The sequence below is a fragment of the Ricinus communis genome, chromosome 8, assembly GCF_019578655.1.
Source record: "Ricinus communis isolate WT05 ecotype wild-type chromosome 8, ASM1957865v1, whole genome shotgun sequence".
NCBI classification, from domain to species: domain Eukaryota; kingdom Viridiplantae; phylum Streptophyta; class Magnoliopsida; order Malpighiales; family Euphorbiaceae; genus Ricinus; species Ricinus communis.
Window position 1 is genome coordinate 9,564,401 of NC_063263.1, and position 109,584 is coordinate 9,673,984.

Sequence of the window (109,584 nt, forward strand, 5' to 3'; positions counted from 1 at the left end):
CCTAAAAGAGTATGGTCATGCCATTTAAGTCAATATTTCCTTAGTGGACTGTAATTATTGACTAAGAGATGTTCCGATACCGCATCTATAACCTATAATATATACAAAATATGTCCAATTTTTCACGAGATTTCACTTAATAACATTTTGTAAAACCATATTATACAAATTTCAATAAAAAGAAATGAAGAAATTTCACCATCCAATTTTTATTTTTTAATTATTCTTATAATCTTTTTTAAACATTTTATTTATACGGTTTTTTTTCTAAAATTTTGTCATCAAAAAATACTAAAAGTTTACCCAAAAATATTATTTTCAATTTATATTATTACAATTTTAGTTCTCATTTTATATCTTTTTTATTTTTTCAGAATTTTATCAGAAAAAATACTAAAAAATACTTAAAAGATATCCGAATGATATTATTTTTATTTTGTATTATTGTGACTTCAACATTTATTTTATATCTTTTTTATATTTCAGAATTTTATCAGAAAAAAGATACTAAAATTATACCTAAAAGATACCAAAAATTTATTTATTTTAACTTTTATTATTTTAAATTTTTTATTTTAGAATTTCATTCGAAAAACGATATTAAAAATATGCCTATAAGATACCAAAATGATATTATTTTAATTTATACTATTATGAAATCGGTCAAATAAAATAGATTTCTTATTTTTATTTAATATCTTTATATATTAATATTTTTAAATTTAATAATATTACATATTTTCTTATAGCAACTAGTATATTTTAATGAGATAAAGATGTGTGTTTTAAAAAATATACTATAATATACCAAATGCAGTTTAAAATATATAAAATAATAATTAAAATAAAATTAAAAATTTATTTAACGATAATAAAAATATACTAAAAAGATATTAAAAGAATATTAGAGTGCATCTCTAAAAAAAGCATATAAACAAAATTTTAAAAAAATTATTTTAAAGATTCTTTTTGCAAAAGATCATAAAAATAAAAAAGAAAATTTTGATCATAAAAAGAGAATTTTCTCCCACTTTTCCGTATTTTTATAAAAGGATTCTAAAAAATACTTATATAAAAATTTATCATAATATTAAATATGAATAAAAAATAATATTATTATAATTTATTAGAATAAAATAATAGCTAAGTATAATAAAAAACTAGTAACGGAATTTACTATATACCTATTATTTTTTCTATTATTTCTTTTATAACTATTAGATTTTAAAATTATTAAAATAAAAATATTAAATACTCATTAAAATAAAATAATAGCTAAATAGAATTATTTCTTATAATATAATATATTTATAATTAAAAATAAAATATTTAAAACTGATAATTTAAATTATAAAATTATTAATAATTGTAAATTAGTATATATATATATATATATATATATATATATATATATATATATATATATAATACAGTAATGTGATTGTTGTATTTTTTGGAAAACACAGGAACCATATTGAGGCGTATTTATATGTGGGATATTGCTGGGCAAGGCTCTGAGTAATGAGTGTAAGAGGTACTATGATTATAAACACAGAACGGCAATCCAAAGGGCGATCCAAAGCTGACTTGACTAAACTAAAATAAAATTAAAATTAATTGATTAAAAAAACAAAATTAAAATTATATAAAATTAAAATAAAATCAAATGTAAAATTTAATGGTTATTTATATTATTACGACGCTATGTATGTATCACATTATTTGAACAGCATTACAAGTAAATCTAGGTAAATACTCCTAATATATACATTATTAGATTTAGAGAGGCTATTTGCGCTCTTTATTGTACAAAGCATTGCCATTTACCTAGTCATTTATAATGCTTTTTTATATATATTAAATTTTTTATTTTAAAAAGTCATATCATAAAATAATATTTTAATAATATTATTTTTTAAATATAAAATAAAGAGTTAATTTATCTCTCTATATTTAGAAAGTCAAACTTCACTCTCTACTCTATATTTAATAAAGATATAATTCTTGATTAAATTATAAATTATAAATTTTTTAATAATTTTATCCAATTATTTTAAAATTTTAAAACAATTAATTTATTTTTAAAAAATACTTCTTAGTAACAATTTTTTAAATATTATAATTAGAAAAATGACGTGGCAATTCAATTTTGTTTACTAACATAAAAATTAGCGAGTTAATAAAAAATTTGTTGTATTTAGATGTAAAATATATAAAAAAATGCATATACATGAGATTTTTAATAGTTATATTTTTAGCATAAACTATTTTTGTTAATTCATAATTATTATTCTTTTAGTAAGCATAATCGACTTTCTATATTTTTTTACTGTAAAACTTCAAAAATTATCATCAGAAAGTATTTTTAAAAATAAATTAAAAGAGTGAGTATTTATTTTAAAATTTTAAAAACAATTGGATAAAATTGGTAAAAAATGTAAAGCTCAGAATTTAATTTGTAATAGGCCTTTAATAAATGCACTATAAATTTTTATGCATTTAATTTAATTGATATTCGTAATTCTTATTTTTTATTGATAAAGGTTTAAAAATCAAAACCATTAACATTTATGAAAATAAAAAATAAAAATAAAAATAAAATATAAAGAGTTTATTGAACTTAAATAAAATATTTTACTCTTTATATTTAAATATTCCTTAAGATGCTTTTTATTATAGAAATTATGTAAAATAAAAAGCATCATTAGAATTGCTCTTATAATTTTCATGTTAAGTGCATAGCTAAAATGTTTGCTCAAATTATCTTCCACTACTAATACTGATTACATTTGTACACACTGTAATTTAAACAGTATAAGATTCTAATTAGAAATGTTATGTTTTTAAAATATATATATGGCGTATATCAATCAATTGGAAAGCTATGAGGTCTTGCAACGAGTTGGAGAGTTTTAATAATATTGAAAGGGAAATTATATTGAAGAGGCTTAAATGTACATCATCAAAGAAAGAACCTAACCCTAAAACAAAGAAAAGGGGATATTTATACTCTAACACAAACAAAAGGAAAAGACTATACTACCCTTATAATAATTATTGAATTACAGTATTTAACATCCCCTCTCAAACTCACGATGCGATAGCAACAAACATTGGGAGTTTGTCAGACAGAAAGCGAAAACGTGAAGCGGTTAAACATTTTGTAAACAAGTTTGCAAGCTGCAAGGAAAAAGAAACAAAAAAGCAATATCAAGGTGTCATTCTGAAGGTGATGACGAGTAACATGACAGTCGATTTTGATATGCTTGGTTCGTTCATAAAAGACCGAATTATGTGCAATCTGAATAGCACTCTTATTATCACAATATAAAGGAGTCGGTTGCCGCATAAAAACACCCATATCAGCAAGCAACCATCGCAACCAAACTATTTCACAAGTAGTCGAAGCCATGCCTCCATTGAGGATCGAGAAATGACATCCTGCTTCTTACTTTTTCAAGAGATAAGAGAATCACCTAGAAAAATACAAAATTCAGTAATTGATTTGCAGTCAGTGGGATCACCGGCCCAATCAGCATCAGAGTAAGCACATAACTCTAAAGATGAAGCAGATGGAAATAAAAGGGTCTGAAACTGAGTGCCGCGGAGGTATCTCAAAATGCGAGGAACAACAGTCCAATGAACTGTAGTAGGAGAAGTAATAAATTGACTGACTATATGAACAACATATGCGATATCAGGACGAGTGATAGTAAGATAAACCAGACTTCAACAACCGTCTGATATAGACTCGGATCTGGCGGTGGAGAATCATTAGAAGCAGAATAACGAGCGTTGAGCTCAATCGGAGTATCAATAGTCTTATTATCAGAAAGACGAGCATACTCAAAAATATCAAAAATATACTTAGATCGAGAAAGAAGATACCCTTTTAGAGAGGAAGCAACTTCAACACCCAAGAAGTAACGAAAGGGACCCAAGTCCTTCATAGTAAAAGAACGAGTCAGTTCGGACTTCAACATACTAATCCCAACAACATCATCACCTATAATAATCATATCATCAACATATAAAAAAAAAGCAAAATTCGACAAGCCAAAGTACATTTGACAAATAGTGCAGAGTTATGGTTGCTAGAATGAAAACCAAGTGAAGTAATCACAGTAGAAAACTTCTTAAACTAGGCGCGAGGAACCTGTTTGAGACCATAAAGAGCGTTCCTAAGTTTGCAAACTTCACCAGGATGATGATCAAGACCAGGAGGAGGAACCATATAAACTTCTTCGTAAAGGTCGCCATTCAAAAAAGCATTTTTAACATCCATTTGAGTTATATCCCAATGATGAACAGAAGCAACAACAATAAGAGTTCGAACTATAGTCATTTTAGCAACAGGAGCAAAAGTTTTTTTCATAATCCAGACCATATTCCTGAGAATAATCCTTAGCCATTAGACGAGCTTTATATCTTTCAATAGACCCATCAGACTTAGTTTTAATCTTATATACCCAACGAGAACTAATAGTATGTTTACCTGCAAGAAGGGACACTAACTCCTAAGTATGGGTTTGATGAAGAGCAGTTAGTTCCTCAGCCACAGCACGCTGCCAAAGTAGATCAAGAATTGCTTCTTTGAAAGATAAAGGCTCAGAAAGACGATGAATAGAAGCTAGAAAAGAGACAAATGAACTCGAATAACAAGAATAATCAAAATCAGGTTGTTTAGTGGATTTACGATTTCGTACAGGATAGCGAGGTTCGATAGTATCCGCAGTCTCAAGAGATGATTGGGCAGAGATTATAATGGAAGAGCCAATAGAAGTGTTAGGAATGTCATCAGAGGGTAGCTCATCAATATCAGTAGCAAAAAGGTCAATATGAATAAGATCAAACATCGATATACTGTAAGGATGGTCAGGAATTGCAAAATAAGGAATATGTTCAAGAAAAACAACATGAGAAACATATAACTTATGACTGACTAGATCAAAACAACGATACCCTTTTTGACCTGCACCATAATCAAGAAAAACACATATAGTAGATTGAAATGTTAACTTATTGTGTTCAACATGAGGACGAAGAATAAAACATGTAGAACCAAAGACACGAAGGAAAGAATAATCTAGAGGACGACCATACAATCTTTCATAGGGAGACAAGCCAGAATTATGAGAAATAGGAATTATGTTAATTAAATGAACAGAAGTAAGAATTTCCTCCCCCCAAAATTCACTAGGAACGCTAGCAGATAACAAAAGTGATCTTGCAATCTCAAGAATGTGCTTATGTTTTCTTTTAATAACTCCATTTTGTTCAGGAATATTAGTGCAAGAAGTTTGGTAAATTGTACCACTTAAAGTAAGTAGGTCCTTAATAATATGAGAAGTATACTCTCCCCCCAGTCACATCTAAAATATTTAATAATAGTTGAATGTTGGATTTTCACAAGAGATCGAAATTCATTATAAATGTCAAAAAGGTCTGAACGATGTTTCATAAGATAAACCAACAATAATGAGTGCAATCATCAATAAAAGATACATAATAACGAGAATCCCCTTTTGAAGAGATAGGAGAGGGTCCCCATACATAAGAATGAATAAGATCAAAATGAGCAACATATATAGTAGTGCTTTTAGGAAAAGGTAATGCAGTAAACTTTGCTAGGTTATAACCACTGCAATCAGAAATATCATGAGTTTTCAAATTTCCTAAAGCTCTTGTAGAGACTAAAAATTAAAAACGAGATACAGAGACATGACCAAGGCGAGAATGCCACAAATAAAACACAGACGAAGAATGACTCAAATGAAAGGATGACAAATTCACACCAGGAACAATTGCCGCAGTATGAGGAGTTTTGAGCTGATCCAATACATAAAGTCCTCCTTCTCTATGGCCTATCTGAATCACCTCCTGAGAATTTGGATCCTAAACAGAACAAGCAGAAGAAGAAAAAGAGACTGAGCATCCAGCGTCACATATCTGACCAACAGAAGCAAGATTTAAAGCAAGACTAGGAACATGATAGACATTAGATAAAGACAAAGAAAGCGTAATAACCGAACCAACACCTTGCAATGGCATAGGTGTACCACTAGCACTCATAACAGGAACTGAAACTTTAGGGGTTAGAGAAGTAAATGATGACAAATTAGGAGACATATGGTTTGAAGCACCAGAATCTAAAATCCAGGAGGAAGGGGATATCCCTGAAGGACTAGATGACAAAACCTATTTGAGAGGAAGCTGACATGGCATGAGATTGAGATGCAAGGAACTGTTGAAACTGCTCAATCATTGATGGATCCAAGGAGGAGTTTGACAGTGCATTGTGAGAACGAGGTAGAAGAGGAGGTCCATTGTGGAGAGTCGGTGGTCGATAAGACCACTAATGAGCTTCAAAATAAAATTCAAGTTCGGCTTGTTTGTCTTGACAAACGAACTTGAGTAAATTTTTACGATATAATTGTGGTAAAATTTTTGAGATAGTATTTTATCGCTCACATAGAAGATCATGTCTGATACGCTCTAAATTATTCTAAATCATTAAATAAAAAATATATAAAATACTCAAAATACGGTATTACTAAAAATTAAATAGATATAATATATTTGTGATAGGTAAATCTTTTCGGAAACAATCCTATTTTGATAATTAGAGTATCTCAACTCGAATCCTTTCTAATACATTGACTTTTGCCATCAAGTTAGTGTCAATATTCTCATAGTTGTTCATCCTGGATTTTGAGATGTAATTAAATTCTTTATATCATAATTATATTTTTTTATTGTTATACAACAGATTTGAAAAAGAAAAAAAAAAAAGAGATGTTTTTCTATCATTTATCACAAGCATGCATACAGCCACCAATGGATATTATACTATATCAGAAAATATCCCAATATGGGAGGTGGTACTGGCATAAACCTACAAGTAAATCTGGGTCAGGGTTCCCTATGTAACAAGTTTCTTATTCACTCAAATCATCTTTAAGCAATTCATGTGATTTTCTTTAAATATATACAATTAGCCATATTTTTAGATTTCCATTCTTTAAATATCATCTTTTAGATATTATAGTAATTCTGTTTTATAATCCTTCCAAACCTAGTAAAAATGGCAGATATACCTGCGAAAAAAGGTAATTCTGAACCTTATATAAATCATGGACTTGAAACTACAAAGAAATATAAAAATTAAAACAAAAGAAAACATAGCTATCGACAAGAGAGGAGAGTGTTAGAAATTAAGTAGTTAATTCTAGCTAGAATACTAGAAACAATGGCAAGAGAGTTGAACGGGGTGGTTTTGCTGATGATGGCGGTTCTTATGGTTGTGCTGGCTATAGCACAAGTTCATCCGCCGGTGCCGCCTCCATTTCCACCACCTGCACTTCCACCATCTCATCAGAGTCACATCATAAAACACTTACTTTGCAGTGTTAAATGTGCAGAGCATTGCCGTGGACCTCCTCGTCGCTTAGCTATATGTATGACTAAATGTATGATCAAATGCATGGTGAAAACCCCAACCTCTGAAGTTGTTTCCAATTGTACTCTCGACTGTGCAAATTCTACCATCTCCAGCAACTTTCCTGGTATTGATCCAAACTATTACATCTTGCCTTCATTTTTGTGGTTTTGTCATCATAAATTTTCATGCTGGTGAAATATGAAAGAAAGAAATGTTCATTCATATGCTAGCCATGCATTTAAAATATTCGCACACACAAATATATATATAATGTGTTTATCTGTCAGTAAATGATCGGTATATACATTGAAAATTTTATATTAATCCTTTGATGGATGATTAAAAAAATTCAAAAAGGAATTTCTTAAATTTATATGTTTCAATTAGTGTTTAATATTAAATTGAATTAATTTCTAATAATAATAATAATCTAGAATTATTAGAATTTTAATTTAATTGGAGGTATGAGATTCTAATAGATATTTATTTATTTATTTCTTGAATGTGGCAGATGAGAAACAATTGGAAAGCCATGAAGCCTTGGAACAAATTGGGGACGCTGTAGGCTCTTGTTACGCGGACTGCAATCAGAAGATCATCAATTAATTGTATTTCGCAATGCTTTTTATTTTGATTACACAGAAATCACTAACGTTAATGAATTTTAATGTTGTTTACAATGGCCTTAAGATCAAATTAGCATACAGGCCAAAAGTTTTAGTTTATATAGGAGAAAATAATTGTAACCCCTTATATTATGAAAAATCAAGTGATTTTTCGTATAAAAGCAAAAACTTGGGCCACATATAAAATGGCCATATGTGTCATAATATTGAACTTTTCAATTAAAAGTCCGATTCCTCTAAATTGTACAACGTGAGTGGCCTTTTTTTTTCTAAATTTATTTTATTTGAAAAAAAGACATAAAAAAAATAAATTAAAAATTAATAAATTGAAAGAGATATTTTTTTTATGGAGTGAAATTCATTTAAAAATTCTATTTATGTTATTAGAATGTAGTTTAACTATAATCAATTATATATATTTATATATATATTTAGTTATGTAAAATTTTCATTTCATTTAAAGCACATAAACTTTAAATTTACAAATAAATTTTATAGATTTCAACCAAACACAACGGTATAAATTTATATTTAAGATATAGTTTCTTGAGAACTGGACTTGTAAATTTTGATGGGTGTAAAATTAATTATTTCTTTTTATGGATTAATAGATGATCCGATCAATTTGATTATATACTTGTTATTTGTTTTTTATTTATCAACTCTTTAACAATATAAAAATACCAAAAGTTCTACTCTCTTTCAATCGATAAAGGAATGGAGAGGCAGAAGTTTTTAGTGTCTTCCAAATTATTGTATAGTTTCCCTTTTACATGATGGTAATATTATTATTGGAATATATGTAATATTAGGCATATAAGGAAATATAAAAAACTAATAATATAAAAATAATTTCTTTAAATAATATAAAAAAATTAAATAACTTAATTTAAATGATTCTAATAATTAAAATTCAAATTTTTCTTAATTATACTCTACTTTGATTCTTTTGTGCTAATTAGTTAATCTAGTAAACCTCTCATGCTATATCCGACAAAAGAGATTAAAAATTAAATATTCTTATATACATATATAATATATATAGTAATCTAAAACCAAGCAGGACTTTAGTCATATAAATAAAAATTGAGAATTGGGTAATTAGCTAGACAAACCATAAACAACGATAACTTGATTCATTGATTGAGTACAAATGTAATTTATTCTGCTGATCAAGATAACATTTCTTTTTCATAAAATCCATCTCAATCATTGTGCACCTCATACTCATCATTTCTCATTTTTTGCAGACATTGTTTGAGCAATGTTCCACACAACTCCCCGTTTTCTCTGCATCTGTCAAATTAAAAGAACCCTAATTAGCATCTTTCACATTATATGGCAAAAAAAGAAAAACTATAATATGTTTCTATTTTCATGAAATAAACTATAATATACAAAGATGGAAAGAAGTAAGTTCTCTATATTTCTTAAGAAAAGAAAAGTTTTATACCATCAAGATGACCGGTGCAAGTATCAAATGAACAACCAAGACTGCAGTAGTATTTCTGGGAGGAAGGAGGCGTAATAAGACACTCCTTTAAACATTTTACAGCACAAGGGATTAAATCCTTTGGATGAACAGGACTACCCTTCTCCAGATCAATGATACAATGAAGGTAGCAGTCAACATAACACGTTTTGAAATCTTCACCTGCTGCTTGCCCTAATAACATTGACAAAAACACTATCAGCCCTAAACCAGCAGCTGTTTTCACACCTTTCCCATCCATTTTATAAGGATACTCTATTTGCCCTTCTTCTTTTTCTGCCCCTATTTGTTCAAACTTTTTAATACAAGGACTAGTGAAGTAGCTACCATTTGATGGTTTTTTATATGAGGAGAATCCATAGTAGCATAGCAATCTCTTATAATAAATAAAAGCTAAAAGTGGCAAAGAAAACTTACCATTTAAAACCATCCATATCACATCTAATCTAGATATTTAGTTTACGAATCTGGCTTCTAGATTGTATAATTGGTCATATTTATATAAATATTAACTATATAGGAATTTTTTTTTATTAGGAGTTGAAGTTTTCATTCAATAATATTGCTATCTGTGGGTAAGGAGAGAGACCAACTAAGGTGATGTTTGGTAAAATTAAAAGTTAAAATTTGAAGATAAAGTCGTTTGATAATTATAATTACTAAAAGTCATTAAAAGTTTTTATTGGGCACATTTAACCTATGACATTGATTTTAAAAGTTTAGCTTAAATACAAAAGTATAAATAAAAGATTTAGAAACAACATTTTATAATATTTCTCACTAATATCTTAAAAAAAAAAACATATTAAGCATAAATAATATTACAAAGTTAGTAAAATAAGTATCACCAAATAAAAGTTAAAATATACATACTAAGGATGTAATAAGGACGAAATTGAACTTATATAATTTTGATTAAAATTGAAAATTGGTCAAAATTTTAAATGATTTTATATTTCAATTATTTTTGCCAAAACTAAAAAATTATCTAAAATAATTTTATATTTCAATTCTGTAAGACAGTTTCAAAACTACTTCATTGTATTATGACTAAAAGTAAAATCAAAAGTAAAGACACATCAAATGTAAAGTTTAACTTAAGTTTTTGTCTTATACTATGATATATTTTAATCCTTTAAAAGAAATTATCAATAATAGTTAGAAGGCTTGAATCCAATAATCTCAATAGATATTGAATATAATTAATTGTCTAAACTCTAAAAGGATATCTCAATATGTAAATTCGATCTAGACTTCAATATTAAAATATAAATTTGACCCAGTTTCTTATTTGATCAAGAGATATACAAATTGGATCATATTGAATCAGACAACTGCAAAAATCCAATCAGCTGCCATTCGTAGTCGGAAAGATTAGAAGTACTAATTCAGAATTAGAAATAGAGGGACTAAATTGCAGATTATAGGAAATATGAGGGGTGTATATATACATTTATGTGCATCTTTTGTCCGCTCGTCCCTGTCCAGCAAATAAAACTCGCTTTCCCAAATAGAAAGAAGGGGAGGGAAGTAGAAATGGCAAAAGCTTTTGGATTAAGTCTAAATTACTCTGCATTATTACTAACCCTCTCACCTGTGCTGCTGCTGCTACTCTCTCTATTTGTATCCTCACCCTTCACTGCAAACCCCAAGTCCAATGAAGAAATTACCTCTTCAGAAATAAAAGCAGCAGAAACTATCAGAACACCTACTACTACTACTGCTACCACTCACATTTTTGGAGTTAAGATTGAAAAGAATCCTTCTCAATCTAAGTTAGATGAGCTTGGAGTTACCACTTGGCCTAAGTATGTTTTCGATCCTTTCTCTTTCATTCTTTTTTTTTTTCTTGCTTCTTTTTTTTTACTGTTTTCTTGTGTTTTTCTTTTTCTTGTTTTTCCTTTTTGGGTTCCTTGATTGGTTAGGATAATGAGGATTGTGTTGCATGTTTGAGGAGGAGTAAATAAATTTATCCTAACATGAGCACTAATAACATCCAATAATTGTTTTGCTTGTCAGCTAATGTTGGTTTTAATAATTGGTTGTCTGGACGAATTTGTTTTTGGCAATATCAGAGGAAATTAGAGATGTAAGAGTAGAATTACATTGTTGCAATTCTCTCCAACAAAATTCACTACTAGCACATTAGATTGGACTTCTGGGCTTGATACAAGAAAAATGCAGACTGCATTACCAATTTTCTATTGCTAGTTTGGTTGCCTGACTGTTTCAATACTTCTGTTTCACATATGTGTTGAACTTTTAAATTCAGTTAATTCTAGAATCTCCTCATTCAAATATTTTAGTTGTCTCCGAATTCTAAAGCTGGCAACTACGTTATTGGTTGCAGTTAGTGATTGGAAATTATAATGCTAACAGATGGAAATTACAGATTTACCAGTTCAATTGTAAAGCTGCTGGGCATTAGATGCTCGCATACTTTATACCTTGTTTACCAGAAATCCCAAACTGCCAATTATGAGACCAAATAGTAATGTTTTAACAAGTTGTAAGGTTAAAAGTTTGTAAATATTTGGTTTTATCTTCCCAACAAAGAATCCCGTTAATTGAAATAGAGAACTATTTGGAAACAGATCAACTCATGGTTTTGGAGATTGCTCCAAGCTCTACCTCGGGGCATGTTCATGTGTTGAAAACCCTGGTAGTGGATGATAATGTGATATTCTCTATGCATTAAGGAAGATCATAAAGTCGTTGGGCTTATGGAAACTGGTCTTGATGTCCTAATTAGCAGACAAAAAGTAGTTTTACTGCAAATTAAAATGTCCCATGCTCTAGTATAGTAATGTAAACGTGAATATGTATTGCGCTTCTTCTTAATTAAGAAGTTGAACTGAAATATCAGCTTCTTCTTAATCAAATTTATCACCACTTTAATGAAAATTTCAAAAATCAAAATTTTCAGGACTGATGTGATTTTGGTTCTGTACAAGGCAGAATTGACTTGGCCACTTTCATAGTAATACTATCCCGGTCAACTTAGTCCTTGACCTTGCCGAATTAGTTCCTGGCTTTGTTTAAACAATTAAAATAGTTAAATATTCTGCAATAGATAAAATGTGGAAGAAAGTACATGAGAAAGGAAATTTGATGGCAAGGATTTCTGAAGAAATTTAGAAATAAAAAGGAAAACATGAGTAAGTGAAGAATCTTGCACTTATCCATGATTAGAGATCAAAGTTCAGAAATGATCTGCTATAAATTCTATTGATCTGAGCTAGGTTGCACTGTATTTATGTTATATTTTACTGATGGTTCCTTTCCAGGTAAGAAAGATCAGAATTCTCAATATACACTATTAACACTTGGACACTGTATGGTTCTTGCAGAGATACCTACAAAATCTTATGAAGGTCTCTATGAGTTTTATGGTGATATAAAATGCATGGGAATCATGTTCACCAAGCAGACTTTTAGCTATTTCATACTATGCATATTTATGGGAGAAAAACTGCTCTAAAAGTTTTATATGAATAGGTGGAGCGGTCAGCCAAGTAAAATTCCATGGACATTCAAGACCACGGAGACAATATACCTGTTGGAGGGCAAAGTGAAGGTTTCTGTTGATGGGTACGAAGGATCTTTCGAAATTGGGGCTGGTGATTTGGTTGTATTCCCTAAAGGAATGAAGATTACTTGGGATGTCCTTGAAGCTGTGAGCAAGCACTACAGCTTGGAAAAATAATGTACATAATCCCCATGGCCTGCATAGCAGAAAGCACATCATGTTATGGATTGATCTATTTATAATATCAGCGCTCTACTCTTGAACCTAATGTCAGACTTGCTGAGTTCACTTGATTGCTCAAATGTCCTCTCGGCAAGGTATATGCACATTTGACATGCAGGTGGCTTGTTTTAATCTCACTCGAATGTTTTTGGCAATCAGCACAACTCTGAAATCCTCTCTCTAATTCCTCTTCCATCTTCTGTCAGATGAACTCTTTCCTTTTTAGTTTCTGCTTGTTTTCTAAGAAAAGAAAATATAAATTTTCTTGTTAGAATACGAGGAAAACTAAAGGAAAAGAAAAGGAATATGTTTACTTAAAAAACTTTCAATAAGTTTATAGGCTGAGTCTAAAATAAATCAGCAACAAGGTAAAGATGTTGAAAAATGGGCTCCTACAACTTGAGCCTCAACCATGAGGCTTAGTTATAATTTTTATTACGATGACATTTCAGTATTTCTTGATAACCATTTGCAAAATTCTTTTATCAGAAATTCATTTTAGAGTACATGATGCTGAATTATCACTGAGAAACTTTTGAATACTAAAATTTATACAAAGCAAATCACATCTCTCAAAGGTGTCAAACTCTTAAAATATATAATATATAGTATTTTTATCAATATAATCTTTTATATTAAAAAAAGGTTATATTTTAATTAACAATTTTATTTTTTCCACATGCATTATATATTCATTATACTAATTTAACGTAATCTAAAATAATTATGCTCGTAATTTTTGAAATATAAATATTAATTAAAATAGGAATATCATATACAAAAGTGTAAAATAATTTTTTGAGAAATTCTTATATAGAATTAGTGTATACATTATAATATGAGTATTTTATCATTCAGTATTGTATGATTGACACATGCTCTATTATTTAAAATTAATAAATATATATTAATCATATAGATTGAGACATACAACACTATGCCAATAATAGTATATATTGTATTGCTAACACTAATTAACAAGAACTAAACTTTTTATGAATTACTTGAAGCTCGGCTCGATAAAAACTCAGGTAATCTTATTAAAAGACTTATTAATATTAACAAATCAAACTTAAACTTACCAATACTCAACTCATTAATTTGCAAATTGGTTTCTTTTATAGACTCACGAGCCTATTCTCAAGGTAACTCATAAATGAAGTAAACTAATTATGAGGTTTTAGTTTACTATCATAACTTGGATTTTCCATACGCCAGAAATTGATGGTTTTATCATGTAAGTTACATGTGCCTGTTAAGAGTTTACTTGTTTTATGCTTTTTTCTTTCTGAGAATTTACCCATATAAAAAGGGTTTAGCACGCACAGTACTACGACAAGTAATATAGGAAAAATAAAATGGAGGGAAAAGGTAGGGTTAATGGTACTATAGCAGTAGCGATGGTGCTACTTATAGTATTGTCGGGGCAAGCAATTGCAGATTTAGAAATTTGGGGCAGGGGAAACGATGAGTTTCGGCGTTGTTATACGAATTGTTACATGGCTTGCATCGATAACAAAAAGACTTTGATGCCACAAATGTGCACAGATTATTGTGATGAAGAATGTTCTGGACACTTGCCAAACCATGCCAAATTCACCCATGGTAACCCTCTTCCTTTCCATCCTTTTTCTCTTTCTAAAGAAAAAGAAAATAATAGTATGTCATCTCATATACCCTATTAAATTCATTAATTAGCATTTGAAGAAAGTATTAGTACAGATAGATCAAACAGATTAAGTATCAAGTTATTTTTTCTTTTAATTGATTTCGACCGGAATCCGAACTCGATATGATATAATTTTTAAAGTAACTCCGGTATTAAATTAACTGCATCCAACCCAGTTGGTTTCTCTATAGAAATATTCACACATGACAATAGATAACACTCTCTCTTTATATGACAGATGAAGCTGAAGCACAAAAGCTGCTTGAAGGAATGCTCAAAGATTAAACGCAACACGAAGCATTAATTAATATCTATGCTCATATATAGTACAACAGAATAAAAGAATGGTGAATCATCCATTAATTTCTAGTAAAATATTTGATAATAAATGTCATGAATCAAATGTTGTATTTATGTGGAAACTCTGTTTTAAGACGATGAGACAAGTTCCCTGTTTTCAGTGGATAAGAAGTCATCACAAATTAATGCATATGGTTTCAAGATAAGAAGGTTCTTCGTAGCTGGATTGCACATCTCTCTTATGAAAGGAATTTGCATGAATTAGCAGTAAATACTGGCTTAAGTTACGCTATTCCTCCTGCAACTAACAATGAAATTAGAGTGTTAATGCCATTACAACTTGACATTTTATATATACATATTGAACTTCTAATAAATGGATGGTGGACAATACATCACATACTAAAAAAACAAAATCAGTTTTAATAAATTTAAAAAAATTAACGATTTAGATACCGACCAATGTGATCGCTAAAATTTTGATGGATAAAAAGTTAAACACATGTAATTTAGATTTTTTAGTAAATAATTTTCTAAATTTATACCTAAATGTTAAATACATCTAATTCAATTTTTTTAAAAAAATAATCCTTGAATTTATGTCCAAAAGTCAAATACACCTAATTTAAATTTTTCTAAAAGTGAATTAATATTTGATTTTAAATTTTAATCGAATTATAAAAATTAAAAAGAATATTTATTTTATTAATTTATTAATACAATATCTAGTGACGCGTTATATAAAAGTGTGTTTAGCAAAATTTAAAATTCGGGAGTTATTAATGAAATAAATATTATTTTTAGTTTTTACAATGCAATTAAAATCTAAATTTTTTTATTTTACTTTTAAAAAAATATTTAATTTGAATATATTTGACCTTTAGACATAAGTTTAAGGGACTATTTGCTGAAAGTTTAATTTAAATATATATGACCATTGGACACAAATTCAGAATGTCATTTGCTGAAATATTTAAATTAGATATATTTCACCGTTGGATATAAATTTAAGTAATTATTTGATGAAAGAATACTATAATCTTCCCACTACTATCCCCTCTTGGTTGAGAAATATAATTGAAGCAATCATATACCCATAATATATGGAACTGCAGAATTTCACAAGAAGAGAACAAAAAGATTGAAAGTCTCAATCAAATCCGCAGGCAGATTAGTGGCAAGGAGAGCTGTAAAAGGCTTCAGATTACAGGTCATGCCATTGCCATCCACAATCTGACCCTGGGGAATTCCTGCAAAATAGCAGCTTTAATTTATCAACACACACAGCACTTGAACTTGTTTCCACTTCTGGAGGCAGTAGTATGAATTTCATCAATCAAAATCTTCAACGTAGATATTTCTTTTTATATATTATTTTTATAAAAATTTTCTAATATATATACTAAAAATTATATGATAGTTACATGAAAATAAAAATAAAATAGCAATCTATCTAAATAACACAAGTCCTAAGCACAATAGCAACCTGAATTTTTAATTTCAACATTTATAAAACACCTAGAATCAGAAAACACAATGCAAAATGAATATAAAAATGTTATTTGCTATTATTGGAAGACTCATTCCATAACAGTCAACAAAATAGTGCAAAAGCAAAAAATAAAAATAAAAAACATAAATTCAAAAAGGAAACTAATAATATGCAATTCCATTTCCGCAACAGGAGCATATAATAGGACCCTTCTTCCTGTTTGGTTCTAGTCAAGTACAAAGCATTTAAAGGGGAATGTGGACCTAAATTATTTGGAAGCAGACGTGGCAACACCCCGTTGGTCAAATTAACTACAGTTAGATTCAAGAGATTCACTTTTTTTATCATCATCACCATTAAAAAAAAAAACAGATGCCACATCATGTGACTTATTACGTAAGTATCATGTGACTTTACCAATAATATACCAACCAATCTAAATCCCCAAATAAAATCTCTTTTTCTAATTTACCCTCAATTTTATATTCTAATTCCTTTAATACCCTCAACACTTACTATCTCCGAATAAATTTGTTTCTCTCTCTATCTTTCCCTCTTTTCGTTCATTTATATTTCATAACGATCTCCAAATTTTATTTCTCTCTCTCTATTACTATGTCTATCAAAATCTAGGGTTTTCAAAAAATCCGTGCTTTCTATATCCGAAACCCTAAATTTATATTCAAATTTTAGCTTTTTAGGGGTTTCGATTTCTTCTCATTATCCCCAATTTTGGAACTTTTAGGGTTTTCCCAGTTTTGATTCACCTTAATTTCTTAAATTTGCTTCATTGAGAAAAATTAGGGTTTTTAGGGCTTTTGATTTGCGTGTGAGGGTTTTCACTAATATTTATTTGTTTTAGGGCTCCAAAGGTTTGAAATTGACTGCAATTGGAGTTTGATTAACTTTTAATTGTGTGAAAGATTGCGTTTCTATTGCTGCTTTTAGGGTTTTGGTTTAATGGCGAAAGTGGGTGAAGAGGAAGTTGAATATGAGAGTGATCCTGAGGAGGAAAAGCGTTTGCTTGGAATGAGAAGGCGCGAAGCGTCCAGTGATGATGAGGAAGATGAAGTGGAAGAGAAGCATAGAGTGGATCGGAGGGGTCCAATTCGCTCTGATGAATCGGATGGTGAGGGTGGTGCTGCTGATTATGATGATGATGAAGAAGAAGAATTAGAAGAAGAAGAAGAAGAGGTATATGAAGAAGAAGAGGAAGAAATTTATGAGGATGAAGAGGAAGATGATACTCATGGGAATGAGAAGAGAGTAGGAGGAAGAGATAGTGCAGTGGAGGTTAAGGAGAAGGCTGAGGAGGATGGAGTAGAGGAGAAAGGAATGGAGGGCCGTATGGAGGAGGGGGAAGATGAAGAGGGGAAAAAAGAGAATGAACCATTTGCTGTGCCTACTGCTGGGGCTTTCTATATGCATGATGATCGTTTTAGAGACAATGCTGGTGGTCGACACAGGTATTTATTTTACTAGTAATATAGGTGTTTGTAAAGTTTGTGTTTTGGCAATTGGTATGTTTATGATGAAATAGAAAAGTTCAACCTTTTGGATTCAGTATTCTGTTACTAATTAGTTTCCAATATGAAACTAATATATATTGGTTTGGAGGGAGAATTTGACAAGGAGCATTTATTTGTCGTTGACTTTGCTATGAAATTAAAATTTCGTAAATATTGGTATAACCTGAGATTTTATTTTGTATTTGTACCGAATTTTTTCCTGCCCTGGGTGTGCATGAGTCTAATTAGAACTTGAAAATAGGGCAATCTTAATTCAGTCTGATATCTTGGCTACCTGTTTCACATCAGAATTAAGCACTGATTTGTCAGTCCATATCTATTTGTATTCCCCTGCTTGAACTCAACTTAAAACGATTTGAATCTTGGTGTCTCTTGGAGGTTATCTTGTTGGTGTCTAAATTTGGATGTGCCCCTTAAATTGATTTATTATTGAATTATAGGGATTTTGTTGGTAAATTAGTTTAATAATATAACTTTTCATTATGCTTTGTGCTAGTTGTAGGGGGGAAAATCTGGGACTCGCATGAAGAGATATGTGTGGGCATTATAGTTTAATTGGTCGAATCTACCATGCATAGCATTATGCTGATGTTTGAATCTGACTATGCTTGGTTAAATGTTACTCTATATGTTGAACCTGGATAGTTCTACACTTTCTTGGCCTCATGCATAGGTTCAAGAATATGGTTTTATTTGGTACTGTATTATGTACATCTGTGACTTTTTTGTTTGCTGTATTTGAACCAAGTTAGGATAATGCTGCTCTTGATCCCTGGGCATGAATTTGCTTTGCTTAATGGTTAGAGACTTGAAGGTATAGTGGAAAACTTTTCTGACATGATAATGGACAGATAAACAGGCGACAAGATCTGGATGAATCTAGGGATTTAGATCCTGCTTTTGTGTCACCTCCTGACCAAGTTGCTTTAATGTTTTGTTTCCCATTTTATATTCTTATGATGGTTTTCTAAATAGTTATATTGATGTTGTATTTTAGCTGTGTTATGCCATTTGTCTATTAAGTAATTTTAAAAGTAACGTCATGCACCATTTAGGCGAACATATGGTGGAAGGAAGTTATGGGAGTCCAAAGATGATAAGAAATGGGGGCATGACAAGTTTGAGGAGATGAATTTGCAGGAAAGGCACTATGACCAGGTAAATTTACATCACAATTCTCTTGATGAGATTGCTGATTTTTTCCTTTTTGTTCCATCTTTTTGAAAATACCTTCTAAAAATAATTTCAGGGGAGGAGGGGTTCTAAAGGCCATTATCAAGCTCGTGGTGGTAAAAATCAAGGTCCAGACCGTGGATATGCAAGAAGGAGCAGATCTAAAGCGTTCAGCAATGGCAACAATCAGAACCAGGCTCCAAAAGGTGTGAGAGGGAGAGGGCCTAGAAAGTATGAACCCAGATGGAAGAGGAGCAGCCAGAGCCAGCCGCCTTTAACACAGAACAAACAGGCTGAGAAATCTTTTGAGAAAACTTCACATGGAAGTTCAGGGAGAGTATTCACACCAGCATCAAATACAGAATCTGATCAAGTACCTCCTGCTAGAAAAAATTCAAGCTTGAGTTCTGCTTCTCCTCCTTTTTATCCTTCTGGATCATCAAATAAAGATGTTACTTTGACTCAGAAAAGGGATGTGCAAGTTGGAAGTACAAGCAGGAACCCTCCCACTTCTGTTGTAGATGAAAGTTTCTCTATGCAGCAAGCCAGTGCATTGATGAGGGGAAAGAATATAGCTGATTCCATTGGTGTTGACAAGCTTTACATTGATGATTCTGTTAATTCAACTGCTGGTAAGCCCTTAAACAGTATGCAAATGCAGCCTTCTGGTTCCTCATTAGCGAATACCATGCAATCCTCTCAGTCTAGAGCTCAAGGAAGGGGTGTAGCTATTTCAGGACAGATGACTTATCAATCTAACCCTCTTCAAAACCAAGTCAACAGAGTGTCATCTGCAACACAGCCCCATCCTGTTCAGCGGAATCCTGCTCAAAATCGTGTCCAACCTTCTGTTCAAGCTCCTGGCCTGCAGTTGGGCCAGCGGTCTGGCAGTGGATCTCAAGCTTCTTCGCCACCAAATACAGCTTTGTCAATAAATTCTTATGAACCTGGAGATGCCGAAAATAGTTCAGAATCAAGTAAATCTAGAGGTGCATTGGTTGGGAAGGGAAAAGGAAGTATTCAAGGAAGTGGAAGAGGTTCATTTATGTATGGTGGGGCACAAGTTATGGGAGCCACTGGGAATATGAATGTTGGTCATGGTGATCAAAACTTCCCTGGAGCTCCAGCCTTCTTGCCAGGTATAAGTTTTTCAGATTGAATTGTCTTCCATCTAGGACGAGGGAATTCTGAAGTTTTTTGAAACATCGAAAGCGTTTTAAGATGTTGACAATTTATTGAATTACTTGAAAATTTGCGTATTTATTTTAGTACAGTTAGTAAAGTTACTGAAGGCCCTGTTTTCCATTTTCTTTAATATGCCTTGAAGCCATTACTTTACATTTTGTTCATTATCTTATGTTTTCTGCACATTGATTAGTACATTGCTGTTGATTTTGTGGTGAACTCAGCCATAATTTCTTGTTTCGAATTATAGTTTGTTCTTTAAGAAACTAAAGAATCACTAGTATTTTTTTTGTGCTTTGGATTTTGATTTATTATTTTGTTGTTTGGAATGTAGTTATGCAATTTGGCGGTCAGCATCCTGGTGGTATTGGTGTCCCTGCTGTTGGCATGGCATTTCCTGGATATGTTGCTCAACCTCAGCTTGGTTTAGGGAACTCAGAAATGACATGGTATGATAAATCTTCTTTTAGCTAGTACATTATCCATTTGGTTGTTCCCTTATATATTTAATTTTTCTTAAGTGATGTCAGCTAACTTATATGTCAACAGAGTTACTATTATATATAATATCGAATCTCCTTCATTTCTTACATATGTTCTAAAAAAATTTTAGCTGATCAAATTGTGTTCAACTAGATGCCATGTTTGTTTTATAGTTGCTATCTAAAAGAGGATTATTCTATGGTGGAAATTATTGCTCTTTTAGTCTTTTCCTAATGCGATATGGTCATAATAGTGGTCATGATTTTTCATGATGTTTAGGCTTCCAGTTTTGGCTGGTGCTGCAGGAGCCTTAGGGGCCACTTATTGTTCACCCTATATTGCTGTTGATGGTGCTTATCATGCTCGCCCATCTGGACAGACATCTTCTTCGGGGTCTTCGAGGTAGCATAACTGTCAATTGTGTTGGGTATCTTCAATGGTCTATGTATTGTCTTTAGCTTCTTTGGTGTCATGCAGTATGTTCATTGTTTGATGATGCTTTTTCCTTTTTCTCTTTTATAGCAAAGAAAATAGTACTAACAAGTCCAGTAATGAGTGGAAGCCTTCACAGAAACCTGGTAGAGACAATCTTATCTTGTCTTTTTTGTTTCAACCTTCACTGTGATTGCTTTTTGTACTTACAGGGAACTAACTTGTCTTTGATGCAGAGATTGTGAATGATGAGTTTGGGCAACGACAAAAGCCTCGCAGGCATGTAGAATTTTTTTTTATGTTCTTTTAAAAGGACTTTCCCCTTTTTCTTGCTAGCTATGTGATTTCTCTAGATAAGGGTCTTGAAATTATTTCCTTTTCCATTTTGCAGATACTCAGAAATGGATTTCAAGCAGCCAAGTACAAGTACTTAGATAAGATGAATCTTATTTGAATAAGCAGATAAAAGGTTAAGTTCTATTCAATGAAGCTTTTGTATATTTTGAAGATAGCAAAATTCTTACTTGTGGTTTTGTGGTGATGCAGGCCCTTGATCAGGCCCTTTGTGTTCTCCAGCATATGTTCTGGAGTGCTTTGGGCCGCATTACATTTCAGGATATCTTAGGTAACTACATTTTGTTAAATTTGTAAATCATGTTCATGAAGAATCTGATTGTGTTTTAAGTTGATTGTTTATATATAGTCTGGAGAGACTATGAACTGAATAAACTGAAGGGTGATATTGTTATTTTGCATAAAACATTTTTTTATTGAAGTCAGTAGTAAAAGATTGTCTATATATTACTGTTTCAAGTACAAATTGATAGAACTATAAGAATTGGAAGAATGAAAATGTGTGTGAAGGTTTTGTAATTTTTGAGTTTATAGGCCTATTTTTTGGTTTTGTTTCTACCCATATTCTATCCTCCCTGCCCTTCATTTGAGTCCTTGGTCTTTTAACCCCACTTCTGTCTCTCTGTTTGTTGCAGTTATATGTGACAAACACCTGCTCATGCTGCAGTCAATTTGAGAACATAATTGCGGCTTGACGGGTGGAAGTTTCTTGTTTAAATGTGCGGTATGAGCATCAGAGAAAGATCCTTCGATGTATTTATTTTTATGGAGGCATTTTGGACTTCTTCATATCTTTTTCCCATGTTTTTGTTGGTTTCAGGTTTTCTTGTGGCTTGGTTTTTTAGTGAAGCTTGAAACAAATGTATGCAGGCTTCTCCAAGAAAGTATATGCTAAAAATTTTCAAAAAGAACAAGAAAGTATTGGTGCAGAAGCTGTTTGCTCGGGGACGTTGAGTTTTCCTATTTATATAAGTAGGTGGTGTTTGAGTTTTCCATCGGACTTTGATAACCTTAACTTTGTGGTTGAGTCTGGTTTCGAGAGATACATTTTAATATGTGGGATTTTTATTTAGTAAAAAAGGACTGTCTACTTTATGAAGTACTGCAGGGTAGAGAATTTATTTGTTCGATGAACACACGTATTTGTGTTGGCAAATGCTGCTGCTTTTAAAGCTATGGAATGTGGCTATGATTTTTATAGATAGATCCTTCCTGTTCAATGGCGATGAAAACTAACGACAAATACATTCTTTGCTAACTTTGTCACATTCCAATTGGACTTGTCAATGGTCTCTGAGAATTTGTTGAAAGCATTCTTGGTTTCATCTAACTTAAGGCTGCGGAATGGCAATATTACTTAGGAAATCAGGATAGCTTTGATTCGCCCACAGCATTCGTTCTTTGCTTGAGCTATTCTTGGTCTCTAAGTATGCTTTCTGAGTTGGTAAAGCATCATTTGCTATTCACTATCAAAGTGGTGATTGATGATGCAGTTTGTCCTGCTTTTCCCCTTATAAATTCCAGTGGAAAATGCTTAAGTGGTCCCTAACTCGTATTTATATTCAAATGTGCTTACGTTTGTGGATTACCAATTCCATAACCTTATTTTAATCAAATCATTAATCGAGCTTTCATCCCAACTACTTTGTCCAGATATTCTATAAAACAAAATGCCATTTCCAATGCCTGGATGGACAGTAAGGTGCATTAATAACTTAAACTCGTTTTTATATGATTCTTTCCTTGTCAATAATAATGACAATATTATTAAATGGCAATATTATCATCTATTAACTAAACAAACAAGTCTTCATAAAAAAAGGAAAAAGAAAAAACTAAAGAAACAAGTGTTCAATATTATAAGCAATTTTTATAGATGGAATCTTCCACCTATAAATTTCTTTCTCTTTTTTCCAATTTGGGGTTTTTATAAGATATGGCAGTGCTAGAGGACTAATTATAAGCTTTCTGTATTTTACCATTTAAGTAGTTGAAACATATGAAGAACTATAATTAACTTAGGTAAGTGTATCAATATTGTTTCACATAGACAAAGTATTGGTAGAAAAAAAAATACTAAACCACAATATTGGCAAGCTAGCTATATATTTTTTGAAACTCAAAAATTAATACCCTACTTTTATTAGACCTCTTGTTAAATTCTCATCACTGCAAAAAAAAAAAAAAGTAATTTAAGAGGTGAATATAAGAGTATAAATAAGTCAAATTGAGTTGATTTTAGAAAACTTGAAATCAAGCTCGAGTTCGAATTAAATTAATAAATATAAATTTATTTTAAATTAAATAATAATTTTTAAATTTTCTAAATTTTTAAAATATTCAATTATTAAATTTAAACTAATTAAAGGTTTTATAATTATGAATATGCACATAGTTATCAATATTTATGTTAACTATACTTATAAACTTATGTTAGAATAAATGATTTTGCGATATATTATATAATATTATGGAATCAAATTAATATATATATATATATATATATATATATATATATATATATATATATATATATATATATAGAATAAGGTATGTACATATTGTAATGAGGTTATATGTTCATATTTTAGTTTTTATCCAATAGTTATATTTCTTTTTTAAGTTGGCAAAACAAAAAAAAAAATAAAGTCTAATTTAAAGGTTCAAACTAGATTCAAATTTTTGAGTCGATTTTGAAAAACTGGATTGTACCTCTATACAGAAATGTATGTTTTGTTTAACTACTAAATCATGTCTCATTACAATACAACTCAGATGTACGGATTCCATGTAAACTTATCAATCCGACGGCTACTACCCGGTCGTTGTTTGTTCAACTTGATGAACACCAATCATAACCTCAACACACCAACGGCCACGATTAACCTTGGTAACTAACCGACAACACATTTGGACCAGCCAACTCCAAAAACAAAAAAACTACCATTGTAGGTTTGCCACGTAATGCAAAGTTACCCCGTTACATAAACGATCAACTACAGTTGCGGCTGTAAGATATCACAGCCAACTCCATATTGCCACGTGTTGAATTGCACGTGCGATCTATCTCTCTCAAAAATATTCATATTTCAGACCCCTCTCTCTCTCTAAAATAAAACTTCTCCACTCTACAAGAACTAGTCTTTCTCTCTCTATAAAGCTCTAAAGAAAAGAATCAAAGAAGGGATAGATCTTTCAGTTACTTACTCAAAGAGATCGATTTCAAGAAAGTAAATTCTTGTTTTCTTTAACAATTTAATTGTTTCTTTTTAGCTTCAAGGTTACTAATTAGTTTGTTCAGCTGAATCTTTTGACATTGACAGTTCTTGAATAAGTCTGATATGCAACAGAAACTTTGTTTAGGGTTTTGTATGTATTCAACTTAGCATTGTTTAGTTCATTAAGAAAGATCAAGAAACTTTAGAGACTGTTAAATTAGTTTCTTGTTGATTTTCTTGAGTAGCTATTAAGTGTTTTCATAAGCTTTGAAGGTGTACAAAAGGAAAGAAAACTTTACTCTGTTAGAGCACTGAAGTCGATTGATTACTGTTGTTCTATATGTAGAGGTCAATATACACACAAAGGATAGTTTTAGATTCTAATGGTTTTGAGTCCTCAAGAAATGTTTGTTCGTTTATGAGGCTTCATTTTTGGTCTGCTGGATGAAGCGGATGAAATGAAAGAAATTGAAGGGAATGTAGTGTACTATCAACTGAGGTCTTTTTCTTTTGCTTCAGAAGTAACTAGAAATGTTGAGCTCTTTATTCTATTTAGATGTCTTGAATTTCTTGCTTTCTATAACTTAGGACTGCAATCTTGGAAGTTTACTGTTTTACCTTTTTTCCCCATTTATCTAGTGTAATTTAATTCTCTGTTACTTAGGCCTCTGTTTGGTTGCTGAGAAACTGAAAGAAAACATTGAGAAATGATAGGAAGTGTAATACAATATCCTCTCATTCCTCGGATAGCAAACAAAGTTTTTATATTTGTCTTCTTTGATTATTTTGTTTGAAGAAATAGCCTTGTTTATTTGTTGTTTCAGGTAGTTCTACTGTAAAAGGTAATAAATGTCACACAAGCAGTGTACATCTTGATGAAGCAAAATGGAGGACGTAATAAACAGAGGAGATTTGCATGTAAATGTTGTTAGGCAATCACCATTAAGGTCAGGTGGTAGCTTTAGATCGACGTTGTCTGGGAGATCCACAGCTAAAAACTCTCCCACATTTCGGAGGTTGCATTCCAGCCGAACTCCTCGGGGAGAGGCTAGAAGTATTGGAGGAGGAGTACAGTGGTTTCGAAGCACTCGATTAGTGTATTGGTTACTTCTTATTACTCTATGGGCTTACCTTGGATTCTATGTTCAGTCTAGGTGGGCTCATGGTGATAACAAGGAAGATTTTCTGGGGTTTGGAGGTCAAAACAGAAATGAGATTTCGGTCCCTGAACAAAATACACGACGGGATTTACTTGCCAATGATAGTTCTGTGGCTGTAAATGATGGAACCGATAATGTTCAGGTAGAAGATGATAGAAGGATAGGTGTGGTTTTGGCCAAAAAAGGGAACACAGTTTCTTCTAACCAGAAAAAAAATTCTTTTTCAAAAAAGCGGAGTAAGAGAGCAGGGCGCAGGTTGCGGAGTAAAACAAGGGATAAACAGAAGGCAACAGTAGAGGTTGAAAGTGAGGATGTTGAGGTACAGGAACCAGACATTCCTCAGAAGAACACTACTTATGGTTTCCTTGTTGGTCCATTTGGGTCAACAGAGGATAGAATTTTGGAATGGAGTCCTGAGAAGCGAACAGGAACTTGTGATAGGAAGGGTGACTTTGCACGGCTTGTATGGTCTAGAAAATTTGTTTTGATATTCCATGAGCTCTCAATGACTGGGGCTCCACTTTCAATGATGGAGTTGGCAACAGAGTTTTTGAGCTGTGGAGCCACAGTTTCTGCTGTAGTTCTTAGCAAAAAGGGTGGTTTAATGTCAGAGCTTAACAGGAGAAGGATCAAAGTGCTCGAAGACAAAGCTGACCTGAGCTTCAAAACTGCAATGAAGGCAGATCTTGTGATTGCAGGATCTGCAGTCTGTGCATCATGGATAGGTAAAACCATTTGGCTACCATTTGTTCTAATTATTTGTAAGAGAGCTAATGCTGATGCTCATAGAAAGGTTTTCTCTGGGAAGGGGTTTGGGGAGCGCTGTTACTGAGTATTGTTCAATATGAAGATTTTAGAGGTCATGAATAGAGATTGCATTGTAAAATAAATCTTGCTGTCTTCACTACTAGTTGCTGGTCATTTTAAGATTGCAGCATTGTTAACCACTTGCAGAATATAGTTTAACACATTCAACTGATATCTTTTGATAATATTTCTTGCACCTATGAGCTTGTAGTTTCCAATACTCTTGTTCCTATGGTTTTGATTAGCATGATGTAAAAATGAAATTTATTGTCGAATTTTCATGCTTATATTTTTCTCTTTTGAAATTCATTTCAATTATTTTGAAGTACATTAGGATGGAATCATATTCAAATGAAAGAAACTATCTTGCTTAAATGGGCTTAGTTAATATGAAGATGATCTTTATGGCCAATATATAGAGATGGAATTCAACAGATCATACTGTTGCCTATCAATATATAACTTGGTTATTGAGAGAGTTCCTCATTTCTGTTGGGTGTCTTCTATTGATCATTCTAGTATTGTACTTAACTGGTTAGATATAGTAGGTCCTTTGTCTGGGAAGACAGAGTGGCTCAAAATTTGAGCCTGGCTTATGCTTTAGTTGTCTGTCCTGGATATCATGCTACTATATTTTGCTAGTTGAGTTTTCCCTGGTGAGCTATTGAAAGTTGCGAGTCAATCTGGATTCTTATGATATGCAGATTCCTAATCATTTGTTAGCTTTCATCATGCTTCATGTTTTTGCATTATTGCACTCCTCTTCCTTTTTCACACAGCTTCCAACTCTTTCTTTTGAAAGCCCGTGCTCTTTAGTATTTAATTAACTTCTGTTTCTACGACTTGATAGCATACAAACCTGTTGGTTTTACCATAAGTTTGCCTGCTTCTGAAACTAAGGAAATATGGTCAAGGAAATTGTTTGCTATTATTAAAAGGTGCTATAACCTTAAAAATTTCGGTTTCAGATCAATATATGACTCGATTCCCAGCTGGTGGAAGTCAAATTGTTTGGTGGATTATGGAAAATCGAAGAGAATACTTTGATCGCTCAAAAATTGTCCTTAATCGAGTGAAGATGCTTGTCTTTCTTTCTGAATCCCAGACCGAACAATGGCTATCTTGGTGTGATGAAGAAAAAATTAAGTTGAGAGCTCCACCTGCAATAGTTCCACTTTCTATTAATGATGAACTAGCTTTTGTAGCTGGAATTGCTTGTTCACTAAATACTCCATCTTCCAGCCCAGAGAAGATGTTGGAGAAGAGGCGTTTGCTGGCAGATTCTGTTAGAAAAGAAATGGGATTGACAGATGATGATGTGCTTCTGGTGTCTCTCAGCAGTATAAACCCTGGAAAGGGTCAACTGCTAATTCTCGAATCAGCAAAGCTGTTAATTGAACCAGAACCTTTGCAGAAGTTAAGAAGTTCAGTGGGTATAGGTGAAGAACAATCTAGAATTGCTGTAAAACATCACTTAAGAGCCTTATTACAGGAGTCAAGAGATATGGATAAGTTTTCAAATAGTTTAGATCAATCCAATAAGTCCTCTATTAAGGTGAATGAACCGAAGAAGAAAGGCTCGCGGCTAACTCGCCTTTTTAAGAGACGGCGCAGAAAAAGTAAAGCGGTGTCTGATCTCAAAGAAGGACAAGAGAAGTATCTTAAAGCTCTTAAAGTTCTTATCGGTTCTGTTGGATCTAAGAGTAATAAGGTTCCGTACGTCAAAGAAATGCTGAGCTACTTGACCCAGCATTCAAACTTGTCAAAGTCTGTGTTGTGGACTCCAGCAACTACCCGTGTTGCTTCACTCTATTCTGCAGCAGATGCTTATGTCATAAATTCCCAGGTAGGATTTAAAGGCCTTTTACTAATTTATATCTGCTTGTGCAGCCATTCATATGTTATATAAAAACAAAAAGTTTAAGTTTTTAAACTAATAATAGTACAAAACTTAAGATTTTAGACAAATAATAGTTGCATCTCATGTTGCGAGTGATATTTTTTTGACATGGCTTATGTATTTAGTATCTTATCACCCCTTTGTTATGTGAGGTTTCTTTATAAATTCCTAGTTTTAGTAATCTCCATGTGGGAAGTCTACCCATTTTATAACTACTTCAGTTTAGACCTTTGAACAATGCATCTGAGAACGTTATTCTGTTCCACTCACAATATATTAGAGTTCCTCCAGGCCCAACACTGATTAAAGACTGCGTCTGAGAATGCCTAACATCTAGCAAAATTCTCTGGTGGATTCTCTTCATAGCAACACTGAATAATTTATTTTGGTTATAATCGTGAAAATGTTGTTTTTCTTCATTTTACAACAATGTGAGTTCTCTGATGTTACAAGTGCAATGTTTTACCAACTTTGTGAAAGTTGATTATTTCCAAATGCAATTTATAAAAAAATTTATAGAAAGAAAAGGAAATCTTGTATGATAACCATTTTGTATGTATCAGATATGAGAAAAGCAAAACATAGAATACCAGGTAATATTCTATCATTTGATCTATTGATAAATCGATCTGACAGCGATTTACTTCTACAGTTCAGATACAGTAACATCTTTCATTTTTTTTTTTTTTTTTTTCTTTTTGTCTTCTCTCCCTCTACAAATAGGTAGGCTTGTTATTGACATTCGAGGTTGTCTTTGTTATCTTAAAGCATATAGTAACCTGGGGGTTAATTTTGCAGGGGCTTGGAGAAACCTTTGGGAGAGTGACCATCGAAGCAATGGCATTTGGTCTGCCGGTAATCATTCCTTTTCCTGTTTTTCCCATGTTAGCATAGATGTATGTATATTGTTTGCTATTGACCTGCTAAAACTTGCTTTTCAACTGCTGCAAATATTCTTTTAAAAGCATATCATGGCAGATGTCAACTCTTTTGGGCAAAAGACTTCTGGCAGCCAGATTCTTGTGCTATGAGAATACCAACTTTATTTTTAAGCTGAGTTACATCTGCATAAGAGAGTCATGCATCTTCATGTCTCTAGTTAGGCACTCTTTCAATAAACTGCCAAGCGTCCTACCTTCCACAATGATCTAGCTCTTTGTTAATTTTTCTTTTAATCCTCTCTGTTTAAGAGAAATATTTTAGGAATAATATTGTTTACTTTTATGGCATGCTTCCTCTGTGGATCTTTAAAATATATCACCAATTCAGTCTTGCATCTCGTGCTTGACCATATGCTTTGTATTTGTCGAGTACCTTTAGTCGGAGATAGCATTAAAAATTAAATAATGGACCTATTAGAAAAGGTGCCGAGGTGTCTGGTCCATCTAAACACAGTAAGATTTGACAAAACAAGTACAGATAATTTTTCCCTGCAAACAATGCGAGCACCTTGTAAGAATTTCTGCAATCATACACAGTGAAATTTACTGAAGAGAGCCTCACCGTGAAAGTTCTAATGATTAAATGTTCACACTATTTTACATGCTGAGCATGTAATTTATGGGCATAACATCCCTTGCGCTTAAATTACATGAAACATCAGATATGATTATACATACAAAATGTTACAACATTTCCATAACATTTATATGATCTGATATTGCTCTTCGAAACTAATTCACATTGCTATCCTCTTTGTAATATTGTACCATATAATATTATCCTTTTATCCGGATGGCCCATCAGAAAGCTAGATGGATTTTACATACCAAAATGCAGTTACTTCTCATGCTGGATGGATTCAAAAGTATAGCAAACCATGTTGTGTTGCAGGTACTCGGAACAGATGCTGGAGGCACAAAAGAAATTGTTGAACACAATGTAACAGGACTTCTGCACCCGGTGGGGCGTCCAGGAACTCATGTTCTTGCCCAAAATCTCCGATTTTTACTCAGAAATCCATCTGTAAGGGAACAAATGGGGATGGCTGGAAGGAAAAAGGTAGAAAGAATGTATTTGAAACGGCACATGTACAAGAAGTTCTCGGAGGTTCTCTACAAATGCATGAGAGTCAAATAACATTTTGCAGCAATATGGACTCAATTCTTTAATTGGTTTCAGTTTGAAGCAAGCTGCTGAGTGCCAATACAACATTTGTATTACTTTGTACAATTGACTTGAAGCGGCAACGATTTATCAGATCTCAGGAAATGAAATGTTTTTACACGAGTAGAAGAAGCTATATATCGCAATCATTTTGTTTCTTTTTTCTTGAATTTGAAGCTATGAAGTTGATTTCCTTGGCCCTGATCTCTTTTCATGTACATACAAATCTTTCTTGCATTCCATTGAATAATAAGCATTAAATGGATGTCTAGTTTTTTCACTTCTATCGTTTCTTCTTAATTAATTAATTAATTATTTATTTATTTATTAAGCAGAGTGCTAATTGTTTCTTGGTTTTAGAATTATGTGGTAAAAGTATAAACTGCCTATTTATTGAGCAGAGTGCTAATTATTTCTCTCCAAAGAAAATAATAATAACTTTCTCCTTCACTTATACTCGCATCATTGATTATACAAGCCCTATTCAAAATATTTATCCAGTAAATTCTGCAAGAGAAAAAAAAAAAGGAAATCAACAAGAGAGCTAAAAATTGTAAAAGGGAGGAACTCAATTCATTTTTAATTATATATAATTTTTTAAATTATAAATATTAACAATTATCGGTATTTTATTGTGAAATAAAGAATATTATAAAATAAAAAATTAAAAATAAAGAGAGAAGAGAGAGTAATATATATATACATAGGTGTAAAGTGTTACAGAGATAGAGTTCTATTTACATAAGAAAATCTATCCATAGACATAATGATAGACATCCAATATAATCCAAATATTATAATATTCTCTTGGATGTCTATTACAATAAATATGTCTCGTTAAAACCTTATTGAGAAAAAGGGACGAGAAGGACTTCGGACAGATAGAGAGAGGGGCTAATATACCAAATCAACAAATCTATTTAGATTCCTCGCCCGATAAAAAGAACTCAATCTCTGTTTCGTAGTAGGTCGGGGTACAAAAAGAATCTTCAGAGTTGGGTTGGTTCTTAGCGCTGTTAAAGCTCTTTCTGAGCTAGTTTTTAGGGTAGGTGACTCCATTGATGCATTAATGACCCATTTTAAAAGGTAAAAGCACTATCTCGCCCATATACGAATACAAAACCACTTTGAATAAAAGCTCCGGTCTTAACGCCCTTACTACTGCTGTGTAGCCTTTCCTCGGGTTCGTAGAGTCGAGTTTCTCGTTTACCCACAATGGAGGAGGGATTCAAAAGAATTAGGCGAAGTGTTTGTTCCTGAACGACGGAAGTGGAAAGACACTAAGGGAGAGGGATATACTCCTTTATTTTTGTAATCGCCGCAATTTTCTGGTTAAATACATTACGAGATGTTTTTCCATACTTTTCGCATTCAGTTCTAGCTATTTCTGCGCCTGGCTTCAATGTTCTCAATTGCAAGCATTTTCGGGACATAATCTTTCAGCTTCCCCAGGTCCGGAAGCGGCAATCTCATATCGATGACTAAAAAGAAGACTTCTTCAACCACCACATCGACCGGTGTAGCGAACCTTTTAGTTGCTGATACCACGTTTCTGGATTCTCCCCTCATCCGGCTCTCTGCAGGGGAATCTCCAGACCCTACTATCATTATGCCTTTGCAATGTTACTTGGTTCAACTCTATTTGTGACCTTTTCTCGTATGTGGGACTCTCTATCTTCTTGGGTAGATAATCTCCGTGAGAAAAAATCTTAGTGAAGGAAAAAAAAGTATATTATTCATGTAGAAGTTTGCGTCATAATACTTCATCGTTAAAAATCTTGCTAGGCAAATCCAATGGGACAAAATCTAAACTAAAGAAAAAAGAGTACAGTACATCAAAATCTCCCTTCATGAAACATGACTTCTAACAAAGATCTCTTAGTCGGCATATGTCATTTTATTCACTAACTTCTCAAATGTTGTTGTAAGGAGTGCTTTTGTAAACAAATTTATGAAATTATTACTAGATTGAATTTAATGAACATCTAAAACTCCTTGCTTTTCAAACTCGTATGTGAAAAAGAACTTTGGCGAAATATGATTGGTTCAATCTCTTTTAATATATCGTCATTTGAGTTGTATAATACAAGCAACATTATCTTTAAATAGTATTGTTGGGCTTCCTTTATCAAATGAAAAATCACATGTTTTCTTGATATATTGGATAATAGATCTCAACCATATGCATTTTCTATTAGCCTTGTGTATTGTCAATATTTCCGCATGATTAGATGATGTGGCAGTTAGAGTTTGCTTAGTAGAACGCCAAGATATAGCAGTGCCATTATATGTAAATAAGTAAACTGTTTGTGATAGAGTTTTATGTGTATCAGACAAATATCCACCATCTGCATATCTAATTAATTCTAATTTTGAGTTTTGTGGATAAAACAGGCCAATATCTGATATACCACGTAGATAACGAAAAACTTATTTCACATCGTTCCAATATCTTTGAGTTGGTGAGGAACTATATCTTACTAGCAAATTCACAGAAAATGCTATATCAGGTTTTGTACAATTAGCAAGATACACTAATGCTCCAATAGCACTAACATATGGTACTTCTGGACCAAATATTTCTTCACTATCTTCTCGAGGACGAAAATGATTTTTTTCACATTCAAGTGTCTAACAATCATGGGAAAACTCACTCGATAAGATTTATCTATATTAAAAAGTTTTAATATCTTTTCAATATAAGTTGACTGATAAATAAAAATTTCTCCAAATAAATATTCGATCTACAGGCCGAGACAAAATTTTGTTCGTCCCAAATCTTTCATTTCAAATTTATTTTTTAAATAAATTATTATTTCTATTAACTCTTCATGAGTCCCAATGATATTTAAATCATCAACATAAACTGCAATTACAACAAAACCAGAATTTTTTTTCTTAATGAAAACACATGGACAAATTAAATTGTTAGTATATCATTCCTTTAAAAGATACTTATTTAGGCAGTTATAACACATTCTTCCATATAAGAATTTTTGTAGCTTAATTGAATACGTTTCTTGAGGTTTTGAGCTACATGCTTCAGTCATTTTTAATCATTCAGGAACTTTCATATAAATGTTATTATCAAGTGATCCATATAAATAAGATGTAACGACATCCATAAGATGCATATGAAGTCCTTCTAAACTTGTCAGGCTAATTAAAAATCTAAATATAACTGCATCCCCAACTGAAAAATAAGTTTCTTACATAATTAATGTCAGGTCTTTGCGAGACCTTGTGCTACAAATAGTGCTTTATATCTCATAATTTCATTTTTTCATCGCGTTTATGCATAAAAATCCATTTATAGTCTACTAGCTTAATGTCTTTAGGTATTAAAACAATGGGTCCAATGACTTGATGTTTTTCTAATGAGTTTAATTCTGCATGGATTGCATCTTTCTATTTAGGCCAATCATTTCTTTGTCGACATTCAATGACGGACTTAGGTTCAATGTCCTCACTTTCTTTTGCAATATCAATTGCCACTGCATATGCAAATACATTGTCGACAATAGTATCACCTTGGTTCCATCTCTTACCAGAAGTGACATAATTGATTGATATCTCATTGTTTTCATTTTCTTGATGACTTGAACATCTTCTGGGGTTACTTGTTTATCTATGTTTTTTGTTATAGACTCTTCAAGAACTTTAATTTTAGGACTGTCACTTGGTTTATTTTATTCTTTTTTCTTTCTTGAATTTTTATCCTTGAAACTAGGTGGCCTACCACGCTTCTGGCGTGTCATGGACTTATTTACTATAATATTAACTTGTTGCCCTACAGGGACATTAATTCTAGATAGAGCATTTTCAGCTGGCATATGAGATTTAACAACTCCTTTTGAATCATAAAATATATTACGACCCGATCTATGAGCTAGTGACCTGCACTAGGGAATGGGTAGGTGTAAGGCCACCGAATCCCGTAGTAAACCTGACCATTCACTAACTTTATCAAATCTCAATCTAATAGCATTGACCCACAATTAACCTTAACCATGAAGTTCTACATATTTAGAATGTGGACTGTCAGCATGAATAGGCAAGGCCGAAATTTACATGAAATTACAAAATGATAAATCTGAAATTTCTATTGTGGAGATTCTAGAATTATAAAATTTAACATTACCAATAAGATATCAATTACATTAACCCAAAGATGAAGGAATCGGGTTGCTAGATGAAAAGCACTGCGGAAATACTAATCACACCTGAAAAACAGTTAAATTGAGACTGTTAATCTCAGGAGTGAGTTAAAATCATATATTCAAAAATAATTACAAACACTTCAATAACATATTTATTTAATTTAAAATAAATATTAAGTCATGTAAAAATATACGTGTCATGCCATGCTTAAATAAAAATAAATTTCACATACTACGAGACGGAGTACTTCAGTAGAACTCTAATCCCCATTGCTAAAGAGTCTCAGCCTTTCGGCTCTCTCGTTTCCAACAGGACTAGCACCCAGAGAGCGAAGCTCGATCAAGGTCCTTCATTCCAGTCTAGTCACTTAACTTTCCAACTAACCCGGTGCCCAGAGAGCAATGCTCGACCAGGGACCTTTACTCCGGCAACTCACTCTACTCAGCCCAGAAAGTTAAACTCGACCAGGAAAAATCCTAAACCATTTCTCTATTACCTGACTCAAAATTCATACCGGTGTGCACGCGATCCTGATACAACCATCAGGTGGCATGTTCTACTACCGTCTTATCCCGAGTCAACATGCAATCACAATAGCCATAATGCAGAAATGAAACGTATATAAACAGTAAATAAATAAATAATTAAAATATTAATCATTTAATCAGAGCTATTACGTAAAATCTTAGCATGATACACGTAAGTAGATATATGACTTTAACTCACAGTTTTGATGACCTCATAGCTCTGCTCCGATGCCTCTGACGGAGCGAGCTGAACTGACGGATTTATCTAATCACGGGAACAATTTAATCAGAAAAAATAAAATATTTGACAATTAAACCTAGGCTTAGACTCCTAGGACTGACTATCTAAAAATTTTTGACTCGGGTAAATTCTACTGAAAATCCGATAGAACCTCACCTAAATTACGAATATTTACTCCCCGTATAACGGGTCCAGGACCTGCCAGAAAACACTTCAAATATTTCAACAATTATTTAACGGGAGTCGGGCTACCACACTACATCATTTTTCTTGACTCCGCCACAAAACACAAAACACGATAACTGGCACTTGGTCCGACAAACTATTTATTTTAATTAATAAAACCTCACATAACTTTTCTAATCAAAACTTACCATTAGTCAACTGGGCACGATAGCGTTCCATATCAACTTAATGATAGCATTTCGAACATTGAGAATGACTAAACCAACATTAATTAATTGAGATAACCGCAATTGAATTAACCATGTTCCTTTATTTCCTTAGAGTCTATCATGCAAGCTATGTAATTCGAATAAGCCGCAATTACACACACATGAGCCAGCTCCTTGCTACTTGTGTCAATCGTTCATGACAATTACGGATCACAAACTCAAAGTTTAGCAATAGAAAAATCAATATCAAAGTTGAGTCGTTAGTTCAATCAATATCAATAATTCATAAATAATAAGAACAAAAAATAAAGAATACTTAAATTGAAGAAGAATTCTGTTAAGCATAAAGCCTCACAAAATCACAATTGGAATTTATTCACTCTTGAATTAGAAACTAAAAACTTAGCCACTCATGGTGGAGTAAGAATTCACAAGAATTCTAGAGAACAGAAGAAGAATAAGAATATGAATGAATAAAAGTACTTCCAGCCGTCCTTATATAGAAAGTTAAACCATAAACCCTTATAATAGAATCCTTATAAAAAAGAAATAAGCTTCCTATTTAATCTTATCCCTATAAGGAAGGATAAGATTAAAAGTGATCTAAATAAATTAAAACCCTAAATACATGGAAGAAAGTTCTATTAATCTAACACTTCCAAAAATAAAGAAATTAACTAGGGATAGGTCCACCACAAATTAACCTCTGAAAATTTCAAAGCTCTCTTTCGCATCTTTCAGCAGCTCACGGGACGCAAGGCGAGGTCACGCCTTGTCGACAGTAGTCTTTTGCATAGATTTCTACGGAGCTCATGGGCTGTAAGGCGTGGTCACGCCTTGTTGACAGTGATCTTCTGTGCAGATTTCTGCATCTCCTCCAAAAGACTTGGTTTTTGACAAATGATGACTTAAAATATGTCTTTAAGCTGGATTTTGATCCATCCTTGATATTTCATCACCTAAGTCAGAATAAACAGAATTTCCATAATTAAGTACATTATTCAACCAAATCGCAAGAGAATTAAATACAATAAATATAATTATTTGTGACCTATCATTTGTTCTATCCCCCTAACTTAGGAAACAAAGCTTCACTAAAATGACAATCATTAAATCTAGTAGTAAAGACATCCTCCGATAATGGCTCAAGATATTTAATTATAGATAGAGATTTATATCCAATATATATTCACAATCTCCTATGGAATTCTATTTTTGTGCGATGTGGGGGGTCAATTAGAACATAAACAGCATATTCAAAAGTTCTCAAATGAAAGATATTTAACTCCTGGCCAGAAATCAACTGTAATGATGAAAATTTATGATAACTAATTGGCCTTATTTGAATAATAGTTGCTGCATGTAAAATTACATGTTCCCAGGAAATTATTAGGATCATAAGTAATGGTCTAGCTATTAATTGGAGACGTTTAATAAAAGATTCTGCTAGACTATTTTGAGTATAAACATGAGCTACTAGATGTTCAACGCTTACTCCAATTGACATGCAATAATCATTAAAGGACTTATATGTAAATTCATTATCATTATCAAGATGAAAATTGTCTTAATAGCATATTCTGGAAATTATACTCTTAATCGAATTATTTGAGCAAGTAATCTACATGTGACCATCTTGTTGATGCATCTATTAACACTATAAAATATTTAAATGGTCCACATGCATCATTAAAGGCCTTGTCGACAGTAGTCTTCTCCACAGATTTCTACGGAGCTCATAGGTCAAGGCATGGTCACGCTGAATGACAATGATCTTCACATTGATTTGCATCTCCTCCAAAAGACTTGGTTTTTGACAAATGATGACTTAAAACATGTCTTTAGGTTGGATTTTGCTCTATCCTTGATATTTCATCACCTAAGTCAGAATAAACAGAATTTCCATAATTAAGTACATTATTCAACCAAATCGCAAGGGAATTAAACACAATAAATATAACTATTTGTGACCTATCAAATTCCCCCATACCTAATTTATGCTTGTCCTCAAGCATACCTTAATTCAACATACCAATTCTCCTTTTAAGCTTCCTTTCATCTCTTTTGATCTCCTCAAATACCAAATAAGTTAAACATATATTAATGAGCTGAATAATAATGACAATCAAGAGATTAGCACTCATAGGATAAATTTTGTAAAAAGAACAGGTATCTCAATAATTCATCAAAATCAAAGCAACGAGACTTAATACCCTCACATGGTTTCACTCAATGCTCTCAAAGTGTTTAGGGTGCATTCACTCTCAGAATCAAAACATAGCATGTTATTACCATAAGCTTGCTAATGAATCAAGCCTCCACCACTATACATGAATTAGATGTAAAAATCAAAGGGACTTTACAAGGATTGTAATGGGGCTTAGGAAAGGGTGTGATAAAAGGAAGAGTTGAAATGTTTCATAATCATGACAAAAAAATTAGATTCTTGCATGATAACTTACGCCACATCCATGAAACATACTACAAAAAATTTCGAAAGTTGATATACTACAATTTAATTCAGTATGTTTGATGAACACTTCTTCAATTCTCCTTTTCATGAAAGGAATAGATATCAACTTTCTTTTATATCAACTTACCACTACTTTCTCCTTTTCCTTCATTCTTCTTTTGTTGGTGCATAATTCCTTCAAGAACTTTGCATATTTAGGGATTTGTTTGATAGCATCCAATAGTGGGATATTTATCTCCACCTTTCTAAATGTATCCAAAATCTCCTTTTCTTACTCATCTTCTTTTAGTTTTGCTAATCTACTAGGAAAATGAGGCAATGGAGTGTAAGATGAAAGAGATAGGGGAGGATTAAATTTTACTCTACGTGAGGCCTTGGAAGAAGCTTCTTCTTCATTTTCCTTGCTAAGTTCACTTTTCTTAAGTGGAATCGAGCCTGAAGGAATCTTCTTTCCACTTCTTAGAGAAATTGTACTAACATTCTCCTTTGGATTTATTTCTGATTGCGAAGGTAGTTTTCTAGAATTCTGGGCCTTCAATTTACTAACTGACATAGCCAGTTGAGTTATTTGATTGCCTAAATTCTGAATGCTTGATCTTGTTTCCTGTTGAAATTGAAGATTATTGTTAGCAAGATTTTTAACAATATCTTCCAAGGACATACCTGAATTTAAAGCTTGAGGTTGTCTATTAATATTCTAGGAAGGATACTTTTGTTGTCCTCCTTGGTTCCCATAGCTCAAATTCGGGTGATCTCTCAATCCAGGATTATAATGATTGGAAAAAAGGTCATACTTCCTTTGAGGTTGACCAGCAAATCTGCATAGAGCATTAGCCTCTTGTATCGAGTCTTGTTGCAATGTTGGGCACATATTGATAGGATGTCCCTGGACCGAATATATTCCATAAACTTTTGCCATTTGCAATTGCCCTACAGCCATTTGATGAACCAAAGCAGTTAAATCAGAAATTTGATTTTCAAGATTTTTAGTGCTTACCTCATTAACTCGCCTTGTAGCTCTATCAGCCCTTGTACCAAGTTGCTGAGAATTTTCAGCCATGTTTGAAATCAATTGCTTGGCTTCTTCAGGTATCTTGTCTACCAAAGCTCCACCACTTGAGGCATCAATCATGCTCCTATCCATTGGCAATAATCCTTTATAGAAGTATTGGATTAGGAGTTGCGGAGAGATTTGATGATGTGGGCATTTAGCACAAAGTTGCTTAAACCTTTCCCAATATTCATACAATGTTTCTCCAATGAACTGTGTTATGCCACAAATTTCTTTTCTGATGTTGGCAGCTCTTATTGTAGGGAAGAACTTGTCTAAGAACAATCTTTTCATCTTATTCTTTGTTGTTATTGAATCGGAGGGTAGATAGTAGAGCCAATCTTTTGCTTTATCCTTCAAAGAAAAGGGAAAAGCTCTAAGATTTATTTGCTCTTCGGTCACACCATGTGGCTTCATTCCGGAGCATACAATATGGAATTCTTTCAAATGTTTATGAGGATCTTCACCTGTACATCCACGAAAAGAAGGGAGTAAGTGAATTAAACTGGATTTTAATTCAAAATCTACTACTATATTGGGAAATGTAATGCATAAAGGTTGTTGATTTAAATCCGATGCAACTAGCTCTTTGAGAGTTCTGTTCGCTATGTTTTCTGTAACTTCTTGAAAGATATATGTGCCACCAATAGCCAAATCTATTTCCAACTCCTCTATGAGACAATTTTTTTTGTCTAGTCTCATTTCTTAATCGACGTGCTGTATTCTCAATTTTAGGATTAAACTGCAAATTAATATCTTGAGAAGAACGAGTCATAAACAAATAAATTAATCAATGAGAAACTAAAATAGATTCCCGGCAACGGTGCCAAATTTGAACGGGTTGTCGAAGCCCTTAAAAATAAATTACTGATTTTCCTTAACTAACTTGTAGAAATAGTGAAATCAGGTTGAATCCCAAAGGAAACAATGTGGATAGCTTCTCAAAGTAAAATAAAAAGGGGTTTTGAATGTTTGAATCAAAATTATAAATTAGTAGAAAATAATGAAGGTTAAATATTAAAGTAAATAAAAATCAATCTTAACAAATTTTCAATTCAAGAGTGCTAATTCCATCCAATTGTAATCATGATCATAGGCTAAAATATCAATTCTTCTATTCAAGTACTTAATCTACTTATTCGAAAAAGTCGCAATAAGTGTAATTCTCCTAATAGAATTGACTCAAATCCAACATCCAAATTAAAACTTACCATTAGTCAACTAGGCACGATAGCATTCCATATCAACTTAATGATAGCATTAAGAACAATGAGAATGACAAAACCAACATTAATTAATTGAGATAACTGCAATTGAATTAACCCTGTTCCTTTATTTCCCTAGAGCCTATCATGCAAGCTATGTAATTCGAATAAGCTACAATCACACACACACATGAGCCAACTCCTTGCTACTTGTGTCAATCGTTCATGACAATTACGGATCACAAACTCAAAGTTTAGCAATAGAAAAATCAATATCAAAGTTGAGTCGTCAGTTCAATCAATATCAATAATTCATAAATAATAAGAAACAAGAAATAAAGAATACTTGAATTGAAGAAGAATTCTATTAAGCATAAAGCCTCACAAAATCACAATTGAAATTTATTTACTCTTGAATTAGAAACTAAAAACTTAGCCACTCATGGTGGAGTAAGAATTCTAGAGAATAGAAGAAGAATAAGAATATGAATGAATAAAAGTACTTTCAGCCGTCCTTATATAGGAAATAAAACCCTAAACCCTAATAATAGAATCCTTATAAAAAAGAAATAAGCTTCCTATTTAATCTTATCCCTATAAGGAAGGGTAAGATTAAAAATGATCTAAATAAATTAAAACCCTAAATACATGGAAGAAAGTTCTATTAATCTAACACTTCCAAAAATAAAGAAAATTAACTAGGGATAAGTCCACCACAAATTAATCTCTGAAAATTTCGAAGCTCTTTTTCGCATCTTTCAGCAGCTCACGGCACGTAAGGCGCGGTCACGCCTTATCGAAGTAGTCTTCTGCACAGATTTCTACGGAGCTCATGGGCTGTAAGGCGTGGTCATGCCTTGTCGACAGTGATCTTCTGTGCAGATTTCTGCATCTCCTCCAAAAGACTTAGTTTTTGACAAATGATGACTTAAAACATGTCTGTAACCTGGATTTTGCTCCATCCTTGATATTTCATCATCTAAGTCAGAATAAACAAAATTTCCATAATTAAGTACATTATTCAACCAAATCGCAAGGGAATTAAACACAATAAATATAATTATTTGTGACATATCACTTGTTCTCTCCCCCTAACTTAAGAAACAAAGCTTCACTAAAATGACAATCATTAAATCTAGTAGTAAAGACATCCTCCGATAATGGCTCAAGATATTTAATTATAGATAGAGATTTATATCCAATATATATTCACAATCTCCTATGGAATTCTATTTTTGTGCGATGTGGGGGGTCAATTAGAACATAAACAACACATTCAAAAGTTCTCAAATGGAAGATATTTAACTCCTGGCCAGAAATCAACTGTAATGATGAAAATTTATGATAACTAATTGGCCTTATTCGCATAATAATTGCTGCATGTAAAATTACATGTTCCCAGGAAATTATTGGGATCATAAGTAATGGTCTAGCTATTAATTGAAGACGTTTAATAAAAGATTCTGCTAGACTATTTTGAGTATGAACATGAGCTACTAAATGTTCAACGCTTACTCCAATTGACATGCAATAATCATTAAAGGCCTTATATGTAAATTCATCATCATTATCAAGATGAATTTTCTTAATAGCATATTCTGGAAATTATACTCTTAATCGAATTATTTGAGCAAGTAATCTACATGTGACCATCTTGTTGATGCATCTATTAACACTATAGAATATTTAAATGGTCCACATGGTGGATGAATTGGTCCATAAATATCACCTTGTATATATTCCAGAAATATAGGTAATATTTTGAATTTTACTTGGTGAAGGCCTAATAATTAGCTTTCCTTGAGAGCAAGTTGAACATGAAAATTCATTAGATTGAAGAATCATCTGGTTCTTCAATGGATGGCCATAAGAGCTTTCAATGATTTTTCGCATCATTGTTGATCCAAGATGACCTAATCGATCATGCCAAATAAGAAAAATATTTGGCTCAGTAAACTTTTGGTTTACTACCACATTTGTTTTAATAGGACACATATATGTGTAATACACGCCAGAAGAGTAAGCAGGTAATTTCGTCAATACACATTTCTTTTCCATTGTGAGGGTTGCAATGTAGAGATATTCAATACTTTCCACATTTGTAGTTTCAATATGATATCTATTTCGGCGAATATCTTTAAAGCCCAATAAATTCTATGAGATTTTGGAGAGAATAATGCATTTTTAATAAAGAAATATGTACCTCCAAGTAGTAATATTTTTATTTTTCTTCTTCAAGAACTCTTGATATAGATTAGTAAGGTGTTTTGGTGTAGGAGAAGTACGAGACCAATGCCCTTTCATGCCACATTGATAGTATTGATTTTCTGAATTTTGCTTTGCTCCATTATTCTCTTTACGATTCTTCCACTTTTGGTGGAAAGATGCATTATTATTTATACTACTATGATTGCTGCCATAACCTTGCCATGTCCTCGACCATGATTTTTCTTTTCGTCCTCTTCCTTATCCATGCTCAATATTATTATATGATGTCTCATTTACTTCAGGGAATAAAGCAGAACCATTTAAACAAATTTCATATTTTTTTAATAAGAGCTAATTATTTTGCTCAACAACAAGAAAATATGAAATTAATTCAAAATATTTCTTGAAATTTTCAAATAAAAAGAAAGAAAGAAGTCGGTTTTCACGAGGTACAACTAGGAATTCCTATTTTTTCGTTACTGCATCGACCATAGACCAATTCCTCGATATTGCTACTTCAGGAAAATATTTGAAGAATGAAAAGTAGTGAATGTCTTCTCTAAAAGTAGTGAATGTCTTCTCTAACATATCGCGGTCAATAATATTTTCTTCACATAATTTCAAATTTTAAAAACTCTAGAATTATATTCACTTACAATTTTGAAATCTTGCAATCGTAAATGCAACCATTCATAAGAAGTCTTTTGAAGGATGACTGACGATCATATCTTTCTGTCAAATTTTCTCAAAGAACTAATGGATTTTTAATCAAAAATTCAAGTTTCAGTCCTTTAAGAAGATGATGATGAAGAAAGAAAAACCATCACCTTAGTGTGATTTTATTGATATTCTTTATTTCCATCTTTGATTATATCTCCAAGACCCATAATATCCATATATGTTTTTGTATCTAATATCCATGACAAATAATTCTTTTAAAGACTAATATATTTAGTTTTTCAGGAACATAAAATATTAATTCTTTAATAACTAAGGATACTAGATTTCAGAATATTTTGTTCTTCAAGAACTCATGGTTAAAATTCTTCAAGAATTTATACCTTATTTATTTATTTAGTTCTTTATAAACTAAAAGTAATACTATTTCTCTAGAAACTAAAATTTATACCACAAGTTCTTCAAGAACTAAAATTTATAATATAAGTTTTGTAGGAACTATATATAACACAAGTTCTTCAAGAACTAAAATTCATAATATAAGTTTTTTAGGTACTATATATAACACTAGTTCTTTAGGAACTAAAATTTATAATACAAGTTCCTTAGGAACTAAAATTTATAATATAAGTTTTTCAGAAACTATATGTAAAACTAGTTGTTTAGGAAGTAGTAATTAATCAACATTAACTAATATCAGATAATATATCTATAATAATAAATAAAATAACATAGAATAAAATAAAACTATAATCCTATAAAATATGCAGATAAAATTATAATTGCAATACAAAGTATTTGTGTAAAACAAAAGAATTTAGTAGAATTTTAAAAGCCACAAAGCTAAAGTAAAAAAAGAAATAGGTGTTATATACTCATTAGGACTACCAAAATGGGCTCTTGTGAATTTAATAATAAATTCATTAAAGATAGAGTATAATCTCATGCAATTTTTTTTTTTAAATATGAAAAAGAAAAATAGCTCTATTTTGAATCTTGTTTTAAGCAATAGTGCTGATAATTTATTATGAATAAAAAATTAAAAATAAAGAATGTTATAAAATAAAGATTAAGGACAAAGAAAATAAAGAGAAAAGAGAGTAATTTTTCTGTATGTATATATGTATGCATATGTGTGTTTTTGTATATCATTCCATTGATTGTAACATCTATTTATAGGTGTAAAGGGTTACATAGATAGAGTTCTATTTACATAAGGAAATCTATTGATGGACATAATGATAGACATTCAATATAACCCAAATACTATAATATTATCATAACACTTCCTCTTGGATGTCTATTACAATGAATATGACTCGTTAAAATCTTACTAAGAAAAACCCTGTGGAAAAAAGTTTAGTAAAGGAAAAATAGTACATTATTAATGTAGAAGTTTCCACCATAACACTACCTCATTAAAAAATTTGTTAGGCAAACCTAATGGGACAAAATCTAAACTAAGAAAAAAAGTGTACAGTGCTTCAAAATCTCTCCTCGTGAAAATATGACTTCTAACAAAGATCTCTTAGTTGGTGCATGCCAATTTTGTTCACCAACTTCTCAAATGTTGTTATAAGGAGTGCTTTTGTAGACAAATCTGCCAAATAACCAATAAACTTCAATGTTGTTGTTTTTTCTTGTGCATTTGAGTTCTAGAAAATGCTTCTATATATTTCATGAAATCCTCCCAACTCCACACCAACAAAGTTTTCCACTTAATTTTGAGGAGCCACTCAGAAAAAGGGCCTGCATCCCTTGTTAACTAATTTCGTGCAAGGTTGAAATACAAAGAAATGTGGGTTTCAGGAGTAACACTAGTAATGTATAAAGTAGAGTTCGTAGAAATGGGCATTAGCACCATAATGAAAGCAGGCATGATTCAATTTGTGTATATGTTTTATTCAAATGCCTTTGCTTTCTTTATCCTCATTCCTATTGTTCAATAATTCTCTTCTCCTCTCCGTGCATTACACCTTCATTCCATATTCACATTATTTTCTCTTAAATTAATGTACTGTACGCATGCATGTTTAATTTCATGGAAAGATCTTGCCCTCAGCTTACAGTCTCTATCACCTTCTGAATAAACTTCCTTCACGCTCTTCTCAGGTTTTTCCTTCTTTGCTTTTAGTTTCAATTGAAACAGTTTAGTAACAACGACATTTTGGGTACTTTTCTTTATGTCAACGACATTTTGTTGTTTATTTCATAATATTTTAAACACTATCCAAGAGCGCATAAATGAAATGATAATTATTTTTTTTAGCTTAACTAAATTTTTCAGTTTAAAACTTTGGATATACAGCTGCCCTAAAACTCTTGAATAAGTATTCTGTCACCTGTAAAAGTTCTATCTTCTATAGATTAACTCCAGATATATGCATATAAAAAATAAAAAATAAAATACTTTGAACGCTGGGGTAAATTATAGTTCTCCAACTCTGTATGCGGCCATGACTGATTTTACACCAGCCTTCACTTTCCCGATAGCTGTGATCTCCAAGTGCTTCTTCACCTCAGCTTCTTATTTTCTACGAAATTGTGAATTCATTTCTACTGAAATTACTGGGAAATTTTGTCAATACGATCTGTGTGATTAAGATGAACATTAGTGCTAGTCCAGCTTACTTGAATTAGGAATTGATATGATTATGTTTGGTTGACCTATTCTAATAAATAAATAATTATCAGGTGAAGATGTTTCTGTTAATTTCTACGAGGGTCCTTGAATTGACTTTTTTGTCCACAACCATAGATTATTGGCAATATATATTGTTCATGTTTCTTTTTTTTTTAGATAGGTTAACTAAATTATTATATGGATAATTATTTAATAACTAAAAATTCCCGAAGTACCAAATCTACCTTCATTTCATATAATTTTCTGTTAACTTGCTAATTTTTCCATTTAAAATAATGTTATTTTGAATTAATCATTTGATAACTTCAGGATGGAAAAGCTAGAGTGCAGATTACTAAGTAGCCAAGGCGAGTCAAGTCTATTTTCATCATAGTATCAGTTGCAAGAGCCTTAATTGTGACCTTATACAAGCCGATCAGAAGTCTTCCATCAGAAAGTAGCTCACTGAACCTCATCGAACTGGGTAGTTGGAGGAATGTTATGTGCGGCTAGTGCATTGATCTCAGCACTATTATTAGTGGTGCAGGTACCTTGTCAGATTCGGTGCTAATATGTGTAAGGGTAACACTTGCTACAAACTTTATTAACATGGAGCTTTTGCTTAAAATATTTGCAGACTTGGATTCTAAAGGACTACCCTGCAGAGTTCATGGTAACATGCATAGCTTGCATCTTTGCAACAATTTTTATCCGCTATTGTCGCTCAAATTGCAGAGGAAGATCTAAATGCTTGGACACTAAAGCCTGATGTCGCGTTGATAGCTATTGTGTGCTCCGTAAGCATATAAAAGAGAGGGTTGTATTAAGAATAATATATACTGTTGGGTTCATTTTTCATATTGTAATATAACCTAAACCTGATGTTCTGCTAAATTCTGCAGGCAGTTTTTGCGGTAATTATTCGAAGTGTAGTTTATGCGTGAGCATGTGGCAAGAAAGGACCTCTCTGCGCCGCCATGTTTAAGCCGTTTGGGATGATTGATAGGTCATAAATAGTTATATTTATTGTATTTAATTCCCTTGCGATTTGGTTGAATAATGTACTTAATTGTGGAAATTTTGTTTATTCTGACTTAGGTAATGAAATATCAAGGATGGAGCAAAATTCAGCCTAAAGACATGTTTTAAGTCATCATTTATCAGAAACCAAGTCTTTTGGAGAAAGTGCAGAAAACTGCACAGACCACGCCTTGTTGACAGTGATCTTCTGACGCCTTACAGCCCATAAGCTCCACGAATCATGCGAAGACTCATCAACAAGGCGTGACCTCCCATGAGTCGCTAAAAGATGCGAAGGAGAGCTTCGAAATTTTCAGAGTTTTCATTGTGGTGGACCTATCCCTAGTTAATCTCCTCTATTTTTAGAAGTGTTGGATTAATAGAACTTTCTTCCATGTATTTAGGGTTTTAATTTATTTAGATCACTTTTAATCTTACCCTTTCTTGTAGGGATAAGATTAAATAGGAAGCTTATTTCTTTTTTTATAAGGATTCTATTAGGGTTTAGGGTTTTACTTCCTATATAAGGACGGCTGGAAGTACCTTTAAACATTCATATTCTTATTCTTCTTCTACTCTCTACAATTCTTGTGAATTTTTACTCCACCATGAGTGGCTAAGTTTTTAGTTTCTAATTCAAGAGTGAATAACCAATTGTGATTTTGTGAGGCTTGTGCTTAACAGAATTCTTCTTTAATTCAAGTATTCTTTATTTCTTGTTCTTATTATTTATGAATTATTGATATTGATTGAACTGACGACTCAACTTTGATATTGATTTTTCTATTGCTAAACTTTGAGTTTGTGATCCGTAATTGTCATGAACAATTGACACAAGTAGCAAGGAGCTGGCTCATGTGTGTATGATTACGGCTTATTCGAATTACATTGCTTGTATGATAGGCTCTAGGAAAATAAAGGAATAAGGTTATTTCAATTGCAGTTATCTCAATTAAATTAATGTTGGTTTAGTCATTTTCATTATTCTTAATGCTATCATTAAGTTGATATGGAACGCTATCATGCCCAGTTGACTAATGATAAGTCTTGATTTGGATGTTGGGTTTGAGTCAATTGTATTAGGAGAATTACACTTATTGCGGCTTTTCTGAATAAGTAGACTAAGTACCTGAATAGAAGAATTGATATTTTAGCATATAACCATGATTACAATTGGATAGAATTAGCACTCTTGAATTGGAAATTTATTAAGATTGATTTTTATTTACTTTAATATTCAACCTTCATTATTTTCTGCTTATTTATAATTTTGCTCCAAACATTCAAAATTTCCCTTTTTATTTTACTTTGAGAAGCTATCCACATTGGTTCCCTTGGGATTCGACCTGGTTTCACTATTTCTACAAGTTAGTTTAGGAAAATCAGTAATTTATTTTGAAGGGCTTCGACAACCCGTTCAAATTTGGCGCCGTTGCCGGGGAGCCTATTTTAGTTTCTCATTGTTTAAATCATTTGTTTATGACTCATTCTTCTCAAGATATTGATTTGCAGTTTAATCCTGAAATTGAGAATACAGCGCGTCGATTAAGAAAGGAGACTAAGCAAAGAAAAAGTTGTCTTATAGAGGAGTTGGAGATAGATTTGGCTATTGGTGACACGTCTATCTTTCAAGAAGTTACAGAAAACATGGCGAACAGAACTCTCAAAGAGCTAGCTGTACCGGATTTAAATCAACAATCTTTATGCATTACATTTCCTAATATTGCAGTTGATTTTGAATTAAAATCTGGTTTAATTCACTTACTCCCTTCTTTTCGTGGATGTGCAGGTGAAGATCCTCATAAACACTTGAAAGAATTCCATATTGTATGCTCCGGAATGAAACCACATGGTGTGACCGAAGAGCAAATAAATCTTAGAGCTTTTCCCTTTTCTTTGAAGGATAAAGCAAAGGATTGGCTCTATTATCTACCTTCCGGTTCAATAACAACATGGAACGAGATGAAAAGATTGTTCTTAGACAAATTTTTCCCTGCAACAAGAGCTTCCAACATCAGAAAAGAAATTTGTGGCATAACACAGTTCACTGGAGAAATGTTGTATGAGTATTGGGAAAGGTTCAAGCAATTGTGTGCTAAATGCCCACATCATCAAATCTCTCCGCAACTCCTAATCTAATATTTCTATGAAGGATTATTGCCAATGGATAGGAACATGATTGATGTAGTAAGTGGTGGAGCTTTGGTAGATAAGACGCCTGAAGAAGCCAAGCAATTAATTTCAAACATGGCCGAAAATTCTTAGCAATTTGGTACAAGGGCTGATGGAGCTACAAGGCGATTTAATGAGGTAAGCACTAAAAATCTTGAAAATCAAATTTCTGATTTAACTGCTTTGGTTCATCAAATGGCTGTAGGGCAATTACAAATGACAAAAGTCTGTGGAATATGTTCGTTGCAAGGACATCCCACCGATATGTGTCCAACATTGCAACAAGACTTCATGCAAGAAGCTAACGCTCTAGGCGGATTTACTGGTCAATCTCGAAGGAAGTATGACCCCTTTTCTAATCATTACAATCCTGGATGGAGAGATCACCCGAATTTGAGCTATGGGAACCAAGGAGGACAATAAAAGTATCCTTCCCAGAATTTCAATAGACAACCTCAAGCTTCTAATTCAGGCATGTCCTTGGAAGATATTGTTAAAAATCTTGCTAACAATAATCTTCAATTTCAATAGGAAACAAGGTCAAGCATTCAGAATTTAGGCAATCAAATAACTCAATTTGCTACGTCAATTAGTAAATTGGAGGCCCAAAATTCTGGAAAATTACCTTCACAACCAGAAATAAATCCAAAGGAGAACGTTAGTGCAATTTCTCTAAGAAGTGGAAAGGAGATTCCTTCAGGCTCGATTCCACTCAAGGAAAGTGAACTTAGCAAGAAAAATGAAGAAGAAGCTTCTTCCAAGACATCACGGAGGGTAAAATTTGATCATCCCCTATCTCTTTCATCTCACACTCCAATGCCTCCTTTTCCTAGCAGATTAGCAAAACCAAAAGAATATGAGCAAGGAAAGGAGATCTTGGATACATTTAGGAAGGTGGAGATAAATATCCCACTATTGGATGCTATCAAACAAATCCCTAAATATGCCAAGTTCTTAAAGGAATTGTGCACCAACAAAAAAAGAATGAAGGAAAAGGAGAAAGTAGTGGTAAGTAGGAATGTGTCAGCAATCTTGCAAAAGAATATGCCAGAAAAATACAAAGATCCAGGTATGTTTTTATTACCTTGTGTTATTAGTAATACGAAAATTGAGCGTGCTATGTTAGATTTGGGAGCTTCCATTAATGTCATGCCATTTTCTATTTATCAAGATTTAAAACTAAATGACTTGCAAAAAATTGGTGTAGTGATTTAATTAGCTGATCGTTCTTTTATTCATCCCCTTGGAGTTGTTGAAGATGTTTTGGTGCAGGTTAATGAGCTCATATTTCCCGTCAACTTTTACATTTTGGAAATGGATGGTAATTCTTCATCAAAATCAGCTTCGATTTTGTTAGGACGACCATTCATAAAAACTGCCAAAACAAAGATCAATGTAGATGAGGGTACTCTCTCCGTAGAGTTTGATGGAGAGATTGTTAAATTTAATATTTTTGATGCAATTAAATACCCTAATGATGTACATTCTCTTTGCCATATTAATGTAATTGATCCAATTATGCAGGAAGTTTTTGCAGAAGAAAGTGTTGGTGACGAACAGGAATTAGATGAAAATTCCAATTTTGAAGGAAATGATTATGAGATTGGTGAAGAAGAACTATTCTCAGCAACAATATCTGAACCCACAAATCTCAATGCTGAGATATCTAATACTAATGACAAAATGTTACCTTCAATTGTGCAAGCACCAAAACTAGAGCTGAAAGCCTTACCAGATCACCTAAAATACGTGTATTTAGGTGACAAGGAAACATTGCCTGTTATCATCTCAAAAGGACTAACAATGAAACAGGAAAGAAGATTGATTGAAGCTTTGAAGGAATACAAGGTTGCAATTGGTTGGACGTTGGCTGACATAAAAGGCATTAGTCCATCAATTTGCATGCACAGGATTTTGCTAGAGGATGATGCTAAACCATTAAGGGAACCACAAAGGAGACTAAACCCAGCCATGAAAGAAGTTGTCATGAAAGAGATACTCAAGCTATTAGATGCAGGTATAATCTACCCAATCTCAGACAGTAAATGGGTAAGTCCAATTCATGTTGTCCCTAAGAAAACTGGAATGACTGTGGTAAGGAATTCAGACAATGAACTTGTACCAATGCGTGTGCAAAATGGTTGGAGAATGTGTATAGATTTTAGGAAGCTTAATCAAGTAACTAGAAAAGATCATTTCCCCTACCTTTCATAGATCAAATGTTAGAACGATTAGCGGGAAAATCTTTCTTCTGTTTCCTTGATAGCTTTTCAGGATTCTATCAAATTCCTATCGCACAGGAAGATCAAGAAAAAACAACATTCACTTGTCCTTTCGGAACCTATGCTTATAGGCGAATGCCTTTTGACCTCTGTAATGCTCCAGGTACGTTTCAAAGATGCATGATGAGTATTTTTTCTGAATATATTGAGAAATGTATTGAAGTGTTTATGGATGACTTTACTGTGTATGGGGATTCATTTGATGAATGCTTAGAAAATTTAACAAAAGTTTTAAGGAGATGTATAGAAATAAACTTGGTTTTAAATTATGAGAAATGTCATTTTATGGTCACCCAAGGCATTGTATTAGGGCATGTGGTCTCCTCTAAGGGTATAGAAGTTGATAAGGCAAAAGTAGACGTAATTGCAAACTTACCATACCCTAGCAATGTTAGGGAAGTGCGTTCTTTTCTAGGACATGCAGGATTTTATCACAGATTTATCAAGGATTTTTCCAAGATCGCTTTGCCATTGACTAATTTACTGCAAAAAGAAGTTCAATTCGAGTTTGGCAGAGCGAAAGCTCAAAGATTTGAAGGCAAAAAACTATTTGTTTCAAGCTATAGATCGTTCAATTTTGGAGGCTATTCTCCACAAGGATACTTCCAAGCATATTTGGGATTCAATGAAGAATAAGTATTCAGGTTCAGCAAGGGTTAAGCGAGCCCAACTTCAAGCCTTAACAAGAGATTTTGAGACTCTTCAAATGAAGTCAGGAGAGTCAGTTACAAATTTTTTTAGGAGAATAATGGGAATTGCAAACAAAATGCATTTTCATGGTGCAGCCATGGAAGATGTTAAAATAGTTGAGAAGATTCTAAGATCAATAGTGGAATTACATTGTCTGCTCAATTGAAGAGTCCAAAGATGTTGATCTTATGTCTATTGATGAGCTTCAAAGTTCTTTGCTTGTCCATGAACAGAAACTTAATCGAACAAGTGACATGGAGGAACAAATAACTCTCAAAGCCTTTACTGAATCCTCAAACACAAGAGGAAGAGGTCGTGGATGAGGTCATGAAAGAGGCGGAAGAGGCCATCACAATGGAGAAAACAGAGATGGCAGCAACACCTCATATGGATTCAAGAAAGATGATGACTCACAACCAAAAGAAAGAAGGCATCATGACAAAACCAATATTGAATGTTATAGATGTGGATATTATGGCACAAAAACGAATGTTACACAAAGCTAGCAAAGGAGAAAGGAGAAAAGGGAGAAAAATCTCATTACGCTGAGAAAAAGGAGAAAGAAACATTGCTAATGGCCTTTCATGCATTAGAGGAGCCTGACCAAGAAACTTGGTATGTTGATACAGGTTGTAGCAACCACATGAGTGGATGTAAGTCATCTTTCTTTTCTTTAGATGAAAAATTTCATGCAGTTGTAAGTTTCGGGGATAAATCAACTATTAATGTGATGGAAAAAGGAGATATTCAAATTAGGACTCGAAATGATTTTATTGAAACTATTTCAACTGTGTTTTATATTTCTGATTTGAAAACAAGTTTCTTGGGTGTTAGCCAGTTACAGGACAAAGGATATAAAATCACTATTTTTAAAGGAGAATGCGAGGTGTATGATCCAAAGAGGGGTTCTATCGTTATAATCAAAATGACAATAAATAAATTATTTCCTTTGAAGATTATAATTGTACCACCAGCTTGTTTGATTGTTAAAGAAGATGATTTAGCATAGAGGGGGCATCTCATATATGGGCATTTGAATTTTACTGGGTTAAAAACACTTCATCAAAGGCAGATGGTTACTGGCCTACCATCAATTAATCCTCCATTAAAAACATATGAAGATTGCATTATTGGAAAGCATCAAAGAGATACATTTCCCAGTGGGAAAGCAGAAAGAGCTCAGACTGTACTTGAAATAATACACTCAGATTTATATGGACTTATCAATCCAATCTCGAATTGTAGTAGAAGGTATTTTATATCTTTTATAGATGATTTCAGCCGAAAAACATGGATGTATTTTTTGTAGGAAAAATCTGTAGCTTTTCAAGTATTCAAGAGTTTCAGGGCTCTAGTCGAAAATGAGGTTGATAGGAATAATTCTTAGAACAGATCGCGGAGGAGAGTTTTGTTCTAAAGAATTTAATGCTTATTGTGATTCAAATGTTATAAGGAGGTAGATGACTACTTCATATACACCACAACAAAATGGTGTATGTGAAAGAAAGAATAGAACAATTCTCAACATGGTTCGAAGCTTGCTAGCTACTAGTGGAGTTCCAAAGCAATTTTGGCCAGAAGCAGTATCATGGTCCATTCATGTGTTAAATAGAAGTCCAACATTTGCAGTAAATAATATGACTCCTTAAGATGCATGGAGTGGTAAAAAACCTTTAGTTGAATACTTTCGGGTGTTTGGGTGCATTGCATATGCCCATAAATACCGATGAAAGTATAGCAAAACTTGATGACAAGAGTGAGAAATGTATATTTCTTGGAGTAAGTGAAACTCTGAAAACTTACAAATCATTTAATCCCATGACAAAAAAGGTAGTGATAAGTAGAGATATAGTTTTTATTGAAGATTCCAAATGGAATTGAACTGATGGCAATTCAGTTTGAAATCCAATACTTGATATTGCTGAGATTCTAGAAGGGGAGAAAGAAGTAGATCGGTCATCAACTCCACCTCCACCTCCAATACAAGAGCAGCCATCACCTCAAGTTGAGATTCAAGAGCAGTCATCCACTCAACCTGAAATTCAATGATTAGAAGGAGGTTACAGTTTGAGGGATGCAAATACAAGAAAGAGGCCAGCATGTATGATAGATTATAATGTGAGTTATTTCAGTTCTAATGATGATATTGCATATTTTGCACTATTTCTAGATAGTGATCCAATTACATATGATGAGGCTATCAAAGAAATGAAATGGAGGAAAGCAATGGACAAGGAGATGGAACTGAACTTGTTGGCTATACAGATAGTGATTATGCAGGTGACATAGATGATCGCAATAGCACTTCTGGCCATGTTTTCATGCTGAATTCATGTGCAATATCATGGTCTTCGAAAAAGCAGCAAATAGTAACACTTTCACCAACTGAAACTGAGTTTGTAGCATCTGCTTTTTAAGAAAACTATTAAACATTCCATCATTTTTTATTTCAGTTCTTACCCACCTAGCATTCATTAATAAATTATTAATATTAATTTATTAATAAGTGATTGCACCAGGACGAAAAAAAGAATGAATGACTTTACTCTATCGATTAAAATTTGTTAACTTTTATATTGAAAGGGTTTTATTAAAAAATAAACTTTTAAACAACGAATAAGGGAATATATTTTTAAATTATGTATAAAATTTTAACAAAAATGATATAAAACTCACTCGAATCAAATTTTGTGCATCGAAGATGCGGCCAAGTAAAAAACAAATTGTGGCTATCTTCTCAATAAATAATGAATTGAAATCTTTGGAAAAAACAAAAAAAAAAATTGTTTTTCTTTATTTTCAATTTAGGCTCATTGGAGTTTTAGAGATTAATCACACTACAAAAGAAAATTGGATGTAACAAGTAATCAAATTAGACAAAGACTTATTGTGCGTTTGGCATTAAAAACATATTTAGATACACAATGTTTGATTATTTATCTTAAAATAAATTTTCACAAGAATCAGACTCTTAAACTAGTTTTTATAGGGTTGTTTAGTCTTGAAGAAAATTTTTTATTTCTCATTTAGAAAATAAAAAAATTAAAAAGTTAAGATAAAAGCTAATATATATTAGTTTGAATAAACATAATAAAAAAATAATAAAACTATATGATTCCGTACTTTCTAAATAAAAACATCAAAATCATATTTTCTACTCAAGTATAAATATGGAGATCTAAAATACATTTTTCTATATCTCAGTTTAAAAAATTATTTTAACTAAATATCAAATTTATATTTTCTCAGGAGAATTTTCTAAGAAAAATTTTCAGTTTTTCACAATTAAATAGACCGATTATTTTTATTAAAAAAAATACGTTGTGATTTTTAGAAAAGAATTGAAAGGCTGAAATTTTTAAACTAATTATAAAATTATTTCTAATATATATTCATATTAAAAGATTTATAACACTCTCCTCCAAAAATATTGATGTTTTAAAATAAAATTCTCTACACCTTGAAAATTGAATATCAAATTAGATATATGAATTTATTTATAATGTTTTATATAATTGTAAATCAAATTAGATATGTGAATCTATTTATAATTTTTTTAATAATTGTGATGATGGCTTGAATATTATTTTTTATCTCTCTTTCTTTTCTAATGTTTTATTATTTTACTATTAGAATATATATTATTAATTTGTATTTTATATTCTCAAATGTCTATCCATAGGCTCTTAAAATCTATACAGAGTTTGGATTTTGATTCGGAATTTGATGGTACCAGTTTTATTTTGATTTAAATTTTGGATAATTACAAATACTTCTGAGGTTGGAGATAATATTATGCATTTATATTCTCTAATTTTTGAAGATATATATTTTTCTCTCTTTTTTGTATGCCGTTTATTGTAAGAGTCCTTATGTTAGTAGTCTATTAATTTAATGAATTTTAACTTGGTCAAGAAAAGTATCACATTATACTAACTTAAAATGATATTTTTATCATTGTGTGAGTTTATATTAAACTGAAATTTATTTTATAATAAAATAAAAAAATTATTTAAATTATAAAAAAATACAGTATTTTATTTTCTTCAATGTAAAATTCTATATTTAAAAACTAATAAAAAAAATAAAATTAAATTAATTTCATAGCCCTTTTCAGTAATTTTATACAATATTAACGCGTAATAGAAACATTTAGTACAAAAAATAAAAATACATATTATTATAAAACAAAAAATATAAATATAGGTTATGCCAAATGTCCGAGGGGTGTTTATAAATTCTTCTTTAAATTTTTTAAAAAATTGAATTTGAGTGAGAATTGGAATTTTTTTATTAAAATTTATTAAATTTTGTATTATGATTATTTGGAGTTGTTGGTTACCATTTTTGTTTTTTATTGTGTCGGCTGTGGAGTTTAAGAGATTTTAGGTGTATTATATATATATATATATATATATTGTTTTTATAAGAAAAGAAATTGCAAGTGGAGACAAAAGAGATTCAATAATGCTGCTAGATCTTTTGACTATGAACAGCTACTCCTACTACCTGTACATATGATTTTCTAAAAGAATAATTAAAAAGAAAAGATAATTTAGTTGACCTACACGCAAATTTATAGCCTTGACATGACATAGTCGTTTTATTTTATTGTCCTAGTTTTTGTTTTTTAATTCTTCTAAAGTTTATTATTATTCTTAAAAAGAATTATCATGACGTATCTATTATAGAGATATATTAATATATCTATGGCATAGACTAATATGAAAATGATTTTGAGCATAATGCATTTAATTGTAGTTAGGATATAACTAAAGAATATAATTATAATTCTTAAATATTATTTTTAAATTTTAATAACTAAAAGCACTTTTCTACTATGTATTACCAAACAAACAATAAACAAATTTAAATTTCAATGCAATTTGAATAAAATTTAATACAATTGCTCATAATAGATTTACTCAATACTTTTAGTTACCGTAAATATAAATTTCAACGCAGCAACAAATAAAGCTTTAGAAGAATAATTCTCCTAGTTTTTCTAAAATTGTTTATAATTGAATTCCGAATATATCACTTAAAAGGTAAAAAGCAATGGTTCTTTGGAGATCTAATTAATCAAATCAACCAAAAAAGACTAAATTAACAAAAACAAAAATTGTTGTCTGTATTAAATAAACTAAATGAAGGCTCAGAGAACCTTAATAAATCATGGATTAGTTAATTATGTGTTAGATTGAGGATGTTAGATAAAGTTTTGGATATCTAGTTGTCTCTATTAAATAAATTGATGATGGAAGGCTTAAAAAAATCTTAAATTAGTTAATTATATGTTAGGCTTAGCATTATTAGATAAAGACTTGAATATATAGTCGTCTCTATTAAATATATTCATACTGAAAGGCTTAGAAAAACCTTAATAGATCATATATTAGTTAATTATATGTTAGATTTAGCATGTTAAATAAAGACTTGGATATATAGTCGTCTCTATTAAATAAATGGATAATGGAAGACTTAGAGAAACCTTAATAAATCAATAGATTAGTTAATTATGTGTTAGGCTTAGCATGTTAGATAAAGACTTGGATATATAGTCCTTTCTATTAAATAAATTGATAATGGAAGACTTAGAAAAACCTTAATAAATTAATAGATTAGTTAATTATGTGTTAGACTTAGCATGTTAGATAAGTACTTGAATATATAGCTAATAAATAAATTGATAATGGAAACAAAGGCTTATAGAAACCTTAATAAATCAATACATTAGTTAATTATCTACCGTATCTTTTTTTGTCTTTCTGAGTATGCATTAGCTGTGCTGTCCAATCATGAAATATATTTATTTCTTTAACATAGGTTGTCACTGTTGATCCAGCGAAGCATTCACACTTAAAAAAAAGACTTGGGTAGTTGACTGAATAAAATAAACTATGAATGTTTCTTATTTCTTCTCTTTCCTTTTTTAATTACTTTCTTTTTTCTTTTATAACAGTTAAACGATTTCATTAGATATCAGCTCCAAGATGAGACAAAAAGAAAAGGTGGCTTGGAAGAACCGCAGTCCAGCAAGTTGAAACTAAAAGAAATTTCTTTTAAAACATTATTCATTTGATCTTCATCCCTGTGCCATGAAAAGCGGATAATTTTAGATATTTTCTAATTTAAGTCCAGCAGAATTGGTTAAAGTTCTTGTATTTAGGAATGGAGTCTGAAGTTTCCCTCCACTTAGTGTGGAGTTAATTTTTTATAAAATAAAATAAAAAATAGAATTCACTATAGTTCATTTAAAAATCTTCCATTATATTACATTACTGGATATATTACAATTATATACATAAAAGAGAATATATCTATTAAGTAAATTAGATAATTTTGGCTTTATTATATTAATTTCTATGATGAGAACTTAATTAAAAAGTCAATTTTAAATATTGAATACGATAATATATTTTTTAAATTATATACTAAAAAATTTAATCAAAATACTTGTAGAACTAACTCAAATTAAATATAAAGAGATATTACGGTCGTTTCATACTAAATAAATATTAATTTGTAGTATTTAAAAGAAATTTTTGTTTAAAAAATCTTTTTTTTTATTTTTTTTCTTTCAAGTTAGGCTTTTTAGAGTTTTAATTAGGAGTGAGTATGGTTTGGAGGAATTTCTAAAACTGTACCAAATGTCAGAGATTTTAAAATTAGATTTCTAGAACCGCATCGTAATATAAAAAGTTTCATCCCGAACCATATTAATTTTTTGTGACAGATCAGTACAGAAATTCGGGTCTAATAGGATGGTTCGGTACAGTACAGGATAATAAAGATTTATAAATTTTATATTTTTAAATAATTAATTTTTTTTACTTAAATCAATTCGACTAAATTAATTTAAAATTATACAAGAAAAATAGAATCATTATAATTACTTTATACTTGTATTTAAGAACTACATAATAGAGAAGTTTATTTTCAATTCGCCAAGCTAATAAAAACTTACATACTAAGGGCTTGTTTAGTTCAACTGATCAATGCAATTGGTTGCTAGTGGCTAATAGCTGGTAGTTGATAGCTGATAAATTAAACCATTTGCTAAAATTTTATTAGTGATTGTTGTTAGTATGTTAAATGACCATTAAAGGTATAATTTATAATTAAATATATTTTATTATATTATATTCAATGATATAAATTGATAGAAATAGTTCATAATAATAAAGTATATTATAATTAATTTTTTTTAGCTCAAGTGTATTTATTATTAAAAATATTTATAAAAATTATTTTAAAAGTAAAAATTTAAATTTAAAATCTACTAATAAAAATTTATAATTTCAAATACCATAATTATAAAAATTTTAATTATTTAACTATTAAGGATAATTTTAAGATAATAATTTTTATTATAAAATATAAAAATTAGATTATATGAAATCAACTTAAAGTAAGTTATCATTAATAAATTCTAATAAGAATAATAGTGTCCACATAAATTAATTAATTAAATCAACTACTAGCCAATAAAAAAAAAAACTCTAAAATATAGTTGATACAATCGGTAGCTGATTGAGACTAAATTAATTATCAGCCACTGTTTCTTAAGTCTTTACCAAACACTTTAATATAGTTGTTTATTGAAAAACAGCTATCAGTTCTATCGAACTTCTGAACCAAACACCTTTCAAATAAATGTGTATTTAATAGTTTCAATTCACCGAGCTGAATATTTGAATATTTCATTGTCCAATTGATAAATACATTTCATCTGACCCCTTCTAATACAATATATTGTTATTTTATTAAAAGACACATTATTAATAAAACTTGTTTTATAAACATGATTAATGTCATACTTGCAATATATCATCATAAATTAATAAATTAATTTATTTGGTACTAAGATAATTTTTTGTTATTAAGATTTAAAAAGATTTTAGGCCTATATATTTAAATTAAATGAATGAAATAACAATGTTAATTTGTAACTGTGCTAAAAAATCGAGATAAACTTAGTGAATAATTAATATTATAAGAAAATATAAAATTTAGTGCTTTTATTTTATATTTTTTAGTCAATAAACTTGAATTTGAGCTCTTACCAATAAATTAGAGTCTACTAGTGCTATTATGTAATCATTATGGATCAAGAATTATGCTATCTTCTCGTATCAATCTCTTGGTGCTTGCTTCAATCCATAAAGTGCTTTCTTTAGCTTACTAGCTTCTTCCTTGATGACGTCTTAACAATCATTTTTTATTTGTTTTTCCTCCACTTGATCTCGCAACATAAGGAGCCTTACCCTTTTTTATCGCTGAAGAGGGTTTTCTCCTCTTTCTTTATTTGTCTAAAGCTTCCTGATTTGCTAATATATTTTCCAACTCATTTAAAGATGGCTCCTTAGACTATTCACGAGTTGTCGTGACAAGTGCATTAAACTCGGAATGTAACTCTTAAATTACGATCCTCCTCATTCTTGTCTCCGTAATTTGATTTTGAGAATCTAATTTTGAATTTTTTGACATAGAATTTTAATTTTAGTAAAGTACTCACTCACTATCATATAACGCTGCGAGATTGATCATAGCTCGTTCTTGAGTTGTTGTAGCTTGGCATCATTCATTTGAGCGAATATTTCGGCAAGAGTATCCCATGCCTCCTTAGGCGTCTTTGCATCCCTGATGTGCTGCAATAAATCATCCTCCATAGATATCGACAAAGCATACATAGCTTTATCAGCCTTGACCTTCCTTGACCTTCCATCTTTTAAGGTCATCCTGACTTGTTGGAGGTATTATCTCACACTCTCCAATAATCTTTCATAAATCTTGATTGCATACGAGTACACCAAGTGCTATAATTATTAGAACTAGGTTTTCTCAAGCTACTCACCGAATTGAAGTAATCAAGTAAACTTGGTCTTAGACCAACAAATTTCATAGTTTCAAATTGTAAACTAATGGTGCCTTGATGTAATACGGTGCACGATTGCTTGCTCTTGAAGCACTTGGATGCCGGTCGCTAACCGCCTGCTTTAATACCACTTATAAAATAAAAGAGGAGAGGAAGATTTAATTGCATAAAAAAACTACTTTATATTAAATAAAATTTTAGTATAAAATATTTATGCTATAACACATACCAGCACACTTCACTCACTCACCACACAAGTAATTAATCCGCACTCCAACTTTTTTTGGCACATTCCTCTTGCGCGCGCACGTATAAAAGAGCCTAGTTTCTTTTATATTTATACAAAGCCGGTACATTATCGATTTTACTATGTGGAGAATTATAGACAATTTTGGAGAGATTTTCTAGAAAATTAAGAGAGAAAAAGACAGTGACCTCCAATATGACATCTCTATAACACATGCCACTCTCTTACCTTTTTCAGTTATTATTATTATGCTAATTCTTAATAACGATTTTTTTTTTTCATTTCGAAATGAGAATAAAATGTTAACAAAATTTTGATGTGACAATCACATATGGAGTAACTTAATCCTTATACTATAATAATAAAATAATAATAATAATAATAATAATAATAAAAAGAGATTCAATAATGTTGTTCAACCGCATTAGAAATTCAATGCTGATAATAAAGTCTTGCACGAGCCATTCATTTTCAAATTGTCTGCCGAGTGCTGAGAAACATAACAATAAATACAAGACATAGTACTGGATAGATTTATAAAACAGGGAAAATAAAATAATAATAATAATAATAATAATAAAAGAGGTCCTTCAAGAGGAAAATAAAGTATGCAAATTGGAGTGTCCATCGCCAACCCCCTATGAAACAAACATCCTCTTTATTCCAGCTTGTGAAAATGAACGATGGCCTTAAATCTCTTCAGATGTTCTGCATTGAAAATTATACAAATCAAAACATACATACATGTATATATACATGTGTATGTGCATATATATATACCTATATATATACACACACACACACACATTATCATAACATTAACTTTTGATGAACATTTACCATTTCCGAGTACATCTGTTCGATTGTGGCATTAAGGTTGCCCTCCCAGCGCCATTTATCCTCCGAAGGAAATTCTATCAGTACCCTCTCAAGTTTTGATGCGATGGTGATTCCAGGGGAGAACACCCTCAGTTTGGGGCATTTTGCCACAGTTACTTCTTCCAAAGATGGGAAATTGAAGGTGTTGCCGCGCAAGCAAAAGCTTGTGAGGTTCTGTAACCTAACAAGTGCTAGAGTTTTCAGTTTAGTGAAGATAATCTCTCCTGCTGTCTCATCTTTTTCATCTGCCACTATTCCAGTCAGCATATCACAATCTTCAATGTGCATGGTCACAAGTTGCACCATACTCTTAGCCACTGACGAAGTTACCAAATTTATCACTTTGCTGCAGTGAAGCACTTCTAGACAGGTCAGATTTTGAAAAGATGCAGATGGCATTGCCAAATTAGTCAAATTTTCACAAAACTGAACTTTCAGAATTTCAACATTCTGAAGAAATGGGTCAAAATGGATGTCTCGGCTCCATATATTTTTCAAATCATTTAACCTATTTAGCTCCAAGTGTCTTAGAGAGGGACATTCAATTAGACCATGCCCAATCCTTAAACTCGAGACATCAGACAGATTCTTGAGCTTTAGGAAGTTCAGCCGAGGGAACATCAATTTAATCATTCCCTCTTCTTCTGAAAATTCTTCTGTGCGTATTATTCCTTCCATGAACTCGCAATTACAAATCTCAAGTTTCTCAAGTCGAATAAAACTCCTAATCATAGAAAGCGTAAACAAATACTTCCAATCCCTGCAATTCTCCACGATTAAGCTTTTTAGGTGTGAACACGCTGTGGAAAGTTCTCCATGCCATATTGTTTCACAGGGAATCGAGGACAATATCAAGTCCTCTAACGTGGGAACCTGCCAACATATACTTCTTTAGTCCAAAATACGTATTGTTCAACTATTTGACATAAAAAATTTGACAAACAAAAGAATCATTTTTCTCATGTTTCAGATGACATAAAGTATCTCTCTTTTATTAGTTCAGATGTTTTAAGGTTCAAATACCATTTAGTCTTTATACAGGCAATAGAAGAGAGATGTGAAATATGATCTTATGTGAATGAACATATCATAATTACCTGGAAAAGCGGCACTGAAGGACCATAGTCACTCTCTGAAACAATTTCCTCCAATCCTGGATCGATTGTGAGAGGCTCCTTGATGGAGCAGAAGCTATTGAGCTTTGGTAGTCGTTCCAGTGTCAGAGAGCGAAGTCGAGTAAGAGCAGCTGCTTTATCTTCGATATCACTGTCTGCACCTTCATATTTAAAGATCTCCATCACGTTTCTGCAATCAATTACCTCCATTTCTTGAAGTTGCATAAGGAATCTAACCATGGAGAAAGAGAGGAGATTCTTCAATTCGTTGCAAGATCGGACTTTTATGGATCTTAACTCACTGAAAGAACCCCCTACAAGTTCTCCGTGACAAAACTTTTCCAAGTTCATTAAATTCTCCAAGAGCAAAGACTTTAAAAGGGGAAAGGCAACAGTGGGAACAGACTCTGAAGCATTGACGAGGCAATGAATTTCAGGACAGTTCTGGACAATGAGACGCTTCAGTTGTGGAAAGCCTTCCGAGTTTAGATTGTACAGTATGCTGTTTACTCCCCTCGCATCAGCTAAAGATAGATCATCCGTTCCCTCCAGAAACTGATTAACCTCATACTCCGAGTGAATACTGGTATTGAGCTTCAGCTTTAGCACTCTAGAGGTTTCATCATGACCGTTCCAGTCCCATTCATCTCCAATCAATATCTTGTACCTTTGTAACTTCTTGGTGAACAAATCTCTGGGTAATATCCTGGCGTCTAGAATCTGTATTTCTAAACTCGTCAGATGAGACAATAGTACCAATTCATCAAGGCTTGCATTACTTTGATTCATTAACCCTTCAATCTTCCACCGAACGAAGCTATTAGCCATATACAGTTCCTCAAGCAGGCACAGTCTAGATAAGACGTTTGCTGGAAAAACATTGAGTTTGGAACAATGGCTCAAATCTAATAACTTTAGCCGAGACAATTCACCTATTTCTCTCGGCAGCTCGACAATATCAGAATGCGCAAAGGTGAGAATTTCTAGTTTCTTTAGTTCTCCAATTATTGCTATGTCATGCAACAAACAACGATCCAAACACAAAGTACGGAGGTGTTCTAGGCAACCAAGTGATGGAGGTAGGGACGAAAAACTCATCCCACAGAAATCCAGCACTTTGAGTATTGGAATCCCTTGAAAAAAGGAACCCGGGATTCTCAGAGAAGGCTCTTCTGTGGAAAGTAAAAGGAACTCTAAATTTGGGGATTCTAACACTTCAGGAAGTTTAACAACATTAAGGCAAGGCAAAGAAATTCTAGTGCAGCTTTTGAGTGCATCTTCATCTGGCCATACCTCCAATCGGATGTAATTATTGATGGTAAACACTTGCTGTTCTCTATAGGCGATTGAAACAGCAAAATCTTGAATGAGATCATGGATTTTCACAAACCCATTCATCTCGCCATCCAGCAACAAGCAAGAGCTTTTGAGCTCACTGATCATTGCATGTACTCTTCTTCTTGCGTAGTCCACCGTCCGCGTGTCGTAAAGTAAACCCAGACCGATGCTATATTTCAGCAAGTCTTGGATCCGGATATCAGATTTTCCCAGTAAACCACAAAGCAAAAAGAGAGACCGCACTTCATTATCATCCAAATGATTGTAAGACAACTCTAGAGCTGAAAATAACTTTCCCTGTACTCCGTCGTCAACTTTAGATATCTCTTTCGAGGCATTTTTCCAAACAGACAAGTTCTTGCCTTTCAATGCTTTTGCAGTTGCGGTAATCATAAGAGGCAAACCTGCTAAATGTTGGACAATTTCTCTTGCTGCGTATACAAATTCAGGATTTCCAAGGCCACCAATGGTTTTCTCAAATAAGCTCCATGACTCATCTAACGTCAGAACTTCAAGCCTGAAATTCCTTTCTGCGCCCATCTGATGGGATAGTACATCTAGACTTCTCGATGCAAGTAAAATTTTGCATCCCAGGTGATCATTCCCAAAAGGAATCCCCAGGGCCTCCAGATCAAGACGTCCCCAAATGTCATCCAGCACCACAAGGATCTTTTCCTCCATTTTCAACCTCTGATGTAGCCTTCTCGCTCTAACTGCGAGACTCTCTTCTACAAATTGCAGGCCCAGTTGCTCAGCAATCTCTGCTTGAATTTTTAAAAGATCTGGTGAATAAGACAGAGTAGCCATAACTGAAACATCAAATAGCATGCTTTCTGTTGCTCGTCGGCTGACCTCCTTTACTAGGGTGGTCTTTCCGACACCACCCATCCCATACACCCCAATCATGCTAACATTAGGATCTTTAATTGCATCCCAGACTTGCATCAGAATTGACTGTCTTGATTCGAAGGCATAATTACCATCAGGAAATGAGGATGGTGAGAACTTTGGCGGGTACATTACATAGGAGACACGTTCAAATATGCCATCGCTCTGGAGCTCAGCAATAACAGGAACCTTCTTTCGCGCTTTCCTGCTAAGCACGTATCGCCTCTTCAAATTTGGACACAGTCCAATCCAGCAACTCTTATTTGTCAGTTCTTCACCTTCGTTAATAACTCTCTCAGCATCCTCACTGGCTTTTTGTGCATTAGAGAGCCAATTCTGAACAAACTCTTCAGTATGTTCCCCCCTCCTTGCGGCTTCTTCAATTGAATGCTGCAGATTCACTTTCGCATCTGTCAGCTTCTCAACCTCATACTTGAGATTTTCAATATTTTTCTTGTAATTGAAGGCATAATCAAGGAGTCTTGTGACGGGTTCTATAAATATCTCAGCCATTTTTCTGGTCAAATATAAAAGCAAATTGCAACTGGGATCAGAGGAAAAACAAACAAGAGGGTAACTCTCTTATAATTGCTAGCGGTAGGAAAAATAGACACAGGACAAAAAGCAAATTTGATAGTTGAGACCGAAAGGAGCTGAGTAGGTTTAGACAGGAAAATGAGAAAGGTTTTCGCAGCAGCAAGGTAGGCAATATTGAAAGCTAAATGAGAAAACAGAAACAAACGTGAGAAGATTAACAGTACTGAAGGATGACTCAGGAAACGGGGGACAGATAAGCTGAAAACGGAAGGAGAAAAAAATAGCCTGTATATGGTAGATCTGAAGAAATAGAAAAACATTTTAAGCAAAAGAAAAAAGGAAATAGAAATATATATATATATATATATATATATATATATATATATATTATAACAAGGAGAGAGAACACCCGAAGAAAAGAGGGCCAGGAAATAGAAAAATATTGATGTAAGCTATTGCCGAAGTCTAATCGCCAAATTGCTCAAAAATATTATAAATTGTAGAGCTTTCAAATTCGGCTACCGTATTAATTTATCAGCTAATTATATGAATCTTGAAGAATTTCAATACTTGTTAGCTTCCTTTTTTTAATATCTATATTCTGTTGTGAGGCTATAGCATTTAAACTAACAAATCTTATCTACAAAAGAAAAAAAAAAATAGACTTTATTGGAAAAAAAAAAAAAGACGCCCTCATTAGTTAGTCATAAAAAATACTTATCATTATAAAATTGTTGTTTAGTCAAATAATAAAATTGACAAATGATTAATAAATGTTTATTAAATTTTTTTTATTAATAAAATATATATATTTATTAGTATTTGCTATTAGAAATGAAAAATCTCATATTCTAATTATTTTCTTTGCACTAGATAGCTACTGTAATATTAAGAAGAGAATAAGTAGACTTATTAAATCAATAATTAGTAAAAATCATTAAACCTATTTAATACTATCAATCATTGCAAGACTTAAGTGTAAAATAATGCCATTGTTGCTCATGTATTTAGTTGGAAAATTATACCATGTTATAAATTTTTTTTGAAAAAACAAAAACAGCTCGACCTACCCTTTTTTCGGTCTTCCTCCTTACCGTCTCCGGCCATCGCCTTACAGTAACCACACTCTTCCTGTCTCTAATATCCTCAGGTGGAAATCAAAATTAGTTTCACATGAAATTCTCCTGCAATTAGCAACGTGTACCCAAATTTCTTCTGCTTTTGTTAACTTCAGTTTGTACTTAAGATCACTAACAGCCATGAGCGTGGATCCTTGGCCAATGATTAAGGACATTCTTACATGCCTTGTTGGTTGCACCGCAGACAACGTAGTAGTTATCAATGATCTTGGAGATAACCTCACGAACTTAAGTCAAAAGTTGGAAACTCTTATGCAGCATTATGGAGATGTGGAGAGGGAAATTGGAAGAGCTGGGGGGAGGGAGCTGAAGGATAAAAATCGAGTAGAAGGCTGGCAGAAAAGGGTACGAGAGAAGGCAGAAGCCGTGAAGAAGATCTTAGAGAAAGGAAATAAAGAAACACAGCAAAAATGTCTCGGAGGTCATTGCCCCAAGAACTTCTGCTCTAGCTATAAGCTTGGTCTGACGGTGCTCGAAGAGATCACAAAAATTGAAAATCTAACTGAGGAGAAAAAAGATTTTGATCTTGATTTTGTTGAGCCCCAGATTTCTCCGGTAGATGAGATAGTTGAGATGCAAACTTTTGGCCTAGATTTGCCCTTCAAAGAAGTCTGCGAATACATTGAGAGCCATAGTGTGGGAATGGTTGGAATTTATGGTATGGGGGGCGTTGGGAAAACGGCCCTTTTAAAGACAATTCAGAAAAAGTTCCTTGAAAAGAATAGTTTCAATTTGATGTTCCGGATTAAGCTGGCCAGGGATACAAGCTTTTCTGAGAACCAAATCTTGGAAAATGTTCAGAATAAAATCCGTGATACACTAAATATCCATGAAGACGTATGGACAAACAAAAGCAAGAAGAGCAGAGCCAACTTGATACGGGCAGAATTAAAAAGCAAAACGTTTCTTCTGCTGATAGATAATGTAGGGCCTAAGTTAGATCTGTCAGAAGCAGGAGTTCCTGAGCTAGATAAGAGCCCTGGTTCAAAGCTAGTATTTACAGCCAGGTCCAAGGATTCCTTGGCTAAGATGAAGAAAGTCTGCAGAGGCATAAAGCCAATTGAAATGAAATGCTTAAAACTCGAGTCAGCCTTAGATTTGCTCAAGTGTAGCTCCGATAATGTATCAAATGCTAATGAAGAAATCAAAAGGCTCGCTAAAGATGTTGCTGAAGAGTGTAAAGGTTTGCCACTTGCTCTTATTACTGTCGGAAAAGTCATGGCTAGCAAGAAGAATGCTGATGAGTGGCGGCACGCAATAACACAATTGCAGAGTTATCCATCACAATTTCCAGGTATGGCAGGTGATGTCTTTCCCAAATTGAAATTTAGCTACGATAGCTTGAGTGGCGATGTCTATAGAAAGTGTTTCTTGTATTGTTCTCTATTCCCGGAGGAACAAAAGATTCGTAAGCGTGAACTTGTTAACCTCTGGATCGGGGAGAGCTTCATACAAAAGTTTGCTGACATATTTCAAGCGCGTTATAAGGGGGCAGATATTATTGGGAATTTAGAGCGCGCATATCTGTTGGAGAGTGGTGTTTCAGATGATTGTGTTGAAATGCATGATGTTATTCGTGACATGGCTTTGTGGTTAAGCTGCGAAGAAGGAAAAAATGAGGAAAATGTTTTGGTATCACAAAATGCAGACGTGATTCCCGCACTGGATCTTGAAAAATGGGCAAATGCAGAGAGGATTTCATTATGGGGTCCCACTTTTGAGAACCTCAGTGAAATACGATCTTCACGCTGTAAGACTCTGATTATCAGGGAAACAAATTTGAAGGAGTTACCAGGTGAATTCTTCCAGAAATCCTTACAAGTCTTAGACTTGTCCCATAATGAGGACCTGACAAAGTTACCTGTGGAAGTGGGTAAATTGATTAATTTGCGACATCTTGATCTTTCATTTACTGGTATAAATGCGCTACCGTTAGAGGTTCGGGAATTGAAGAATCTAAAGACTCTTCTTGTAGATGGCACGGAGATGCTTATACCAAAGGTTGTAATATCACAGCTTTTGTCGCTGCAAATTTTCAGCAAGGATATTCGTCATCCCTCGAATGAAAAGACCTTGTTGGAAGGGTTGGATTGCTTGAAACGCCTAATTTGCTTGGGTATCATCCTAACCAAATATGAGTCCATTGAATACTTGTTGAACTCCACCAAGCTACAAAGCTGCATCAACAACTTAACTCTTGCGGACTGCTCAGATCTGCACCAACTTAATATTTCTTCTTCATCCATGATAAGAATGAGAACTCTAGAAATGCTTGATATAAGGTCATGTTCTTTAGAGGAGCTGAAAATTCTACCTGATGATAAAGGTCTATATGGCTGCTTCAAAGAACTGAGTCGTGTAGTCATTCGCAAGTGTCCAATAAAAAACTTGACGTGGCTCATTTATGCTCGAATGCTTCAAACTCTGGAGTTAGATGATTGCAATTCCGTGGTTGAAATAATAGCCGATGATATTGTGGAAACTGAAGATGAAACCTGCCAGAAGATATTCTCACAACTCAAGCGTTTAGATTTGAGTTATCTATCCAGCCTGCACACAATATGCAGGCAAGCCCTGTCCTTTCCTTCCCTCGAAAAGATTACAGTATATGAATGCCCGCGTTTAAGGAAACTTCCGTTCAATTCCGACAGTGCTAGAACCAGTTTAAAAGAAATACGTGGAAAAGAGAACTGGTGGAATGGGCTGCAATGGGATGAAGAAGTGAAGAAGATCTTCTCTTCAAGATTTGTCAAGTTAGCTTACTAGTGCATATCACTTTCCGATATTCAGGTATATAAACCTTAAACATTTCCAGCACATGCATATATGAAAGTTCTTTACCTTGTTCTGAGATGTAGAAAGTCTCATATTTATTTTCTAAAACTTAAATTTTTCCTTGTTTTTTTGCATACTTCAGGCTTTCGACTAATGAACGGTCTTCTATTGACAGTAGATAGTGCTCACTTTTACACAAACACAAGGAGAATATGTCTTTATTCCTCAGAATATTATGATGTCCATATAAAGTGATAAAGAGCTTAGTCCAGCTCTGTTGAGATTCTTGAAAATGATAGTGAGATTAAATTCCTTCACATATATGTAGATCGGGAGATCATGACTATACATTGCAATCATGTTTATCACCAATATTAGCACTAGTATTATTGTTTGACGCTATTGGTTGCCTATCTTGACCTGTTATTACTACGCAAATAATCACTCAGAAACATTTTGATGATTTTCGCCATGAATATCTGAAGTTTCATAATTGTGATTTGCCTGCATGAATGATAAATCTTACTTTAAATATCTAGACGTGGTCAAGATAACTAGCTTGGTTTACTTCCATCAGGCAAGTGATTGAAGAATGAACCCAAGCAGCTAATGAATTCAAGAAAAGGTACCTGCTAAAATGGAGTTACTGAGTCCCCGGTTCATCTGCTACTTCAAGTTTCAAAGGCTGCAATAGCATGTTCTGTTCCTTTTCAAGCAATTGCAGTGTCTAGTATGAGAAATTTCTTTTAGATTCTTCAACGTGATATATGAACTCCAAATGCTGTTGGGGCGTTTCTCATTGTTGACGTTATGTCTTGATTTAAATATCATTCTCATCAGAATTGTTTACATATAACGTAAATAGCTTTTGATTCATTTGTCAAATGCAATTTCTACCCAATTTGTATTACGATTGCTGCGTGTAGTAGTTATATGGCCTAATGTGGTGACAAGTTTTCTGATCCCACTTCCATCAACTCTTTTGATCTATTTGTTAAATCTTGCCATTTCAGTCAATTCACCATTCTAATGTGTTAAAATACTTGCAAATAATTAGTGATAACAATCAGAAAATTTAATCATATTTATAGCTCTTTTTCCTTTTTTTTATTTGTATTAGTTTTATTTTTTTATAATTAAATATTTTAAGACCGATCAAGATAAAATTGCTGCTATTAATTCATTTATTTTATCAAACAACTAGGAGAAATGAGTTTTTCAGTTTGCTTAAGTTGTTTACCAGCCTATATATGTCTGCAATCCTTTCAATCTGCATCTTACTACTGCTATAATTTCCTCCTCCCGCTTTTTGATAATCTTTGTCCACCAACTGATATTATCGTTCCAAGCCAAGTACACAGTTGGGAAAGTTTTGCATTCTGTCAACCCAACTGAATTTCTCTCCAAGTTTGCACGGATCTATTGATTCTAAAATTTTGTAGATCCTGTTCTGAAATGATTTGCAGAAACTATGATGATCCCAAATTGTTATATTTTAGACTACGGATTCAGGACTAAAATAACAAAGACGATGCACAGATCACGTGTTTTGACTTCTTTTTCTTTTTTCTCCTTCGATCCTGTCTTTTTCTTTTTATCGTCTATTTTTCCATTAATATTAATATTTTTTCTCTTATTTTTATTATATTATTACAATTATTTTATTAATATACTTTCAGTGTATTTTATGTTTTTTAATTACAATACTAAAATTTTTTTTTTAAATATACTGGTCTTTTTATAAACAAATACTATATATTAAGAAATTAAATTTTATATGTTTATGAAACATTTTTAACGATTTAATTTTTTTATGAAATATTAATTTAGTAGATATTCATATGTTAAATTATATTACCGTTTATTTCTCTAATTTTAAATTTTAATTATTCATCCCTTGCTAATAATAATAAAACATTGAAAATTAATAATTTTGGATACATGATTATAAATTATAAAAATAGAATAATAGATTGTGAATAAGAATTCATCGATAAAATAATAATATCAATGATAAAATTATAGGTTTGTATGAGAAATAACATGTTCATAAATTATAAATTATAAATTTATGGGATAAATACATAATATATTATGTAATTTTATTATTTAATAAATTTCAATATGTTATTTTTTTGATAAAAAGAGGCATGTCGTGATAAAAAAAAATATATTATCTTTAAAAAATCTAGATTTGTAAGGATTCATCCACTTTTTACACTCATGGGCCATTGTTACCATGTTGTCTTTATTTGATAATGTGAGTTTAGAGCTTAACAACTTCTACTTTCAATATTTGATCGTTAAATTGTGATTTAAAATATCATTGATCCGAGGATATCAATTTAATAATTAAACAATGACGTTTTGAATTATTAAATCTAAATTCATATTATCAAACACGAGAAATATGATAATGATAGCTGATCGAAATAAATATGGCTAAATCTTTGCCAATTAAAATTTGTTAACAGTAAAATATATACTCTCGTCCATAATTCTATACTAACCGGAGTCCATAACACATATGTGGTGCATTTTCTTTCTAAATTGTGCGATGATTCTATTTTTAAAGTATATAATGTTGAGAATTTTGTCTCGCCTCTTCATTATTTTTAAAAAAATTTTAAATTAATAAAAAATTAATTTATAAAATTAATATATATTAAAAATTTATATTGAGTAAATTTTTATATATTTATAAAAATTGGTCATTTAGTTGTATGTTATACGACTATTGTAATTATCTTATTGTTACTATTTTAAAGATTTTTGTTTTGACGTGTGTATTTATTTTTAATACATAATATTTTTATTTTTTAAATTATAATAAAATAAATTTAGAATTAATATTATATTAAAAATAATATTCTAAATAAATTTTTTATATATTTATGAAAGCTAATCGTTTATCCACTTGTTATACGACCATCGTAATTATTTTGATTATAAATAATAATATAATTAAATTTATATATAAAATTAAATAGATCTTTTAATATTTTATAATTATTTAAAATATTTAAAAAATAAATTAAATATTTTTAACGTCTTTGTTAGTTTTTTATATTTTAAAATTTTATTAATACAATAATATAAAAATTATCAACAGATTAATTAAAAAACTATTAAATTATACATCAACTTGAATTCTATGTGTTAATAATAAGTACACATGTCAAAATTAAAAATTATATCTATAAGAATATAGTAACACATGTCAATAAAATTTTATTAGACTGTATACATATTATTATTTTTTGGTCATTTACATATACTAGAATATTCATTTTCTATATATATAATGTCCATTAGATGTAATATTCTATAATAATTGATTTTCTTTGTATTGAAATATTTATTATTTGTGAACTTAATATTCTTATAGTTAATGTTTTTGTTCATTTTATTTGATGTATTATTCATCAATGTTAATATTAATATTTATTATCTGATACTGCAATGTTTATTTTCCATACATATAATTGTAATACTCAGAAATTTTCTTTAATAATGATTTTATTAATAATAATTAATAAATTAGTTTTATTTAAATTTAGTTAATTATATTTTTATTCGGTTTAATTGGATTGATTTAATATTAGACAAATAAAGGAGTTATTTCTATACCCAATTAGTTGGATCTTTTAAGAAATTAATTAAGTAAATTATTTGAGAAATAAATTATATTTTGGTTATTCAAATTTTCCTCAAATGTATATATATAGTATATATATATATTGAAAAATTATGGAAGAATTTGTAAAAGGTGTTTTTATAAAAGAATTTTGGAGAAATTGGTATTTTATTTAGCTAGTGGTATTAAATTTTAAGTTGGAAAATATTTAGCAAATTGATTATTTAAATTAATTGTGTGTTAGGACTAAATTGGAAATTTATTTTAAAATGAGAGTTAAAAGTATAATTTTATTATTATTGGAGGTTTAATGAAAATTTGTAAGTTTTGTATTTTTATAAATAAATATGTCGGCAGAGGTATATATGTAATTATATATTTTCAATAATTCTAATTTGACCCAAATTAATAAGTTAGGAGCTTAATTGAAAGGCTAAAGAAAAGTTTGGGGGTAATTGGAAATACTGAAGGGTAAAATTGTCGTAATTTAAAAGGTTGAGGGACCAAAAGGTAATAATGAAACGTTCAGGGACTAGATGTCGATATGGAGAAGAAGAAAAGAAAAGAAGAATCAGGGAGAGAGAAGGAAGGCCGGGGAAGAGGAAGAAGCCGGGTGCTGCTCCGTCCAGCCGTTGGCGGCCGACTGTAGGGCGCGCGATGCCGGCCGAAGGCGCTGCTGGCGTCGGCGAGTGCAGTGGCGCCAGCGGGCGACGGCAGCAGAGTGTGCGAGGAGGAAGGCGGCCGAAACTTCCTTGCCACCGTGCGTGCATTTCATGCGGTGGTAGCCGTTGATCTTGGTGGCGATCGGCTTCTCTCGCCGAGAGCTTCCTTTTGGCGGTGGCGGTGTCGACTGTGGTGGCTGGAAACCGAAGTTCGCGATGGAGAGAGAAAATAGGGGCAGCCGGCTTTTTGGGTTTTCCGGCGAGCTATGAACGATCGGAGGACGTATCCCGACTCTCCTCAGCTCAAGCTTCGCAATGGCACTGGTTTCGTGGCGATCGGACTTCGTTTGCAAATCGACGGCCGAGATCGTCCGTAAATTGTTCCGGATGATCGGGGGTCGGATGGGAAAATCGGAAGCGGGGATCGTCATCAGAGTGGTTTCAAGTCCGATGGTGTGTTCGGATCGTCGATCGGACTCCAACGGCTGGTGCCGAGTCGACCGAGCGATCAAGCGTCTCAGTAATTTTCTCTGACCCGTTAATTTTGGAATTCTTTGATTTAATTTATGTTTATTAATTTGTGTTGAGTATTAGATGATATTTGTGAGTCAAAAATAATAGTTTATCGGACTGCCTGCCGTAGTCCTGGTTTTTGTGCTGTGTGGCGGAGTCGGAAAATTAGTGAAGTCTTGGGGACCCGACTTCCGTTGTATTAAATTGTTGGATATTTGAAGTGTTTTTTCTGGCAGGTCCTGGACCCGTTTTACGGGGGTAAATGTCCGTTTTGTAGGGGAGGTTCTGTCAAATTTTTGATAGAACTTATCAGAGTCGAGATTTTAGACAGTCAGTCCTAGGAATCTAGACCTAGGATTAATGATCAATCGTTCAGCGTTTTGATAAATTATTTTCCGTGATTAGATAATCCGTCTGTTCGGCTCGCTCCAACCGAGGCACCGGAGCAGAGCTAGGAGGTCGCCAAAGCTGTAAGTTAAAGTCATATATTTGCTTACGTGTGTCATGCAAATATTTTATATGATATCTCTGATTTAATTATTAATATTTTGACTAATTGGTTATGTACTATTTATGCATACTTCATTTTCCGCATTACAATTTTTATTGATTTTATGTTGACACGGAATGGGACGGCAGTAGAACACATTAGGTTGATGAGTGTACCGATATAGGTCCGATAGCGATGGAAAAGGGTAAATAGGTAAATTTGAAAAGTAAAGATTTAGGATTTGCCCTGGTCGAGCATTGTTCTCTGGGCTTAATAGAGTGTGGTTGCTGGAGTAAAGATCCATGGTCGAGCATTGCTCTCTGGGTGCTGGCTTATTTGGAAATCTAAGTGACCAGACTGGAGGTAATGTCTCTGGTCGAGTTTTGCTCTCTGGGCGCCAGTCTTATTGGAATAAGAGAGCCGAAAGGCTAAGATAGATAGTGAACTTTAAGTGACCGGACTTGAGTTAAGGACCCTGGTCGAGCTTTGCTCTCTAGGCTCCAGTCTTATTAGAATGAGATTAGTCGGGATGTTAGAGTTGAGATTAGTCAAGATGTCAATATGGAGATTGATCGAGATGTTAGTGTTGGGATTAGGGTTCTACTGAAGTACTACGTCCCGTTGTGTGTGCAAATTATTGTTTACGCATGACATGACACGTTTATTTTTGCATGACTTAGTATTTATTTCAAGTTAAATAAATGTACTATTGAGGTGTTTGCAACTGTTTTTAGATATATGATTTTAACTCACTCTCGAAACTGACAGTCTCATGTTTACTGTTTTTCAGATCTGTGACTGTTAGTCTTCTCGTGACTCTTATCTAGTAACCCGACTCCTTCCTCATTGGATGATATAATTTGATTTGATTTGGTATGTTAATTTGTAAAATCTTAGATTCTCCACAGTTGAAATAGTAGATGTATCAGTTGTAATACTTTGTAATTTCGGGTCTAGCCTAATTCTTCTAGCAGACCGAATTAATTGTGTAAATTTGACGGTTAAGATAAATTGTGGCATCAGTAAAATAAGATGAGATTTAATTGAGTTAGTGAGTATCAGGCTTACTAAGGGTTTCGATGGCCTTACGCTTACCCATTTCCTAGTGCCGGTCACGGGCCCACAGATGGGGTCGTGACAATAATGTTCATCAATATTTTTAAATAAAAATATTAATTATTTATAAAAGCTTTTATTGTTTTTATGATGCATATTTGAAAAACATTATGATTGATATAAACATTCATAATTTATAGGCATAATATTTATTAGTTTATTAATAAATATTCGCCGCTAATGATATCACTAATTCATTCAAATAGACATATATAATATAGACATAAATTAAATCGTCCTTACTTAGTTAGTAAATAAAATAAAAAAATATCAAGCTAAAGTTATACTACAAATATTTATATTGTACAACATATATCTTTCTAATAATATTAAGTTAACAAATAATGATATTTCACGTTTAAATAATAAATATTTAACACATGTTTAATGAACATAATGTATCAGACCCTGACACAAATTTTTTTACAAATAAAACAGAGCTGGATGGACTTCAGAGTCCATAGAACTATGCGGGCATGAGTCCATCTTCTAATTTGCGAAAAACTTAGCATTAAGTAATTTATATTTTAATATTAAATAATTGTGAACTTAATGGGTTTGTAGTCCAACTTTGCATAAGCCCAAGGAGAGGTCAGAGAAATGGCAGTTCAGTTTTGAGTCTCTAATCCAACATGAGTCTGGCCCTAAAACAATCTCTTGCCCAAACACAGTTAATGGCTAACACCTTGCTCTTACATTTTGGGCTCATAGTGGTTTTTCACATGGAAATAAATTGTTGTTGAGGTTTCAACTTCACTAAGTTGATGCATGTTTGAGATAGCAAAATCGATGCATCGTACAAATCCTCCATATGACAATGGCTTCCAACTTTATGAATATAAACTGTGAAGAACTGAAAGTATCTAAGCTTGACTCTAGCAAAATCAGAAGAATTGGTTTTGCAATTAATGCCTCTAATTTTTTTTCTGAGAGAACTATCTCTCAATTTGATATGAAGCATTTGTTAATTGTTTTATATAGAACGTTATATACAAACCTTGGTGAACGCATTAAGGCGTTTCTACTAAGCTAACACCTTTATAAAACTCTCATCATACTGATTGCAACAGCATGTTATAATTTTTACTAGAAACATTTGTTATTATCCTCCATTTCTAGAAATAGCATGAATAAAGATTTCCCTCTGATAATTGTTTTAATTTTGCATGTGATAAATGCACTTTTTGAGAGAAATAAAAACAATTGATAGGTTCATATTATGTATATATAATTAAGGTATTTTAATAATTTATTAGTATATTTTATATACATAATATGTAGAAATATGTACTTAATATCTCATTTTAGCTTTATTGCCTAATTTTATGTGATATTGGCACAAAAAAAAGAAAAGAATATGAGTTAAAAATGTATAAATGGACTTTAATTGGACTACGATTATAAAAGCTTAGAATAAAGATATGTGGACTATCAATATTGTAGGTCTAGCCGAATTTATCAAGGCTCACAAAGCTTTTAATTAAATTAGGGTTGTAATTACCTCATCCTTGAATTTTATTAGTCAATAGCTTGTTTTTCTATAAAATTACATCCTCTCCATCCAATTGGCAGTCGATTTTTAATTTATGCGCGGAATAAAAGTATAAATTTTTGAATTAATTTTATATCTAAATGATTTTATTATGCTTTATATAAAAGCTGTAATTTGAAAGTAAAAATCATTAAATTAAATTTATATAATAATATTTATGATAATGAATAAAAGATATTCCCAATAATTGCTAACTAAACTATTAATTAAATTTTGGAGTAATAAAAAAAAATTATCAATTTTTCGGTCCACAGGAAAAAGAAAATTAAATGCCAGATGGTGTATGAAATACACATTGCTTTTTAGTGTATGAATGCATTGAATAGTTATGTTTGATAGGATAAGAAGAAATTATTGATTTTGAAAGGCATGGCCAAATCAATGAATCCTTAGAAATTGTGAAAAGTGCTTTCATAAATATCTGTCCAAACTAAGATTCTCTCTACCCTGTCCTTATTCCAGAAAGCTCCGTAGGGGTTATCCAACTCTTTTCCTTGTGAATATATTTCATTTTTTAATTGTAATTCTGTTGGTTTTTGCCCATTCTTTTTCTGTATATATATATATATATCCATATGATGATCAATTTCTCTATTTTCTGATCTATAGGCTCATGAGATTATTATGGTAAAACCATATAATTTTGTACAATTATATTGCTATTAATTTAATTCCAGAAGAAATAAAAAAAAAGAAAACATACTCTTATTTTTTTCCTTTTTTATTTTTTTAAGAACAGAAATTTTTGTACGCAAGCCTGGAAAATACATTTGGCTATGAATCAGTGACTAGAGACAGCAAGATGAAAACATCAAAGCCGCCAGGAAATGTAAAACTCTACAATGAACCATAGACTTTAAGTCTTGAATGTTTGTCCTAATTAAATATGAAATTAATTTGTTATCATAGTCAAACTATTGCAAGCACATGGAATGTCAATACCTTTCATATCATTGTTATGTTTAGTCACACAATTATATGCTCACCCAAATTCCTATCATCACACAAAGCTTTTAATTAAATGCCAGATGGAGTATGAAATACACATTGCTTTTTAGTGTATGAATGCATTGAATAGTTATGTTTGATAGGATAAGAAGAAATTATTGATTTTGAAAGGCATGGCCAAATCAATGAATCCTTAGAAATTGTGAAAAGTGTTTTCATAAATATCTGTCCAAACTAAGATTCTCTCTACCCTGTCCTTATTCCAGAAAGCTCCGTAGGGGTTATCCAACTCTTTTCCTTGTGAATATATTTCATTTCTTAATTGTAATTCTGTTGGTTTTTGCCCATTCTTTCTCTGTTAGTTTTCTATATATATATATATATTTTCTGATCTATAGGCTCATGAGATTATTATGTAACTTTGTTGAGGAGAGTTTTAGAGGTGATATGGCAGGAGTTTAAAACGCCATGAAGAACTTGTTAATTCTTTTCCTCCCATTTATCAGAAACTACATACTCATCTCATAGTCCTCTTGAAGATACAAAGATTCTAAAAACTTCAGCTTAATTTGAAAGAGCTTTAATTGTCAAAATGACGATTGAATCCTTCTATAACAACATTAACAATAGTGCCTTATTTTGTTTAGGACAGTTAAGAAATAACTATAGTAGTATTGTGCTCAGAGAATGCCTCTGAAAAATAAATCTCTACAAGAAGTAGAGATCAATTAAACAAAAGGAAGAGTCTATTATTTTTCTCTTTACAATATTTTTAGTTAAATTCTTGCATTATTCTTTCAAGGAAAAAAGAAATTTTTCAGGACGTGTAGAGTGAGGATCAATCTTCTTCATCCCTTGAAAAACTTCTAAATCTCGAGGGAGCTTTAATTTTCTATTTTATATTTCTTATATCTTTCTCTTTAATTACAATGATTATTGGATTAAATATGTCAGGTTAAGTTTCATAAATATTTAGTTTGCTTTTATTTATGTATGAACCTTATATATTACAAATTTAATGAATGATTTCTTTACCTTCGAACTTGTATTAGTTTCATCTATTATTTTGATTGACCATCATATCAATTTAATAGTAATATTTGTTATAAAAAAATTTAGGTTAAAAGTATTAAAAACACTATTTTTATTTTAATCTATATTGGTATAAAAAATCTAAGTTGCATCATTAGCTTGAGTGACTTAGAAAAATTACACATCATTATCTCATTCATTAAATTTGAACTTAAAAAGAGATAATGTGACTATTAAGTGTAGGCTAGACTAAATGCTATTTTATCATATAATTTATATCAATCATTCCAATTACATATTTATTTTCTGATTTATTGAATCTCTTTTATAAACTTTAAAACTATTTTTATATATTGATTTAGGGTGTTTAGATATATTTTTAATAATTTTGTATGATAGTTGGTATTTATAATATATACTCTACAATTTCTTATAAAATCGATTTCGTGATGAATTTATCGGTATTAACAATCGGTTTATACACTTACAAATATTAATTTGAGATATCAATAGTCTGGCCTCTAAATGATAAGAAAATAATCAGGCTGAATTTTGGGAAACACTGTAGTAACAACTTTATTCAAAAAAAAAAATTAGATTAAGAAAAGAAGGAGTTGGCTTTTTATTTTTATGATTTTCTTTTGGGATGTGTACCAAAAGTACTCAAGAAGCTAGACAATAGGGACATACGACTTGTTTGTTGTTATTAAATCTAATTTATCGATATAATCAAATATCGAATTTAAGAACTTCTCACAGAATGACTGGTTTCTTTGTAGTAAAATATGAAAGCAATTAGTAAAATTTTTAAAAATATTTTAAAATAATAAAAGATATTTTTTTAATTATGTAATTTCAAAAAAAAAATTGTTTTTTAAATTTTTTGAGAATTTATAATTTTGTTATTTTTCAGTTATTATTTAGTTATCTTTCAGTTTACTTATCTTAAAAAACTAAAAAAGAAATATCCTATTTATGATATTTTAATACAGTAAAAATTAAAAAATTAAAAAAAACTATATATTTAATAAAAAAATAAAAAATATAAATATTTTTATTATTTTTTCAATTAACTATGCATGTGGATAAAATATATTGATTGAATTACCTTCACTTGATATTTATTTGCTGTGGCCAACCCATGAGCCCATATTGAAATGATCAGGTCAAAACCTTGCTATAGCCCAATTAAAATCGAGCAATTTAGTTATGTGCGTGACCGTGTTCAACATTCCATCTTTAGTATTTACTGAAAGAGTTGGGCATCAAAATCCTCAATAAGACCAAATATTCCAACTACATAAAAAATAGATCGAAGGAATCTCACGAAATTATTTGACTGCTTAGGTTAATAATTATTCATCATCTTCACATCACTTTAAGTGAGTAATTCTGGGGACTTGATATAAACAATCAATCATCTTCCAATTGTTGATTCTTTCGTTTGCTTCAACTAGTGAGTGTTATATTCAAATTCATATGAAAATTAATCCAACCTTTGAAAATTTACTAAATATTTAGAATTATTTAGTTAGTTAACTAATGGAGCTGATAACTGATTGTTGGTGGCTGATCGTTTGATAAAATTTCCACTAACGTGATTTCCCCATAATAAATAGACACTAATTTATGAATGTGAAAAGTAAAGAAAAAAAATATGATGCGAGTCAAAATACAAGATTTTTGGTGCTGTGTGAAAAGCTAACAAACTAGCAATTAAGAACATTAAGAAACAAAATAACATTTTATAGTTTGTAATGTTTTAATTTTAAAAATGTATACCATTTAGAGACTATATACATTTATTTATAATATTATTAATATCATTTATTATACTAATGTTATATTATGATGATTATTTTAATATATATTAAATTATAATAAATAATTAAAAAGAGTAATTATAAATTTATCCAATCATAAAATTAATAATAAAAGAATAACATCAATTTTTAATTGAAATAAAGCCAAGTATATCGCCATTGCATAAATAAAAAGAAAAAAAAATACAGATCCAACATAAAAATAAAGTCCAATAATAAAAATTAGTACTATAAGATAAGATAATGTAAATAAACTCCATTGTTTCATAAAATATTTTATCTTCGTCTCTTTTAAAATTTTTATTATTAGATTCTCCTTTATCATGAGTCGCCTCATACAAACACTCCATACGAGTCTGTGATATAAATATAAGATCATTATTTACATACAAAATTTGAAAAAATAATAAGGCAAAAAAAGAATTTGTGCAAATAGGAAGAAGATTGCCAAAATCTTAATTTGCTTTTTTACTTGAATCTATGAAAAGTCAAGATAAATAAAAGGGGCTTTATTTTTAACCCAATTGTAGAATCTATTTACTCCACGTGGGCCACTGCTCTAACAAGAGTTTGTGCAAATTATTCTCAATTATACTGAGAATTCAAATAAGTAGGTCATTACAGTTTAAACCCTTCTTTTTATAAGAAAAAAGCTAGTTTAATTAGGACAAGGAGACAAATAATGAATCATTAAATTGCTACATCAAGTTTGTAATCAAGAATGAGATATTGGGTCTAAGGAAATTAATTGATTCCAGATGGTTTCTTTTCCTATAATCAAACTATAACTATTATTTTCAAAGTAATGAGCTCATATTTCTTCATAAAATAATGAAGTCATATAAATTGCAATATCACTGATGCAATTTGCAGCATGCAAACAGATTGGCTGAAGGTTATGCAAGTAAAGATTAAATCCACATATGCAACTCGGACATTTTAGTACTGCTACAGATGTTCTGATTTTCTGGTGCAGAAAATGACAATAAAGAATTAGTCGGTTGTTCAGTCTTGACAATAAATAGAACTTTTGACTGCACCTTCTAAAAAAGGTTGTGTACTACTATAATTCTATACTGGTAAGAAAAATAGTAGAGCAATGAAATCCTATGTGCCCATTAGAATAGTAAAGAATTCAATATGCAGTAACAATTTCAATGTCTGTAAAGAAATGAAAACAAATAGAACAAAACTATTAAAAAAACAAAAAAAAAAAGAAAAAAAGCTTTCCCAACTAAAATTAACCACTAAGGCATCAAAGCAAGAGCTTCAAAATCCAAAATCACTTTTGCATTTGATATGTCTGCACAACTCTCACTCAATCTCCTTTTGTTCTATTCTATAGAACATGTCCATCTACAAGTTATCCGGCAAACCTTTGGAAAAAATGAAAAGTAATTGAGGATATACACTGCAAGAATAACTTTGTCAAATATGCATTTTTAAAAATAGTGAACATTAATAAGGAGCTTAAAACGTCAGACAAATACTTGAACAAATAGAAAATAAATTAACAAATTGTGCCATTTTTTGCTCGAATGTGCGACACTGTCCACCTTCTGCTTTAGTCCCTGAAAGAAAAAAATAAAAAACTGTGAGCAAATCCATTATGTGCTTGAATGCGAATCGTTGAGGACTTGAGAGAGATGATGAAGAACTAAAGAAAGAAGAAGAATAAGAAGATGAAATGCTGATACATATCTAAAACGGTCTTATCAATAGTTGATCCCTATCTGGGATACATAGTAAGCTTTAAAAAGAAGAAAGAAGCGGAGGCTTAAGGTTAAAGAAGAGGACGGCGTGAGGCAACGAGGGCCTGAGAGAAAGAGATATTTAGGTTTTGTGTAACGTGTGTTATTTATTTTAATTTTAGCTTTTATTATATCAAAACTACGTAGTTTTCTATAAAATACATCATTTTGATTTTTATAAAAAATATATAGTTCCAAAGGAAATTATACAGTTTTATTTTTTTAATTTTATAATTATATATTATATATTAATTATACTAACAGTTAATTAATATTTATATATTATTAATATTGTATTAATGTCATATAATAAATTATTTATATTTATATATTAAAAATATAATATTAACAAAAATATATTGTTACATTTTATATATATATATATATATATATATATATATATATATATATATATATATATATATAATAATACAATATTTATATTAAGTTAGCGACCACGTATGATCTCTAAGTAATCACTAAATTTCTCTCTAATTTTAGGCGTACTAATAGTAACCACTTAGAGACCACGTTTTGTAGTCTCTAAAATTATGGTCACTAAGTGGTTTTTATGCGACCTCTCTTTTTATATAAATATTTTAGTCTCCATATAATTGCTATGTGGTCTCAAAGTGGTCTCTAATAGCGACCATTTTTTTATAGTCTCTAAATGTGGTCTCTATTTCATTATTTTTTTATAGTGTAATTTTTGTAAAAAAAACTTTGCCTCTTCAAAATATTTTTATATTTTATAATTCTTTTAAAATTTTTTCGATCCCTCATTTTTTTAATATTTCATAATTTTTATAAATACCTTTTCGATTTCTCCAAATTAATTTTTCATAAAGTATCTTTTTGATAGCTACATTAATTTATTAGATTTATAGAGTTGAATGGTATAACTTATAATTTAATTAAAATTTTCATCATATATAATTAGTATCATAATAAATAATAGATAGATCATAAAAATCTTAAGGATAATAAATCAATATATTTATGGAGATTAAAATATAAATAAAGTATTTAAATTTTTCATCTCAATTGTTTTTGAAATTTGCAAGCACAAAAAGAAAAAGATTAAAATTTTCAAAATTATTATTAAAACACTTCACCTTTATAAATCTAAAATATGTATGTTTAGAAATTTTGGAGGATTCAAATAAATATTTTATAAAAATTAGTTCAAATTTTTTTCAAGGGTTAAAAAGTTATTTTATAAAATAAAATGGTCAAAAAATATTTTATAGAATTTATAAAGATTACGTCAATTTTATTGATACAGTCAATGCTAGTGAGTAGACACACCTCCACATCAGCATTGAAGGGCTTAAATGTAATTAAATATATAATTCTTTAAAAGTTCAAAAGGTGTTAGGTTTTTTCGTGCAAACTGAGGTGACAATAGATGTATGTATTGAACAAAAAAAATTTGGTAGACTTGCAAAATATGGGGTTATACTGCTCGAACGTATTATATGCAGGAAAGTATTGAATTTGTATATTTCAAGTTAATCCAATTTAAAAAAATATATATTAAATTTGTAATATCTATAGCTAAAAAATCTTAAAATATATATAGTAAACAATATGCATTAAGTATATAATAAATTTATTTCAAAATATAATACTCTCATTTTTATTATTTTTATATTAAAATTTTAGATTTTTTTTTCACCATAATAAAAGTTGTAAAAAAATATAGAATATGTAAGTTTCTGTAACGGATTCTCGTATCAAAGAACAATAATTTTCTAGACTCCATAATTGATAACATATAGTTTACTCTGAATAAATATATAGTTTAAACTAAATTTATTTCAAATATATAAAGAATATTATCGAAATATATTATAAATATATTTTAAGTATATTAAATATTTAATATAGATTAACATAAAAAAAATATAAAAAGTATTAAAGATTAAAAAAATGTAAAAAAGAAAAACATAGATTGGAAAAAAATACGCCAAAACGTGAGATAACAGAAATAATTATGTAAAAGAAGAAAGAATAGAGAATGTAATTTACTCATAAATATTTATTTCTCTGTTCTAGAACAAGTTGAAATCAATCGATTCATTTGGACCAGAGCCGAAAGTTATTTGCTGAGTTGGCCTGCGGGCTAGTCTTAATTTTTGAGATGCTCTTTTTGTTTTCTTGTTTGGATTTGGTTTTTCTTCCTTTTATGCTTCTAGTTTATTGTGCTATGCAAATCATTATAACTTTATATTTTGAAGTTACTCAATAGTATTTTCAGTTATATTTGTTTTGTGTATCTTCTATCGAATAACAAAAGAAAGAATACCATCAATACTAGTCATTTCGGGAAAACTATAGACCCTTCTATTATAACTCCAATTAGAGAAGGAGAAGGTGGCCTAAACCTTTTGAATAATCCAGAATCTGGAGAATTGGAGATGAGTTATTTCCTGATTCTATTATCTTTGGTAAAGCGATTTAGGCTTTAGTTGATTAGAGTAATAGGCTCTTACTGCACGACCACCTTATTATATGCTTTTTTTCAATGGAGTCGGTAAAATATCCCATAAAGTTTGCTCTATATTTTTCTCTCTTTCTCTTCTTTCTTCTTTTGCCTGCCACGCGACGTGTCTCGCTAATACTGAATCTTTTTCTTCCTTTAGCACAAAAGAGATATGCCAATGTCATTAACCAAACAGATTAATTGCGACCAAATAGCTTTGAAAATCGGAACCTTCCTTCAGGAACCTTTTTAAGAAAAATCATTCAATGGGGATAAATGATTGAAAAAAGAAAGAAAGAAAGAGTGCATCTCTCTTCAAAGAATACAACACAGACTTGAAGAAATGCAATTCCTTCGGCATGGAGCAATGGCAGTTGTAAGCATAATTAATATGGAATTAAATCTTTTGCATGCAAAAATATTTGACATATACTATTTATGTGAGTGATTATTTTAAAATCATGTGCGATTTTATTTAAATTTTATACGGAATTCATTTCATTTTGTAAAAGTTGTCCGTGGTTAAATTTTGTGTTTGTTTGCTACATAGTAAATATGGAAATCATTGAAAATGAAATATATAGTCAATTAAATGTTTTATTTAAAAAAAAAATTATAAAGTGAGAATATTGTTCTTTAAAAGGTAAAAGCATGAAACTCAAGTTCTCACATCTGCATTAGATAAATTTTTATCTTTATAATCTATTCTATACTGTATAGTAAATAGCTTATTAAGTCTCTCATAAATAAATAAATAATGAGAAAGATGATAAAGGATAACTATTTAAGACAATTATTCTTTTTCTTAACAAAAAATCTTACAAATTTAAAATTCATTCAAAAAAATTAGTCAAATTTAATAAAATTTAGTTTAATTAAATTTAGAAATGAATTTCATAAAAAGTTATGGAATTCATATAGTATCAAAGACAATGTTAACAAAATTCATAATTTGATTGCATAATCATAGAGTGAATATCATTCCAATCTTTCATTTTCTTAACTCTTTCAATTATGTTGCAAATAAGCAAGTCATTGTCACTAGGGAAAAAGAAAATTTTGATGAATCCAATTGAATAGATTGTCTATAGATGTGGAATCCACATTGGGTAGCTAGATGATAAGATAGAACGAGTTTGGACTTTTATAGAACATAATAAACTTGGTGCAATCATGGATTTTGCAAATTAACAATTCATTACGAGTGTGCCCATCTCAATTATAAATTCTAAATCCATAAACCTTCCCTAGTCAAGTTATGAAATTACTGATTATTGAACTTTGCATCATGATGATCAATTTGAAATTAAATATGCCACCGCAAATGATGGGATTAAAAATTGTTGAAGGTTACATGAAATCAAGTAGCTAAGCTGCTTCCTTAATAATCGGACTGGAATTTAGGAGTGTCTTTTTGGGGATACGGTATAAAGTGTTAAAATAAGAATGATCACATACTTAATACCTAAACTAGTATCCAATGTTCGTAGGATACTATTCGTTTACTTGTACAACAATATTTGATTTATAATATTTTAAAAAATAATAGTAAACTAATTATTTTTAAATGTCTTTAATTTTTTAAAATTTTATTAGTGAAATAATATAAAAATTATTTATAAATATTTATTTATTTATTAATTTTAATATTTTATAAATTAATACTATCAATATAATTGATATTACTATTTTTTAGAATTAAAAATTATTATATAATTAAAATTTAATTTATCCATGAATATAGTATTTATAAATATTATTTTTTATAATTAGAATCGTTATCTAATTAGAAAACTAATTTATTAGTTAATATAATATTAAAGATGATTAATACATTATTTTTTTAAATAATCATTATCTAGTTAGAAAATTAGTTTATTATTAATATATATTTTTTAGAATTAGAATGAGTGTTTAATTAGGAATGTAACTTATTAATCAATAAATTAATAGAAAAAACTATAAAATTACACATAAGTTTAAATCTCATGTGTCAAAACAAATACACATATTAAAATAAAAAATTTATGTGTTAAAAATTAAACACACATATCAAAAAAAAAATAGTCTAAGAAATTAATATATATATATATATATATATATATATATATATATATATTTCTTACAGCCAAATCTTTTGATTTGTTCATACAACAACATTAGAAAATGAGAAATAGATCGAGGAAAAGTATAAATTACATAAGAAACAAATCTGAAAAATATTTGTATCTTAATTGTGATCATTTAATTTCTTTTATCAATATTCTTTTTCAAAGTCAATTCACAATTTACCAAAAAAATAATAGTAAGAATTAAAGGATCAAAATATAATATCTCAAAAGCTTGCATATATCTTTTTTAGGGTAATAATATAAACAGTCACTAAATTTTACATCTAATTTTTTTTTATCACAAAATTTTAATTTATTTCATTTGAATATTCAATTTTCATTTTGATTACAATTTAGTCATCTTATCAATAAAAAATTAGCATGTCATATTTTTTTTTAATTATACTCTTATTTTATTAGTTGTTTTTGCTACATATCAATATTCTTTTTGTAAAGTAGCTAAGTTGAAACATAATATAAAATTAAATAGAATAAAATAAATTCAAATTTTATGACTAAAATAAAATTAAATACAAACCTGAATTCTAGCCCGACACTTTCTACCTCTCATTATGTGTCCTAAAATTGAAATACTTTTATTAAGTATTAGTATAACATAAAAACAGTGCTTGTATATGGACTATTATACTGGATTTTCTTGGATAAGAAAGTTAGAATGTATGATGATATACACATTAAAGCTCAAGAATTGTAATATTCTTGTTCAATAGAAAATTACAAATAAATTTTATATATCTGATAAGTTATAGCTTTATAATATTCTGACTATTAATGGAAGATGAAAATGATATATAATGTGATCAGGCATAATCTTGTTGTAAAGGTAGAATTAATTAGGATAGTTGGGAGTCCATCTTAAGAAAAATAGCCTGTTTCAACATCTAATGAAAGAAATGCTACAGGCATATGCATGTTAATCTAACATGGTTAAGAATGTTAAACACTTGTAACTGGAGATACAGCAATTTAGCAAGAACCCGTCAAGCAAGAAATTTAGGAAGTGACATCCAAAAGAAATGCACAAAAAAAATAAAAATAAAGAAAATGGAAAAGAATGACCTTCTAAATCATGCGTCGATGATCATTAAAACTTTTACATTTTTTTCCAAAGGGACCGCATGCCCACATGGAAAACACATGTGTGGAAAAGTTTGGCACAAAGTATTGTTGGTTTTTTCCACTAACAAGTAACTCTCGACTAACCTGTCTTTAGAGGTTAGGTTTATATGATAACAAAATAACATGACTGATGGTTTCAATAAAGCATAAAAAAGGCCCACTCAAAATTGCTGTTTTGGTTTTTTTTTTTTTTGCCTTTTTTGATTGTTTTTTTAATTCAATAACCAAAAGATAATTGAAAAATAACTAAAATGACAACTGAAAAATAATTACCCTATAAATTTAAAATAATTATAAAAATGATGTTTTCTATTAATTTTAAAATACTTTTAAAAGATTACTTTACAATAAAAGCCCACTCAAAACGTCAACCGGAAAGTAATGTTTTGATAGTTACTTGACAAAAGGGAATAGAAACAAAGTAACACATTATCACTAATGGATGGATGACTCCTCCTTTTGTTTAGCTTGTAGAATATTCGCTATTATCAATCTTAATCGAAAAAATAAAATTTAATTTTTTTATTAAAAAATTTAATAATATTTAAATTTATCACGTATCTAAAATGATTAGTCAATTCAATTCACTACATAGACTATAAAATATTAATCTATATTAAATAATTTTTAATTATGATTGATACAACTAGTATTATCATATTTTTTGATAAATTTAATAAAAAGAGATTTCTCATATAATATTACTATTGCATAGTAGTGTTTATCTCAGAGATTTTTATAAAATTTGAGTTATTATGGGCACCCAGAGTTAGTAGTTGAAGAGTGAGTTTTAATCTAACAATTTCTGGTTGGCCAATGAAATGAATGCTACATGCAAAGTCAATAGTAAAATCTGTCTGTAATCCACAAATTAGCAATCAAGCAGCCAGATTAAGAAAATCTGTGGGGATTAGAGTAAGATCAAGCCTATGTGAATGAAGAAGGCCAATAATAAGTGTGCCCTTTTCTCATATCTAATAAAATTTGTAATCCAGAATGGTACAGTATTCGAGATCCGGTGTCCTCTCTTGGGGCCGGCATTGGACAAAACTTGCCCTACATTATAAATGTCCAGGACTCCCCTTTCCTTGACTAGAAAGGAAGTAAGGGCCTTATGTTGGCCTCCATTAACCATGAATATCAGAGTATTAAGATCCTCTGAAGCTCTGGAGGATATGTAGTCAAAATTTTAATCATTTAGTCAGTATTTGATTCATTAAAATTAAAAATTAAAATATTAAACTTAACTCATTAGTACAAATCCAGATTTCTCGTTTGACATATTAAATTTTTCTTGATATTACTAAATTGACGATTCAAGAATAACACAAGCAATTAAATGTAAAAAATTATCTTCATTGATCATATCACTATTTTAATACATAAAATTAACTGTTGTTTTAGCTATGATTCTATAAAAATTCCGCTTCAAAGAAAAATCCATGTGGCTTTTACTCTTTCAAAACTAGAAAAAGAAAAGAAGAAAACAGATCTAACTGCCATTTAGCTTGTATATATATAACTACACCAAATTGACTTGCCAGTGCAACTAAAAATCATCACAGCAACCTATGCTACTCGCCTTACATTGTAACCAAAACCATTTTGCAAAAACAATCTTATATGTACATTACAGCAACTTTTTTATATTTCGGGTCTTAGATTTCCAAGTAACAACCTGATTGAACATGTCCAGAGTATTGCTTAGGTGTCTCCAGTTTTGCCCACTTGTAACTATTTGAATCCAACGTGTATGCGATGTGGGGCTCGCCCAATGCCTCTGATCCAATCACCAACAATTTACCTCTCCATGTTGACACGTATGCAACATTGCACACGTTTGCAGGAAGCTTGGCAACAGCTTGCCAGGTAGCTCCTCCTTTAAGTGCCAACACATCACCTCCGTGGCAAATGTATAAGCCATCATCACCGATCACACATGTCCTAGGACATATTGCAGCTAGTAAAAAATCATCTTGCACGTCATTCCATTTCCATGTGGCAGCATCAAACACCTCAGCACTTTTTTCAAATCTACCTTGCATTTCAGTACAGTACCCTCCGATGACATGGAGCTTGCCGCCGTGGAAAACCGCCTTGCACTCGTCACGTTCTCTTGCCATGTCAGGTAATGGGATCCACTCATCATTCGCCACGTCGTATGCAAAACCGGATCTTAATGCATTTTTCTCACCGTCATGTCCGCCGACGACAAACACCGTGCGACTAAAATTGGACGCACACCCGAAGAAGGATCGCCGTACACCGGGCATGTCAGCCCCACGACGCCACGTGGCCGAAACGAAATTGAAGATGAAAACCGAATCAGAAGCTTCCCACGTGGTGGGATCCAACCCGCCTAAAACAATAAGATCCGATCCGACACTGACGACCTGACAGAACATGGGCAACCCATGGGAAAACCCAGGAATCGGAGGCAAATCACACCAATCACCCGTGTCGGGTTCGAGAACCGTAAGAGAATAAACCGGATTAGCCCGATACTTGATAAGATTAGAACCTTGTTTTTGGTGAACTCGTGCTTGAGCCATAACGATGAGCTTTTGAGAGTTGCAAGAGTCTTTCCTACGCTGGTAAAACTCCGGCAACTCGAGCTCAGTTCTCCAGCCTTTGCAAACGGCTATAACAGTAGAGAACTGCTTGTACATAACACGAACAAGACAGTCACGAGCTACGTCATCTGGAAGACCAGGAATAAGCTCCATCACTAGAACCAGAAGAAGAAGAAGAAGACGAATTAAGAACTAGAAAGACAAAGAAAGAAATTAAAGAAGTGATTTTGAAGTGGGTTTATAATATGAACGAGGAGGTTTGCAATGAAGAATAAGAACCCATCAATAGAGAGGGTGTTTATATAGAAGATGGTGTTATGATAAATAAAGATGAAGGAGAAGAAGATAAAACTTTGTTAAAAAAAGTGGCACAGAGGTTCTGGAAACTATGGATGACTAATGGAATAAAGACAAAGTCCATACGGAATCAGCCTCTTGTTTAATTTCATATTTATCTCACTAACGGATTTTCTATTTTCCTGGTTTTTTATTTTTATTTCATTGTTTGATGTGATATGTCGTTATTATTTTACTTTTACCTCTGTTTTCCCAATTATTGTAATTTCAAAATTTAAAAACATTTGTCCAGGATGTGGTTTCCTTTCAATCTAAAAACATTTAACTTAATTATCCGGATTCGATATCCACCTCCTAATTTACTTCTTTATTTAAAAAACAAAAGAATGATTTTATTATCGAATTTCATAAGTATTTGATGATCAATTTTATATACGGAGGAGGCCTGTTAGACCAAAATCTGTATTTGCAATGTAAAATTTTACTCTCTTTTTTTCCGAGAAAAGTATGATTTACCAATTTAATTCTAATTATTCATTTATTTATAGTATGGCCATTATTATAATTTTACTTATAAAATTAGATTTATAAATATAATTTAATACTTAATATTAATTTATAATATTTAAAAAATAATAGTAGATTAATTATTTTTTAAATTTTTTAAAAAATTTTAAATTTTAAATATACTAATATAATAACATAGAAATTATTTTAAACACATTTATTGATTAATTTCAGTTTATATAATTTAATACTATCAGTATAAAATAATATTACTATTTCTTATAATTAAAATTTTATTAATATAATTAAAGATTAATTTATTATTAATTATAATTTTAAAATATAATTTAAGATGTTATTTTTAAAATTAAAATTATTAGTTAATTATAAAAATAATTTATTAGTTAGTATGATATTAAAAAATAATTAATATATTATTCCTTAGAGAATCGTAATTATTATTTTATTAGAAAATTATTTATTATTTAATAAAATATTAAAATATAATTAATATGTTATTTTTTAAAATTAGAGTCAATATTTAATTAGAAATATAACTTCTTAATTAATAAATTAATAAAAATTTATAAAAATATATATAGACTTAAATTTTATGTATCAAATGTCTAAATAAAAAATTTATATGTCAATTAAGCATACACATCAAGAATATTTTAGATTTTATAAAGTAATATTTATACATATAGATTTGAGATGGTGAATTCTAAAATTTTATATTTTTTAATAAATTATTTTTTACCAATATTATTCTGCTAAAGTATTAATATTGAGAATTACTATCCCTTAAGAGGACTAATAATTGAATACAAAATAATTGAATTAGATAGAAAGACATTTCTGATTCAATGGATCACTCTTTTCTTTAAAGAATTTATATATGAAACTTAGAGAATATATTAAAAGCTAAACAACACCAACATAATACTGTGAATGGCATTTTTAAATAACTTGTGTTTAGAAAAATTATGGTATAAAAAATGTCATTACCAATAATCTATAATATTTTATTGTTTTATATATTTCGCCTATAAATTGTTTTACAAAAGTTCTGATTAATTTGTTTATATATATATATTAGTATATTAATTTAATAATCGATATACCAAATATCTAGTGTAGAATGCACTTGATCATAATTTAATTTTCTTAAGTATATTAAGACATAGAATAGTAAGTATTCTAGTGACAAACAATAATATCCTCTAATATAAATAACGTACATAATCTATATGTTATAAGAACTTTTATTATTTAATAAATAGGTTTCATGTTCAATATATTAAACAATAATATCCTTCCTACACGGATTTCACCTTCCAGACAAAGGGAGCCGAGAGCTGTTCATGGCATAATCCTCATGCTGTAAACTCAAAGCATGGACAGATCCTCAAGTTAAGACACAAGCGGCCTCTTGCCATGGGGGTCTTTCTACTCTTTTGGATCTTTAAATTAGCTGAGTTAGCTCTTTTGGATTACACCATAAACAGATCGTAGCAACTATTAGAACATTGCCATTGGATCAAGAGAAGAGAAATGAGAAAGTTAGAAAGCCATAAGAGAGTGTAGAGAGAGTTTTAAAGAGACTTGTTTAGAGGAAAACTTGCTTGCCTCTTATTATCAAAGACTTCTCCTTATATAGAGTGGAGAGTCGGTAGAAAATGTACAAAGGTTAGTGGGTATCCCACTAAGATTAATAATACAGCACTATCAAACAAAAGTTAGTGGATATCCCACTAAGACTAATAATACAGCACTATCAAACAAAGTGGACATCCCACTGAGACTAATAATACAGCACTATCAAACAAAGGTTAGTGGACATCCCACTGAGACTAATAATACACTTCACTTACATAATAAGGACAAACAATAATATAAAAGAGTGGCCGACAGTCGTATGTGGTCAGAAGACGTCATCATATGAGTCATCATCCATTGGCTGGGAGTCTTGCATGAGGGCTTCACTGGTTAAGGTAGGGTCATCCAGGAGGAGTTGGAAGATCAAAGAAATGTGAAATGTTCTATGGATTGTTCGGTTGATTGATGTCCATTGAAGGTGCAGACTAATGGTGCGTACATTACCGTTCTTAATTCATTCCCGCATCGCAGGGCCCGTTTTAGTTCTTCCTTGATTGGTGGAGGAGCAAGATGTAAAGGACTATCAAGCGTTCTCCAATAGTGATGATATTTTGAGTTGCATAGGTGTCTTCCGATAGTCGGAGATAGGGCCTGTAATATGAAAATAGCATGGTATTCAAGCTCCGGAATTATTGTCCGAGAATAACCGGGTGCCCATGAATAAGTTTAAGGAGATCTCCTCATCCATTGGTATGGAGTCTTGAACCGGTAAGGAATCTCCATGGATAAGACCCCGAGTTAGCTTCATTATTAAAGAAGTGTAAGAGATTCATAATAGGCACCTCTATAGCATGATGATGATCGTAGATAGGCACCATAGAAACCATAACTCACTTTCATGCTTTGGATGTTCAAGAGATAAGTGGTAAATCAAACACCAAGGGTAGTCCGGAAAGAAGAAGTTGGGTTGGATTGGGAGTGAGAAGATTTGTTGAAAAGTTGCCAAATAATGGAACATCATGTTTCCGGCAAAGTCCGTGACTTGTTTGGTTGTAAGGTTGTTGGGAAGGTCCGGTGGTGAAGGAGGTTGCAGTTGGATCCGAAGGATGAGGAGGCCATAAAGATTATGGGAAGATTTATTGTAGAGGTGAGAAGAACTATAGTCGATTCCGAGGCTTAGAAAGTCCGGATAAGAAATCCGGGATTAGGTTTCTTATCCCTTTTATATGCTCAACCTTAAAGTCATACCTCTTTGAACCATGATTTTAATCGCAATAGTTGGGGCTCGTGCAAGGTCTTCCGGTTGGATTCAAGAATCTTGGGAAGGAAGAGTTGTCCATCCGAACCGGAAGTCGTCCAATCAGGAAGAATTCAAACTTTTTTATCCCGTACTTGACTGCCAGAATTTCCTTGTAGGTTGTGTGATAATGTTTTTCCGAAGAGGAAAACTGACCCGATGCATATCCACACAGTTGTTCTTTGTCGTGGAGCTTTTCTAGGAGGATGGCCCCCCATGCATAGTCAGATGCATCTGTTTGGAGAATAAGTTCTCCTGCTGACGGGATTGTAAGAGGTGGCGGATTGTGGGCCAGCTCTTTTAATTTTTTGACAGCTGTTGTTTGTTCCGCTCCCCATGGAGGGGGGTTCTTTTTGAGCATCTTTGAGAGGTGGCACGTGTAACTAGACAGGTGTGGAATGGCCTCTCGAACATAATTCAGGATTCCAAGGAACTGTTGAATTTGTTTTGCTGATAAATTTTCTTCCGGAAAATTATCAAGTTCCTTTGTCAGGTGGGGACCATATGTGTACTGGCCATTCTTGAAATGCATTCCAAGAAATTCAATTTCTCGTTGGCCAATAAAGCTCTTCTTTTCAGATAGCATAATGCCATATTTTTGGATGATGGCAAGGAACCTGTACTTGGTGATGGTCCTCTCACTGCTTCCGAAAATAGAAGGATGTCGTCGATATAGATCAAAGAAGAGTAAAGGATAGGCCCAAAAATCTCAATCATTGTCTTCCGGAATTGAGATGGGGCCGTCTTGAGCCCAAAAGGCATAATACCCACCGGTATTGGTATTAGGGATACAAAACGCAGCTTTGTATCTCTGGATACCGAGTTGCCAAAAGTCCGCCTTTAGGTCAAATTTGGAATAGTACCGGGCCTTTTGGATGTGGACCTTGAGATTTGAGATTCGAGGGAGAGGGAATTTGTTGTCTTGAAGGAAATGGTTTAAAGGTTTGTAGTCTATGACAAGCCTCTTTTTCCTCGGATTCTTTCGGACCTTTTCTCCACATAAAAGGCTTCGGCAAGCCCATTGTGAAGTAGTGGGCTCAATTAAACCCTCGTAATGTCGTGCATTCGACGGCAAGGGCTAGGTCCGCGGGAGACATTCCCATGTGTGTGGCTTTAGTAGGGTTAATGTCTTCATTAAGTTCAAGGGGAGGCCGATATAGAATTGTGGATTTTTCCACGGAGGAAGAGGATGTTGGAAATGTGAATGGGATTCTGGACAGAACTGAAGGAATTTTTCTGTGTATGAAAGGAATGGAGGAATAGTATTCGTCACAGAAAACAGATTTGAAGTTTCAGTGTATGACCTAAACTGTCTTTTGAACTTTATACCAGTTGGAAGGATTTGGAGCTTTTGAGCTTGGTGATAAACATCAAATCCTATCAGAATATCCTTGCTTGGAAGATCTGAACCAATGATGTGTGTCCACACAACGCAATCAGGAAAGAACTGAATTCCGATCTTCTGTCTTGTGATCAGAGTAGTTTTGAAGGTTTGACCATTGGCTGCCCTGAAGAACTGATCATGGGGCTTCCAATACTCTGATGGGAGAACCATTGGGTTCATCATGCTTCTTTGAGCTCCAGTGTCAAAGAAAGCTATTACTGGAACAGGCTTGGAGTATTTTGAGATGATCTCATGGGAATATACGGACCTGGAGGAGGTTTTATAGTAAATTGAAAAGTTTCGGAGGTGGAGGAGAAACAAAGAAAGAAGATAATAGGGTTGGAGAAAGAGGATATTGTATTGCATCTTTCGGAATATCCTTCCGACTTTCTTCATGCAGACCAATCATCAGGATTGGTATTTCACTATCATCTGAATCCGAAGAAGATTCTTGTGAAGACTCTGTGGAGTCTGAGAACTCCATTTCTAACCCAAATAAGCTTTCTGGGGTAAGATCTTCTTGCTCTGAAAGTAGGGATTCTATTTCTTCTTCGAAAGAGTCTGCAAGAGATAAGGACATGCTAACTTGTTGTATCATCCTTCACGACTTTTCCGGATTCTGGACAATTTTCGCATAATGTCCCTTCCTTTCGCAGGATGAAACATCTATCGGACTTGTACCCCTGGTTCCGTCTTTTACGGAAGTATTTAAATCTCTTTGGGTTCTTTTCCCTGAACTTCTTGTTGCTGCGCGTGTATTTCTGGAAATGATGTCCAGATTTCTTCTTGTGATTTGTACAGACGCAGTTGGTGGCTTTGCACTTGATCTTTAGGTGGTTTTTGTTGCAAGCCTTTTGGACAATCAAGTCCCTTTGAGACAACCTTTTGAATAATTCATGTTGATCACACAGTCTCTTAATGGAAGAGAGTGTGAATTGCCAGATTTCTCCAAGTGTAATAGAGGTGACTGGTCTTTTTGTAGCCGCAATCATATTGTTAACCTCAGGTTGTATCTCATCTGGTAGAGAGGTGATGAAGGTATACTTTAGTGTATCATCACCATCATGTCCTCCAATGACATAGTAGAGCTTGGACATAGCCGAATAATGCTTTTCCAGATCCTTCATCTTGAATGAACAGCATTTTCGATCAAAGAACTCTTGTTTCTGCTGTCTTATGACAAGGTCATAACTTCCAAGGAACTGGTTATGGAGGATCGTTACTGCTGCTGATGGAGTCGGCAGAGTGACAAATTGAAGCCTAGTGTATTCAGGCTGAGACTGAAACCAATCTCTTAAGCTTCCGGTAAACCTTGTGACAAATTCGGCAAGGACTTTTTTGAGTGTGGCCCTTCAAGGGTCATCCAAGATCAATCCATGCCAAGAATTCGAAGCTTATCCTTCCATTTTGATGGTGGCAAGTCATCAAAAGTGAACCAAGGTCCTGTGCTAGCTGGCTTTGGCCTTGGGTTTGGAGCTCCAGTGGGAGCAAAGAATGACTGAGCATCTTCATCTTCAGGTTCTACTACTTCTGGACTGGGATCAGTAGCAGAAGTGTTCATGAGAATTTCAGTGATGTCTGCCATCTCTGAATCCGAAGAAGATTCTGAATCATACGGACTGATGAGAGATTGCTCTGGAAATTTGTCTTTAGGGGCTAGAGGAGGAGAGGATTTCTTTTGCTGGGTTTCTGTGTTTTTTGGGTAAAGGTGAGAAAATGTGCCAAAGGGCCGATAAAGGGTTTCTTGTGGTTGTTCGGTTGTGAAAGAAAAGGGAAAGAAGAAAAGTATGAAGGAGTAATAGCCGATGAGGTTGAAGCTGCCGATATGAATGTTGGAATTGCAGCAGACTGGTCTTTCCGGAGATCATTTTCAATTTGATCTATTTGCTTCTTCAGCCGGGAAATCTCCTTTTGCTTTTGCATGAAAGAGGGGGTAATCGGCTGAGGTATCCGGAGTTCTTTGTCCAGAGCTTGATACTTTGCTGTCAAGGATGAGTACAGTTGCAAGACTTCTTGTGAAAAAGTATCCAGCTTGTGATCCATGTTTTGAACCAAGTGCAGGGCTTGATCCAATTTGCCATCTATCTTCTTCAAGTAAGTGTTTTGGACAATAGAATTAGATGTCTGCCAGTTGAGAACTTCTTCAGGGGGTGTCAGCGGTTCTAAGTTTCCAGAAGGTGAAATCCGTGTAGGAAGGATTTCAGATCTTTTGTTCTCTGTTTTTCCCAAGGGAGGGAAATCCTCTGGTTGTAACATGAAACATTCTTGAACCAAGGGTTGTACCGCTGATACAGTTGACAGAGATGAAGTAGGTCCAAAAGTTCGTGGCGTTGTTATACCTGGCCCAACGTTTTGTACCTCCTGTACAAAACTGGACGGGTACCGGGTTTCCAGCCTATAAACCTTTGGATCTGACTCGATCTCCATTCTGCAAGTTGCAGAAGGGGGTTTGCCATATTCAATGTTGAGTTGTGCCATAATTTCTTTGAACTCATCATAAGAAACGTCAATGACCGTTTTTCCTTCTCTGGCAAGAAACTCAATTGCCTCGTCGAACATTGGCAGTGGCTTTTTATTCTCTTTCTGGGAACCATCTGGATCTCGATCATCTGGCTTAGGATGAATCTTCGAACAATAAGTATCCAGAGACATCCTTTTCGGATTCTTCTGTTGATGCTGAAAACAGGGTTCAGCATAATCCATGTCATCATGACATAGGCACTCTGGCTTGCACATTTATGGGGCTACATCCCGCATAAAGTGTCCTCCGACTAGCAAAGATAAACTGGTTGCCAGATGCTTGAAAGGAGTGAATAGGGACCTTCTCCCTAGGCCGTGATACTGGTTGTATCATTGATGCTTGGAAAATTGACGGTGCTGAGGAAGATTCCTCAGTTCTTGTAAAGATCGTCTTAATACCCCATCCTTTTCACTGATAAAGAGGGGATCTGTGGCTTGAATCGGTTTTGATTGAGATGCCCGGAGCTTCTCATAATTTGTTACCCACTCAATAGGAATTAGTTTCGTAGATCTTCCTTTTCGTCGGCCGAGGAGCTTGAACTATTGTAGGGGTTTGACCAGAATCAGCCATGATGTACAAAGCATCTGATGAGGCTTGGAAGCCTGGGATCTGCAGGTTAAGTGCATGATCCTGCAATCGATAAACGATCTGATGGTGAAGAGTCGCTGAGAGAGCATTTTCAACTTGACTAGCTCCCGTGATTTGGACTTGTACTTTTAAGGCAGTGGATAGATAAGGATCACTCAAAGAGAGGTTAAAGTTTGGAAAGAAAGTCAAAACAACACTACCAGTGTTGAGTGTTGTGACTATTGTCCCAATCAACGCATGCTCGCATTGAGGTAACGAGTGTCCAAAAGCGACATCCGTCATAACAGGCAATCCCATCCTTCCATGATAGGAAAGGACAAGTCTCACAGCTCCGAGATGGAGATGAGAATAGCCTTGCTTCCGCCATTGTTCTATGAAAGAGGTGGGGATTTCTAAAGTAACATACTGCTCTTGAGAAGTAGCAGTAAGTGAACACTGAGAAAGTGAGGAGGATTGAACATATTCTTTTATGGTGAGGGGTTTTTTGTGGATGATTTGGTTAAAGGTTTTTCTAACAAAGTTTTGTTTCTTGAATATGTTGTAAGGGTTGATGATAGGTACTAGAGTATCTTCTATCTGTACGTTATCAGGAATATGGGAGATCTCAACAAGATGATCTATCTTGTTAGATATGGTTTTCTTACAAGAGGGAGATAATTGAAGGGTAGAAGTATGAGAGGTAATCTCGGTTGACATGGTGTTTAGGTTTTCTCTTCTACTATCACCAAAGGGACACAAGCGGCCTCTTGCCATGGGGGTCTTTCTACTCTTTTGGATCTTTAATATGAAGTTATAAATATGGATCCAAATTGAACTCGAGCTGAGAAACAATAAGTGAAGAGATTTGGTTAAATCAAATTGCATGGTAATCAACTCGAACCTTCTACTTACAGTAGACTCCACGTTGTTACCATTATTCATTTCATCATTAACAAAAAGGAAAAAATATACAAATCTATCATACACTAAAAAATCAAGCTCGTCTTCTGGGTCATCTTTAGTAAGAGATTCTTGCATCCGTCTTCTTTTTTGTAATCCTTATCCTTTACGACTGAAATGCAACATTCATGAATTTCTCTAATTAGATTAGGTTTAGGTACTGTAATTTCTTGAGAATTCTCTAATTCACTAATTGATCCAGTGTTACTATCTGACAAAGTTTTATCATTGTTCCTCCAAAAACTACTCAGGCATTTTGATTTGAGGTTGCTACAGTCGCACATTGACTTGTGCTAGCAGTTGGGTTCTAAACTCCAACCATATGTGACAAAAAAGGGGTGATACGAATTCAATAAAAGAGGACCCTGATCTCACATTCGCATGTTCATCATCTATTACCAAATAGTCGGTGTCTTAATTTTTTTTTTAATAAAATTATCAGGTTTTATTACGAAAACAGTAGAAAAAATGAAAAAGAAAAAGAAGCGGAACAATTCTCTCAAAAAAGAAGAAAGAGATGAGGAGCAAAAGAATGTTGTGCTATTGATTTAGAATTAATATTTAGGCCTACTGATTAAAAAAATCAAAAATTGAGTTATATATATATAAAAAGTAATTGTGGGCCATGGAATGGAATGTCAAAATCAGTGAGTACCGAACGTAACTCACAAGTTCAGCAACAGTAATATATGGATCACCATGTGCAAATGGCCCCTTTTCTCTCTAATCTCCTCCCACGTGTTGCGACAATTATATGCCCTTCATCATCTACTATTTGCTATTTTTCTTTAAACAGATAATTATTATAATAATAAGAAGTAGACAATAAAGATAACACAAAAAACATTGACTCTCAAAGAGAATATTACTTTGTCAATATTCATCATTATGTGAACTTAAATTTTTTGCTGGGCACGACTTCTATACATTCTTATCCTGAATTACACTTGCACTTACACATACGGTGATGGCCTTATTGGCCAATAATTCAAGTTGGATGTCAATTTGCAAGAACTTTTGTCACATCCTGGCGCCTCCTGCAAGGTTAAAATCATTGTGTCTCAATATGAGTGGACCATTAAGCTATAAGAGAAGGCAAAGTTTAAGATTTGATTAATAATAAAACTTGCATCAATCTCACTATTAGATAATATCATGATGTCAATGTGCACATCTTCCGTTTATTTGTTCATGTAAATTTATGTTTTTTTCTTTTTGTCTCTAAATTTGTAATTGCAATCACATTTATATGTAAAATGATAGAGTTTGAAGGGAAACAGGACTACTTGTAAAATTGATTTGGGTTATGCAATTTGAAAAGGCAAAAAGAACTAATCCCAAGTAAAATGTCCCATTTTATAAAATTTTTATTTATTTTATCCAACTCTTATATTTTTATTTTTATTTTAATAAAAAAGCAAAGCACAATTAAAATACCCAAAAAGAAAATAATGAAATTTTAAAAAAAAAAAAGATAAAAAGTAAAATTAAAAATTTTCAAAAATTAGAAAAAGAGGGGACATTTTACCTATGAAAGAATAATGAGAAGACAATGTTATCCCTCTTGGAAAAGCCGTGGCATGAGTTGTGTTGTGTCCCTTGAAAGGTACGACAGTCGGCAACTTTCACAGCTATCGAAATTAAATTGCCATTTTTCTTAATAAATAAAAAGTGGGGAGTCAAAGAAAAGCACATCAACTTCAACTTTGGGCTGCCAAATGTGAAGCAAGGCACTTTCAACAATTGGGGACCCCCAGGCTTATCAATACTAATAGAGTGACTGTTCTTCTTTTTTAAATACTATTAAATTATATATTCTCCTTCTTCTTTTTTTCAATTATCTTTAGAGCATCATTAATATATAGTGATTGAGTTACATTATATGTGTCGATCAATTGATTGAATAATTAGACTGCGGCTGATATTATTGATCTACGCACATTTTAATTCAATCTGATGATGATTAATTTTCATCTCATCGAATGAGGATAAATATGTTTATACACGAGCCTATGGTGATGAAGCCTTTCACGATTTTTATGGATCTTCATTTGTCTTGGTTAGGCCAATTATTGTTGTATTGAATTCCTTGTATATTACTATGTATGTTTTTGCTACAAACCTAGTCAATTAGATGTATATATACCATCATTCATACATAAATCATCCTCAAATATATTACTATGCATTAATAATTTAATATTTAGATATAGAGTTAAATATTATTTATTTATGAGATTTGATCTAATATATAATTCATGCCATTCATTTTTATTACATTAGAACTCAAGTGAGTTTCAATAGAACTAATTATTATTCATTCCGTATAAGTTAAAGGATTAAATTGGTAATTTAAAATTATAATTTAATTCTTAAATTTATTATCAACTATCAAACTTATTTAAATATAATTTTATTATCAAATTAAGATAAAATTTTATTTTTAGCACAAATTAATTTTAATATTTAATAAAAATAATAAATTTAATATTTTTTTATTTATTTATATCTTTTATTTTGAAGTATAATGTAATTCTAAAAAATATAAACATATTAAAAATATTTATTTTATTACTAATGTTTAATATTAAATTTTTAAATAACATAAATATTCAAAGTTATTATTTTTATTAGACTCAAAATTAAAGTAAATTAAAAATAAAAATTTTACTCATATTAATCTTATTTGAATAGTTGACAAAATAAATTTATTTTTAACATATAAAATTATTATGATCTTTTTCGTTGATAATAAACTTGTCAATTCGTTGTCTAGATTATTTCATTAGATTATAACATGATTATTTAATTTAATTTTTACTTTTTATACAGTTTATAATAAAATTACAATAGAATGTTATTTCTTAACTAAAAATATTTATTTTAATTATATAATTTAATAATATTATTGTAAATATAAATAGTTTTAAAATATTTAAATTCATTTGTATAAATTGTATTAAAAATAGAAAATAAGAGTAAAAAATATTAATTTTTTAAACTAAAAATTAAAATTAATTTGAACTTATTTTATTATAATTTAATTATAAAATTAATTCTAGAAGAGTTCAATCCTTGATAATAAATTCAATAATCAAATTAGAATTTTAAATTTTAAATTTAATCATTTAACTAACACAAAATAAAATAATAATTAATTTTATTAAAATTTAAAGAGATTTTAATATACTAAAATAATATATCCGACTAAACTAATATTTAACTCTTTAATATATTATATTTAATTTTTTTTATTGCGATGCACACAGACGTGTCTCACTCGGATGTATGGTTTCAAATTATAAAATCGGTGATTTTTCTTCACTGAGTAATTATTAAATTTGAACGAATTGGTTACCCTACCCGCCATGCACCGCCGGTCCATTGAGGGACATTGATTGTCGTATGTTCTTTTTTTTTTTTTTTCTTTTCTCCGTCAACTGTTTGAATGAAAAGAAGTTTAAGTTTACACTAATACTTATTTTCATTTTAATACTTTCTACATTTTGTACTAATTGTCTTTTTTAGACTATTTTTCTGTCACTTTTGTACATCCAATGAAATATATTTTTTTTAATTTTATCTTTATATTGAAATAAGTGTAGTAATCTTTTTATTATTTATAAAAAAATAATTTAATCTAATTTAATTAATTTTTTTAATTAAACATATTAAATACTTTCTAAATTCAAATAAAACAAAAAAGGAATAATTTAATAATAACTGTAATAATAATAATATGGGTATGCAAATAATTAGAAAGAACCTAATAACAACCATACTAAGAATAGGCTAATTCTTAAATCTAACAGTTAAATACATCAATGTACTAGGTGCCCTGCAAGAAACGCATTAATTAAATCTTCTGTTTGTTATAATACTAAGATTTATCTCCATTTTATTAATGGACAGATTAATTAAAGTGATTTGTAGAATTTAGTTTTTTTTTTTTAATTTTATTTTTACAGGTGACATGCAACTAACTAATGATGAATCACAATTAACGGTGTACCTAATTAATTCTAGATGACCATTGTTTCTTAATATATGCAAATATGTGCTTCATAATGCATATATTTTAGTCATCAAAGTGTCTGAGCACTGTACTCCCGTCACCTTATTAGCCTGGTGAGTAAAAGTCTGCCGCTCATAATGCATTCCCATTTCTTTTTCTTTGTTTCTTTAAAAAGAAACTTTAGTACAAAAGAACCCAAAAACAAAAAAAAAAAAAGAAGGAAAAGTAGCAAAATTTTATAAATATTTTGTTAAATGATTGAAGCCAGCAAATTTATGTTGTAAAAGCACTAATGACACTTGAATTATTAAAGGGCTAACAACAAATTTAAGTAAAATGATTGATGTTAGCTAGCTAGAAAAGGATAGGGATTATCAGAGGAATATCCAAGGTGTTTCCAGCTCTTCAGGGTTATTTAATCAATTTGCACTTAGACACATTGATCATAAATTTACAGTTCACTCTTGAATTGGGAGTAGAAATAATGGATTTATTATTATTGTTATTGCTATTTGAATTTAATTATGTTTAATGTTATGCTCAGTAATTGTAAATTTCAAATTACCTAAGATTTTATATTTGGAGAATTTCGATTAGGAGGACTGGAACGTAATTAGTCTGCATATTAGGGGAAGCTCTTGATTTTTCTTTTTTCTTTTTTTTTTAAATCCTGAATGTAATATAATAACTTAATATGATGTGGACCGACAACGTGAAATTTAATTTTATACTGGAACAAAATCTTTTTATGATAGTTCCACAAAATCTATAATTTTGGACGAGTACTATACATATATCACCATTGTCCTTTCTACATGTCCTACCAAATAGAGAACCGACATATTAATTCATATCTAAACAATTGCCATTCTGTACATATTAATTCATTAGCTTCCGAATTTGTGGTGTATTAGGTACTAATTAAGCCTGTTTATTTTGATTTTTGCAATAAAAAGAACTAACATTTTCTTTAGTATTTTGCGAGTTCTCCGAGTTATCTAGTTAATGCTCTTTTTATTTTATTTATTTTATTCCTTTGATTTTAATAGATGAGGCCGGTCGGTGTATTTCTATTATTTTAAAAATAAAATATTTGATATATTAAATAAAAATACTAATTAAAATCATGATTGCTTCAGCAGTGAGCCAAAAGAATACATATATATAGTCCACAGTACTTTGATTTCTTTATCATCTAATATGTGTATGTTACAAAAGGTGAGGATTTCAAAAGAAATCAGATTCTAAATGCAAAACAACGCAAAGAATCAATAATCTTAAAGAAATTAGTGATATAATGTGAGGATGATTATTGTCTATTATATAATCCATGAATGAAACAAAAAGAAAATAGTGATAATATATATAAATAAAAAAGGTGATTGAATTGTCGATGGTGGATAATATTTAAATTAAATCAATAGCGTCAGCAATGAATTATAGGTAGCTAGATTTGAATGGTACTTTTGAAAGCTGTACAACTGATAAACAAAAATTAGTATGTAGAATAGAATTTTGATTTATCGACTAAACTCCAAAGCTGTGGATTTTTATTCAAGTTCAATAGTTACGTTCTCAATAAACACACAAATAATAATAATAATTATCACGATATGATTTAATATTTAATTGATCCATAATTTATATGCACATAAGCACGCACGTACATATATCAAATTATTTTTTTAATTTAAAAATTAATTAATTAATAATGTAGAAAGTGAACGATGAAAATCAAGAGATCTCAAAACTTGTAAAAAAAAAAGAGAAAGGAATAAAAAAGAAAAAAAAAAGAGCATAAGGCATGAAGCATGCATAATAAAACAGGCAAAAAAAAAAAAGACAGATATTTTGTTAGTTAATTAACCGCTTATTATATAGTTATTGTTTGATTTAATAAAGTAAGAAGTCATGTAACGTGTGAAGGTTAGCTAGATCATGAATACTTGTAATAAATTAAATAAAATGTGAAAACAAGAGTTATGCTGTTTTTTTTTTGCCTTGCCGTATACAGAACATATACATACGGTAGTGTCCTTTTTATGACGCCATTAATCTTATGCAAATAGTATTAGGATTAATTTCCTTTGTTGGACCGACTTTGAATGATTTATGTGATTTTGGTTCTTTCAGTACAGGAGAGATTATTCCACATTATAAACTTGGTGAACTATGTGACTGAATTGGGTTAAGAATTAATTATGAAAACTACCTTGGACACTTAGGTACTACTAAAGTTTTCAGTTACAAATTTATAATGGTAATTATATAATAGTCTGGAGTGATTGCAGTAAGATTTTACGAATAATAAAATATTATTTTTAAGAGTTTATAACAGTTATATAATTAATAATTTAAAAAAAAATTATTATCATTTTATGTAAATATTGTTAAATATAATAATTATTGGATTCACTACATGTTTTGTTACAAGACTCTGATCAGCCTTAATCATATCCACATGTGAATTAACTATTTATATGGAAAAGAAAAAGACTAAATTCTCAATGCAATTAGAGCCCGTCTTTTCTTTTTACTATTTCAATATTCTTAATATCTATATGTATATAAAAATATATAATTTATTAATATAGTAATATAATACTGAGATACTTAAATAATCTCAAATAAGTTTTTTATCGATACGAACTCTGAATAGCTCACAATACATTTGTTTCGTTTACAGCTCTAAACACAATTGAAGGATATGAATACAAATTTTAACTATTCAAGTGAATTTTTTTTTTTTACACAAAATTATAATGATTTTTATTTTTATTATGAATTAAGTTGTACTTTTTATTTTCAATGAATGAAAATATACGATTTCTATAAAAAAATATATATATTAAAAAGAATTAATTGCAGACCAAATAATAAAAAATTGGATGGTGTGTTTGTTAGAGTCATTGATGTTGATAATTACTATGTAAGATTAATAGAAAATACAAAGCCAAGCCGCCGCGGGAATTGAAAATAATAAACAGCATAACAATTTGTAATTTTTTGGAGAAAATAAAAAAAACATGTATGGTAATTATCATCATCAATGACTCCAGCAAATACACCATCATCATCACTTCTTTTTTTTTTTTTTTTTTTATTTGCAATGTCATCTACGTTATTATTTAAGCCACAATTCAAAAGTCTTTATTTATTAAGAAACAGTACGTCAAATTTCCCTCTCAATATCACCAATTCACTCTTTCATTTTCTTTTTCTTCTTCTTCTTCTTCTTCTTCAAATTGATGGCTTATTATCAAACATACTTTTATGGGTCCAAAATAGTTAATTTAAAATGTACCAAGCCAATATATTTGCCCCTTAATATCGACTGTCGAGATAGTAGTAAGGTGCCAACATTTCCAATAAAGTAAAATTAAAAAAATATTAAATCTTGGTCTATAATTGTCGTATAACTAAAATAAATAGCACAATGAAAATAAAAATGAGCCTCTAATTAGCTATATTGCCCTTCTTTTTTCCCTTTGAAAATCTACAATTTTGCCAATTGATTTTGACTCAATTGGTTGAATTTTGATCATTGGATTCAAATTCAATTTTATAATTTATTGACTAATAATGTTTTTCCTTTCCTCTCTAGAATGGTAATGTCAAGGATTCAAAACCAGAAACAGGTTATGTTTGGCAATTCAATTTTGTATACTCCAATGGTAGCATAGAAATTTATAGTTAATGCAATTTACCATATATGCAACTGTGTTTGAAGTCTGTAAAGCTCAAACATAGACTAGAATTGGCCAACGTAACTTATTTCTTTAAACACTATTTTTTTAAGAATTGCATACTTTTGACAAAAGATAGATTCTGCTGCCCATATATTGGAAAATTAGGACCACTGGAAAGAATGCAAATTAAAATAATGAGTTTGAAATTTCAAATGGAAGCTTTCTTCTAATATTTTGTAATATATAGAAGCTTTCAGCTGCACATCAAGGTTTCA

General features: G+C 31.4%; 8 protein-coding genes, 1 long non-coding RNA gene, 2 other non-coding genes and 1 pseudogene across 13 annotated transcripts; 7 read left to right on the forward strand and 5 right to left on the reverse strand.

Moving 5' to 3' along the window:
- The first annotated feature begins 7,173 nt into the window (after nucleotides 1–7,173).
- On the forward strand, nucleotides 7,174–8,217 carry LOC8277214. The gene is made up of 2 exons (XM_002528134.3): nucleotides 7,174–7,565; nucleotides 7,953–8,217. The coding sequence occupies exons 1-2, from the start codon at nucleotides 7,250–7,252 to the stop codon at nucleotides 8,045–8,047; spliced, it is 411 nt and encodes a 136-aa protein (XP_002528180.2). The 5' UTR covers nucleotides 7,174–7,249; the 3' UTR covers nucleotides 8,048–8,217.
- A 967-nt stretch (nucleotides 8,218–9,184) lies between these two features.
- On the reverse strand, nucleotides 9,185–9,873 carry LOC8277213 (protein TAP1). The gene is made up of 2 exons (XM_002528133.3): nucleotides 9,521–9,873; nucleotides 9,185–9,363 (listed from the first exon to the last, which is right to left on the reverse strand). Exons 1-2 carry the CDS (start codon nucleotides 9,798–9,800, stop codon nucleotides 9,305–9,307), a joined length of 339 nt encoding a protein of 112 aa, XP_002528179.2. The 5' UTR covers nucleotides 9,801–9,873; the 3' UTR covers nucleotides 9,185–9,304.
- A 1,174-nt stretch (nucleotides 9,874–11,047) lies between these two features.
- On the forward strand, nucleotides 11,048–13,356 carry LOC8277212. The gene is made up of 2 exons (XM_002528132.4): nucleotides 11,048–11,367; nucleotides 13,058–13,356. The coding sequence occupies exons 1-2, from the start codon at nucleotides 11,096–11,098 to the stop codon at nucleotides 13,263–13,265; spliced, it is 480 nt and encodes a 159-aa protein (XP_002528178.2). The 5' UTR covers nucleotides 11,048–11,095; the 3' UTR covers nucleotides 13,266–13,356.
- Nucleotides 13,357–17,336: 3,980 nt separating this feature from the next.
- LOC8277210 (protein MLN51 homolog) lies at nucleotides 17,337–23,131 on the forward strand. Of its 2 annotated transcripts, none has more exons than XM_002528131.4 (11): nucleotides 17,337–18,237; nucleotides 19,356–19,458; nucleotides 19,550–20,612; nucleotides 20,993–21,107; nucleotides 21,421–21,543; nucleotides 21,664–21,719; nucleotides 21,810–21,852; nucleotides 21,965–22,042; nucleotides 22,120–22,198; nucleotides 22,563–22,651; nucleotides 22,748–23,131. In XM_002528131.4, exons 1-8 carry the CDS (start codon nucleotides 17,732–17,734, stop codon nucleotides 22,005–22,007), a joined length of 2,052 nt encoding a protein of 683 aa, XP_002528177.1. In that variant the 5' UTR covers nucleotides 17,337–17,731; the 3' UTR covers nucleotides 22,008–22,042; nucleotides 22,120–22,198; nucleotides 22,563–22,651; nucleotides 22,748–23,131. The 2 variants fall into 2 exon arrangements, with proteins under 2 accessions (XP_002528177.1, XP_015580276.1); XM_015724790.2 differs by having other exon boundaries at nucleotides 22,563–22,646.
- A 1,873-nt stretch (nucleotides 23,132–25,004) lies between these two features.
- On the forward strand, nucleotides 25,005–31,402 carry LOC8277209. The gene is made up of 5 exons (XM_015724796.2): nucleotides 25,005–25,157; nucleotides 25,970–27,030; nucleotides 28,081–28,958; nucleotides 29,811–29,867; nucleotides 30,846–31,402. The coding sequence occupies exons 2-5, from the start codon at nucleotides 26,031–26,033 to the stop codon at nucleotides 31,089–31,091; spliced, it is 2,181 nt and encodes a 726-aa protein (XP_015580282.1). The 5' UTR covers nucleotides 25,005–25,157; nucleotides 25,970–26,030; the 3' UTR covers nucleotides 31,092–31,402.
- An 8,703-nt stretch (nucleotides 31,403–40,105) lies between these two features.
- Nucleotides 40,106–40,212, forward strand: LOC112536313. The gene has a single exon (XR_003080357.2). It is a non-coding gene; the product is annotated as a small nucleolar RNA R71 (small nucleolar RNA).
- Nucleotides 40,213–46,471: 6,259 nt separating this feature from the next.
- On the forward strand, nucleotides 46,472–47,693 carry LOC112536302 (annotated as a pseudogene).
- Nucleotides 47,694–49,710: 2,017 nt separating this feature from the next.
- LOC112536314 lies at nucleotides 49,711–49,817 on the reverse strand. Its single transcript, XR_003080358.2, has one exon. It is a non-coding gene; the product is annotated as a small nucleolar RNA R71 (small nucleolar RNA).
- Nucleotides 49,818–54,588: 4,771 nt separating this feature from the next.
- Nucleotides 54,589–55,664, reverse strand: LOC112536303. The gene is made up of 2 exons (XR_003080347.2): nucleotides 55,095–55,664; nucleotides 54,589–54,879 (listed from the first exon to the last, which is right to left on the reverse strand). It is a non-coding gene; the product is annotated as an uncharacterized LOC112536303 (long non-coding RNA).
- Nucleotides 55,665–62,375: 6,711 nt separating this feature from the next.
- LOC8277211 (probable disease resistance protein At4g27220) lies at nucleotides 62,376–67,935 on the reverse strand. The gene is made up of 4 exons (XM_025158972.2): nucleotides 67,797–67,935; nucleotides 63,946–66,706; nucleotides 62,810–63,721; nucleotides 62,376–62,677 (listed from the first exon to the last, which is right to left on the reverse strand). The coding sequence occupies exons 2-4, from the start codon at nucleotides 66,700–66,702 to the stop codon at nucleotides 62,669–62,671; spliced, it is 3,678 nt and encodes a 1,225-aa protein (XP_025014740.2). The 5' UTR covers nucleotides 66,703–66,706; nucleotides 67,797–67,935; the 3' UTR covers nucleotides 62,376–62,668.
- A 50-nt stretch (nucleotides 67,936–67,985) lies between these two features.
- On the forward strand, nucleotides 67,986–71,617 carry LOC8277238 (probable disease resistance protein At1g61300). 2 transcript variants are annotated; one of them, XM_002528127.4, is made up of 2 exons: nucleotides 67,986–70,655; nucleotides 71,218–71,617. In XM_002528127.4, the coding sequence occupies exon 1, from the start codon at nucleotides 67,986–67,988 to the stop codon at nucleotides 70,629–70,631; it is 2,646 nt and encodes an 881-aa protein (XP_002528173.2). In that variant the 3' UTR covers nucleotides 70,632–70,655; nucleotides 71,218–71,617. The 2 variants fall into 2 exon arrangements, with proteins under 2 accessions (XP_002528173.2, XP_025014741.2); XM_025158973.2 differs by lacking the exon at nucleotides 71,218–71,617 and adding an exon at nucleotides 70,783–71,206.
- A 19,761-nt stretch (nucleotides 71,618–91,378) lies between these two features.
- LOC8282726 (F-box/kelch-repeat protein At1g80440) lies at nucleotides 91,379–92,767 on the reverse strand. Its single transcript, XM_002517472.4, has one exon. It carries the CDS (start codon nucleotides 92,624–92,626, stop codon nucleotides 91,559–91,561), a length of 1,068 nt encoding a protein of 355 aa, XP_002517518.1. The 5' UTR covers nucleotides 92,627–92,767; the 3' UTR covers nucleotides 91,379–91,558.
- Nucleotides 92,768–109,584: the final 16,817 nt, after the last annotated feature.

What these genes read in the sequence shown, in the direction of transcription:
- LOC8277214 (XM_002528134.3), top strand. Translation starts at nt 7,250, where the DNA reads ATGGCAAGAGAGTTGAACGGGGTGGTTTTGCTGATGATGGCGGTTCTT. An exon ending in CATCTCCAGCAACTTTCCTG is followed by an intron (nt 7,566 to 7,952) that starts GTATTGATCCAA and finishes TGAATGTGGCAG; the next exon opens with ATGAGAAACAATTGGAAAGC.
- LOC8277213 (XM_002528133.3), bottom strand. Translation starts at nt 9,800, where the DNA reads ATGGATGGGAAAGGTGTGAAAACAGCTGCTGGTTTAGGGCTGATAGTG. An exon ending in TTGCACCGGTCATCTTGATG is followed by an intron (nt 9,364 to 9,520) that starts GTATAAAACTTT and finishes TTAATTTGACAG; the next exon opens with ATGCAGAGAAAACGGGGAGT.
- LOC8277212 (XM_002528132.4), top strand. Translation starts at nt 11,096, where the DNA reads ATGGCAAAAGCTTTTGGATTAAGTCTAAATTACTCTGCATTATTACTA. An exon ending in GGAGTTACCACTTGGCCTAA is followed by an intron (nt 11,368 to 13,057) that starts GTATGTTTTCGA and finishes TTATATGAATAG; the next exon opens with GTGGAGCGGTCAGCCAAGTA.
- LOC8277210 (XM_002528131.4), top strand. Translation starts at nt 17,732, where the DNA reads ATGGCGAAAGTGGGTGAAGAGGAAGTTGAATATGAGAGTGATCCTGAG. An exon ending in AGGAAAGGCACTATGACCAG is followed by an intron (nt 19,459 to 19,549) that starts GTAAATTTACAT and finishes AAATAATTTCAG; the next exon opens with GGGAGGAGGGGTTCTAAAGG. An exon ending in CAACGACAAAAGCCTCGCAG is followed by an intron (nt 21,853 to 21,964) that starts GCATGTAGAATT and finishes TCCATTTTGCAG; the next exon opens with ATACTCAGAAATGGATTTCA.
- LOC8277209 (XM_015724796.2), top strand. Translation starts at nt 26,031, where the DNA reads ATGGAGGACGTAATAAACAGAGGAGATTTGCATGTAAATGTTGTTAGG. An exon ending in CTTATGTCATAAATTCCCAG is followed by an intron (nt 28,959 to 29,810) that starts GTAGGATTTAAA and finishes TTAATTTTGCAG; the next exon opens with GGGCTTGGAGAAACCTTTGG. An exon ending in CAATGGCATTTGGTCTGCCG is followed by an intron (nt 29,868 to 30,845) that starts GTAATCATTCCT and finishes GTTGTGTTGCAG; the next exon opens with GTACTCGGAACAGATGCTGG.
- LOC8277211 (XM_025158972.2), bottom strand. Translation starts at nt 66,702, where the DNA reads ATGGCTGAGATATTTATAGAACCCGTCACAAGACTCCTTGATTATGCC. An exon ending in CTTCAGTGCCGCTTTTCCAG is followed by an intron (nt 63,722 to 63,945) that starts GTAATTATGATA and finishes ATATGTTGGCAG; the next exon opens with GTTCCCACGTTAGAGGACTT.
- LOC8277238 (XM_002528127.4), top strand. Translation starts at nt 67,986, where the DNA reads ATGAGCGTGGATCCTTGGCCAATGATTAAGGACATTCTTACATGCCTT.
- LOC8282726 (XM_002517472.4), bottom strand. Translation starts at nt 92,626, where the DNA reads ATGGAGCTTATTCCTGGTCTTCCAGATGACGTAGCTCGTGACTGTCTT.